This window comes from Chiloscyllium punctatum, chromosome 35 (assembly GCF_047496795.1).
Source record: "Chiloscyllium punctatum isolate Juve2018m chromosome 35, sChiPun1.3, whole genome shotgun sequence".
In the NCBI taxonomy this organism is placed as follows: domain Eukaryota; kingdom Metazoa; phylum Chordata; class Chondrichthyes; order Orectolobiformes; family Hemiscylliidae; genus Chiloscyllium; species Chiloscyllium punctatum.
In genome coordinates, this window is record NC_092773.1 from 22,822,605 (window position 1) to 22,964,923 (window position 142,319).

Here is a 142,319-nt window from a genome sequence, read left to right on the forward strand (position 1 = left end):
GTGGATGGGTGTATGTGTGGGTGTAAGAGTGAGTGTGCATGTGTCTGTCTGTGTGTGTGTGTGTGTGAGTGAGTGAGTGAGTGTGTGGGTGGGTGTATGTGTGGGTGTGAGAGTGAGTGTGCACGTGTCTGTCTGTGTGTGTGTGTGTGAGTGAGTGTGTGTGTGCGTGAGTGAGTGAGTGAGTGTGTGGGTGGGTGTATGTGTGGGTGTGAGAGTGAGTGTGCATGTGTCTGTCTGTGTGTGTGTGTGAGTGAGTGAGTGTGTGGGTGGGTATATGTGTGGGTGTGAGAGTGAGTGTGCATGTGTCTGTCTGTGTGTGTGTGAGTGAGTGAGTGTGTGGGTGGGTATATGTGTGTGTGTGTGAGTGAGTGAGTGAGTGTGTGGGTGGGTGTATGTGTGGGTGTGAGAGTGAGTGTGCACGTGTCTGTGTGTGTGTGTGTGTGTGAGTGAGTGTGTGTGTGCGTGAGTGAGTGAGTGAGTGTGTGGGTGGGTGTATGTGTGGGTGTGAGAGTGAGTGTGCATGTGTCTGTCTGTGTGTGTGTGTGAGTGAGTGAGTGTGTGGGTGGGTATATGTGTGGGTGTGAGAGTGAGTGTGCATGTGTCTGTCTGTGTGTGTGTGTGAGTGAGTGAGTGTGTGGGTGGGTATATGTGTGTGTGTGTGAGTGAGTGAGTGTGTGGGTGGGTGTATGTGTGGGTGTGAGAGTGAGTGTGCACGTGTCTGTCTGTGTGTGTGTGTGTGAGTGAGTGTGTGTGTGCGTGAGTGAGTGAGTGAGTGTGTGGGTGGGTGTATGTGTGGGTGTGAGAGTGAGTGTGCATGTGTCTGTCTGTGTGTGTGTGTGAGTGAGTGAGTGTGTGGGTGGGTATATGTGTGGGTGTGAGAGTGAGTGTGCATGTGTCTGTCTGTGTGTGCGTGTGAGTGAGTGAGTGTGTGGGTGGGTATATGTGTGGGTGTGAGAGTGAGTGTGCATGTGTCTGTCTGTGTGTGTGTGTGAGTGAGTGAGTGTGTGGGTGGGTATATGTGTGTGTGTGTGAGTGAGTGAGTGAGTGTGTGGGTGGGTGTATGTGTGGGTGTGAGAGTGAGTGTACATGTGTCTGTGTGTGTATGTGTGAGTGTATGTGATGAAGGAGCAGCGCTCCCAAAGCTTCCAGTTAAACCTATAACCTGGTGTTGTGTGCGATTTTTAACTTCTCCCTGTTACGCACTGAGCTTGGATGCTGCAGGGATGAGTTGAAGGGGGATATTCTCTCTCTCTCTCTCTCTCAAAGAGCCGGCAAGGTAGGGGGGCAGTGGGCTGAATGTCCTCCCTCAGGAGTCCGTACAAGCTGACCCACCTGAGGTGAGCTGTGACCAGGGTTTGGAAACAATGTCCTGGGCCTGGCCTGGTGTTTGTGCAGACCCACAATGGACGGGACGCCTGCCAAAGTTCCCTCAGCCTGTCCCTTGGCCGCAGAACAGGTCACGCCTTGCATTCCAGCAGCTCCGAGGGGTGGAGTGACACTTGGATGAAGGTCATTGGCTGGCGACCAGTGGATCAAGTTCAAAGAGAATAATGATTAGCTGGCACTGAGGTGCCAACACGCTGAAAATGCACAGTTGGCTGCCCAACATTACAGCCTCAGCATCGCGCTTTCAGATCAGGTTGGCGCGGTAGTGCGTCATTCGAACCGGTTGGTATGCTCGGGTGCGTTGACATATCGACAGGCATCTCCCCTGTTGGAATGTTCCACAGACGAGTCTCCAGAAACGTTAACTGCTTCTATCCCTTTTCTTTTTTTTTCCGGTTAATAAAACCCCAGCCAGTCCTATCCTCCTGCTGTTACTCCCCTGCAGGTTTTCTCTCGTCGGATCAGTACCCACTTCCTGTTCCAAAGCCCTGAGGTAGTGCCCCTCCTGACCCACACCACACACACACCGTTCTCCGTCCGCAAAGGTGGCTTCGGGGTACTGAGCCGATGGCCGTATTGACCATATCGAACCGCGGAGCATGCCCAGAGGGGAGTGCGCTGCAAAGGGGATGGTGGGCGGGGGTCAAGAGGTGGGTGGGGGGGGGGGGGGGTGGTGGTCAAGAGACTGGCATCTGTGTGGGCCCTGACAGTGAGTCCCAGCAACTCATCTGCACCCGGGACAGGTTGGACCCAGAGGGCACTGGGTGTCTCTATTTGCGGTCACGCGCGGACACATTGGCAGAGCTGACTGGCGGGTGCGTGAGTGCCAATGGCCAGCTGACTGGACTGTGGACAGTGTCGGAAAGCCGAGAGAGATTCCGCCCATTACCTCGATAGAATGCGCAGAGGGGAGACAGAATTCCTCACTCTCCGCCCCCGGAACGTTCTGAAGCCAACGACAGCAGGCAGAGTGCGAAATTCGCCGTAGCCAATTTTATTTTTACGAGGCGCACTGGCCGTACCGCGATTACGGCCGCTGACCCTTCCAACGCGGTTTCGAAAGCACGGGTTCTTCTGTAACCCTGGAGGTTGGGGGGGGGGGGGGGGGGGGTGTTGCACAAGAGCCCACCCAGGGAAGCCAGTGGGCAACACGGTGGGTCAGTGGTTAGCATCGCTGCCTCACAGCGCCAGAGACCTGGGTTCAATTCCCGCCTCAGGCGTGGAGTTTGCATTCCCTTACCCGATTACTCTACACTTCCCCTAACCTGCACATCCCTGAGCACTATGGGTAATTTAGCACAGCCAATCAGGTGTGGAGTTTGCACATTCTCCCCGTGTCTGTGTGGATTTCCTCTGGGTGCTCCAGTTTCCTCCCACAATCCAAAGATGTGCAGGTTAGGGTGGATTGGCCATGCTAAATTACCCATAGTGCTCAGGGATGTGCAGGTTAGGGTGGATTGGCCATGCTAAATTACCCATAGTGCTCAGGGATGTGCAGGTTAGGGTGGATTGGCCATGCTAAATTAGCCATAGTGCTCAGGGATGTGCAGGTTAGGGTGGATTGGCCGTGCTGAATTACCCATAGTGCTCAGGGATGTGCAGGTTAGGGGAAGTGTCGAGTAATAGGGTAAGGGAATTGGTCTGGGTGGGTTATTCTTCGGTGGGTCAGTGTGGGCTTGTTGGGCCGAAGGGCCTGTTTCCACACTGTCGGGATTCTATTTCTATTTCTAATCTGGTCCCATTTGCCAGCACTTGGCCCATATCCATTTAAACCCTTCCTATTCATGTACCCATCCAGATGTTGGGCAAATGGCCGGTTTCCACACTCCAAGGATTCCATGATGTACTGATCACCCTCACTCCCTGCGTCTGATGCTTGTAAAAATCCTGCAATGATAATTACCAGTGAGGTATTAAGTCAGGGAGTTAATACGTGGAGAGTAAGGTCAAAGAGGGAATGAGGTGGGCCTGAGGTGGGGGGGCGCGAAAAGACAGACCCCATTTTTATTGCGCCATTCACGTCTCAAGATGCCCACTCTGCACTTTTGAAGCGCAGCTCTGCTCACTGTGCGGAGAACAAGGGCGATAATCCACGCACAGCAAGATCCCACAGGCAGGATTAAGGCGATGCGGCCGGATAATCTGGTTCGGTTTTGAGAGAGAGCGCTCTCCTTTGAAACGAAGCCTGACGGCTAGGCCCGGTCGTGGCTTGACAGCTATCTGTGAGGATATTTGTATCTGTCCCTCGAAAACAGGGGGAGGTGTGACGCACTCTGAAGCGGTCTGTTCATATTTTTTTTGTTACCGTTAGCTGGTAACCGGGACAGTTGTGCGGTTGAGGGTTAAGTTGACCCTGACTTGGTCAGTGCCACTTTGTTCAATTGGCCACTGCAGGTCCAGAATGGTTCAAGTAAATGTATACTGTCCTTAGGAGAGCTGTCCCCATAAATGGGATGGGTATTCAGTAACAGAGCCCTGCACTTGCTGTCTCAGTTTCTCCCTCTTGACTGCACAATGTCCAAGGGAACGGGTTTCGGAAAGTGCGGGGGTGGGGGGGTGGGGGAACGTTTGTCAGATTGCCAGACTGAGGCGTGCGTGCCCATTTATGATTCCCAGCCTGGGCGAGGTGCCAGTCACACCGAAGTATACAAGATAATGAGAGGCACAGATAGAGTCGATAGCCAGGGACTATTTCCCAGGGCAGAAATGGCTAATACGAGGGGGGGTCATAGTTTTAAGCTGGTTGGAGGAAAGTATAGAGGGGATGTCAGAGGCGGGTTCTTTACACAGAGAGTTGTGAGAGCATGGAATGCGCTGCCAGCAGCAGTTGTGGAGGCAGGGTCATTGGGGACATTTAAGAGACTCCTGGGCACGCGTACGGGCACAGGAATTTGAGGGTGCATACATGAGGATCAGTGGTCGGCACAACATCGTGGGCTGAAGGGCCTGTTGTGTGCTGGACCGTTCTATGTTCGACGCTCTATGAGTTGCCAAAGTGCACGCACACTCAGCCAGGCAGAAGCTGTTCCCTCAGGGACGATTCGAGTTGCAAGAATAAGTAACTCCCCAGTGCAGCAGACAGCGTGAATTAATCAGTGAGGCGTTGCGACTGTTTGGGGATCGGGGCGTGTGTGGAAATAGAAGCAGCAAGCTGAACAATCCCGCAGGAGAGGCCAGGCCTTGCGAGTTATGCTGACGACTCAATTTCAAGAGATCGATAACAGCTCTGGGGATGACTTATAACCCTTCCGCTTCTATTCTCGAAATCTAACACTTCTGCAGCACGAATCCATAAGTGCCTGAATAATTGCAGGCGGCTCTGAGAATAGCCAGTGGAAATTTCTGAATGCGGCCCAAAAGAGGATCAAGCAAGCCCTCCCCCTCCCCCCTCCCCCCCCCCCCCCCCCCCCCCCCCGCTCTCCCCACCCCCAGCTAGTCTGAGCAGGACTTTTCTCAGCGCTGGCTCCATGTTTGAATCCTCCCAATCAGGCTCCTGCCCCCCCCCACCCCCTCGCCTACTCTTGGTGTCGTCACGAATGGCAACTCTGACTATTAGCCAAGGTAAATTTCCTTCCTTCCCACAACAGTCTCAGCTTCCAACACACAAGTCCACCGGGCCATTCTCTTCCAATGGCTTTCCCGCAGGCAGCCAACTGGACGGCTCTCTTGACTCCAAGCTGCACCTCCCCACTTGGAGGAACCCCCCCCCCCCCCCGCCCTCCCCGCAACACGTTCCACTTGCTCTTCGGAGGGTCGGTGTGGACCCGATAGGCTGAATGGCCTGCTCTCACACTGTAGGGATTCAATCTCCTTGCCTTTAGTTCGCTCTTCCCGAACAGATCCGACATACCCTTATCCACGCCTCTCATAGTTTTTGTAAAATGCCTCCATTGCTGAGGGTGAGCGTGCTGTCGACATTTTAACCACACTTGTGTAGCTGCTTTCAGGGCCTCACGCACCTCCCCAAGATCCCTCTGTATTAGAGACACAGAGGTCTACATCAAGGACACAGACCCTTCAGCCCATCTCGTCCATATATCCTAACCTAATCTGGTCCCATTTGTCAGCACTTCCTGAGTCCCCCTGAGCCCTTCCTATTCATATACCCATCCAGGTACGTTTTGAATGTTCCTTAGGAGCCCTACAGTGTGGAAACAGGCCGTTCAGCCCAACGAGTCCACACTGGTCCTCCGAAGAGTAACCCACCCAGACCCGACCCAATTTCTCGACACTTACTCCGGACTAATGCACCTAACCTGCATAGAGTCGTGCATGTGTGCAACTTCCCCCCCAACCCCAGTGGAGGCAGAAGCAATTGTCAGCTTCCAGCAGGAGATGGATAGCTTTCTGATGAAAAGCAGGATAAGGGGCTAATGGGGCAGGGGAGCGGGGGTTGAGATCGCGGTCATGGGGCGTCATGGTGGCTCAGTGGTTAGCACTGCTGCCTCACGGCGCCAGGCACCCAGGTTCAATTCCAGCCTCGGGCAATTGCCTGTGTGGAGTTTGCACATTCTCTGCCCCCCCCCCGTCCCCGCCACTTTGTCTGCGTGGGTTTCCTCCGGGTGCTCCTGTTTCCTCCCACAGTCCCGCATCCCGCATCCAAAGATGTGCAGGTCAGGTGAATTGGCCATGTTAAATTACCCATAGTGTTAGGTACATTAACCAGAGGGAAATGGGTCTGGGTGGGTTACTCTTCAGAGGGTCAGTATGGACTGGTTGGGCCGAAGGGCCCGTTTCCACACTGTAAAGATATAAAAGAGACCTACGGGGCAACTTTTTCACCCAGAGGGTGGTACGTGTATGGAATGAGCTGCCAGAGGATGTGGTGGAGGCTGGTACAATGGCAACATTTAAGAGGCATCTGGATGGGTATATGAATAGGAAGGGTTTGGAGGGATATGGGCCGGGTGCTGGCAGGTGGGACTAGATTGGGTTGGGGATATCTGGGTCAGCATGGACGGGTTGGACCGAAGGGTCTGTTTCCGTGCTGGACATCTCTATGACGACTAGAAAATTTAGCGTAGCCAGTTCATCATAACCTGCACACCTCTGTACTCTGGGAGGAAACCCATGCAGACACAGTGTTGGGGGGGTGGGGGGAATGGAGGGAGAATGTGCAAACTCCACACCGACAGTCACCTGAGGCTGGAATCAAACCCGGGTCCCTGGCGCCGTGAGGCAGCGGCGCTAACCACGGCGCCATTGTGCCGGGCGGTAATTGCCCCAGCCTCCACCATGTCCTCGGGCAGCCCGCTCCCTACACACGCAATGAAGAAGTTGCCCCTTCAGATCCCTGTTGCTCAGAGTCCTGTCACTTGCTGCTGATTTTCTTCTGGCATCTTGACCTCCCAGCATGCATCACCTCGCACTTGTCCGGAATTCCAAAGCACCTTCCTCATGTTACATTCCTCCCTGGGTTGCCGGGGCGACGCATTCCTTTTTTACGTACATGGAGCTCTGGGTGGTGATGTTGGAATGCCGGGAGGGTATGTTTTAACCCGTGAGCCGGGAAGGCAGCAGTTGCTGGGCAGGGTCGGTCAAGTTTTTGCTGAGTTAGCTGCTCTCTGAGTCTGGAGGTCTAAAATTGGAAATCGGTCAGACTTCCAGCTTGGTGGGGGGGAGTGGGGGGGTAGGTGCAGACTGGGCCCCACTGTGCTGCTGCTGCTGTGGTTCCCCAGTTGGTGACGCTGGTTTTGTGGGCAAGTCTTAGAGATGTACAGCACCCAAACAGACCCTTCGGTCCAACCCGTCCATGCCGACCCAGATATCCCAACCTAATCTAGTCCCTCCTGCCAGCACTTTGGCCCATATCCCTCCAAACCCTTCCTATTCATATACCCATCCAAATGTCTCTTCAATGTTGCAATTGTACCAGCCTCCACCACTTCCTCTGGCAGCTCGTTCCATACACGTACCGCCCTCTGTGTGTAAAAGTTGCCCCCTAGTTAAGAAGGCGTACGGTGTGTTAGCTTTAATGGGTAGAGGGACTGAGTTTCGGAGTTATGAGGTCCTGCTGCAGCTGTACAAAATACTCCAAGTGCGGCCGCACCAGAGTTACGTACAGTTCTGGTCACCGCATTATAGGAAGGATGTGGAAGCTTTGGAAAGGGTTCAGAGGAGATTTACCGGGATGTTGCCTGGTATGGGAGGGAGGGTCTTATGAGGAAAGGCTGAGGGACTTGAGGCTGTTTTCATTAGAGAGAAGAAGGTTGGGAGGTGACTTAATTGAGATATACGAGGTTTCGATAGGGTGGACAGTGAGAGCCTTTTCCCTCTGATGGTGGTGGCTAGCACGAGGGGACATAGCTTTAAACTGAGGGGGTGATAGATACAGGACAGATGTCAGAGGTAGTGTCTTTACTCAGAGAGTAGTAGGGGGCGTGGAACGCACTGCCTGCAGTGGTAGACTTGCCAACTTTAAGGGCATTGGATAGGCACATGGAGGAGAATGGAATGGTGTAGGTTAGATGGGCTTCAGATTGGTTCCACAGGTCGGTGTAACATCGAGGGCCGAAGGGCCTGTACTATGCTGTAATGTTATACCTTCTACGTTAGGTCCCTTTTATATCTTTCCCCTCTCACCCTAAACCTATGCCCCTCTAGTTCTGGACTCCCCGACCCCAGAGAAAAGACCTTGTCTATTTACCCTATCCGTGCCCCTCATGATTTTATAAACCTCTATAAGGTCACCCCTCAGCCTCCGACGCTCCAGGGAAAACAGCCCCCAGCCTGTTCAGCCTCTCCCTACAGCTCAAACCCTCCAACCCTGGAAACATCCTTGCAAAGCTTTTCTGAACCCTTTCACGTCTCACAACATCCTTCCCGATTGTGTTATACGACAGAGGAGAAAGTGAGGACTGCAGATGCTGGAGGTCAGAGTCGAGAGTGTGGGCGGCTGAAAAGCACAGCAGTGTCCGAGGAGCAGGAGAATCAACGTGTCGGACAAGAGGCCTTCATCCGGGCACTAAGTCACGTACGGAGGGAGCCCAGTCCAAGTGGTAGATGTTAAGGAGCGAGTTCTACCCATTGCGATGTGTTTGTTGACCCCATCTATCACCCCCTGAGAAAAGGAACCGGAAATGACATCCCCACCGGAAATGACGTCACCAACCCAATGAAACCCCAAACATATAAATAGAAAGCAGGAATCATGTACAGTGCTTCACCCGCTGAAGATGTTACCTAGTATGGTGACGAAACGTCTGGAAATGAACCTTCCAGCTCAGCAAACAACCCTACATCCAGATCTGATCATTTGTGGCGTCACTTTTGCCCCATCACCCACAATCCTCTGCCTGATTTAAAAACCTCAGCCTTAAATGGACTTCACAACTGATTCACTTCCCCCGGGAGGGAAGAGACTCCTCTTCCTCTCTGTCCGAGGTGACACCCTCCGGTCCCAGACTCTCCCGCAAGGGGGAAACACCTGTCTCCGCCTCTCCCTCCTGTTCAAGTTCCTCTGGGTCTCTTCGATAAGCTCGCCTCTCATTGAGTCAAGATTAGAGTGGTGCTGGAAAAGCACAGCAGGTCAGGCAGCATCCGAGAAGCAGGAAAGTCAACGTTTCGGGCGTCTCTCATTGAGGACAGGGCCTGACCTCCTCAACGTCTCCTCTCCAGAGTGAAGCTGAGTGAACCCTCTCTGGACTGCCTTCAATAAAATTCTATCTTTCTTTCGACGAGGGGCCGCAAACCTTTCACAGCATTCCAGTCGTGCTCTGACTAGCGCCTGGGTACAGTTTTAGCAAAACCTCCTCACTTTTATACGCCATTTCCCTGTGAAATAAAGGCCAACAGCCCATTTGCCTTCCCTATACCCAGCTTGGCTCCATTGTTGTACACCCAATGGCGTTCCGCATGGTCAACTTCCACCGGGTCACGACCTCCAAGTTGTCTCTATCTCTGTTACCGCTGTGGGGCAATTAAAATTGTCGGGGTGGGGGGGGGGGCAGGTTGGGGGTTTGGTTTAGGCCAAATGCCCCCAAGAGGTAGGATTTAGAGGTGCATGGAGGGATGTAGGAACTGGAGGACTTGTTCTCTGAAGTTCTCTACTCTTGAGGTCAAGGACGACCTGCCTTCCTTCGGCTTGGGTCCTGCAGTGGCTGATTACTCCAGTCCGGAAGTGACGGACTCTGCCACCTGGCCGGGTAAAAGCGGGCACAAGCAAACTCCGCGCCGTCTTTCCTGCTCGGAAGGAGGGCGGGGCAGCCGAGGACATGTTTGTATTTTTGGGGAAGGACTTTCCCCAAAGTTCTCGGGACGAACTCCTCTTGGCCTCCCAGTGTCCGCGAACTTGGTGAGCGGATTGGGTACGTGGCGTGCCCGTCACGCGTGGCCAATTCCCCAGGTCCAGCAATTCGGCGCCGGGACAGCTGGGTAATTTGGGGACAACTTCAACATGTTGGCCAGACCGGGCCGAGGTAAGTTGGCGGTTGAGACTTCCGCCATCTGCGGACTCAGCACCTCCCTCAGAAAGAAATGCCAGCCCCCACGCACGTTACTCTCCCGTTCTGCCTGACGTTTGCCTCTCCAACTTGCGGTAAACCGATGGTCTGCGGCTTACGCCAGAGCGGAAATCACTTTGGTCGGCTGCAGCTTGCTCTGAACAACATCGGTCACCGCTCACCAGCCGCTCCCAACTCTCACCCTGACCCCGCTCCCCGCTCCTCTTCCCCCATCCTGGCCTTCGTCGGCTTTGGAATTTGGCCGGGTCTGGGAGCCAGTGAGGCACGACCAAGGCCTTGCTGCGGTATTTCGGTCCGAGAATTGGAAAGGGAGGGGCAGATCTTGCAAACATGACAAGTGTCCCAAACACCTCCTTCATCACTCCGTCCACCTCCAACGCCACTGTCAAGGAACCCTGCATCTGCACTCCTCGGCCTCTCTGTTCGACAACACGCCCCGACCACTAAGTGCACAAGTCTGACCCTGGTTCGTCCACTTAAAATGCTACACCTCGCATTTTGATTCGTAGAGATGTCCAGCACGGAAACAGACCCTTCGGTCCAACCCGTCCATGCTGACCCAGATATCCCAACCCAATCTCGTCCCACCTGCCAGCACCCGGCCCATATCCCTCCAAACCCTTCCTATTCATATACCCATCCAAATGCCTCTTAAATGTTGCAATTGTACCAGCCTTCACCACTTCCTCTGGCAGCTCATTCCATACACGTACCACCCTCTGGGTGAAAAAGTTGCCCCTTAGGTCCCTTTTATATCTTTCCCCCCTCACCCTAAACCTATGCCCCTCTAGTTCTGGACTCCCCCACCCCAGGGAAAAGACCTTGCCTATTTATCCTATCCATGCCCCCTCATGATTTTATAAACCTCTATCAGGTCACCCCTCAGCCTCCGACGCTCCAGGGAAAAACAGCCCCAGCCTGTTCAGCCTCTCCCTGTAGCTCCAACCCTCCAACCCTGGCAACGTCCTTGTCAATCTTTGCTGAACCCTTTCAAGTTTCACAACATCCTTCCTGTCACAGGAAGGGAGACTGGAACTGCACGCAATATTCCAAAAGTGGCCGAACCAACGTCCTGTACAGCCACAAACATGATTCTCCTTAACTCTATTTGCCAGAGCTATCCCATTTGTCTAAATTAACCTCCATCTGCCAATCCTTGGCCCATTGCTCCATCCGGTCAGGATCCTGTGGTAATTCCTCGATAATTGTCTTCACCGGCCACCAATTCTCGTGCCATCTACAAACTTACTAACCTATACGCCTCCTTATAATCGCACCCAAGTCATTTATATAAATGACCAACAATACATCGATCCCTGCTGATTGTCTGAAATACGTCTCTAAACCACAGCTCCCCCCCACCCCCCCCTCCCCCCCACCCACCCCCATTTCAGACTACCCCACTTGGAATCACAGATTTCCTTCCCTTAAAAGATATTCGGAACCCAGATGGGATGTTATGATGGTCAGCAATGATTATATGGGGTGCGTCATCAGCCTGGTTGTTCAACCCTGGATTTTACCGAACTCAACGTTCACCATTTGCTCTGTCACACTGTTACCTCCCAGGGTAGCACATCCTGATGGAGGCTGCCGATGCCAGTTTGAAGGGGGTTTTCGTGACAGACATCTGGGAGGCGAAAACAGAGGGCATGCAGGTTCCGTGTCAGTACTAACACCACTGTGGTAGTAACCCCGAATGCTCAGAGTCATGCTGTGGGGAAATGGGTTCGGGCGGTGTGGTGGCTCAGGGGTTAGCACTGCAGCCTCACGGCACCGGGGACCCAGGTTCGATTCCAGCCTCTGCGTGGAGATTTCACATTCGCCTCCCCACACCCCCCCCCCCCCCCCCCCCCCCTCGCCCCCCCACCCCCACTGTGTCTGTGTGGATTTCCTCCGGTTGCTCAGATTTCCTCCTACAGTCCAAAGATGTGCAGGTCAGGGTGGAATGGCTATGCTAATTTACCCATAGTGCTCAGGGATGTGCAGGTTAGGGTGGATTGGCCGTGCTAATTTACCCATAGTGCTCAGGGATGTGCAGGTTAGGGTGGATTGGCCATGCTAAATTACCCATAGTGCTCAGGGATGTGCAGGTTAGGGTGGATTGGCCAAGCTAAATTACCCATAGTGCTCAGGGTTGTGCAGGTTAAGGTGGATTGGCCATGCTAAATTGCCCACCGTGTTTGGGATGTGTAGGTTAGGTGCATCAATCTGGGGTAAATATAGGGTAAGGGAATGGTTCTGGGTGGATTGCTCTTCGGAGGGTCGGTGTGAACTTGTTGGGCCGAAGGATACCTACAGCATGGAAACAGGCCCATCAAGTCCACACTGACCGTCTGAAGAGCAACCCTCCCAGACCTATTACCCTACCCTATATTTACCCCTGACTGATGCACCTAACACTATGGGTAATTTAGCATGGCCAATCCACCCTAACCTGCACATCACTGAGCTCTATGGGTAATTTAGCATGGCCAATCCACCCTAACCTGCACATCCCTGAGCACTATGGGTAATTTAGCATGGCCAATCCACCCTAACCTGCACATCCCTGAGCACTATGGGTAATTTAGCACGGCCAATCCACCCTAACCTGCACATCCCTGAGCACTATGGGCAATTTAGCATGGCCAATTCACCCTAACCTACACATCCCTGAACACTATGGGTTAATTTAGCATGGCCAATCTCACCTGACCTGCATATCAATGGACTGTGGGAGGAAACCGGAGCACCTGAAGGAAACCCACGCAGACACGGGGAGAATGTACAAACTCCACACAGAGGCGGAAATTGAACCCAGGTCCCTGGCGCCATGAGGCAGCAGTGCTAACCACTGAGCCACGTGCTGCCCCGTGATTTCTATGAAATCCCTCCCCCACCCCCGTTTAAATTCATAAAATGCATCCGGAATGGGAAATGTGTCTCGGTCAATGGTGACTGTCGCCAAATAAAAACCCTTTTTGGTTCAGCAAGGCCCTTCAGTGTAGGGAATCGGCCTCCCCTAAGCTGTCGGGCCTACCCATAATTGACTCTTAAAACCTAAGCCCGAATTACTTACAAGGGCGATTCTTCAAAGGGCTAAGATCACGAGGTCTCTGCTTCCCACCGTGCTCAAATCCTGTAGAGGAATAAACACGACGTAATCAGATTCTGGCAACCTAATAACAATTTTCCACTTTGAGAGAAAACAAATGACCGTGTGCTTGTTTCTGTTTGAGGACATTGCGTCCTGTGGTAAACGACTGTGGCTGCTGTCAGTACTGAACCCTGTTAGCTGCCTGGCAGGTACATTCAGTGATGCAAAGGACACACTATTGTCTCCCCACACTGTGCCCGGCAGTCAATTTGAAACCGGGTTACAGAGGCTAATGTCCCGAACTTTGCAGTTTGAAAGTGGGAATGGGTGCCAGGAAATGGGAACTGGGTGATGCGTACGTTTCCAGGCGACTCTCCCCAGAGCTAGCTGACAGAGGGGACAGGAGGTGTGTGGGTTTTGTCGTCGGCGTGAGGACGGGTAAGGGGATTCATTTCTCCCAGGAGAGAGCCAACAGGTTTCCCAACATCCCTACCCAACCCCGCCCCTCCTCCACTTCCCACGTCCCGTGTCACTTCAAAGGCTCCCTTGGTGTGTGATTGAAAACTCTTCTGGTTTCGGCCTAACCGAAAAGGGGTACAAATGACAGAGTAAACAGCTCTCAGTGATCTTATCAGCGTGCTTGACACACCCTGTCCAGAGGCCTCTCTCTCTCTCTCTCTCTCTCTGCATCGCAAGTAGATTTAACCCATTGAGTTCAAGCACTCAAAGTAGATTAGGCCCCAGGGTGTCAATCTCTCCTGACTGCACACTCTCCTCCGGTATATAACTCAGGCAGTTCAGCATGCCCAGTTTTCAGATCCGACGACACGTTCTGGAATACCTGAAACGATCGCATCGTCTTAAAAGGGAAGGCTGGACAGGCCTTTGTCGAAGAGCAAAGGATAGTAGGCCACAGGAAGAGGCCCTTCAGCCCAACAAGACCCTGCGGGCACATGGCACCTTTCCAAACTAAAACCCTTCTGCCGAATCCCGCCCTTCCCCATCTCTTCATGTGCCTGTCAAAATGCCTCCTAAACGTTACTTTTACCTCTGCCTCCAATACCCTCCTCCGGCAGCACATTCCAGGCGCATTTCACCACCACCCCCCCACCACCCCGTGTCAAAAAAAGAGATTTGCCTCTCACCTCACCCTTGAAACTCACTCCCTTTCACTGTAATGCCAAGCACCCCGCCCCTCCCAAGTCATCGACAAGTCAATCTCTCCTCATAGCTGATGCCCTCTGAATCAGGTGGCATCCTGGTTAACCGTTTCCGAACCCACTCCAACGCCGCCCCTTCCTTCCAGTAGTGTGGCGACCAGAACTCTACCCAGGATTCCAAAGTGTGGCCCAACTACCCAGGATTCCAAAGTGTGGCCCAACTACCCAGGATTCCAAAGTGTGGCCTAACTACCCAGGATTCCAAAATGTGGCCCAACTACCCAGGATTCCAAAGTGTGGCCTAACTACCCAGGATTCCAAAGTGTGGCCTAACGACCCAGGATTCCAAAGTGTGGCCTAACTACCCAGGATTCCAAAGTGTGGCCTAACTACCCAGGATTCCAAAGTGTGGTGCAGCTTGCCGATGTTTTGACTCTCTGTGCCCTTGACCGTGTGTTTGCTTCTGTCTGAGGACATTGCGTCCTGTGGTAAATGACTGTGGCTGCTGTCAGTACTGAAGCCTGTTAGCTGCCTGGCAGGTACACTCAGTGATGCGAAGGACACGCTATTGTCTCCCCACACTGTGCCCAGCAGTCACTTGAAACCGGTTTAGAGAGGTTAATGTCCCAAGCTTCGCAGTTTGAAAGCAGGAACAGTGCCAGGAAATGGGAACAAGGTGATGCATACATTTTCCCAGAGCTTGCGTGAGAACGGGTGAGAGGATTTCTTCTTGGAGACATCCAAGGTGCTATGAGTCAATAGACAATAGACAATAGGTACAGGAGTAGGCCATTCTGCCCTTCGAGCCTGCACCACCATTCAATATGATCATGGCTGATCATCCTCAATCAGTATCCTGTTCCTGCCTATCTCCACTATCCTTGAGAGCTCTATCCAACTCTTTCTTAAACGAATCCAGAGACTGGGCCTCCACTGCCCTCAGGGGCAGAGCATTCCACACACCCACCACTCTCTGGGTGAAGAGGTTTCTCCTCATCTCTGTCCTAAATGGCCTACCACTTATTTTTAAGCTGTGTCCTCTGGTTCAGGACTCACCCATCAGCGGAAACATGTTTCCTGCCTCCAGAGTGTCCAATCCTTTCATAATCTTATATGTCTCAATCAGATCCCCTTTCAGTCTTCTAAACTCAAGGGTACACAAGCCTAGTCGCTCCAATCTTTCAACATAAGATAGTCCCGCCATTTCAGGAATTGACCTCGTGAACCTACGCTGCACTCCCTCAATAGCCAGAATTTCCTCAAATTTGGAGACCAGAACTGCACATAGTACTCCAGGTGTGGTCTCACCAGGGCCCTGTACAGCTGTAGAAGGACCTCTTTGCTTCTATACTCAATTCCTCTTGTTATGAAGGCCAGCATGCTATTAGCCTTCTTCACTACCTGCTGTACCTGCATGCTTACCTTCATTGACTGGTGTACAAGAACACCCAGATCTCTCCTTACTGCCCCTTTACCTAAATTGATTCCATTTAGGTAGTAATCTGCCTTCCTGTTCTTGCCACCAAAGTGGATAACTATACATTTATCCAATTAAACTGCATCTGACCACTCACCTAACCTGTCCAGGTCACCCTGTAAACTCCTAACATCCTCCTCACATTTCACCCTGCCACCCAGCTTTGTATCATCAGCAAATTTGCTAATGTTATTACTAATACCATCTTCTATATCATTAACATATATTGTAAAAAGCTGGGGTCCCAGCACTGATCCCTGTGGTACCCCACTGGTCACTGCCTGCCATTCCGAAAGGGAGGTGTTTATCACTACTCTTTGTTTCCTGTCAGCCAACCAACTTTCAATCCAAGTTAGTACTTTGTCCCCAATACCGTGCGCCCTAATTTTGCTCACTAACCTCCTATGTGGGACTTTATCAAAGGCTTTCTGAAAGTCCAGGTACACTACATCCACTGGATCTCCCTTGTCCATCTTCAGAGTTACATCCTCAAAAAATTCCAGAAGATTAGTCAAGCATGATTTCCCCTTCATAAATCCATGCTGACTCTGACCTGTCCTGTTACTGCTGTCCAGATGGTGCGTAATTTTATCCTTTATAATTGACTCCAGCATCTTTCCCACCACTGAGGTCAGACTAACTGGTCTATAATTTCCTGCTTTCTCTCTCCCACCTTTCTTAAAAAGTGGCACAACATTAGCCACCCTCCAATCAGCAGGAACTGATCCTGAATCTATCGAACTCTGGAAAATAACCATCCATGATTTCTCGAGCCACCTCCTTCAGTACCCTGGGATGTAGACCATCAAGCCCCAGGGACTTATCAACCTTCAGACTTAACAGTCTCTCCAACACCAATTCCTGGCAAATATAAATTCCCTTCAGTTCAGGTCCTTCAGCCACTGTTACCTCTGGGAGATTGCTTGTGTCTTCCCCAGTGAACACAGATCTGAAGTACCGATTCAATTCTTCTGCCATTTCCTTGTTCCCCGTAATATATTCTCCTGTTTCTGTCTTCTTAACCATTTTTCTGCTTTTCACATACCTAAAAAAACTTTTACTATCCTCCTTTATATTCTTGGCCAGTTTACCTTCGGACCTCATTTTCTCCTCTGCGTATTTCCTTCTTAGTAATCCTCTGTTGTTCTTTAAAAGCTTCCCAGTCCTCCGTTTTCCCACTTATCTTTGCCATGTTATAGTTTTTCACTTTTAACTTTATATGTTTCTTAACTTCCCTCGTCAGCCACGGCCACCCCATGCCTCCTCATAGGACCTTTCTTCCTTTTTGGAATGAACTGATCCTGCATCTTCTGTTGAGAGAGGGCCGCTGGAAAAGCACATCCGAGGAGCAGGAAAATCCAGGCAAACGCCTTTCATCAGGGATCGACGATCCCTGTATATCTAGGTGGTATACTTTACCCACCTTGAGCCACCACTTTCAGGGAACTGTGGGCCTGCACGCCTAGATCCCTCTGCATTTTGTCACTGCTAAGGGTTCTGCCATTTACTGGACACTTCCCTCCTGTCTTAGAGCTTCCAAAATGCATTATCTCACATTGGTCTGGACTGAACTCCATCTGCCATTTCACCGCCCAACTCTCCAGCCGATCTACACCCTTCCCCGTCCTCTGGCAATCCGTCTCGCAGTCCGCAGTTCCCCCAGTCTTTGTGTCCTCCTCCATCCGCCTACATTATCTCCCAAATCATTGACATATATTACAGACAACTGGGGTCCCAGTGCTGAATCCCTGCAGGACACCACTGCTGCCTCACAGCACTAGCGTCCCAGGTTCGGTTCCAGCCTCGGGCGACTGTCTGTGTGGAGTTTGCACATTCTTCCCTCGTGTCTGCGTGGGTTTCCTCCCACAGTCCAAAGATGTGCAGGTTAGGGTGAATTGGCCAAGCTAAATTACCCATAGTGCTCAGGGAGGTGCAGGTTAGGGTGGATTGGCCGTGCTAAATTACCCATAGTGCTCAGGGATGTGCAGGTTGGGGTGGATTGGCCATGCTAAATTACCCATAGTGCTCAGGGATGTGCAGGTTAGGGTGGATTGGCCATGCTAAATTACCCATAGTGCTCAGGGATGTGCAGGTTGGGGTGGATTGGCCATGCTAAATTACCCATAGTGTTCGGTGCATTAGTTAGAGGGAAATTGGTCTGGGTAGGTTACCCTTCGGAGGGTCGGTGTGGACTGGTTGGGCCGAAGGGCCTGTTTCCACACTGTAGGGAGTCTAATCTTCTGGAATTTAGAAGCTTCAGGTCAGATTCTGATGGGATGGAAGTGGAAAGGAACTTTTTGTCTTGTGGGAGAACGCAGAATGAGAAATCACTATTTAAAAATCAGCCAATTGAGGCAAAGATGAAAAAATATATCTTTCCTTTCGGAGGCCTGAGGGCCTTTGGAGTTCCTATCTTCAAAAGGTATTGACCGCAACATCTTCAAATTTTTTTAAAGGCAGAGATAATTTGATTCTTGACGCCCAAGGGGTCTAGAAGATTATCGAGGGCTGTTCAGGCGTGTAGCGTTCAGAGACAAAATAATATTGCGTGTGTTTCTGGTCTCCTTCCTTTTGGTAGGATGTTATGAAACTTGAAAGGGTTCGGAAAAGATTGACAAGGATGTTGGAGGGTTTGAGCTACAGGGAGAGGCTGAATAGGCTGGGGCTGTTTTCCCTGGAGCGTCGGAGGCTGAGGGGGTGACCTTATAGAGGTTTATAAAATCATGGGGGGGCATGGATAGGGTAAATAGACTCCCCCTGGGGTGGGGGAGTCCAGAACTAGAGGGTTAGGGTGATAGGGGAAAGATATAAAAGGGAGGGGCAACTTTTCACACAGAGGGTGGTACGTGTATGGAATGAGCTGCCAGAGGAAGTGGTGGAGGCTGGTACAATGACAGCATTTAAAAGGCATTTGGATGGGTATATGAACAGGAAGGGATATGGGCCAAAGTGCTGGCAAATGGGACTAGATTAGGTTCGGATATCCGGGTCAGCATGGATGGGTTGGTCTATTTACCCTATCCATGCCCCCTCATGATTTTATAAACCTCTATAAGGTCACCCCCTCAGCCTCCGACGCTCCAGGGAAAACAGCCCCAGCCTGTTCAGCCTCTCCCTGTAGCTCAAACCCTCCAACATGGATTGTTTCCGTGCTGTACGACTCTATGACACGATGATCTTAAAACGTAAATGACCTCCTCCCGCGCCTATTAGCTCGAGAAAGAGCATTGTCCAATGAGCTAAGGCTCAACTTTACAGCAATTAAAAGCCCTGACTTGGGAGCGACACGTAAACGACACTAATAGGGTGCACCTAGCTGATGGGGACCAGGATCCTAGAGCCACATAAGGAGCTGGTCTGAGGCAGGCTGTGCTTTGGAACTGCGGAACGTTTTGCTTTGGAGGAAGTCTTTGTTCAGCTAAAGGCTGCAGGATGCTAAAACAGACTAAGGGCAGTTTGTTGGACGTTCAGACTCAACCAGGCAGGAAGGGCGGAGAGCAGGCACGCTGACTGATCTTTCTTGTCTCGGTTCTGGTGTTTTTAAAATCACCAGGACTGTTAGTCCGTTTTACAAAGAACAATACTGTGCAAGCAACTATGTATGTAGGGAGCAGCACGGTGGCTCATGGGTTAGCACTGCTGCCTCACGGCGCCAGGGACCCAGGTTCGATCCCAGCCTCGGGCGATTGTGTGGGAGTTTGCACATTCTCCCCTCCCGTGTCTGCGCGGGTTTCCTCCAGGTGCTCCGGTTTCCTCCCACAGTCCAGAGGATGTGCAGGTTAGAGTGAATTGGCCATGCTAAATTACTCATAATGCTCAGGGGTGTGCAGGTTAGGGTCAATTGGCCGTGCTAAATTACCCATAGTGCTCAGGGATGTGCAGGTTAGGGTGGATTGGCCATGCTAAATTACCCATAGTGCTCAGGGATGTGCAGGTTAGGGTGGATTGGCCATGATAAATTACCCATAGTGCTCAGGGATGTGCAGGTTATCCCTATCCATCCCAACCTTGCCCTCATCCCCCACCCCCACTCCTGCCCTTTTATGCAAACTTTCATTTGCTTCCTTGTCAGCTGCAAGTTCAGTTTGTCCAAGACCCTTCTCTCTCTCCAGTTTCATAAATGCCAACAACTCCAGACCCTGCAGTGAATGGATCAGATTCTTTACAGTGTGGAACCAGGCCCTTCAGCCCAACAAGTCCACACTGACCCTTCAGAGAGTACCCACCTGGACTCATTTCCCTACATTTACCCCGATTAATGCACCTAACACTATGGGTAATTTAGCACGGCCAATCCACCCTAACCTGCACATCCCTGAACACTATGGGTAATTTAGCATGGCCAATCCACCCTAACCTGCACATCCCTGAGCACTATGGGTAATTTAGCACGGCCAATCCACCCTAACCTGCACATCCCTGAGCACTCTGGGTAATTTAGCACGGCCAATCCACCCTAACCTGCACATCCCTGAGCACTCTGGGTAATTTAGCACAGCCAATCCACCCTAACCTGCACATCCCTGAGCACTCTGGGTAATTTAGCACAGCCAATCCACCCTAACCTGCACATCCCTGAGCACTATGGGTAATTTAGCACGGTGAATTCACCCTAACCTGCACATCTTTGGATTGTGGGAGGAGGAAACTGGAGCACCCAGGGGAAACCCACGCAGACACAGGGAGAATGTGCAAACTCCACACAGACAGTCACCCGAGGCTGGAATCGAACCCAGGTCCCTGGCGCTGTGAGGCAGCAGTGCTAACCACTGAGCCACTGTGACACCCCAATTGTTAGGCCTTTTCTCCCTACACTGTCCTATCTTGAATTCCTGGGAAGCATGAATAGAGCTGGTTTGACACCGTCGGGGCGGTCAATAGACACGGGGTTTGGCCGAGCTGCGGGAAAGGAGAGGTAGAGGAGCGAACAGCACGGGTCGAATGGCCAGCGACTGAGCTGGAACAGTCCTGTGACAGGCTGACAGTGACCACCAGAGCTCCCACCGGTGGATTGACCGACCATTTCGACACTGAGAGGGCAGGGGAGTCTTGCAACTATCTCATACATGCTGCAGGCCGCATGCTAAATGCAGGATCCGGTTTGGAATATGATGGGATTTCATTCAATAAACGTAAGGCAGTGACAACCCTAAGGGAAGAGGCAGAATGGTCTCCCCTTAGCCCAGTGCCTCCATCCAAGAAAATACAACGCAGGCAAGGACAATACAGGGTTAGATACTGAGTAAAGCTCTCTCTACACTGTCCCCCCCATCAAACACTCCCAGGACAGGGACAGCACGGGGTTAGATACATAGTAAAGCTCTCTCTACACTGTCCCCCATCAAACACTCCCAGGACAGAGGCAGCACGGGGTTAGATACAGAGTAAAGCTTCCTCTACACTGTCCCCCATCAAACACTCCCAGGACAGGGACAGCGTGGGGTTAGATACAGAGTAAAGCTCCCTCTACCCTGTCCCCCATCATACACTCCCAGGACAGGGACAGCATGGAGTTAGATACAGAGTAAAGCTCCCTCTACTCCTTTAAACAGAAAGTAAAAACACCCTCTATTACTTTGTAAACACTCCCTGATGGGGCACCCTCTCGAGTAACACAAATTCATGGCCTGTGGAAACTTACATATGGAAACATGGAACTGACCAAAGTAAAATGGCGGCGTCTGGCATTCCAGACCCTGGGACGCACATCGGTCCCGAAAGGATTCTACTGTGCCAGCCAGCACCACCGGCCCCTGCTCCAGTAAGTGTCTGCACTTCCCAGGAACATTTGGTCACTGGGGCCTGTATAGCCAACAGTGCGGACTCCTTATCGACAGAAGGATCTGCAGGAGGGCAACTAAATGATAGGCCTAAGGGCCTGTTCTTGTGCTGCACGCTGTTCCAAGAAAGATTCTTCAGACTGATTGTGGAGACTATCTGATGGGGAGAGATTGAGGAGACTGGAACTGTATTCCAGAGTTGAAGGGTGTGGTCCTGGAAAAGCGCAGCAGGTCAGGCAGCATCCGAGGAAAAGGAGAATCGATGTTTCGGGCATAAGCCCTTCTTCAGGAATGAGGTTGGTGTGCCAAGCGGGCTGAGATAAAAGGTGGGTGGGGGGGGGGGGGAGGAATTTGGGGGAGGGGCGCTGGGAATACGATAGGTGGAAGGAAGTGGGGGTGAGGGTGATAGGCCGGAGAGGGGGTGGGGGCGGAGAGGTCAGGAAGAAGATTGCAGGTCAAGAGGGCGGTACTGAATCCGGGGGGTTGGGACTGAGATAAGGTGGGGGGAGGGGAAATGAGGAAGCTGGAGAAATCTGCATTCATCCTGTGTGGTTGGATGGAGGAGTCCAAGGACCTGCATGTCCTTGGTGGAGTGGGAGGGGGAGTTGAAGTGTTGAGTCACGGGGTGGTTGGGTTGGTTGGTCCGGGTGTCCTAGAGGTGTTCCCTGAAACGTTCCGCAAGTAGGCGGCCTGTCTCCCCAATGTAGAGGAGGCCACATCGGGTGCAACGGATGCAGTAAATAATGTGTGTGGAGGTGCAGGCGAATTGGGACCTTGGGGAGAAGTGAGGGGGGAGGAGTGGGATCAATTTTTGCATTTCTTGCGGTTGCAGAGGAAGGTGCCGGGAGTGGAGGTTGGGTTGGTGGGGGGGTGTGGACCTGACGAGGGAGTCATGGAGGGAGTGGTCTCTTCGGAACGCTGATAGGGGAGGGGAGGGAAATATATCCCTGGTGGTGGGGTCTGTTTGGAGGTGGCGGAAATGACGGAGGATGATACGATGTATCCGGAGGTTGGTGGGGTGGAAGGTGAGGACCAGTGGGGTTCTGTCCTGGTGGTGATTGGAGGGGCGGGGCTCAAGGACGGAGGTGCGGGAAGTGGAGGAGATGTGGTGGAGAGCGTCGTTGACCACGTTGGAGGGGAAATTGTGGTCTTTGAAGAAGGAGGCCATTTGGGTTGTTCGGTATTGGAATTGGTCCTCCTGGGAGCAGATGCAGCGGAGGTGAAGGAATTGGGAATATGGGATGGTGTTTTTACAGGGGGCAGGGTGGGAGGAGGTGTAATCTCGGTAGCTGTGGGAGTCGGCCGGTTTGTAGTAAATGTCTGTGTTGATTCGGTCGCCCGAGATAGAGATGGAGAGGTCTAGGAAGGGGACGGAGGAGTCTGAGACGGTCCAGGTAAATTTGAGGTTGGGGTGGAAGGTGTTGGTAAAGTGGATGAACTGTTCAACCTCCTCGTGGGAGCACGAGGCAGCACCGATACAGTCATCGATGTGATGGAGGAAAAGGTGGGGGGTGGTGCCAGTGTAGCTGTGGAAGATGGACTGTCCCACATATCCAACGAAGAGGCAGGCATAGCTGGGGCCCATGGGGGTGCCCATGGCTACTCCTTTGGTTTGGAGGAAGTGGGAGGATTGGAACGAGAAGTTGTTCAGGGTGAGGACCAGTTCAGTCAGTCGAAGGAGGGTGTCAGTGGAAGGGGACTGGTTGGGTCGGTGGGAGAGGAAGAAGCGGAGGGCTTTGAGTCCTTCGTGATGGGGGATGGAGGTGTACAGGGACTGGATGTCCATCGTGAAGATAAGGCGTTGGGGGCTGGGGAAACGAAAATCATGGAGGAGGTGGAGGGCGTGGGTGGTGTCCCGAATGTAGGTGGGGAGTTCTTGGACAAAGGGGGACAGGACCGTGTCGAGGTATGCAGAGATGAGTTCGGTGGGGCAGGAGCAGGCTGAGACAATGGGTCGGCCAGGGCAGTCAGGTTTGTGGATTTTGGGCAGGAGGTAGAAACGGGCGGTGCAGGGTTGTGGGACTATGAGGTTGGAGGCGGTGGATGGGAGATCCCCTGAGGTGATGAGGTTATGGATGGTCTGGGAGATGATGGTTTGGTGGTGGGAGGTGGGGTCATGGTCAAGGGGGCAGTAGGAGGAGGTGTCCGCTGGCTGGCGTTTAGCCTCAGCGGTGTAAAGGTCGGTGCGCCAAGCTACTACTGCACCTCCCTTGTCTGCTGGTTTGATAGTGAGGTTGAGGTTGGAGTGGAGGGAGTGGAGGGCTGCACGTTGTGAGGGTGAGAGGTTGGAGTGGGTGAGAGGGGTGGACAGGTTGACGTGGTCAATGTCGCGGCGGCAGTTGGATATGAAGAGATCGAGGGCGGGTAAGAGGCCAGCACGGGGTGTCCAGGTGGATGAGGTGTGTTGGAGGTGGGAGAAGGGGGTCGTCAGAGGGTGGGCGAGAGTCCTGGTTGAAGACATTGGCGCGGAGGTGAAGGCGGTGGAAGAAATGCTCAATGTCTAGCCGCGTGTCGAACTCATTGATCCGGGAGCGTAGGGGGATGAAGGTGAGGCCTCTGCTGAGGACTGATCATTCATCCTCAGAGAGGGGGAGGTCTGGAGGGATGGTGAAAATACGGCAGGGCTGGGAGCTAGGACCCGGTGTGGGGCTGGAGTTGGGAGTGGGGGCGGAGTTCGTCATGGGGGTGGAGTTGGTCGTGGGGGGGGCGAGTTGGTCGTGGGGGGGGGCGAGTTGGTCGTGGGGGCGGTGATTGACGTGGGGCGACTGTATTCCCTCAGGTCTCGGGGACTGGAGTTGATCTGGGTCAAACGCATGGAATTCTCAAGGGGCATAGCAGAGAAAAGGGGAAGATATTCTGTTTCTCCCAGGCCCAGGGAAGCTCCATTTCTTAGCTTCAGAATACTCCAAAGGGGCGAGGTGTACACTCTTAAGAGTCAGCACGGAAACAGACCCTTCAGTCCAACCCGTCCATGCCAACCAGATATCCCAATCCAATATAGTCCCATTTGCCAGCACTTGGCCCATATCCCTCCAAACCCTTCCTACTCATGTACCCATCCAGATTCCTTTTAAATGTTGTCATTGTACCAGCCTCCACCACTTCCTCTGGCAGCTCATTCCACACATTAGGTCCCTTATATATCTTTCCCCTCTCACCCTAAACCTATGCCCCTCTAATTCTGGACTCCCCGACCCCAGGGAAAAGACCTTGTCTATTTACCCTATCCATGCCCTATTATGATTTTATAAACCTCTCTAAGATCACCCCTCAGCCTCCGACGCTCCAGGGAAAACAGCCCCAACTTATCCAGCCTCTCCCTGTAGCTCAAACCCTCCAACATCCTTGTCAATCTTTTCTGAACCCTTTCAATTTTCACGACACCCTTCCTATAGCAGGGAGACCAGAATTGCACACAATATTCCAACAGTGGCCTAACCAATGTCCTGTACAGCCACAACATGACCTCCCAACTCCTGTACTCAATACTCTGACCAATAAAGGAAAGCATACCAAACGCCTTCCTCACTATCCTATCTACCTGCGACTCCACTTTCAAAGAACTCTGAACCCGCACTCCAAAATCTCCTCATTGAACTATGTACCACTCCTTCAATAATGTAGAGTCAACAAATTTGGTTTGGATAATCAAAGTACAATTGAGAGTTGCCATCAAACATGGATTGTGTACCGTTGATTAATTGCATCTAATCTTGGGAAGTCGAGATTAGACCAGTCACGAACACGTTGGCCAATTAATTGGATAATCCCTCGCAGATACAGTTCACAGTTCAATTCGACATTTCGGTCTCACAAAATTCCAACCGCAAAGTACCAGGGAGTGCCCTTTACATTTCATTCTCTCACTATAAGTTTTATTTCATCACAGGGGCTCCAAGTAATAGGACGAAGGAAGACCAGACATCCTTGCAGAAGGGGCAATTGGATTGTGTCCATTAGTTATTGAGTGTATTCAAGTCTGAACTCAAACTGGTCTTTATTTCCAAAGGGAATGACCAGAATCCCAAACTAAACCAGTCCCACCTGCATCTGCTTGGGCCATATCCCTCCAAACGTTTTCTTCCACGTGTAACTGCACGCACATCCTCAGCAAGTGTATTCCACACACGAACCACTCGCTGTGTGAAAGATCTGCCTCTGTGGCTCTTTCGAACATTTCTAATCTCACCTTAAAAACAGTTTTGGAATCCGTCACCCTGGGGAAAAGACGTCTGCCATTCATCTTATCCATGTCCCTCATGGCTTGAGAAACCCTCTGTCAGGTCACCCCCTCAACCTCCCACGCTCCAGCGAAACAAAGTCTCCTTACAACTCAAACCCTCCAGCCCTGCTGATGCAGTGGCTCAGTGGTTAGTGCTGCTGCCTCACAGCGCCAGGGTCCCAGGTTCGATCCCAGCCTCGGGTGACTGTCTGTGTGTGGAGTTCGCACATTTTGCGTGGGTCTCCTCTGGTTTCATCCCACAATCCAAAGCTGTGCAGGTTAAAGTGGATTTGCTGTGCTAAAGTATGAATTCTAACTCAAAACAAACCCCTTCAATAATAATGCAAATTTCCCTTAAATAAAATGACCTCCTCACTTGGACCTGCAACCGAATACTTGGATAGTGCAGTAGATCGTGGTATTTGAGGAGCAATTGCCTCAAAATTGTTGCTATTTTGTGTGGCTGTTTGATCGAACATACAAGGTTGTAAAAATCATAATAATTGGACAGAACTTACTCGGAAAACCTCGCATATTTTGAGGGGCATAGTGTTTTTCTTGCAGATCTGTCGGGAAGTTGGTTCACAAGGTAACCGTACGGAAATCAGTCAGAATCGAGATCCTGTTTCCATTTCCCAAGAGTTGGGGGGGGGGGGGGGGGGGGGGGGGGGGGTGGTGGTGGTGGTGGGGCACGGTGGCACAGTGGCTCAGTGGTTAGCACAACTGCCACCTCACGGCACCAGGACCCGGGTTCGATTCCAGCCTCGGGCGACTGTCTGTGTGGAGTTTGCACATTCTCCCCCCATGTCTGCGTGGGTTTCCTCTGGGTGCTCTGGTTTCCTCCCACAGTCCCAAGATGTGTAGGTTAGGTCAATTGGCCATGCTAAATTGCCCATAGGGATGGAGCGTTAGTCAGGGGGCAAATACAAAGGGTAGAGGAATGGGTCTGGGTGGGTTACTCTTCAGAGGTTCGGTATGGACTTATAGAGTCATAGCATGGAAATAGACCCTTCGGTCCAACCCAACCAGATATCCCAACCCAATCTGGTCCCACCTGTCAGCACCCGGCCCATATCCCTCCAAATCCTTCCTATTCATATACCCATCAAAATGCCTCTTAAATGTTGCAATTGTACCAGCCTCCACCACTTCCTCTGGCAACTCATTCCATATACGTACCACCCTCTGTGTGAAAAAGTTGCCCCTTAGGTCCCTTTTATATCTTCCCCCCTCTCACCCTAAACCCATGCCATCTAGTTCTGGACTCATTGGGCCGAAGGGCCTGTTTCCACACTGTAGGGATTTTAATTCAGTCAGCTCCCAGCCCAAGCTGGTTCCGAGCGCTTCCCGGGATGGGGAACACCATCTGGAGTTCTCCCGCCTGTCTGAAGGCCAAAACGTGGGAGGACCTGGGGGTGGGTCACAGCACTCTGGAAGAAGTTGCCTTGGGCAGGGTGGAAGGGAACGGCCGAGTGGGTTAGCCATGGGGAAATATGGAGGCAAGGGTTGGGATACTCCCAATAGGCCGAATGGCCGGCTTCCACATTGTCGGGCAACTCCGTCTCTGTATTGAACCCGGCCCTGTATTTCAGAAAGGTGGTTTTGATTTATTCTATTTTTAACGGGAGGTGGGTGTGGCTGGCTGGGCCAGCAATTGTTGCCCGTTGTCCCCTTGAGAGGGTGGTGGTGTTGAGCTGCCTTCTTGAACCCGCTGCGGTCCACTTGCTGTGGGTCGACCCACAATGCACCCAGGTTGACGCGGCGAGGGAAGGGTTTACCCTGAGGGTCTCGGATTGATGCCAGACCCCAGATCTCGGTCTCTTCACAACACGGCCCTTCCTCTGCAGGATCGGTCTGATGAATCTGTCCTGGATACGGGACAACACAGGAACAGGCCCAACGGCCCATCACTTAGTTGGAGGCCTTCAGTGCAGGAGTTGGCGAGTCAGCAGCTCGTACAGGACTTAGACAGCACCAGGAGCAGATAGCCAGAGGGATTGATGCCAGGAGTAAGGATATGGGTGCGATGTCAGAGAAAGGACAGTGACTTGTAACGTGAGGCAGTTAGGATCAGTGAGTGCGTCGTCAAATGGCCTCCCTGTCTATCCACGTTCTACACTGTCCCTGAGACCGCAGTCACTGAAGCTGTCTGTGAGTGTTGCTGTGTTCCTTCCTAATGCAGCAACCCTGCTCCCAGGTTCACCCTCATCCCAGAATCCGAATGATGCAGGCGAGTGCAATAATCATAGAGCCCCTCCAGTGTGGAAACAGGCCCTTCGGCCCAACAAGTCCACGCCGACCCGCCGAAGAGTAACCCACCCAGACCCATTTCCCTAACTAATGTGAATGACCTATACATCCCTGAACATTTAGCACAGCCAATCCACCCGAACCTGCACATACTTGGACTGTGGGAGGAAACCGGAGCAAACCCGCACGGGTTACGGGAGAGAATGTGCAAACTCCACACACACAGTCGCCCAAGGCTGGAATCGAGCCTGGGACCCTGGTGCCGTGAGGCAGCAGCGCTAACTACTGAGCCACCGCATCAGCAATATCCAAGTATTCAGTTGCAAATGTTTTATTGAAGGGAAATTTGCGTTATTATTGAAGAGATTTATTTTGAATTAGAACCCCGACATGGTGGAAACAGGCCCTTCAGCCCAACAAGTCCACACCGACCCTCCGAAGAGGATCCCACTGAGACCCATTCCCTACGTGTTCCCCCTGACTTATGCAACTAACCTATAGGTCCCTGAGCACTATGGGTAATTTAGCATGGCCAATCCACCCCAACCTGCACATCCCTGAACACTATGGATAATTTAGCATTGCCTATCCACCCTAACCGGCACATCTCTGAGCACTATGGGTAATTTAGCACGGCCAATCCACCCTAACCTGCACATCCCTGAGCACTATGGGTAATTTAGCACGGCCAATCCACCCTAACCTGCACATGCCTGAGCACTATGGGTAATTTAGCACGGCCAATCCACCCTAACCTGCACATGCCTGAGCACTATGGGTAATTTAGCACGGCCAATCCACCCTAACCTGCACATCCCTGAGCACTGTGGGTAATTTAGCATGGCCAATCCACCCTAACCTGCACATCCCTGAGCACTATGGGACAATTTAGCACAGCCAATCCACCCTAACCGATACACCTTTGGACTATGGGAGGAAATCCACACAGATACGAGGAGAATGTGCAAACCCCACACACAGACAGTCGCCCGAGGATGGAATCAAAGCTGGGTCCCTGGCGCTGTGAGGCAGCGGTGCTAACCACTGTGCCACCGTTATGCTGTAAATAAGTCGAACAGTGACATATATACCCCGCACATTACGTTTCCACTATTTAGTGTGTGTTTTTACATGGAGCGTAAGTGTCCAGAACATTGGATCAGTTGGCAAACTTCTCGTCCCCCTGGATGCTGGATAATGAAAGGGTTAATGCATTAATTCACACGCCCTGTAATTTGTCATGCCTCACTTGACAGGAGGGAGGACCGTGCTGAACATAGCTCCAGCTCTCTCTACAAAGCATTGCCTGATGGACTGTGCACACACACTCCCAGTGGTCACAACACGCCTCCTGGTGTGCGTACAGATCAGCTGCAGGTTCACTCGACTCAAAACGAGACAGGAGCTCGGGCGATACCACACAAGTCCCCGAGGGGAAAGTCTAACTATCACCTCTTGATATTCAGTGGCATTCCCATCCCTCACGAACGGAAATTGACCAGAAACTGAACTGCGGCAGCCATTTGTCGTCATAGAGTTATCCCACCCGACCTTTCACGGTCCAACCAGTTCATAATCCCCAAGCTGAAACCAGGCCTGCCTGCCTGCTCCTAGCCTATATTGTTCCAAACCCTTTCTTTCTTCATTCCAAGCGTTCTAACTGTACGCGCATCCACCACTTCCTCTGGAAGTTCATTCCACACACACTGCCCCCTTCTGTAGAAAAAAAAATTGCCCCTCTCATCTCTTTGAACACTTCCCCCTCTCACCTTCAAAAATATGCCAGAGTTGAAAAGTGTGGTGCTGGAAAAGCGCAGCAGGTCAGGGCAGCATCCGAGGAGCAGGAGAATCGACGTTTCGGGCCTCAGCCCCTCTTCAGGGAGGTCTCCAGCATCTGGAGTCCTCACTTTCTCCTTCAAAGGTATGCCCCCTTGGTCTTAAAATCCGCTGCCTGGGGAAAATACACTTGCCATTCACCTTACCTACAGTGCTCCCACCCCCGCCCCTCTAAAAGCTCACCCTTCCCATACGCCAACGAAACAAGTCACAGCCTCTCATAACTCAAAACCCTCCATCCCCAGCAACATCCGAGTAAATCTTTTCAGCACCTTGTCCAGCTTTGTTCCAGATACAAGCCAGGCGCTCGCACTCTTAACTTTTATTCATTGTTAAAGATTTGTGAACGTGCACCCCACCCCCCCCCCCCCCCCCCCGCCCCACCCCATTCTGTGTCTGGCTCAGATCGTGACTGTCTGTCTAGAATTGATCCTCTCAGAGGGTGTCACTTCACACCTGCTATTCTAACGTTCACCCAAGTTTCGCATTGTCCCGCAAACGCTGCAATTTGTATTTGGCGTCCTGAAGTCTGGCTCATTCGTTGTCATGGCCGCACATAACGAGGCCCTTCGGTCCATTGAGTCCGTGCCTGAGCAAGTCACATCTGAGGTATCAAGAGTCATAGAGATGCACAGCACGGACACAGACCATTTAGCCTAACACGTCCTAACCTAATCTAGTCCCACTTGCCAGCACTTGGCCCATATCCCTCTAAACCCTTCCAATCACTACAAATCTCTCATCTTAAACCTATGCCCTTCTAGTTTTGGACTCCCCCTACCTATTCCCCCCCCCAATCCTTGCCCCTGATGATTTTGTAAACCTCTGCAATATGATCTATTGTTGTGGTTCTGTTCGCCGAGCTGGGAATTTGTGTTGCAGACGTTTCGTCCCCTGTCTAGGTGACATCCTCAGTGCTTGGGAGCCTCCTGTGAAGCGCTTCTGTGATATTTCCTCCGACATTTATAGTGATTTGTATCTGCCGCTTCCGGTTGTCAGTTCCAGCTGTCTGCTGCACTGGCCGGTATATTGGGTCCAGGTCGATGTGCTTATTGATTGAATCTGTGGATGAGTACCATGCCTCTAGGAATTCCCTGGCTGTTCTCTGTTTGGCTTGTCCTATAATAGTAGCGTTGTCCCAGTCGAACTCATGTTGCTTGTCATCTGCGTGTGTGGCTACTAAGGATAGCTGGTCGTGTCGTTTGTGGCTCGTTGGTGTTCATGGATGCAGATCGTTAGCTGTATGTCCTATGTAGCGCTTTGTTCAGTCCTTGCATGGGATTTTGTACACTACATTGGTTTTGCTCATGATCTGTTGTGTTGATTTTGTGAGTCATCTGAAAATGTCAATGAGGACATCGTAAAATCTTGTCTTTCCAAAAGCGAATGTTCCCCGTATGTGGATAATCTTTTGTTTTGAACTGCCTTTTGGAGGGCAAACACCTCAGACCAGAGTCCTCTACAGGATTTGGTTTATGTGGAGAGACTGAATAGGCTGGGACTGTACTCGCTGGAACTCAGAAGAATGAGGGTATGTGTAGAAACATATGAAATGATGACGGGAATAGATAAGATAGAAGCAGGGAGGTTGTTTCCACTGAAACTAGAACTAGGGGGAACAGCCTCAAAATAAGGGGGGGGGGGGGGGGGGAGCAGATTTCAACGAAAGTTGAGGAGGAATTTGGGAGGTCATGTTGCGGCTGTACAGGACATCGGTTAGGCCACTGTTGGAATATTGAGTGCAATTCTGGTCTCCTTCCTATCGGAAAGATGTTGTGAAAGGGTTCAGAAAAGATTTATAAGGGCGTTGCCAGGATTGGAGGTTTTGAGCTACAGGGAAGAGGCTGAACAGGCTGGGGCTATTTTCCCTGGAGCGTCGGAGGCTGAGGGGTGACCTTATAGAGGTTTACAAAATTATGAGAAGCATGGATAGGATAAATAGACAAGGTCTTTTCCCTGGGGTGGGGGAGTCCAGAACTAGAGGGGCATAGGTTGAGGGTGAGAGGGGAAAGATATAAAATGGACCTAAGGGGCAACTTTTTCACACAGAGGGTGGTACATGTAAGGAATGAGCTGCCAGAGGAAGTGGTGGGGGCTGGTACAATTGCAACATTTAAGAGGCATTTGGATGGGTATATGAATAGGAAGGGTTTGGAGGGATATGGGCCGGGTGCTGGCAGGTGGGACTAGATTGGGTTGGGGTATCTGGGTAAGCATGGACGGGTTGGACCGAAGGGTCTGTTATGTCTCTTACGACTCTATCTGCAAACTAACTAACTATATCTCCTATGTTCATATCTAATATCATTCAAATAAAAGAGAAAAAGCATAAGCCTCGTGTGCAGGAGAATATAAATCCAATTTATTATTCTGCAACACTGAGTCTGGGGATAAAAGACTTGAGGTCTCAGTGAGGAGTTCCTGAGTGCTAACCTCAACAGAACGTGGGCTTCGAGTGTGTTGGACAGGATATCTGGGCCTAAAGCAACAGGAACAGGTAGGCACAAGATGGAGAGCCTTTTAAAAACATACAAAGTTTATTTGACACATGGCAGAACAGGAACACACACAAAAACCATTTTATGTACACAGCCAGGGTCCAAATCTACCGCAACCAAACCAAAACACGGCCAACTCTTGGAAAATCACAACCAAGTCGGGAGGTTCGAAAGGAACAGCCTGCATTCCGACAAACGATCAGTGTCACTGGGACTGAGGAGAGCGCAGCCAAACAGGGCAACGGCTGAGCTTGGACATCACACACACGGTTTTGGACCTCATCTTTTCTTAAAAAAAAGAACAACCCGCCATCTATCTCCCCCCCTCTGTATCTCCTTCGCCCTGACCACACCCTTGCCCTGGTGGGTGAGGGATGGCACCCAGGGACAGGAGCGTCAAACCAAACACTGTTAAAAAGGTTCGACAACAAAACCGCTCTGTGGCCAATGGGTTTGAACCGAAACACTGGGCAGAGTTATTCCGCCCACCCCCCCCCGCCACACCCCCAGCTGATTGCAGATGGCCGTCCCTTACTATGCACCAATTCTACGCAGTATTCAAGGTCGCTTTCCATATTCTTGCAGTAAGCCATCAAAGAAAGGTGAACCAGGATTGTGACTCCCTTGCGTTCCAACGCCACGTGGAAGGGGAGAACGTGGAAACTGCTCTCTTTGAGAAATGGGGTGCCCTGCTCCCACGATATTGGCACTGGTGAAGGACTTTAGCAAGTGAAACTCGCTCATCGATCATGAATTAACGGCGTACTGTCAGGTTTCTCTTGTTTAACACTGAGCACAGCGAATTGCGGAGCTAATAGTCAAGGTCCATCCAGTGTGGCACACTCCCACTGTCTTCGGCAGTTCGCTGCACGATGGGTGTTGTCTAACTACAGAAATTCAAAGTCGCCCTCGCTTTCCCGTTCCCTCGTTCTCGATCAAGTTGCCCCGTGCCACAGTTGCTGTAGCACACACCCCTACCCACCCCACCCCACCCCGCCCCACCCCACAACAGGGCCTTGAATCGTCCCACACCTCACTCTGGAGCTGGGGAAAAGAAACCACACGTAGACATGAAAGTACCAACAAAAACCCGAGCACCGGCTGTGTCTGGGGTGGCGCTCAACGCTTCGACATCCTCTTCTCGATCTCCTCCTGGATCCGCAATCTCAGGGCTTCTTTCATCAGAGGCTCCAGGCTGTTCTTACTCCCGATCTTTTCGGCCACGATCCTGGGATCGTCACCCTGCATGCAGAGAGGAACGAAAGGAACAGGGTCACTGCTTTCTGTGCACTTCCACACTTTCTTCGCCCTTTCAGGGAAGGTGACTATTCGGCCCAGCTGGCTTGTGCTAGCTGGCTCTGTGTGTGTCTGAGTATGTGTTGTCTGTATGTGTACGTATGTGCTGTATGTATGTGCGTGTGTCTGAGTATGTGTGTCTGAGTGCATATGTGTGTGTGTGTCTGAGTATATGTGTGTGAGTGCTGTCTGTGTGTGTTGTCTATGTGCGTGTATCTGAGTGTGTGTGCATGTCTGAGTATGTGCGTGTGTTGTCTGTATGTGTGCGTATGTGCTGTATGTATGTGTATGTCTGAGTATGTGTGTGTGAGTGCTGTGAGTGTGTGCGTGTGTGTCTGAGTGCGTATGTGTGAGTGTGTGTCTGAGTATATGTGTGTGAGTGCTGTCTGTGTGTGTTGTCTATGTGCGTGTATCTGAGTGTGTGTGCGCGTGTCTGAGTATGTGCGTGTGTTGTCTGTATGTGTGTGTTGTCTGTATGTGTGTGTTGTCTGTATGTCTGAGTATGTGTGTGTGTTGTCTGTATTTGTATGCATGTCTGAGTATGTGTGTGCGTGTCTGAGTATGTGCGTGTGTTGTCTGTATGTGTGTGTGTCTGAGTGTGTTGTCTGTGTGTGTCTGAGTATGTGCGTGTGTTGTCTGTACGTGTCTGAGTATGTGCGTGTGTTGTCTGTATGTGTGTGCATGTCTGAGTATGTGCATGTGTTGTCTGTATGTGTGTGTGTCTGAGTATGTGCGTGTGTTTGTATGTGTGTGCGTGTGAGTATGTGCGTGTGTTGTATGTGTGTGCATGTCTGAGTATGTGCGTGTTGTATGTATGTGTGTGTGTATGTGCGTGTGTCTGAGTGTGTGAGTATGTGCGTGTGTTGTCTGTATGTGTGTGCATGTCTGAGTATGTACATGTGTTGTCTGTGTGTGTGTCTGAGTATGTGCTTGTGTTGTCTGTATGTGTGTGTGTCTGAGTGTGTGTTGTCTGTATGTGTGTGTGTCTGAGTGTGTGTTGTCTGTATGTGTGTGTGTCTGAGTGTGTGTTGTCTGTGTCTGAGTGTGTGTGTGTGTGAGTATGTGCATGTGTTGTCTGTATGTGTGTGCATGTCTGAGTATGTGCGTGTGTTGTCTGTATGTGTGTGCATGTCTGAGTATGTGCGTGTGTCTGAGTATGTACATGTGTTGTCTGTGTGTCTGAGTATGTGCGTGTGTTGTCTGTATGTGTGTGTGTCTGAGTGTGTGTTGTCTGTATGTGTGTGTGTCTGACTGTGTGTTGTCTGTGTGTGTCTGAGTATGTGCGTGTGTTGTCTGTATGTGTGTGCGTGTCTGAGTATGTGCGCGTGTTGTCTGTATGTGTGTGTGTCTGAGTATGTGCGTGTGTTTGTATGTGTGTGCGTGTGAGTATGTGCGTGTGTTGTATGTGTGTGCATGTCTGAGTATGTGCGTGTTGTATGTATGTGTGTGTGTATGTGCGTGTGTCTGAGTGTGTGAGTATGTGCGTGTGTTGTCTGTATGTGTGTGCATGTCTGAGTATGTACATGTGTTGTCTGTGTGTGTGTCTGAGTATGTGCTTGTGTTGTCTGTATGTGTGTGTGTCTGAGTGTGTGTTGTCTGTATGTGTGTGTGTCTGAGTGTGTGTTGTCTGTATGTGTGTGTGTCTGAGTGTGTGTTGTCTGTGTCTGAGTGTGTGTGTGTGTGAGTATGTGCATGTGTTGTCTGTATGTGTGTGCATGTCTGAGTATGTGCGTGTGTTGTCTGTATGTGTGTGCATGTCTGAGTATGTGCGTGTGTCTGAGTATGTACATGTGTTGTCTGTGTGTCTGAGTATGTGCGTGTGTTGTCTGTATGTGTGTGTGTCTGAGTGTGTGTTGTCTGTATGTGTGTGTGTCTGACTGTGTGTTGTCTGTGTGTGTCTGAGTATGTGCGTGTGTTGTCTGTATGTGTGTGCGTGTCTGAGTATGTGCGTGTTGTCTGTATGTGTGCGTGTGTTGTCTGTATGTGTGTGTGTGAGTATGTGCGTGTGTTGTCTGTATGTGTGTGTGTCTGAGTATGTGCGTGTGTCTGAGTGTGTGTTGTCTGTATATGCGTGTGTTGTCTGTATGTGTGTGTGTGTCTGAGTATGTGCGTGTTGTCTGTATGTATGTGCGTGTCTGAGTATGTGGGTGTTGTCTGTATGTGTGCGTGTCTGAGTATGTGCATGTGTTGTCTGTATGTGCGTGTGTTGTCTGTATGTGTGTGCATGTCTGAGTATGTGCGTGTTGTCTGTATGTATGTGCGTGTCTGAGTATGTGGGTGTTGTCTGTATGTGTGCGTGTCTGAGTATGTGCATGTGTTGTCTGTATGTGCGTGTGTTGTCTGTATGTGTGTGCATGTCTGAGTATGTGCGTGTGTTGTCTGTATGTGTGCGTGTCTGAGTATGTGCATGTGTTGTCTGTATGTGCGTGTGTTGTCTGTATGTGTGTGCATGTCTGAGTATGTGCGTGTGTTGTCTGTATGTGTGTGCATGTCTGAGTATGTGCGTGTGTCTGAGAATGTACATGTGTTGTCTGTGTGTCTGAGTATGTGCGTGTGTTGTCTGTATGTGTGTGTGTCTGAGTGTGTGTTGTCTGTATGTGTGTGTGTCTGACTGTGTGTTGTCTGTGTGTGTGTCTGAGTATGTGCGTGTGTTGTCTGTATGTGTGTGCGTGTCTGAGTATGTGCGTGTTGTCTGTATGTGTGCGTGTCTGAGTATGTGTGTGTGTGAGTATGTGCGTGTGTTGTCTGTATGTGTGTGTGTCTGAGTATGTGCGTGTGTCTGAGTGTGTGTTGTCTGTATATGCGTGTGTTGTCTGTATGTGTGTCTGAGTATGTGCGTGTTGTCTGTATGTATGTGCGTGTCTGAGTATGTGGGTGTTGTCTGTATGTGTGCGTGTCTGAGTATGTGCATGTGTTGTCTGTATGTGCGTGTGTTGTCTGTATGTGTGTGTGTCTGAGTATGTGCATGTGTTGTCTGTATGTGCGTGTGTTGTCTGTATGTGTGTGTGTCTGAGTATGTGCGTGTGTTGTCTGTATGTGTGTGTGTGTCTGAGTATGTGCGTGTGTTGTCTGTATGTGCGTGTGTTGTCTGTATCTGTGTGTGTCTGAGTGTGTGTTGTCTGTATGTGTGTACGTGTCTGAGTATGTGCATGTGTTGTCTGTGTGTGTGTCTGAGTATGTGCGTGTGTTGTCTGTATGTGTGTGTGTGAGTATGTGCGTGTGTTGTCTGTATGTGTGTGTGTCTGAGTATGTGCGTGTGTCTGAGTGTGTGTTGTCTGTATATGCGTGTGTTGTCTGTATGTGTGTGTGTGTCTGAGTATGTGCGTGTTGTCTGTATGTATGTGCGTGTCTGAGTATGTGGGTGTTGTCTGTATGTGTGCGTGTCTGAGTATGTGCATGTGTTGTCTGTATGTGCGTGTGTTGTCTGTATGTGTGTGTGTCTGAGTATGTGCGTGTGTTGTCTGTATGTGTGTGTGTGTCTGAGTATGTGCGTGTGTTGTCTGTATGTGCGTGTGTTGTCTGTATCTGTGTGTGTCTGAGTGTGTGTTGTCTGTATGTGTGTACGTGTCTGAGTATGTGCATGTGTTGTCTGTGTGTGTGTCTGAGTATGTGCGTGTGTTGTCTGTATGTGTGTGTGAGTATGTGCATGTGTTGTGTGTGTGTGCGTGTGTCTGAGTATGTGTGTGTACGTGCGTGTATCTGTATGTGTGCGTGGGCATGTGCTTGTATGTGTGTATTTGTACGTCGGTGTTTGCGTCTATGCGTCTCTGTATGTGTGCGAGTATATGTGTATATGTGTCTGTAAGTGCGTGAGTATCTGTGTGTCTGTATGTGTTTGTGTCCCTGTACATGTGTGAGTGTGTGTGTGTATATGTGCCTGCACATCTGTGCGTGTGGCTGTATGTGTGTATGTCTGCGTGTGCATGTGTATCTGGGTCTGTGTGTGCGTGTCTCTGTGCGCATGTGTTTGTGCACATGTATCTGGGTCTGTGTTTCTGTGTGCATATGGGCATGTGTTTGTGTGCGTGTGTCTGTATGTTTGTATGTGGTTGTGTGTCTGTAGTGTGTTTGTTGTGTGTGTGAGTGTATATGTGTCTATACATGTGGAAGTGTGTGTATGTGCCTGTATGTCTGTGTCTGTGTATCTATACGTGTGTGTTTGTCTGTGTGTAAGTGTGTCTGCATGCGTATGAGTGGTGTGCGTGTGTCTATGTCTGTGTGTGTCTGTGCAAGTGCGTGTATAAGGTGCGTGTGTGTGCAATCTGTTCCGTTCTTGTCTCTGAATTGCGGAGCTCCTGCTTCAAGTCCCACCCTGATCAGTGTCAGAGCTGTCACTGTTCAGACTGAGGCCATATCTGCCTGACAGTGGGAGCACAGGAGTTATCCCTGGTGTCCCGATTAATAGCTATCCCTCAACCAACACTGCAGGGAACACCTGATCTGGTCACTAGCGCACTGCTGTCTGAGGGCGTTAGCTTAGCGCAGGCTAGCTGCCGTGATCGTACCAGCGTTAAGGAGAACTGCACCCACAGTGCTGTGAGGTGGGCTGCATGAAGAGTGCAATATGAACGCAAGAACCCTTTTGGAATATTTACCCAGTTAACCTTTGACTGCCGCTTCTCGATCAGAACAGACTCTCTTGGCTTCACTGAAATAAAATGAATGGAGGAGTTGGGAGGTCATGTTGCGGCTGTACAGGGCTTTGGTTCGGCTGCTGTCGGAATACTGCGTGCAATTCTGGTCTCCCTGTTTTAGGGAAGATGTTGTGAAACTTGAAAGGGTTCAGAACAGATTTACAAGGATGTTGCCAGGGTTGGAGGATTTGAGCTACAGGGAGAGGCTGAACAGGCTGGGGCTGTTTTCTCTGGAGCGTCGGAGGCTGAGGGGGTGACCTTATAGAGGTTTATAAAATTATGAGGGGCATGGATAGGGTAAATAGACAAGGTCTTTTCCCTGGGGTGGGGGAGTCCAGAACTAGAGGGGCATAGGTTTAGGGTGAGAGGGGAAAGATATAAAAGGGACCTAAGGGGCAACCTTTTCACACAGAGGGTGGTACGTGTATGGAATGAGCTGCCAGAGGAAGTGGTGGAGGCTGGTACAATTACAACATTTAAGAGGCATTTGGATGGGTATATGAATAGGAAGGGTTTGGAGGGATATGGGCCGGGTGCTGGCAGGTGGGACTGGATTGGGTTGGGATATCTGGGTCAGCATGGACGGGTTGGACTGAAGGGTCTGTTTCCGTGCTGAATAGGACTCGAAGTCCACCGTTTCCCGATTTAAAGTCTATCTGGGCCTTGAATACAGTTCGTGACGCAGTGGTAAAGCGTTCCTCAGATTCACGACCCTCCCCTTCCCTCCGCTCTCAGAGCCTTTGCTGTTTTATCCACAGCGGTGAGGAGGGGGGGGGGGGGGTGGGGTTACAGAGCCGGTCACTGGGAGACTGAGATCCCGCTCGGTGCCCAGCAGAGGGCGGCCTCGCGCCCTCCCCCTCCGACTCACCTTGTGAATGACCACCGAGGTGACGATTTTGTCGTCCGCCTGGTAATCCAGGCAGAAGAGCTCGGTGCTGCGGTGCTCCATCGCCGGCGGCTCCTGGTCGGTCCCGGAGCTGCTCTCGTTGGACTCCTCGCACTCGAAGCCCGAAGAATACTCCACTCCGTCTAGAAAAGGGAACTGGCGCATCAATTCCCCCCCACTTCTTGGCGAAACATCTAACTGCCTCGTCCCACAACAGGTTTCACCACCCAGCCGCGGCGGGAAAGAATTCCACAGATTCGCGTCCCCCCCCCACGGAAGACATTCAATCCTTGGGAACACAGGAGCGGGAGTAGGGAATTCAGCCTCCGTTTGACATTAGATTAGATTCCCTACAGTGTGGAAACAGGCCCTTCGGCCCACACTGACCCTCCGAAGAGTAACCCACCCAGATCCATTTCCCTCTGATTAATGCACCTAACACTATGGGTAATTTATCATGGCCAATCCACCCTAACCTGCACATCCCTGAGCACTATGGGTAATTTAGCACGGCCAATCCACCCTAACCTGCACATCCCTGAGCACTATGGGTAATTTAGCATGGCCAATCCACCCTAACCTGCACATCCCTGAGCATTATGGGTAATTTAGCATGGCCAATCCACCCTAACCTGCACATCCCTGAGCACTATGGGTAATTTAGCATGGCCAATCCACCCTAACCTGCACATCCCTGAGCAATATGGGTAATTTAGCATGGCCAATCCACCCTAACCTGCACATCCCTGAGCATTATGGGTAATTTAGCATGGCCAATCCACCCTAACCTGCACATCCCTGAGCATTATGGGTAATTTAGCATGGCCAATCCACCCTAACCTGCACATCCCTGAGCATTATGGGTAATTTAGCATGGCCAATCCACCCTAACCTGCACATCCCTGAGCATTATGGGTAATTTAGCATGGTCAATTCACCCAAACCTGCACATCCCTGAGCATTTTGGGTAATTTAGCATGGCTAATCCACCCTAACCTGCACATCCCTGAGCACTATGGGTAATTTAGCACGGCCAATCCACCCTAACCTGCACATCTTTGGATTGTGGGAGGAAACTGGAGCACCCGGAGGAAACCCACGCAGACACAGGGAGAAAGTGCAAACGTCACACAGTCACCTGAGGCTGGAATCGAACCTGGGTCCCTGGCGCTGCGAGGCAGCAGTGCTAACTGCTGAGCCACTGTGTCGCCCCATGACCGTGATCCTCTCCTGGTCTCAATCCCCGCTCTCCTGCCCCATTAGCCCCTAATCCTGCTTTTCATCAGAAAGCTATCCATCTCCTGCTGGAAGCTGACAATTGCTTCTGCCTCCATCAGGGCACAGATGCACGACTCTCTGAGAGAAACCATTTCTCCCTCAGCTCCCTCTGTCTCCTGGTGTTTGAGACTGTGCCACCTTGTGGAGGGGGTGGGGGGGGTGGTGGGATGTCTGTTCAACGTCCACCTTCCAGTTTTGTATATCAGAAACCCTCCCCCAATCCTGGTGAGGACAAGCACAAACAATTCGACAGCCATTTCATCCCAGGAATCAACCTGGTGAACCTCCTCTGAGTTGTCTCCAGTGTTGGGACCTGCGTCCTTCCTCAAGTAAGGAGACCAAAAGTGGACACCAGACTCCAGATGTACTCTCGCCAACGCCTCCTTTGGTTGCCGCAACACTTCGTCAGGACGATAAGAGTCATAGAGATGAACAGCACGAAAACAGACCAGACGTGTCCGTGCCGACCAGACTTCCCAACCCAATCTGGTCCCTCAAATGGGTTCCTTTGCATTTCACTCGAGGGGACGGGAGGGTCATCCCTCGCTTGGAGAACGCGCAGGTGCTGGAGAGTCCAGGGTGGGAAGCATCAAAAGCCAGGTCGGGCAGCATCCCGAGGAGTGGGAGAGTCAACGCTTCAGGCATTTTGATTCCCGATGGAGGGCGTACGCCCGAAACGTCGACTCTCCCGCTCCTCGGGATGCTGCCCGACCCGGCTGCGCTTTTCCACTCACCCTGACAGCAGTTAAGAATCAAAAGCTTCGCTGCAGATTTATCTTCCTGAGGGTACATGGGTGAACCAGATGGGTTGTTAATACCAGCGACAGGAAATCCACGATCGGGGTGGGGGGGGGGGGGGGGGGGGGGTGGATTGGGACACGCTTTCAATTCCAAGAGTTGAGTTTTCTTGTGAATGGGATTCAAATTCCACCGGCCGCATTCCCTTATCCAGTGACGTCTCCACGGTTCAAATTGCGCCCCCCCCCCCCCCCCCCCCCCCCGTCGCATGCTTAGACCGGTTTCGGCCCTCCCTTTCGTCTCTTCTCGCACCCCGCCCCCCTCCCCCGCATCCTTAACCAGGGCTTTTCGGTCACACCACCAGATAACTCCGGGTTCGTCCGCTTGCTCGCGGAGCAGTACCAGGTTTGGTCGCAGACGTTTCGTCACCGCGCTCGGCAACGTCGTCGGGGAGACTCCGGTGAAGCGCACATGTCCTGTCCCGCTTTCTGGCGATGTCTGAAGGGTGGGGGACACCCTTCTCGGTTCATTTTCTCAGAGGTTGGTAAACGGGGGTCCAGATCCTCGGGTCACGGCACGCAAACAGCCCCTTCGGTCCAACCCGTCCATGCCGACCCAGATAGCCCGACCTCAACTAGTCCCAGGTGCCAGCACTTGGCCCCATAATCCTCCAAACCCTTCCTATCCATGTCTCAATCCAGATGCCTCTTAAATGTCGCAGTTGTACCAGCCTCCACCACTTCCTCTGGCAGCTCATTCCACACACGTACGACCCTCTGTGTGAAAAAGTTGCCCCTCAGGTCCCTTTTACGTCTTTCCCCTCTCACCCTAAACCTATGCCCCCCTCGTTCTGGACTCCCCCAGGGAAAAACGACCTTGTCTGTTTAGCTGATCCATACCCTTCGTTGTTTGATGAGGTCACCCCCCCCCCACAGCCTCCGACGCTCCAGGGAAAAAAAAGCAGCCCCAGCCCGTCTGGCCTCTCCCTCGACTGTTTACTGATGGACCATTTACCAACCTTTGAGAAAAACGATAATCACCCAACAGCAGAGACCAAGACACATCCACGAAAGCGGGGCAGAGCTTCACCCGAGGCTCACTGACGATGTTACCGAGCACGGTGACGAAACGTCTGAGAACAGACCGTCCAGCTCAGCCAGCAAACTTACAACCTGATCCACAAATCTTCTCCAAATTTGCGAACCCGGTACCTCCTCGTAGTACTCGGTGCCACATTTTTATTTTGTAAAGCCCCCTACCCCCACACCCGTAACGCGATTTCTTTTGATGATGTGTTGCGTTTACCCACACCGATGAGCGCCACCCCGTGCCAGATGGCAGTGCCCGTCATCGAGAAGTGGCACTTACTCTTGCGGCGCGGGTGGTACACTTGCTGGTCAGGCTTGCGGGGACGGACAGGAGCTGGCGTTTGCCTCTTCTTCTGCCTCTCCTTCGCCTGTCTCACCTCCCTATCGTAATCGTCTCTGGGAAAACAAAATGGGAGGTCATGTGGCGGCTGTACAGGACATTGGTTCGGCCACTGCAATCCTGGTCTCCTTGCTATCGGAAGGATGTTGTGAAAGGGTTCAGAAAAGATTGACAAGGGTGTTGGAGGGTTTGAGCTATAGGGAGAGGCTGAACAGGCTGGGGCTGTTTTCCCTGGAGCATCAGAGGCTGAGGGGTGACCTTATAGAGGTTTACAAAATTATGAGGGGGCAGGGATAGAGTAAATAGACAAGGTCTTTTCCCTAGGGTCGGGGAGTCCAGAACTAGAGGGGCATAGGTCTGGGGTGAGAGGGGAAAGATATTAAAGAGATCTAAGGGGCAACATTTTCACACAGGGGGTGGTACGTGCATGGAATGAGCTGACAGAGGAAGTGGTGGAGGCTGGTACAATGACAGCATTGAAAAGGCATTTGGATGGGGACACGAATGAGAAGGGTTTGGAGGGATAGGGGCCGGGTGTTGGCAGGTGGGACTAGATTGGGTTGGGATATCTGGGTCAGCATGGACGGGTGGGGCCGAAGGGTCTGTTTCTGTACATCTCTATGACTCTACGATTCTCTGTTGTTGGCAGTAATGCTACAGAGCTAGCCGGTTGTGTTACAGTCGTATAGAACATAGAACATAGAACATAGAAGAATACAGCGCAGTACAGGCCCTTTGGCCCTCGATGTTGCGCCGATCCAAGCCCACCTAACCTATACTAGACCACTATCCTCCATATACCTATCCAATGCCCGTTTAAATGCCCATAAAGAGGGAGAGTCCACCACTGCTACTGGCAGGGCATTCCATGAACTTACGACTCGCTGAGTAAAGAATCTACCCCTAACATCTGTCCTCTACCCACCACCCCTTAATTTAAAGCTATGGCCCCTCGTAATAGCTGACTCCATACGTGGAAAAAAGGTTCTCAAAGTCAACCCTATCTAAACCCCTAATCATCTTGTACACCTCGATCAAGTCACCCCTAAACCTTCTTTTCTCCAATGAAAATAGCCCCAAGTGCCTCAGCCTTTCCTCATACGATCTTCCTACCATGCCAGGCAACATCCTGGTAAACCTCCTCTGCACCCGTTCCAGTGCCTCCACATCCTTCCTATAGTATGGCGACCAAAACTGCACACAATACTCCAGATGCGGCCGCACCAGAGTCTTCTACAACTGCAACATGACCTCAGGACTCCGGAACTCAATTCCTCTACCAATAAAAGACAGTACACCATATGCCTTCTTCACCGCACTATTTAGTACCGTGTTGAGCCTCCCGACCCCTCGGATTCAGCATCGCCTCCGTCGGCGTGACAGGTTCAACCCCCTGAATGCCCTGGCACTGAAACCAACCAGCCAAATCACAGGGACTACATTTCCCACTTGAACCGGGAGTCGGGCATCTGTCCTAACGGATCTTCAATGTCATAGGTAAAGCAGCAAAGAATTACAGGTTTCCCAGCACAAAGCAAGGCTCTTTGGTCCATCACGTCTGTGCCAACCACCTTGCTGTTCTAAGTCCTGTTTCCCCAGTATGTGCCCCATAGCCTTGGCACGGTCTCTCACACCCCCCCCGATCCCCTTACAGCGAGTGACTACTAGGTTACCCACCAGCGTCTGAGGGAAATTCCTCACGTTCTCTCTTTAACCGTCCTGCCTCTTTCCTTAAATCTACCTATCTCCCTCCCCGCGTCACTGATCCCTCCATCAAGGGGCAAAGCTTCCTTCCTGTTTACCTCACCGATACCCTTCCCCATCTTATCCGTCTCGATCATCTCCCCTCTCCATCTCCGCAGCTCTAAGGAAAACCACACCTAGCCTGCGCCAATCTCTCTTCAAGAACTGAAATTCTCCAGCCGTCCCAAGAGGCACCGTCCTGATCAATCTCTCTCTGTCCCTTCCCCTCTCTCCCAGTGCTATCCCATCCCTTCTATAATGTGGATACCAGAATTGCCCGCAACACTCTCGCCTCACCCACGTTGTGTACAGCTCCCAGCCAAACCTCCCCTGTTCTTAAACTCTGTCTCGGTTAATGAAGGCAAGTATCCCATAATCCTTCGGAATCACTTTAAACCCCTGTCCTGCCACCTTAAGGGACCGGTGTATATGTACACCAAGCTCCCTCTGACCCACAGTGCCTCCTAGTGGCCACCCAGTATGCCTCTGCGTAGCTGAGGGAACTGAGGGGCTGTTTCATGCTCTGTGAGATGATTGCAAAGTCACCCGCATCCCCAGTCAGATCAGCATAAGCTGATCGGATCCTCACCTATAACTCAAAACGCCTGCCTGTGCTGGTTTTGCTAAGGAGCAACTGACCCAGTGCCCCGAGCCCTGGCTTTGACCCTTAAACCCGACACATTCTTCCTTTCCAGTTTCTTTTGGAAGACTGTGACTTGAACCTGCCTCCACCAAGCTCTCTACCAGTGCATTCCAGATAGTGACCGCTCGCTACGGCAAAAGGATTTCCTCCTGTCATCATTGCACCTTTCTGCCAATCACCTTAAAATCTGTGCCCTGTGGTTGGCTTATCCTCTGCGCCAATGAGTATGCCTTTCCCTCGCTTCTGCTCCGACGATTATGAGCACGCCTGCCAAATCTTCTCCCATTCATCTCTTAAGAGCTGTAGAGCACGGAAGCAGACCCTTCGGCCCAACCAGTCCGTGCCGACCATAATCCCAAACCAAACTAGTCCCACCCTGCCTGCGTTTGGCCCATATCCCTCCAAACCTTTCCTATTCATGTACTTATCCAGATGTCTTTTAAATGTTGTAACTCTGTCTGCTTCCTGTGGAAGTTCATTCTACAGACAAACCGCTCTCTGTGTTAATAAAAAACATTGCCGCTCGGATCTTTTTGAAATCTTTCTCCTCTCACCTTAAAAGTATGCCTCTCTAAGTCTTGAAATCCCCTACCTGAGGGAAAAGATACCTGCCATTCAGCTTATCTAAGTTCACCCTTACATTCCAGCCTTTCCATCCTCTCCTTATAATTCAAACCCTCCATCCTCTGCGACACACTGGTAAATCTCTTCTGATACCCTCTCCAGCTTAATAACCTGCCTCCGATGACAGGGCGACCAGAACTGGACACAATTTTACCCCAGACGAGGCGTCACCAATGTCCTGTACAACCCCAATGTGAATCCTTCACTCAAAAGGTGTGAGCAATGAAGGCAAGTGCGCCAAATGCCTTTTTAACCATCCTGTCTACATTTGACACCAATTCCAAAGAATTTTTGCGCCTCTTTCCCAAGAAAACTGGCCCAAAATCTCCTTGGTCAAACCTTGGGCCAGGCGGTGTGCAAATATAAATGTTGGAAGTTGGATCATCTGAGTAGATAGGGTAGAGAGGGCAGGATTGGATGTAGGTTTGCTCGCTGCGCTGGAACGGAGGGATTGGCTGCAACTTGCTGAGGTGGAGCCAATATTGGGACCATTTAAAAATAAAAACCAGAAATTACTGGAGAAACTCCTCTCATCAGTGGGGGGGGAAAACAAGTGAACCTCTTCATTCCCCCTCCCCTCCTCCTTCCCATTGGCCAAACCGCTGTCAATCAAAGGGGACGGCGCTTCCCCGTTGGCTGGAATGCCTGTCAATCCGTCACAAGCAGCTGGTCGCCCCGCCCCCTCCGCGCCCCGATTGGTCGGCCCGAGGGGTGCCTCCTTCCCATTGGCGTAAGCGGCGTCGCCCTGTTGGCAGAGCCGGCTGTCAATCACCAACAAGACGTCATCCCGCCCATCCTCCCTCTAATCGGTCACCTCGAGAGGATCGTTCTTCCCATTGGTGGAACCCCTGTCAATCAGAACGGAGGGCAAGAATGCCGCCTCTCACTTGGTGGAGCGGGCCTTCAATCACCCACACGCGACCATCAGCCATCCCTGTCCTCTCCCTGATTGGGCACCCTTCGGAGACCCCGCACTTCCCAATGGCGGAGCCGCTGTCAATCAGAGCTGAGGGCGGACACCCCGCCGTCTGGTTGGTCAGTCGGGCTGTCAATCATCACTCTGCTTCAGTGTATCTACCGCCCCTTCCGGCTAGCACGGCAACCGCCTCCCCCCCCCTCCCCCCCCCCTCAGCTTTTCCTCTCACCAACCTGGCGATCTGGTTACGGCGGATGTGGCGGACGAAGCCGTGGCTCATGTCGAGCCGGGTGGATTTGGCGGCGGCTGCTGCTGCTGCTGCTGCCGCCTCCGCCGCCTTGTCCCGGGGAGCGGAGCCCTCGTCCTCCAGCTCCATCCATCCAGGCCGGCCGGCCGTCCGGCTGGAAGCGGGGTGGATGGCCGACCAGCCGCTATCCCGGATAACTCCACTCACCCTCCAACCTGTGCAATAAAACTCCACACTTGCACAAAATTGACCTGTTCTGATACTTTGCAAAAGAACGTGTGCTGGGGTGGGGGGAGAAATTGCTATTCTTCATACCATTTCACTTTATATAAAAGCAAAGGGTGGTGGTGGGGGGTCATAATAACACAGCAGTAGGCCATTCAGCCCCTCCATGCCATCCTATCATTCATTATCTAAGCAGTGGCCCAACTCCATTTCTCTTTGGACTGTGTGCTTGAATACCCCTGCTTAACAATGTACCTATCCCTGACTTAAAACTTAACTGGCAGAATAACAAGCTCCCAGGAACAGAATATCAGTTTTTGTGACTTTGGTTGAGGGATGAATGTGAATGCCCAAGACACTGTGTAGAACTCCAGAATAACCTACTGAAGTCATGAGGGACATAGATAGGGTAAATAGAGAAGGTCTTTTCCCTGGGGTGGGGGAGTCCAAAACTAGAGGGGCATAGGTTTAGGGTGAGAGGGGAAAGATATAAAAGAGACCAAAGGGGCAACTATTTCGCACAGAGGGTGGTACGTGTATGGAATGAGCTGCCAGAGGAAGTGGTGGAGGCTGGTACAATTACGACATTTAAAAGGCATTGGATGGGTATATGAATAGGAAGGGTTTGGAGGGATATGGGCTGGGTGCTGGCAGATGGGACTGGATTAGGTCAGGATATCTGGTTGACATGGACGAAGGGTCTGTTTCTGTGCTGTCCATCTCTACCACTCCAACCCTGTTTCCTGCACTGAATCAATAACTGCTTCAAAAGTACCTTGTTCACTTTAAAGCATCGGGGGACATCCTGAGACGGTGAAAGATGCCATTTGAATGTAAATCTTGTTCTCTTTTTAACACGAGTACCAATGTATTCTTGTCAGCACAGTGTCGGACTGCGACATAGGAGCAGCGCTACAAAAGCTTGTGATTTCAAATAAACCTGTTGGACTTGAACCTGGTGTTGTGTGACCTCTGACTTTTGTCAGGATTCATGGTGGAAACAACAGAAAGAAGACTCTTTCAGTTATATAGTTTTACTCTTCTTATTGAGGGCGGCACGGTGGCTCAGTGGTTAGCACTGCTGCCTCACAGCATCAGGGACCTGGGTTCAATTTCTGCCTCGGGCAACTGTCTGTGTGGTGTTTGCACATTCTCCCCCCCCCCCCCCCCCCACCCCCCGACCCCGTGTCTGCTCCGGTTTCCTCCCACAGTCCAAAGATGTGCAGGTTAGGGTGAATTGGCCAGGTGGATTAGTCAGGGGTAAATATAGGGGGTGGGTTTCTCTTCGGAGGGTCGGTGTGGACTTGTTGGACTAAAACGCCTGTTTCCACACTAGGTAATCTTAACTATTCAAAACTGCACCAGTTTGTGGTGACAGTTGAACCACTCCCCAGGACCGTACTGTTGACAACTGAAACCAGCATGGTCATTCTAAAAGATGAGAGGCCTAACAAACAATCAAGGTCTTTTTCAATATATAATTTCAGTTACATCATACTGTAAACATTTGCTATAAATTCTCATCTTATACCCCACAACCACCTGATGAATGAGCAGCACTCCGAAAGACAGTGCCTTCAAATAAACCTGTTGGACTATAGCCCTGGTGTTGTGCGATTTCTAACCATAAAGTGTATAAGTCCTGCCCCGATTTGCCTCTCCAAAATGATGACCATGGGGCAAAATCTTTCTACAATGGACCTCTCTTGTGAGCGCACGTCCCCTGGTTCAACTTTGTGACTGCTACCTACGCCTGGCTCGCACACGTTTTAGTCTCCATGGGCAGAGCAGAAATAATCCAACTGAGAAACTCGGCCACGTTCAAGCCAGAAACCCCACATCACAACCAGGAGCTGGTCAATTTATTTCAGAAACCTGTTATTGAATAAGAAAAGCAAAACTCTTGGGGAACAAGAACATTAAGTCGTTAGGTTTTCTCCCAACCACCCCAGGAGCAGATGCTCAGCATTTATTTTTAACTAGTAACGCTTTAATTTCACTCAAACGGTTTTGGAGAATGTGACCTAAAGGGAGATGATGGAGGGGTGATATTTTTCCACAATTTCTCGATCTACTTTAGACTTGGGTGAATATATATTTAAAGAGGTTTTTGGGGGTGGGCAGTATTTTCTTTACAATTGATTTCTTAAACCCGATGGCATGATGTAGAGGAGTCGGGGTGTACAAAGTTAAAAATCACACAACACCAGATTATAGTCCAACAGGTTTATTTGGAAACACACTAGCTCTCGGAGCGACGCTCCTTCCTCAGGGCTTCCAATTAAACCCTGTTGGATCATAATCCTGGTGTTGTGTGATTTTTATTAACTTCAAACGGATGGAAAGGAGAGATGAGCTGGGGAAGTGTGGGGGGGGGGTGAGCTGGGGAGGGGGGAGGAGCTGGGGAAGTGGGGGGTGGAGCTGGGGAAGTGGGGGGGTGGTGAGCTGGGGAGGGGGGATGAGCTGGGGAAGTGGGGGGGGTGAGCTGGGGAAGTGGGGGGGGGGTGAGCTGGGGAGGGGGGAGGAGCTGGGGAAGTGGGGGGAGGAACTGGGGAAGTGGGGGGGTGGAGCTGGGGAAGTGGGGGGGAGGAGCTGGGGGAGTGGGGGGGTGAGCTGGGGAGGGGGGAGGAGCTGGGGAAGTGGGGGGGTGAGCTGGGGAAGTGGGGGGGGGATGAGCTGGGGAGGGGGGAGGAGCTGGGGAAGTGGGGGGGAGGAACTGGGGAAGTGGGGGGAGGAGCTGGGGAAGTGGGGGGGTGAGCTGGGGAAGTGGGGGGGGGTGAGCTGGGGAAGTGGGGGGGGTGAGCTGGGGAGGGGGGAGGAGCTGGGGAAGTGGGGGGGATGAGCTGGGGAAGTGGGGGGGGGATGAGCTGGGGAGGGGGGAGGAGCTGGGGAAGTGGGGGGGAGGAACTGGGGAAGTGGGGGGAGGAGCTGGGGAAGTGGGGGGGTGAGCTGGGGAAGTGGGGGGGGTGAGCTGGGGAAGTGGGGGGGGTGAGCTGGGGAGGGGGGAGGAGCTGGGGAAGTGGGGGGGAGGAGTTGGGGAAGTGGGGGGAAGGAGCTGGGGAAGTGGGGGGGATGAGCTGGGGAAGTGGGGGAGGAGTTGGGGAAGTGGGGGGGGGTGAGCTGGGGAAGTGGGGGGGGTGAGCTGGGGAGGGGGGAGGAGCTGGGGAAGTGGGGGGGATGAGCTGGGGAGGGGGGAGGAGCTGGGGAAGTGGGGGGGAGGAGCTGGGGAAGTGGGGGGGGGTGAGCTGGGGAAGTGGGGGGTGGAGCTGGGGAAGTGGGGGGAGGAGCTGGGGAAGTGGGGGGAGGAGCTGGGGAAGTGGGGGGAGGAGCTGGGGCGAGGGGGAGGAGCTGGGGAAGTGGGGGGGAGGAGCTGGGGAAGTTGGGGGTGGAGTTGGGAAGTGGGGGGGAGGAGTTGGGGGAGGGGGGAGGAGCTGGGGAAGTGGGGGGAGGAGTTGGGGGAGTGGGGGGGAGGAGCTGGGGAAGTGGGGGGGAGGAGCTGGGGGAGTGGGGGGAGGAGCTGGGGCGAGGGGGGAGGAGCTGGGGAAGTGGGGGGGAGGAGCTGGGGAAGTGGGGGGAGGAGCTGGGGAAGTGGGGGGCGGAGCTGGGGAAGTGGGGGGAGGAGCTGGGGAAGTGGGGGGGAGGAGCTGGGGGAGTGGGGGGAGGAGTTGGGGAAGTGGGGGGAGGAGTTGGGGGAGGGGGAGGGGGGAGGAGCTGGGGGAGGAGCTGGGGCGGGGGGGGAGGAGCTGTGAGGCCGGGCTGGTGGGTGTGCTGTGGGTAACTCCGGGGAAGCGGGCTGGTCGGCCATCCTGTGGAAGGTGGGGGCAGACGGTTGGTGATGGCGGCGGTGAAGCAGGAGGTGGAGAGCGGGGACGAGGGGGACTGGAGCCAGGTACCCCCGGGGGGTGGGGAGAAAGGGCCGTGCGTTCCTTGTAGCGCACCTCCCAAAAAACAACTTCTAGAAAGTTCCTCAGATCCGGGGGGGGGGGCTGCTCAACAGGGTTTATTGGCACAGCTCATGGTGCCCCCCCCATTGGCTGAGCAGGGTTTATTGGCACAGCTCATGGTGCCCCCCCATTGGCTGAGCAGGGTTTGTTGGCACAGCTCATGGTGCCCCCCCATTGGCTGAGCAGGGTTTGTTGGCACAGCTCATGGTGCCCCCCCATTGGCTGAGCAGGGTTTGTTGGCACAGCTCATGGTGCCCACCCCCATTGGCTGAGCAGGGTTTGTTGGCACAGCTCATGGTGCCCCCCCCCACCATTGGCTGAGCAGGGTTTGTTGGCACAGATCATGGTGCCCCCCCCATTGGCTGAGCAGGGTTTGTTGGCACAGCTCATGGTGCCCCCCCCCATTGGCTGAGCAGGGTTTGTTGGCACAGCTCATGGTGCCCCCCATTGGCTGAGCAGGGTTTGTTGGCACAGCTCATGGTGCCCCCCCATTGGCTGAGCAGGGTTTGTTGGCACAGCTCATGGTGCCCACCCCCATTGGCTGAGCAGGGTTTGTTGGCACAGCTCATGGTGCCCCCCCATTGGCTGAGCAGGGTTTGTTGGCACAGCTCATGGTGCCCCCCATTGGCTGAGCAGGGTTTGTTGGCACAGCTCATGGTGCCCCCCCATTGGCTGAGCAGGATTTGTTGGCACAGCTCATGGTGCCCCCCCCATTGGCTGAGCAGGGTTTGTTGGCACAGCTCATGGTGCCCCCCCATTGGCTGAGCAGGGTTTGTTGGCACAGCTCATGGTGCCCCCCCATTGGCTGAGCAGGGTTTGTTGGCACAGCTCATGGTGCCCCCCCATTGGCTGAGCAGGGTTTGTTGGCACAGCTCATGGTGCCCCCCATTGGCTGAGCAGGGTTTGTTGGCACAGCTCATGGTGCCCCCCCATTGGCTGAGCAGGATTTGTTGGCACAGCTCATGGTGCCCCCCCCCATTGGCTGAGCAGGGTTTGTTGGCACAGCTCATGGTGCCCCCCCATTGGCTGAGCAGGGTTTGTTGGCACAGCTCATGGTGCCCCCCATTGGCTGAGCAGGGTTTGTTGGCACAGCTCATGGTGCCCCCCCATTGGCTGAGCAGGGTTTGTTGGCACAGCTCATGGTGCCCCCCCCCCCCCCCCATTGGCTGAGCAGGGTTTGGTGGCACAGCTCATTCCCTCCCCCCCCATTGGCTGAGCAGTGTTGTTGGCACAGCTCAAGGTGCCCCCCCATTACCCATTAGCTGAGCAGGGTTTGTTGACACAGCTCATGGTGCCCCCCCCATTGGCTGAGCAGGGTTTGTTGGCACAGCTCATGGTGCCCACCCCCATTGGCTGAGCAGGGTTTGTTGGCACAGCTCATGGTGCCCCCCCCCACCATTGGCTGAGCAGGGTTTGTTGGCACAGCTCATGGTGCCCCACCCCCATTGGCTGAGCAGGGTTTGTTGGCACAGCTCATGGTGCCCCCCCCCCCACCATTGGCTGAGCAGGGTTTGTTGGCACAGCTCATGGTGCCCCCCCCATTGGCTGAGCAGGGTTTGTTGGCACAGCTCATGGTGCCCCCCCACCATTGGCTGAGCAGGGTTTGTTGGCACAGCTCATGGTGGCCCCCATTGGCTGAGCAGGGTTTGTTGGCACAGCTCATGGTGCCCCCCCCCCATTGGCTGAGCAGAGTTTGTTGGCACAGATCATGGTGCCCCCCCATTGGCTGAGCAGGGTTTGTTGGCACAGCTCATGGTGCCCCCCCCCCATTGGCTGAGCAGGATTTGTTGGCACAGCTCATGGTGGCCCCCCCCCATTGGCTGAGCAGGGTTTGTTGGCACAGCTCATGGTGCCCCCCCATTGGCTGAGCAGGGTTTGTTGGCACAGCTCATGGTGCCCCCCCCCCCATTGGCTGAGCAGGGTTTGTTGGCACAGCTCATGGTGCCCCCCCCATTGGCTGAGCAGGGTTTGTTGGCACAGCTCATGGTGCCCCCCCCCCATTGGCTGAGCAGGATTTGTTGGCACAGCTCATGGTGCCCCCCCCCATTGGCTGAGCAGGGTTTGTTGGCACAGCTCATGGTGCCCCCCCATTGGCTGAGCAGGGTTTGTTTGGCACAGCTCATGGTGCCCCCCCCATTGGCTGAGCAGGGTTTGTTGGCACAGCTCATGGTGCCCCCCCATTGGCTGAGCAGGGTTTGTTGGCACAGCTCATGGTGCCCCCCATTGGCTGAGCAGGGTTTGTTGGCACAGATCATGGTGCCCCCCCATTGGCTGAGCAGGGTTTGTTGGCACAGCTCATGGTGCCCCCCCCCATTGGCTGAGCAGGGTTTGTTGTCACAGCTCATGGTGCCCCCCCATTGGCTGAGCAGGGTTTGTTGGCACAGCTCATGGTGCCCCCCACCATTGGCTGAGCAGGGTTTGTTGGCACAGCTCATGGTGCCCCCCCATTGGCTGAGCAGGGTTTGTTGCACAGCTCATGGTGCCCCCCCATTGACCGAGCAGGGTTTGTTGGCACAGCTCCTGATGCCCCCCCCAATTGGCTGAGCAGGGTTTGTTGGCACACCTCATGCTGCCCCCCCCATTGGCTGAGCAGGGTTTGTTGGCACAGCTCACGGTGCCCTCCCCATTTGGTGAGCAGGTTTTGGTTGGCACAGCTCGGGGGGGGGGCCCCCCCGCCTGCCCTGGGGGGGGGTGGGGGGGGGGGTGGGGGGGGGGGTTGGCACAGCTCACGGTGCCCTCCCCATTTGGTGAGCAGGTTTTGTTGGCACAGCTCACGGTGCCCCCCCACCCCTTCCAGCTTGGCAGGGTTTGTTGGTACAGCTCACGGTGCCCTCCCCATTTGGTGAGCAGGTTTTGTTGGCACAGCTCACGGTGCCCCCCCACCCCTTCCAGCTTGGCAGGGTTTGTTGGTACAGCTTGCGGTGCCCTCCCTGGCTCAGGCAGGTTCTTTTGGCAGAGTTTGCAATGCCTTCCTGACTCAGGAAGTGTAGATAGTGCAGCTTTCAGGGTCATCCAGCTCATGGGGCGTTTTAGGGACATGTAGCTGTACCATCTGGCATGTGAAGGGGTTTTTGACACAGGTTGGCATGCCCTCTCGCATGGGAAGTGTCGTGAGCACCGCTTGCAGTGCCAACTGGCTTATGAGAGATTGTTGGCACAGGTCGCAGTGCCACCTAGCTTGGGGGGAGGGTCGTAGGCACAGTTCATGGTGCCGTCCAGCTCAGGGAGGGTTGTTGGCACATGTCGGGACGCCAGCTGGTTCGTGAAGGGTGGTTGGCACACATTGCAATGCCACCTGACTTGGTGGGGCAGTGCAGTTGATGTATTTGCAGTGCCATGGTGCCACCTGGCACAGTCGGAGTGGGGGGGGGGGAGGGGGTAGAGGTTGTATCATGTGTCGGGCTGTTGGCTTGCAGAGAGTGACTAGTGCTGGTGGTGTTGGTACATTCAGAGTGATACTTAGCTTGGCTTCATTAGTTATTACATACGCTGTGTACTCCCGTTATTTGGTGTACCGTTGCTTGGTGCACTTTGAGCTTTATATTAGATTAGATTTTCTACAGTACAGACACAGGCCATTTGGCCCAACGGGTCCACTCTGACCCTCCGCAGAGTAACCCATCCAGTCCTATTCCCCTACCCTATATTTACCCCTGACTTTAGCCAATTCACCTGGCTTGCACAGTCTTTGGACTGTGGGAGGAAACCGGAGCACCCGGAGGAAACCCACGCAGACACGGCCGGGGGAGAATGTGCAAACTCCCACACAGACAGTCGCCCGAGACTGGAATCGAACCTGGGTCCCTGGTGCAGTGAGGCAGCGGTGCCACCCATGTTCTGCCTCCTTACCACACGCTGATCATCATTAGCCAAATAGCTACCCTGCTTGTCATCTTACCCCTCTAATTTACTTTGTCCTCTTCCCCATGACCCCTGCCCCCACAAGCTGAACTGTATATACTAAATCTGCAATTCACTGGAACACTGGTCCCTGTATGGATCAGGTGAAGACCATTCCATCATATAGCTGTCACTTTCCCACTGTAAAATGTGACCCATTAACCTGCTTCTCCTACGTAGATCTTGAAGCCACATGTTTATCACACTAATCTTAGTCCTATGCCAATTTGCTCATGGCTCAGCTCACCTCGACTTAATACTTTTAAGGTTCTGATTTCTAATGGAGTCCTTAGCTGGCCATCGTCCCCTTCCCTAGTCATGCTTCTGTCTTGTTACCCACGTGAGTCACACGAACTGGATCCCTGCTCCCACCGTTACAAATGCCTCTCCAGCTCTGAACAGACGTCCTGATGCTGGCAGTAGGCAATAGAGTGCAGTCTTCTGGACTCGAATTGCAGACTCCCCTGATTGTACTGCCCCAGCGTTCCTATTTCCGTCCGGCAGACTTGGATGGCTTCCCTGTATCGCAATGCCACCCATCTATCCCTTCTTGACCACCTTACCTGCTCACATTCTTCCGGTTTTGTTAAATCCGGTGAGTCAACCCCACGGGGTTATGCCTGCTTTCTGTAAGGAACTTGCACCAGCCCTGCTGTATCTGTGGCTCGGTCTCCAGCTCGTCGGCTCGAAGCTGAAATTCCTCAGGCTGCAGTGACTGATCGTACCGGCATCAACCGTCTCCTGCCTACTGCAGCCGCCCTGTCATCGTGATTAACCCCTAACGATTTAATTTTTACAATTATTAACGATAGACAAGTTGGGTCAAGTGACCCAAGTTTCAGAACCTATTTTCGTTCTTGCACCTACCGGTCTACGTCTCGTTCAGGCCCGGTCTGCTCCCTGCGCATCCCTTAACCTCCCCCAAGTGAGTGCATCACTTAATTTTGACGCTTAACGTTATTCTGAAAGTTGCCGACGTGGGCAGGAAGCAGCCTGGTAGAGTTGAATGGCCTACTCCTCCTCCTGGTTTCTGTGATCCCGTGGCGTCGTTCCATGGGTCTACCACAGATCAACTCGCCTGGCTGTCCCTCGCGCTAATTGCCTGCCCCGTTAGACTTCGCTCGAGTTAGCAGTGGGCTGCAAGACAGGGTCCCAAGGTAGGGTGAATGTTAACAGTGTCCGTTCTTTGCCTTTCTGTGTTGTAGCCTCCAAGATCGCGAGATTACACCCTCAGGAGGAGGAGGATGACCGAAGCAGGCATTGTCCCTACCTGGACACTATCAATCGGTGAGCGTGACCCCACCGTTGGCTGTGCTTTAACGTGTCTTGTATAAAACCGAGAGTGTTCTTCCCAGCTGGAAGATTAGGTAAATACGCTGGGCCGTAGGAATGCACATCTCTTCCCTCTCTTGATTTGATTGGGCTGGATGAAAATCATTCCATCGTCCAGACTGTGGTGCTCCCCCTCTGTCAGTCTGTGGGGATGGCTGTGAAAGTAGGTGCGGAGGCTCACTGGTACAGCGGGCCAGTCTGCTCGGACGATCAGACCGATACAGTGTCGGGCAGTGAACATCAGGGTATGCAGCCCCGTGAGCACGTTCTGCGACTCTGTTCGATTCGGCCCGATCCTTACCAACCATTATTCCGCGACCAGTTCGCTCCTGAAAGCTGCAGTCAGCCCAGAGTCCGTTGCTTTTTAGGGACCGAGAAATTCCTGCCTTCAAACTCCAGTTTTAAGGTTGTCTCCCCCACGTTCCCTGTGGCTGCCCTGTCACATTTTAAATGATTTGATTAGTTCTTCGGGAGAAACAAGCCAAATCTACCCAATTGATTTGTTTAAATCCAGCTTGCGTTTGAAGCAGTTAGATTTTACAATGGTGCTCAGGAAATTTAAAAACAACTAAATCACACTAATCACAGCTTTGTGCTGTGTTCAAGCGGACTGTCTCTGTTCTGTGTCGAGACTGTGATATTGGATAAGCACAGCAGGTCAGGCAGCATCCAGGGAGCCGGAGGATCGACATTTCGGGCATAGGCCCTTCATCAGGAATGGGGCTTGTGGCCCAAGGGGGCCGAGAGATGAATGGGGGGGGGGGTAGGTTTTGGGGAAAAGTAGCTGAGAGTCCAGTAGGTGGATAAATGTGGGGGTGAAAGTGAGAGGAGGGTGGAGCGAGTAGGTGGGAAGGAAGGTGGACAGGTGGGACAGGTCAAGAGGCTGGTGCCGAGTTGGAAGGTTGGATCGGGGAGAAGGTGGGGGGAAAAGGAATTGAAGAAACTGGTAAAGTCCACATTGACCCCCATGTGGTTGGAGGGTCCCAAGGCAGATAATGAGGCGTTCTTTCTCCGGGTGGTGGGTGGCAAGGGTTTGGCGATGGGGCGGGTGATAAGGGTCGGGTGGTAAGGGTCGGGGGATGGGGTGGGCGGTAAGGATCGGGGGATGGGCGGGCGGTAATGGTCTGGGATGGGGCGGGGATTGGGGTGGGTCGTGAGGGTCGGGGGATGGGGCGGGTGGTAAGGGTGGGGGATGGGGAGGGGGATGGGGTGGGTGGTAAGGATCGGGGATGGGGCGGGCGGTAGGATGGGGAGGGGGATGGGGTGGGTGGTAAGGGTCGGGGGATGGGGCGGGCGGGAAGGGTCGGGGGATGGGGCGGACGGGAAGGGTCGGGGGATGGGGAGGACGGGAAGGGTCGGGGGATGGGGAGGGCGGTAAGGGTCGGGGGATGGGGAGGGCGGTAAGGGTCGGGGGATGGGGCGGTTGGTAAGGGTCGGGGGATGGGGCGGGCGGTAAGGGTCGGGGGGATGGGGCGGGCGGTAAGGGTCGGGGAATGGGGCGGGCGGTAAGGGTCGGGGGGATGGGGCGGGCAGGAAGGGTCGGGGGGATGGGGCGGGCGGTAAGGGTCGAGGGACGGGGCGGGCGGTAAGGGTCGGGGGATGGGGCGGGCGGTAAGTGTCGGGGGATGGGGCGGGCGGTAAGAGTCGGGCGAGCGGTAAGGGTAGGGGGATGGGGCGGGCGGTAAGGGTCGGTGGGATGGGGCGGGCGGTAAGGGTCGGGGAATGGGGCGGGCGGTAAGGGTCGGGGCGATGGTGCGGGCGGTAAGGGTCGGGGGATGGTGCGGGCGGTAAGGGTCGGGGGATGGGGCGGGCGGTAAGGGTCGGGGGATGGGGCGGGCGGTAAGAGTCAGGCGAGCGGTAAGGGTCGGGGGGATGGGGCGGGCGGGAAGGGTCGGGGGGATGGGGCGAGCGGTAAGGGTCGGGGGATGGGGCGGGCGGTAAGGGTCGGGGGGATGGGGCGAGCGGTAAGGGTCGGGGGGATGGGGCGGGCGGTAAGGGTCGGGGGGGATGGGGCGGGCGGTAAGGGTCGGGGGGATGGGGCGGGCGGTAAGGGTCGGGGGGATGGTGCGGGCGGGAAGGGTCGGGGGATGGGGAGGTCGGTAAGGGTCGGGGGATGGGGCGGGCGGTAAGGGTCGGGGAATGGGGCGGACGGGCGGTAAGGGTCGGGGGGATGGTGCGGGCTGTAAGGGTCGGGGAATGGGGCGGACGGGCGGTAAGGGTCGGGGGGATGGGCTGGCGGTAAGGGTCGGGGGATGGGGAGGGCGGTAAGGGTCGGGGGATGGGGAGGGCGGTAAGGGTTGGGGGATGGGGAGGGCGGTAAGGGTCGGGGGATGGAGCGGGCGGTAAGGGTCGGGGGATGGGGAGGGCGGTAAGGGTCAGGGCGATGGGGCGGGCGGGAAGGGTCGGGCGATGGGGCGGGCGGGAAGGGTCGGGGAATGGGGCGGGCAGGAAGGGCCGTGGGATGGGGCGGGCGGGAAGGGTCGGGGAATGGGGCGGGCGGTAAGGGTCTGGGCGATGGGGCGGGCGGGAAGGGTCGGGGGATGGGGCGGGCAGGAAGGGCCGTGGGATGGGGCGGGCGGGAAGGGTCGGGGAATGGGGCGGGCGGTAAGGGTCTGGGCGATGGGGCGGGCGGGAAGGGTCGGGGAATGGGGCGGGCGGTAAGAGTCGGGCGAGCGGTAAGGGTCGGGGGGATGGGGCGGGCGGTAAGGGTCGGGGGGATGGGGCGGGCGGTAGGGGTCGGGGGATGGGGCGGGCGGTAAGGGTCGGGGGGATGGGGCGGGCGGGAAGGGTCGGGGTATGGGCAGGGCGGTAAGGGTCTGGGCGATGGGGCGGGCGGGAAGGGTCGGGGGGATGGGGCGGGCGGGAAGGGTCTGGGCGATGGGGCGGGCGGTAAGGGTCGGGGGAATGGGGCGGGCGGGAAGGGTCGGGGGATGGGGCGGTTGGTAAGGGTCGGGGGATGGGGCGGGCGGTAAGGGTCGGGGGGATGGGGCGGGCGGTAAGGGTCGGGGGGATGGGGCGGGCGGTAAGGGTCGGGGAATGGGGCGGGCGGTAAGGGTCGGGGGGATGGGGCGGGCGGGAAGGGTCGGGGGGATGGGGCGGGCGGTAAGGGTCGGGGGATGGGGCGGGCGGTAAGGGTCGGGGGATGGGGCGGGCGGTAAGGGTCGGGGGATGGGGAGGGCGGTAATGGTCGGGGGGATGGGGTGGGCGTTAAAGGTCGGGCGATGGGGTCGGCGTTAAAGGTCGGGCGATGGGGCGGGCGGTAAGGGTCTGGGCGATGGGGCGGGCGGCAAAGGTCGTGGGATGGGGAGGTCGGTAAGGGTCGGGGGATGGGGAGGTCGGTAAGGGTCGGGGGATGGGGAGGTCGGTAAGGGTCGGGGGATGGGGAGGTCGGTAAGGGTCGGGGGATGGGGAGGTCGGTAAGGGTCGGGGGATGGGGAGGTCGGTAAGGGTCGGGGGATGGGGCGGTAGGTAAGGGTCGGGGGATGGGGCGGTAGGTAAGGGTCGGGGGATGGGGCGGGCGGTAAGGGTCGGGGGGATGGGGCGGGCGGTAAGGGTCGGGGAATGGGGCGGGCGGTAAGGGTCGGGGGATGGGGCGGGCGATAAGGGTCGAGGGATGGGGCGGGCGGTAAGGGTTGGGCGGTAAGGGTCGGGGGATGGGGCGGGCGGTAAGGGTCGGGGGATGGGGCGGGCGATAAGGGTCGAGGGATGGGGCGGGCGGTAAGGGTTGGGCGGTAAGGGTCGGGGGATGGGGCGGGCGATAAGGGTCGAGGGATGGGGCGGGCGGTAAGGGTTGGGCGGTAAGGGTCGGGGGATGGGGTGGGCGGTAAGGGTCGGGGGATGGGGCGGGCGATAAGGGTCGTGGGATGGGGCGGGCGATAAGGGTCGTGGGATGGGGCGGGCGGTAAGGGTCGGGGGATGGGGAGGTCGGTAAGGGTCGGGGGATGGGGTGGGCGGTAAGGGTCGGGGGATGGGGCGGGCGATAAGGGTCGTGGGATGGGGCGGTAGGGGGGGGGGGGGGGGGGGGGGGGGGGGGGGGGGGGGGGGGGGGGGGGGGGGGGGGGGGGGGGGGGGGGGGGGGGGGGGGGGGGGGGGGGGGGGGGGGGGGGGGGGGATGGGGCGGGCGATAAGGGTCGTGGGATGGGGCGGTAGGTAAGGGTTGGGCGGTAAGGGTCGGGGGATGGGGTGGGCGGTAAGGGTCGGGGGATGGGGCGGGCGGTAAGGGTCGGGGGATGGGGAGAGCGGTCAGGGTCGGGTGGGCGGTAAGGGTCGGGGGGTGGGGAGGGCGATGGGGAGGGCGGTAAGGGTCGGGGGGGATGGGGAGGGCGGTAAGGGTCGGGGGGGATGGGGGAGGGCGGTAAGGGTCGGGGGGGATGGGGCGGGCGGGAAGGGTCGGGGGATGGGGAGGTCGGTAAGGGTCGGGAGTGCGGTAAGGGTCTAGGTGATGGGGTGGGCGGTAAGGGTCGGAGGATGGGGAGGGCGGTAAGGGTCTGGGTGGTGGGGTGGGCGGTAAGGGTCGGGCAATGGGGTGGGTGGTAAGGGGCCGGCGATGTATGTGATTCATGAGGCAGTTTTGCGGATGTTAATGTAGAGTAGTGAGATTCTATTTCGAGAAAGACATTCAGAGCCTGATGGCCTTTTCTCTCTCTCTCTCTCTCTGTAAACAGGAGTGTGTTGGATTTTGACTTTGAAAAGCTGTGCTCCGTCTCCCTTTCCCACATCAATGTGTATGCTTGCCTGGTGTGTGGCAAATACTTCCAAGGTAAGTCACCTCTGAATCTCTCTCTTGACATGCTTCTGCACATGAGCCTTCCCCATTTGGGTCGGCCACCAACCAGGCCCTCCCCAGCGCTTGACCACTTGAGGACGTCCGGGCACGTGTTTCCACTGCCCTTCTTCTGTAAGTCTTTTGCTGCGATCGAATTCCGGCTGGGGCAGTCTCAATCCGGAAGGTTTCCTGACCACCCTCCTTAGATTTGCCACCGCGCCTCATTTTCCCTCCCTCCCACTCCGTGATGACTTTAAAATCGTGGTCCTCACCCTCGGAACCATCGCTAGAGGTAATCGATAAAAGATACAGCAAACACTTCCAACGTACAGCATCTTCAATCCACAACCAAAAGCGCTCGTTCAGGACTAGCGCAAGGTGACACCTTCTGCACGTGGGGAGAATGGGCCTCTCCCTTCAACACTGAGGGCTTTTCCCAACCAGCTCCGAACTCGGATCAGCGTTGAGATCCTGGAAATTGGGATATCTCGGGAGTCTCCCATCTATCAAGGCAAGCAAAGACAATGGGATTTGTCGTCATGCCACAGTGTGCCAGCTCAATCCTTCGACTGACCCGAGGTTTAGGACAGGGGTGGGGAACCCCCGCATGCGGCCTCCTCGGCCATTGTGGGTGGCACAGTGGTTAGCACTGCTGCCTCACAGCGCCAAGGACCTGGGTTCAATTCCCGCCTCAGGCAACTGTCTGTGTGTGGAGTTTGCACATTCTCCCTGTGTCTGTGTGGGTTTCCTCTAGGTGCTCTGGTTTCCTCCCACAGTCCAAAGATGTGCAGGTTAGGGTGGATTGGCCATGCTAAATTACCCATAGTGCTCAGGGATGTGCAGGTTAGGGTGAATTGGCCATGCTAAATTACCCATAGTGCTCAGGGGTGTGCAGGTTAGGGTGGATTGGCAATGTTAAATTACCCATAGTGCTCAGGGATGTGCAGGTTAGGGTGAATTGGCCATGCTAAATTACCCATAGTATCCAGGAATGTGCAGGTTAGGGTGGATTGGCCATGCTAAATTACCCATAGTATCCAGGAATGTGCAGGTTAGGGTGGATTGGCTCAGGGATGTGCTTTGACAAAGGGTCAGTTAGACTCGAAACGTCAGCTCTTTTCTCACCTTACAGATGCTGCAAGACTTGCTGAGATTTTCCAGCGTTTTCTCTTTTTTGGTTTCAGATTCCAGCATCCGCAGTAATTTGCTTTTATGCAGGTTAGGGTGAGTTGGCCAGGCTAAATTGCCCGTAGTGTAGGGGCAGGGGAAAATATAGGGGAATGGGTCTGGGTGGGTTGCTCTTCGGCTGGTCGGTGTGGACTTGTTGGGCCAAAGGGCCTGTTTCCACACTGTAAGTAATCTGAAAAAAAAATTACCTTGTGTATGACCTTTTGAATGAATCCAAATTTTGCAGAACAAACCTTTTATTTTTTATTAATGTTTTATTTCGTTCTTAATTATTTTTATTTTAATCTTAAAAGGAATGTATTTAAAATACCAGAGAGTAAAAGAAATACAATGAAAGGTTCTCTGACTTTGCGAATCATGACGTCACACTCAAATTAGCCTTTCAACCTCACTTAGTTGCTGTCTCCAAGGCTCCTAAAGAATTGATTGGAGCTCTCAGAAGATGATATTTTAAAGTCCTTATTTGACACTAAGAAAGATCCAACTTGTTGGGCCGAAGGGCCTGTTTCCACACTGTAAGTAATCTAATCTAATCTAAAAAAATATGGAAAAATACAATAGGGTACCCATGCCTTCAGCAACCTGCACGAAAAATGTTGCTTTCTTGCTTTTCAACCACTTATTGCTGCAAATCTACATTCTCTTACTTAACCGAAATAAAGATGCCCTTAAGGTCACAAATGACGGATACCCATCTAGAGGATCAGCTAAAACTGCAGACCTCCATGCTGCAACCAAATATTCAAATGCTTTCCTACAAACAGCAGTCAAAGTCATTAAAAGGTTAGTTAACTTTAGAATTAACATTTAAAACATTTTTTTTAGTTAGCACATAGTAGTTAGATTTTTACAAAATAGTGTGAATTTTGAAGAATATATAATTGAGGTTTCTTGGATGCGGCCTCATTAGATGACAACTCACATAATGCGGCCTTCCAACGTGAAAAAAGGTTCCCCACTCTGGTTTAGGATCTCTCATAATCATACAGACAGCATTTCAGGAGCTAACATGCTTGGTGTCTTGCGGTTTGACGTAAATGTGCAGGCGTACCTTTATTGAACACAGGACGGGTAGTTTCCTATTCTGCATTCAAACTGATCGTTTAAAGGAGTTTTGCAAGCTGCGGGCGTTTTTGGAATCCGAGGGCGCCGTGTAACTAGAATAGCATGGAGTGTGATTCTGAAGTGGTCAGTTGCATTAAAATCCAGCGAATTATGAATGGGTCATCCAGCCTTTATAGCCCAGGGCTTAACTGTTCAGCTGTTCAGGTTCATGTTGCCTCCCTTTTGTGCAAACCCAGTCATTTCCAGTTCATTCACACACTCTCTGTGTGGACAATTCCGTCAAATGCTTGTCCAGTTTCCTTTTGAAATCATTCTTCATCTCCACTTCCACCAGTTCACTATACAACAATTCCCCTCTTGCCCGAAACTTTACATCAGTGTCTCTTTGTCCGTGTACCATCGGCCAATGAGAAACGGCTTGTTCAGCCGAGGACATGGAGGTCCTGGGCCTCCTTCACCGCCACTCCCTCACCACCAGACGCCTGGAGGAAGAACGCCTCATCTTCCGCCTCGGAACACTCCAACCCCAGGGCGTCAATGTGGACTTCACCAGTTTCCTCATTTCCCCTTCCCCCACCTCACCCCAGTTCCAACCTTCCAGCTCAGCACCATCCCCATGACCTACCCGCCCCACCCTCCCCTCTGACCTCTCACCTCCATCCCCACCCCCATTCACCCATTGCACTCTTTGCTACCTTCCCCCACCCTCCTCCCTGACCTATCATCTCCATCCCCACCCACCCATTGTACTCTTTGCTACCCTACCCCACCCTCCCCTCTGACCTATCACCTCCATCCCCACCCCCATTCACCTATTGTACTCTTTGCTACCCCACCCCACCCTCCTCCCTGACCTATCACCTCCATCCCCACCCCCATCCGCCCATTGTACTCTATGCTGCTTTCTCCCCACCCCCCCCATTCTCCCCCCCATTTATCTCTCCACCCTGCAGGCACTCTGCCTGTATTCCTGATGAAGTGCTTTTGCCCGAAACGTCAATTTTCCTGCTCCTCGGATGCTGCCTGAACTGCTGTGCTTTTCCAGCACCATTCTCGACTAGAATCTGGTTTCCAGCATCTGCAGTCATTGTTTTTATCCAGCTTTTCTTTGTTAACCTTACGTTTAGATCAGAGTGGTGCTGGAAAAGCGCAGCATGTCAGGCAGCATCCGAGGAGCAGGAAAGTCGACGATTCGGCCAAAAGCCCTTGTTAACCTTATGCCAACCTGTCATAATCTCGTACACCGATATCAAATTTTCCCTCAAACTCTCTCGCTTCAGGGAAGGACACCCTAAATTCCCCCAGACTGACCCTGTCGTTAAAATCTCTCATCCCTCGAATCATTCTGGGAAATCTCCTCGCAAAACGCACCTCCTTTCTAGAGTGTGGGGACCACAACTGTGACCTAACCAGAGCCTTCTAAATCTTTGTCGGCTTCAGGTCTAGACATGATTGATACTTGAATTTTTAGATATGTGCTTCAGCATTCAGCACAAAGAGCAAAGGGAGTTCCAGACATTTTGTCTGCGTTAAGGAAGGGGGCGGGGAGTATTTCTACTCGGTGAATATTGGGTCTGAGTGCTTTGGGTTGTGTTTCTCCTCCTCTCCTTCTGTTAAACACACCGTTGTAAGGGATGTTTCACGTTCAGTTTGATTCAGATTCAAGTTTGCGTTCAGAATCCGATTCCCAAATTCGTATCCATACCCTAATCTGACTCGAACGTCCAGATCTGTGGAAAACGTGCAAAAGCAAAACGGTTTTGTTTTTGGGACGTAATGTTTTCCACAACTGATCAGCCTGATGTAGGGTTATGCTAGTCCATTCAGAATAGTCTTGGATTCGATCCTTACCTGGCTACAGTAGGGCTACCTGGTGTGGAGGAGGGAGTTTAAATTGGGCAGACGTCTCCTTAGAGCCGAGCCAGGCCGGGCTGTGCCTCCGGTTTGGATGTTTGGACATAGAGATGTACAGCATGGAAACAGACCCTTCGGTCCAACCCGTCCATGCTGACCCAGATATCCCAACCCAATCGAGTCCCACCTTCCAGCACCCGGCCCATATCCCTCCAAACCCTTCCTATTCATATACCCATCCAGATGCCTTTTAAATGTGGCAATTGTACCAGCCTCCACCACGTCCTCTGGTCTTTGAACGTTAACTGGTTTACCTGCATTGCTGTTTATTTGTTTAGTTATTGCCTGACGTGTAGCTTCTGAGCTCCATGGGTGATGTTCTCCTGGGTGGTAATGGTGGGACTGCTGACCGGCAAGCGATTGTCAGCCCCGAGATGGAGCAAGATGTCGGGGTAGCTGTCGGTTTGAGTGTGCGCGCTTTCTCTCCACAGGGCGAGGCCTGAAGTCTTACGCCAACATTCACAGTGTTCAGGTCGGGCACCACGTCTTTCTGAATCTGCACACGCTGAAGTTCTACTGCCTCCCAGACAACTATGAAATCATTGACTCCTCCCTTGAAGATATCACGGTAAGTAAGCACGTGGCGCTAGTGTTCCAAGGCTTTGATGTTTGCTGCGATCCTGTTACTGCGGCCCTAACCGTTCCCTGTGCTATATTCTTGAACATCCCACACCCATGGTACAACTGAATAACGGCTGGTCCCACATGGTGTGTCAGATTTGGTGAAGCAGTAGAAACCAAACATGTTTAGATTACATCCCCAAGGATCCACTGTGTGGAGATTTGGGAGGGATTGACTGGCAGGTCGTTTTCCCTTTAAAAAAAATTGCCCAGTTTGTGTTTTCCCCTGGAAGTGTCTTATCGGGTTTTCTGGAGTGCCTTGGCCGGCGAGGAGCGTGAGAAGTAGCGAGGAGTTTGCCGTCTGTCCTTTTGTGTTTCAGTACGTGCTGAAGCCAACGTTCACCAAGCAGCACATTGCGAACCTGGACAAACAGTCAAAGCTGTCGCGGGCTTACGACGGGACGACCTACCTGCCAGGAATTGTGGGACTGAACAACATCAAGGCCAACGACTATGCGAACGTGGTGCTGCAGGTACGGAAGTGTAAAAAGGCATCCTTCAGGATGAGGGGAAGGCCTACGCTGGAAAGCCAAAGCATGATCTGAACCATTGGCAGTGGGGGGGGGCTCCGAATCTGATGACCAGTTGGTGCTGATTTGTCTGCACCTCCGTCACTGCTTTTTGCTTCTGTTTCAGGCTCTGTCGAATGTCCCCCCGCTGCGGAACTATTTCCTGGAGGAGGAGAACTACAGGGATATCAAGCGTCCGCCAGGGGACATCATGTTTCTGCTGGTGCAGAGATTCGGCGAGTTGATGAGGAAGCTGCGGAATCCCCGGAACTTCAAGGCTCACGTCTCTCCACATGAGATGTTACAGGCGGTGGTGCTGTGCAGCAAGAAACGGTTCCAGATCACCAAGCAAGGTGAGCCAGTGAGCCCCTGGGGGCTCCCTAACCTTGACCAGCGCCGGTTGGCAATTTACAGACAGGCGAAGCTTTGCGTTAATGTTGTAAAGTTGAAGGTGTGTTACTGTACCTTTGAGAGAGTGAGTGTTGTCTTGCACTGAGAACCGACAAGCGCCTGTGTACATGATTAGCTAGCAGTCACCGAGTGTATTGGACAATTGAAAATATGTAGTGTTTGGCTGTGAAACGGATACCTGAGTTTTGGTTGCTGTTTTGACAACCAGTCAAATTTAGTCAATCAGTCTAAATTATGCCCCATGATACTAAAACCCAATCGAGTTGAATTTATTGTTTTTGCCAACCTCAACCCAATGAGACAATCCGATGTTTGGGGTACAAAGAATCAGGCATTTTAAAAGTTAGACAGAGAGTAACTGCCATTCAAAGCATTCTCTATCAAAGGTATCTTTTTCGTGTGAAACATCTTCGCAGTAGAAGACATGGGACAACCCAGGGAAATCTTCAGTCACAGGAAGACAGGCACCGACAACAACAGCCGCTTTGTGGTTTTGAAATTAAGTTAATGTAATTTTAATAAGTGTTTTATTGGAACAGTATGTTGTTGGAGAGTTGAAGGCAGATAATAAGTAGCTAAGAGAAAGGGGGCTTAGAGTTGTAAATGGTTGTTGTTTAATGCTCACTTTTAGAGTTAAAGAATAAATTGATTTTCTTTCTTTAACTAGGACAGGATGTACATGCATTTGGAAAGGCAAGGACTAATTTGGGATAGTCAGCATGGCTTTGTGCGTGGGAAATCATGTCTCACGAACTTGATTGAGTTTTTTGAAGAAGTAACAAAGAGGATTGATGAGGGCAGAGTGCAGGATGTGATCTGTTTGGACTTCAGGAAGGTGTTCGACAAAGGTTCCCCATGGGAGACTGATTAGCAAGGTTAGATCTCATGGAATACAGGGAGAACTAGCCATTTGGATACAGAACTGGCTCAAAGGTAGAAGACAGAGGGTGGTGGGGGAGGGTTGTTTTTCAGACTGGAGGCCTGTGACCAGTGGAGTGCCACAAGGATCAGCGCTAGGTCCTTGACTTTTCATCATTTATAGAAATGATTTGGATGCGAGTATATGAGGTGCAGTTAGTAAGTTTACAGATGGCACCAAAATTGGGGGTGTAGCGGACAGCGAAGAGGGTTACCTCAGATTACAACAGGATCTTGATCAGATGGGCCAATGGGCCAAGGAGTGGCAGATGGAGTTTAATTCAAATAAATGTGAGGTGCTGCATTTTGGGAAAGCAAATCTTAGCAGGACTTATACACTTAATGGTAAGGTCCTAGGGAGTGTTACTGAACAAAGAGACCTTGGAGTGCAGGTTCATATTATTGAAAGGAGAGTCTCGAGTAGATAGAGCGGTGAAAAAGGTGTTTTGATACGCTTACTGTTATTGGTCACTGCATTGAGTACAGGAGTTGGGAGGTCATATTGCAGCTGGACAGGATGTTGATGAGGCCACTTTTGGAATACTGAATTCAATTCTGGTCTCCCTTCTGTAGGAAAGAGGTTGTGAAACTTGAAAGGGTTCAGAAAAGATTTACAAAGATGTTGCCAGGGTTGGAGGATTTGAGCTGCAGGGAGAGGCTGAATAGGCTGGGGCTGTTTTCCCTGGAGCGTCGGAGGCTGAGGGGTGACCTTATAGAGGTTTATAAAATCACGAGGGGGGCATGGATAGGGTAAATAGACAAGGTCTTTTCCCTGGAGTGGGGGAGTCCAGAACTAGAGGGGCATAGGTTTAGGGTGAGAGGGGAAAGATATAAAAGGGACCTAAGGGGCAACTTTTTCACGGAGAGGGTGGTACGTGTATGGAATGAGCTGCCAGAGGGTGTGGTGGAGGCTGCTACAATGACAGCATTTACAAGGCATCCAGATGGGGACATGGATAGGAAGGGTTTGGAGGGTAGACGGGACTAGATTAATGTAGGCTACTTGGTTGGCATGGCCGAGTTGGGCCGAAGGGTCTGTTTCTGAGCTGTATGAGTCAAAATACACAGTAGATAGCTCTTTGATTTTGTTTTTGTTTGTTGGTTGATGCTGCTCTGCATCGGATGCATCTGCAAACAGCAGTGAGCAATCCTCCACATTCACTCTCTAATCTATCTGATATAAAGCTCCTTCAGGTATCAGTATCCCGCTGTTTCTCCCTGTGTACACCATGCACCATAACCGTAATAGCTTCTACGCTGACCTCTGACCCACAGCAGCAACCCCTTGAGGATCTGTCAGTATTGAGGTTAAAAAAAGGGCGATTCGTTCATCTCTGTCTAAGTAGAACATTTAGAAAATGTGCAGCCAGTCCCTTTGAAGTCAAACAGAGATGTTCATTCCGAGTTCTGACAAAGGGTGTCCAAGGTCTTGGCTTCTCTCTCTTTGTTTGTAGTTGCTCACACGCCTACAATGTGATTCTACCCTTTTGAGGCAGCACAGTGGCTCAGTGATTAGCACTGCTGCCTCACAGCACCAGGGATGGTTCCATTCCAGCCTCGGGTGACAGGATGGTTATGGTAGGGGATTTTAACTTTCCAAACATCGACACGGACTGCCATAGTGTGAAAGGTTTAGATGGAGAGGAATTTCTTAAGTGCGTACAAGACAATTTTCTGATTCAGTTTGTGGACGTACCTACTAGAGAAGGTGCAAAACTTGACCTACTCTTGGGAAATAAGGCAGGGCAGGTGACTGAGGTGTCAGTGGGGGAGCACTTTGGGACCAGTGACCGTAATTCTATTAGATTTAAAATAGTGATGGAAAAGGATAGACCAGATCTAAAAGTTGATGTTCTAAATGGGAGAAAGGCCAATTTTGATGGTATAGGCAAGAACTTTCGAAAGCTGATTGGAGGCAGATGTTCGCAGGTAAAGGGATGGCTGGAAAATGGGAAGCCTTCAGAAATGCGATAACAAGAATCCAGAGAAAATATGTTCCTGTCAGGGTGAAAGGGAAGGCTGGTAGGTACAGGGAATGCTGGATGACTAAAGAAACGTTCTACCTGTGTCTGCGTGGGTTTCCTCCGGGTGCTCCGGTTTCCTCCCACAATCCAAAGATGTGCAGGTTAGGTGAATTGACCGTGCTAAATTGCCCGTAGTGTTAGGTAAGGGGTAAATGGAGGGGTATGGGTGGGCTGCGCTTCAGCAGGTCGGTGTGGACTTGTTGGGCCGAAGGGCCTGTTTCCACACTGTAATGTAATGTAATGTAATCTAATCTAATCTAATCTAATCTAAATTGAGGGTTTGGTTAAGAAAAAGAAGGAAGCATATGTCAGGAATAGACAGGATAGATCGAGTGAATCCTTAGAAGAGTTTAAAGGCAGTGAGAATATACTTAAGAGGGAAATCGGGAGGGCAAAAAGGGGACATGAGATAGCTTTGGCAAATAGAATTAAGGAGAATCCAAAGGGTTTTTACAAATATATCAAGGACAAAAGGGTAACTAGGGAGAGAATCGGGCCCCTCAAAGATCAGCAAGGCGGCCTTTGTGTGGAGCAGCAGAAAAGGTATTTTACATCAGTATTTACTGTGGAAAAGGATATGGAAGATATAGACTGTAGGGAAATAGATGGTGGCATTTTGCAAAATGTCCATATGACAGAGGAGGAAGTGCTGGATGTCTTGAAACAGGTAAAGGTGGCTAAAACCCCAGGACCTGATCAAGTGTACCCGAGAACTCTGTGGGAAGCTAGAGAAGTGATTGCTGGCCCTCTTGCTGAGATATTTGTATCATCGATAGTCACAGGTGAGGTGCCGGAAGACTGGAGGTTGGCAAACGTGGTGCCACTGTTTAAGAAGGGCGGTAAAGACAAGCCAGGGAACTATAGACCGGTGAGCCTGACCTCGGTGGTGGGCAAGTTGTTGGAGGGAATCCTGAAGGACAGGATATACATGTATTTGGAAAGACAAGGACTGATGCAGGATAGTCAACATGGCTTTGTGCGTGGGAAATCGTGTCTCACAAACTTGATTGAGTTTTTTGAAGAAGTAACAAAGAGAATTGACGAGGACAGAGCAGGAGAAGTGATCTATATGGACTTCAGTAAGGCATTCGACAAGAGACTGATTAGCAAGGTTAGATCTCACGGAATACAGGGAGAACTAACCATTTGGATACAGAACTGACTCAAAGGTAGAAGACAGAGGGTGGTGGTGGAGGGTTGTTTTTCAGACTGGAGGCCTGTGACCAGTGGAGTGCCACAAGGATCGGGGCTGGGTCCTCTACTTTTTGTCATTTACATAAATGATTTGGATGTGAACATAAAAGGTACAGTTAGTAAGTTTGCAGATGACACCAAAATTGGAGGTGTAGTGGACAGCAAAGAGGGTTACCTCAGATTACAACAGGATCTGGACCAGATGGGCCAATGGGCTGAGAAGTGGCAGATGGAGTTTAATTCAGATAAATGTGAGGTGCTGCATTTTGGGAAAGCAAATCTTAGCAGGACTTATCCACTTAATGGTAAGGTCCTAGGGAGTGTTGCTGAACAAAGAGACCTTGGAGTGCAGGTTCATAGCTCCTTGAAAGTGGAGTCACAGGTAGATAGGATAGTGAGGAAGGTGTTTGGTATGCTTTCCTTTATTGGTCAGAGTATTGAGTACAGGAGTTGGGAGGTCATGTTGCGGCTGTACAGGTCATTGGTTAGGCCACTGTTGGAATATTGTGTGCAATTCTGGTCTCCTTCTTATCGGAAAGATGTTGTGAAACTTCAAAGGGTTCAGAAAAGATTTACAAGGATGTTGCCAGGGTTGGAGGATCTGAGCTGTAGGGAGAGGCTGAACAAGCTGGGGTTGTTTTCCCTGGAGCGTTGGAGGCTGAGGGGTGACCTTATAGAGGTTTATAAAATTATGAGGGGTATGGATAGGGTAAATAGGCAAAGTCTTTTCCCTGGGGTCGGAGAGTCCAGAACGAGAGGGCAGAGGTTTAAGGTGAGAGGGGAAAGATATAAAAGGGACCTAAAGGGGCAACTTTTTCACCCAGAGGGTGATACGTGTATGGAATGAGCTGCCAGAGGAAGTGGTGGAGGCTGGTACAATTGCAACATTTAAGAGGCATTTGGATGGGTATATGAATAGGAAGGGTTTGGAGGGATCTGGGCTGGGTGCTGGCAGGTGGGACTAGATTGGGTTGTGGTATCTGGTCGGCATGGATGGGTTGGACCGAAGGGTCTGTTTCCGTGCTGTACATCTCTCTGACTGTATGACTCTATGACTGTCTGTGAGGAGTTTGTACATTCTCCCTGTATCTGCGTGGGTTTCCTCTGGGTGCTCTGGTTTCCTCCCACAGTCCTAAGGTGTGCAGGTTAAGATGAATTGGCCACGCTAAATTACCCAGAGTGCTCAGGGATGTGCAGATTAGGGTGGATTAGTCAGGGGCAAATGTCAGGTGACAGGGTGGTGGAATGGGACTGGGTGGGTTACTCTTTGGAGGGTCGGGGTGGACTTGTTGGGCCGTTTGGCCTGTTTCCACTCTGTCGGGACTCTATGATCCGGTTTTTGCTTCTAATTTAGTCTGTCAGTGCCCGTCTCGAATTCCCGAAAACATTTTCAGTGGTTGTGGAATATCTGTCTGCTGTTGCAGGTGATGCCGTTGACTTTCTGTCGTGGTTCCTGAACGCACTCCATATGGCGCTCGGAGGGAACAAGAAGAAGAAGAGTAAGTCGCATCAGGAGCTGAGCATTGTCCCCACCACCTCAGTACACAGGCTGTGACTTACCCTGTTGTTTCATCATTCACTGTACATTCTGAAGTGTGCACTCCGTCCCTGAAAGGTTGGAGGTTTGCCGGTTCCCTCTGCGGGTCGGTTGACCTCGGGCATGGAGATGACAGGAAGCTTGCTGCCTCGCTTCGGGAAGACTGGGTAGGATTGAGAGAAGGTTGGGTCTCAGTGGCACTGCCATGGACAGGCGAGGGTTTGCTCCCGTCCCTTGTGCTGAGCTTCAGTACGCTGGCGGTGCAAGTTGGACATTTGCGCCGAGCAAATGATAAACGATTCCAAGGGTTCTCAAGTGGTCAGTGACTTTCTCCACTGTCTGGAGAACACAGGAGAGCCGAGCTGGGAGTTCCCAATATGTGCGTGCACACGAGCGCAGACCAAGAGGGGGGCCGTTCAGCCCGTTGAACCTTCCAATCAGATGGTGGCTGATCAAATTTTAATCTCTCCATTCCTGCCTGTCCCTGATAATCTGTCATCCCCTCAGCGATCAAGAATTTATCTACTTCCTCAACCCTGTCCTAAGTGGGCAAGCCCTTTGCTTTCAAACTGCGATCCCTTGTTCTAGATTGTTCCACATGAGAACGGGGGGAGACTGAGGGAACACCCCTTCCCCCTCCACTCTGTCAAATCCCCTCAGAATCTGAATGGATTTGAATGAAGTCACCCTGACTCCTCTTGACTCCAGAGGGTTCAGGCCTAACCTGTCCGGGCTTTCCTCACCAGGCAATCCTGTGGGTTGGAGAAGGGGCAAGTGTTACTTTGGACGCTTGGTGTCGGGATCGTGACGCCTTGGGGCGTGCCTGACAGCAACATTCCTGGCCCTTGCGTATGTGGGGTGCCGCGTTACGTTTTCCGAATGCTGTGACCCTCCCACAGGGTCAATGAGCAAGCCTGTCAGACTGAAGCCCCAAGAGAGTGCAGCCTTGCTTTTCCTCATGTCTGATTCGATGAATTCCTCTTTGGTTTTCCAGCCATTATCAACAGCGTATTTCAGGGATCCATGAGGATCTTTACAAAGAAGTTACCTCCGCCAGACCTGGTTAGTTCCCTTTTCTTACCATTACTCCCCTTATTTTGATGCTGAACTGTTGCTGTGGCCAGCAGACCCTGACAAGTTGTGATTCTGGTCAGCGCTGGTCTGACCTATCAGGGTGCTTGCTGCCTCCACCCTTAACACTGTCCCCATCAAACACTCCCAGGACGGGGACAGCATGGGGTTAGATACAGAGTAAAGCTCTCTCTACACTGTCCCCCATCAAACACTCCCAGGACAGGGACAGCACGGGGTTAGATACAGAGTAAAGCTCTCTCTACACTGTCCCCCATCAAACACTCCCAGGACAGGGACAGCACGGGGTTAGATACAGAGTAAAGCTCTCTCTACACTGTCCCCCCATCAAACATTCCCAGGACTGGGACAGCACGGGGTTAGATACAGAGTAAAGCTCTCTTTCCACTGTCCCCCCATCAAACACACCCAGGACAGGGACAGCACGGGGTTAGATACAGAGTAAAGCTCTCTCTACACTGTCCCCCATCAAACACTCCCAGGACAGGGACAGCACGGGGTTAGATACAGAGTAAAGCTCTCTCTACACTGTCCCCCATCAAACACACCCAGGACAGAGACAGCACGGAGTTAGATACAGAGTAAAGCTCTCTCTACACTGTCCCCCATCAAACACTCCCAGGATAGGGACAGCACGGGGTTAGATACAGAGTAAAGCTCTCTCTACACTGTCCCCCATCAAACACTCCCAGGACAGGGACAGCACGGGGTTAGATACAGAGTAAAGCTCCCTCTACACTGTCCCCCATCAAACACTCCCAGGACAGGGACAGCACGGGGTTAGATACAGAGTAAAGCTCCCTCTACACTGTGCCCCCCATCAAACACACCCAGGACAGGGACAGCACGGAGTTAGATACAGAGTAAAGCTCCCTCTACACTGTCCCCCATCAAACACTCCCAGGAAAGGGACAGCACAGGGTTAGATACAGAGTAAAGCTTCCTCTACACTGTCCCCATCAATCACTCTGTGGACGGGAGAGCAGGAAGGTGACAATGCAGTTCCCAACATGGCTTCGAACCACCACCAACTTGCTCAATCTTACATGCACTTCTGTTCCTCACCACTTGGTGGCATCCAGTGCCCAGAAATGTGAGTCACCACGGGCTGCGTCCGATTCATAAATCATTCCAGCTCAGGCTTTTCCAGGATGATTCTGTTTTGACTGAGTTACCTAAGTTTAAAACTCGTGCACTCGTCCCCTTTGTTTAAGGAAGGGTGTGTTACAGAGAGAGTGTTGCCGAGTAATACCTGGAATGGACTAGTTATTTTCTGAGGATGGGCTCAGCCTCGGTGTGGTGGAGTTGAGAAGAGGTGACTTGGTTGCGGGATACTGAGGGGTTTTGACAGTATCACCGGGGGCGAGCTACTTGCCTCTTGGGGGAGAATCTTGGACAGCACGGTGGTCACCACTGCTGCCTCACAGCGGCAGGGACCCAGGTTCGATCCCACCCTCGGGCGACTGTGTGGGAATTTGCACATTCTCTCCCCCCCCGTGTCTGCGTGGGTTTCCTCCGGGTGCTCCGGTTTCCTCCCACAGTCCAAAGATGTTTCCAGGGTTGGAGGGTTTGAGCTACAGGGAGAGGCTGAACCGGCCGGGGGCTGTTTTCCCCGGAGCGTCGGAGGCTGAGGGGGTGACCTTATAGAGGTATATAAAATCATGAGGGGGCATGGATAGGGTAAAGAGACAAGGTCTTTTCCCCCTGGGGTGGGGGAGTCCAGAACTAGAGGGACATAGGTTTAGGGTGAGAGGGGAAAGATATAAAAGGGACCTGAGGGGCAACTTTTTCACACAGAGGGTGGTATGTGTATGGAATGAGCTGCCAGAGGAAGTGGTGGAGGCTGGTACAATGACCATCTCTATGACTCTGTGTGCATGTTAGGGTGGATTGGCCATGCTAAATTACCCATAGTGCTCAGGGATGTGCAGGTTAGGGTGGGTTGACCATGCTAAATTACCCATAGTGCTCAGGGATGTGCATGTTAGGGTGGGTTGACCATGCTAAATTACCCATAGTGCTCAGGGATGTGTAGGTCAGGGTGGATTGGCCATGCTAAATTACCCATAGTGCTCAGGGATGTGCATGTTAGGGTGGGTTGACCATGCTAAATTACCCATAGTGCTCAGGGATGTGCATGTTAGGGTGGGTTGACCATGCTAAATTACCCATAGTGCTCAGGGATGTGTAGGTCAGGGTGGATTGGCCATGCTAAATTACCCATAGTGCTCAGGGATGTGTAGGTCAGGGTGGATTGGCCATGCTAAATTACCCATAGTGCTCAGGGATGTGTAGGTTAGGGTGGATTGGCCATGCTAAATTACCCATAGTGTTCAGGGATGTGCAGGTTAGGGTGGATAGGCCATGCTAAATTACCCATAGTGCTCAGGGATGTGCAGGTTAGGGTGGATTGGCCATGCTCAATTACCTATAGTGCTCAGGGATGTGCAGGTTAGGGTGGATAGGCCATGCTAAATTACCCATAGTGTTCAGGGATGTGCAGGTTAGGGTGGATAGGCCATGCTAAATTACCCATAGTGTTCAGGGATGTGCAGGTTAGGGTGGATAGGCCATGCTCAATTACCCATAATGCTCAGGGATGTGCAGGTTAGGGTGGATTGGCCATGCTAAATTGTCCCACAGTATCCTGGGATGTGCAGGTTCGGTGCATTAGTCTGTGGTAGATTAGATTAGATTACTTACAGTGTGGAAACAGGCCCTTCGGCCCAACAAGTCCCCACCGACCCGCCGAAGCACAACCCACCCCCCTACATTCCACCCTTTCACCTAACACTACGGGTAATTTAGCATGGCCAATTCACCCTAACCTACACATTTATGGACTGTGTGAGGAAACCAGAGCACCCGGAGGAAACCCACGCAGACACGGGGAGAATGTGCAAACTCCACACAGTCAGTCGCCTGAGGCGGGAATTGAACCCGGGTGTCTGGCGCTGTGAGGCAGCAGTGCTAACCACTGTGCCACTGTGCTGCCCACAAATGTGGTAATGTGGAGTAATAGGAGAGAGGGATGGGCCTGTGTGGAGATGTGTGTCTTGGGTTAGCATTAGCCACTCCCAGCACTCCTAGAGTTAGATTAGATTAGATCAGATTAGATGCCCTTCAGCCCAACAGGTAGACACAGAGTAAAGCTCTCTGTACATTGTCCCCCATCAAACACTCCCAGGACAGGGACAGCACGGGGTTAGATACAGAGTAAAGCTCTCTCTACTCTGTCCCCTCGTCAAACACACCCAGGACACGGACAGCATGGGGTTAGATACAGAGTAACGCTCTCTCTACACTGTCCCCCCATCAAACACTCCCAGGACAGGGACAGCACGGGGTTAGATACAGAGTAAAGCTCTCTCTACAATGTCCCCCCATCAAACACTCCCAGGACAGGGACAGCACGGGGTTAGATACAGAGTAAAGCTCCCTCTACACTGTAGACCTGTGAAGAATAGCCCCTCCTTGGCTCTTTGAGACTGTTTGAATCACCTTTGTCTTGTCTTTTAGTGTGTTTTAATGGTTCCCTTCCAGTCGAACGTTTGAACCTGCCTGCCGTGTTTCTTGTCCTCCAGATTTTTCCGAATTGAGCTTTCTGCCCGCTCTGCATGGTCAGGCAGAACTCGCATACCCTGAGGATATTAGGGCCATGGATAAATTACAAAGGACGGTCCTTCTAAGTCCGCCTGTCAGAAAAAATAATTAAAAGGGCCGAAACGGAATTGATGGACTGGTTGGAAAGTTATGCAGGGTGGGGTTGAGACTTAAAATAAAGGCAGGCTTATCGGGCTGAATATATTGCAACCCCCCCCCCCCCCCCCCTCACCACTGGTCAGATCTGTATTGAAAATTGTCGGACTAATTGTGTGTGTTTGATTGATTTTCGACATAAGAACATGGCAGTGAGCCTAGCGCCCTTTTTTTTAGGGGAAATAAAGTGATTCCAACAAGCCTGAGGGAGTGATTGAAAGCACTGTCTGTCACTTGATAGCTGAGCTTGCATCCTGTCAGTTTGATAGATGTATCGAATAAAGCTTTCACTGGTGACTGTTCAGCCTGTAGAAACGCAATCAGCGCGGAGGTTTGTCAACTGCTGTGCTCCTCGAGCGTTTTAATGGAATTTGCGTTTTTACCGCTTCCCTCTTTAATGGGTTTTGCATCCCGTGCACAGACGCCGGAGGAGAAGGAACAGCTCCTGGAAATGGAGGAGTTCAAGGAAACGATGACCGAGTCCACCTTCTTGTACCTGACCCTCGACCTGCCCACAGCCCCGCTCTACAAGGACGAGAAGGAGCAGCTGATCATTCCGCAGGTCCCCCTCTTCAACATCTTGGCCAAGTTCAATGGCATCACAGAAAAGGTTGTTTAAAAAAAAAGAAACGCTGCTCGGAATGACTAATGAGCGGGCATTCTCCGTAAATAGAGCAGAATTAATTGAGCCGAACGAGTGTCACAGACCACTGAGTGTATAACAGAACTGAACAGAGTGTCACTGTGAGCACTTCGCTGTGGTATTGTTAGTTGCCAGCCCTAGTCTGTACATGAGGTGCCTAACCCCCCCCATTAGGTGTCAGCCTTCATCTGGAGTTGGAGGATGGTCGAATGGTGTGTGTGCCGGCTCTCGGGTCGATCCCACTCCCCCGACTGTAGTTTCTCCCCAGTTTCTCCGTGCACACTTCCCACCCGTCTTCCTTTCAGCCGGTGTATTCCGGATCACCACAACCTCGTGGGGCTTTTCGAAGAAGCAAAAGCTTCCCTCGGCTCCCACCTCTTCCTCGCTTTTCGGCCCGTTATCCTCAAGCTCGTCCTTTTGGGTTGCCAGTCTTCTGCCAGTGGAAGATGTTGATCCAAGTTAAAGAGTCATCGAGGTGGACAGCACGGAAACAGACCCTTCGGTCCAACCCGTCCATGCTGACCCAGATATCCCAACCCAATCTAGTCCCACCTGCCAGCACCCGGCCCATATCCCTCCAAACCCTTCCTATTCATATACCCATCCAAATGCCTCTTAAATGCTGCAATTGTACCAGTCTCCACCACTTCCTCTGGCAGCTCATTCCATACACGTACCACCCTCTGTGTGAAAAAGTTGCCCCTTAGCTCCCTTTTATATTTTTCCCCTCACACCCTAAACCTATGCCCCTCTAGTTCTGGACTCCCCCACCCCAGGGGAAAAGACCTTGTCTGTATACCCTATCTATGCCCCCTCATGATCTTATAAACCTCTATAAGGTCACTCCAGGGAAAACAGCCCCAGCCTGTTCAGCCTCTCCCTATAGCTCACACCCTCCAACCCTGGCAACATCCTTGTAAATCTTTGCTGAACCCTTTCAAGTTTCACAACATCTTTCCGATAGGAAGGAGACCAGAATTGCACGCAATATTCCAACAGTGGCCTAACCAATGTCCTGTACAGCCGCAACATGACCTCCCCACTCCTGTACTCAATACTCTGACCAATAAAGGAAAGCATACCAAACGCCTTCTTCACTATCCTATCTACCTGCAACTCCACTTTCAAGGAGCTATCCAAGGTTTGATCAAAATACCTTGCCTTGTAAGCTTGAAGATTAGATTAGATTACTTACAGTGTGGAAACAGGCCCTTCGGCCCAACAAGCCCACACCGACCCACCGAAGAGTAACCCACCCAGACCCATTCCTCTACATTTACCCGTTCACCTAACACTACGGACAATTTAGCCCGGCCAATTCACCCTAACCTGCACATATTTTGGACTGTGGGGGGGAAACCGGAGCACCCGGAGGAAACCCACACAGACACGGGGAGAATGTACAAACTTCACACAGACAGTTGCCCGAGGTGGGAATTGAACCCAGGTCTCTGGCGCTGTGAGGCAGCAGTGTTAACCACTGTGCCACCGTGAACATCGGTACGAAATTTTCCCTTAACTGTCTTTGTTGCAAGGACATCCTTCACAATTCCTGTAAAGTGCCCATGAAAATGTTAATCCTCCTGTGGACCCAGCGCCTTGGCTTTCTTCGTCAAACTCGGGCACAGTCCATTCAAACCAGTAACGTATCAGTTCGTTGTAGCTTCCTTGTTTTGCTACTTGGTGTCTGTACTTAAAGAAAAAAGGGCCCCGAATCTAGACTGCCACTTCAGTGTGGTCTGCACTGCTGGAGGTGTCACACTGTGGATAAACTGAGGCCTGTTTCCTTTCTCTGGCAGATGTAAAAGGTCTGATGGTATGGCCCCCCTCGTCCAGTGGTGTTTTTGTTGTTCTATTACTATTACTGACTAATTCACGGCTGTGGGAGGGAAGGCTGCCACTTCTTGCTCCCCTGCTGTGGGGTTGGGGTGGTATTCCGACCAAGTTAGACATGTCGCCGCAGCTTTTCTTCCTGAGAGGATCCCGGCGGCTTTCTGTGACCGTCCAACAGCCTCCGGGATACCTTCGCTGATGGCTAGCTTTTCTTCACCAAAAATAACCCCCTTTTTAAGCCCAAGGTAAACTCTCATTCTGTCCAATTAAAAGTCAAACCTGCTGGTGTACCTCTGTTTACCTACGTTCTGTGACAGTGCCTACACTTCAAAAGTGCACCACTAGCATCTTGGAAAGGCCTCAGTTAATTAAAGATGCTGTCGCAAAGCATTATTTAGAGGTGCCGGTGTTGGACTGGGGTGTACAAAGTTAAAAATCACACAACACCAGGTTATAGTCCAACAGGTTTAATTGGAAGCACACTAGCTTCCGGAGCGACGCTCCTTCATCAGGTGATAGTGGAGGGCTCGATTGTAAGACACAGAATTTACAGCAACGGTTTACAGTGTAATGTAACGGAAATTATACATTGAAAAATACCTTGATTGTTTGTTAAGTCTCTCATCTGTTTGAATACCATGATAGTTTCACTCCTTTCATGTGTAAATCGCAAAACCTTTTTTTTAAAAAGTTACATTCTCAGGTTAACTTTAACAGTTGGTGTCAGCCCAGGTAATATGTTGAAGGTAAAAACAATGACTGCAGATGCTGGAAACCAGATTCTGGATGAGTGGTGCTGGAAGAGCACAGCAGTTCAGGCAGCATCCAAGTAGCAGCGAAATCGATGTTTCGGGCAAAAGCCCTTCATCAGGAATAAATGCAGTGAGCCTGAAGCATGGAGAGATAAGCTAGAGGAGGGTGGGGGTGGGGAGAGAGTAGCATAGAGTACAATGGGTGAGTGGGGGAGGGGATGAAGGTGATAGGTCTGGGAGGAGAGGGTGGAGTGGATAGGTGGAAAAGAAGATAGGCAGGTCGGACAAGTCAAGGAGACAGTAACTGAGCTGGAAGTTTGAAACTAGGATGAGGTGGGGAATGGGAAATGAGGAAGCTGTTGAAGTCCACATTGATGCCCTGGGGTTGAAGTGTTCCGAGGCGGAAGATGAGGCGTTCTTCCTCCAGGCGTCTGGTGGTGAGGGAGTGGCGGTGAAGGAGGCCCAGGACCTCCATGTCCTCGGCAGAGAGGGAGGGGGAGTTGAAATGTTGGGCCACGGGGCGGTGTGGTTGATTGGTGCGGGTGTCTCGGAGATGTTCCCTAAAGCGCTCTGCTAGGAGGTGCCCAGTCTCCCCAATGTAGAGGAGACCACATCGGGAGCAACGGATACAATAAATGATATTAGTGGATGTGCAGGTGAAACTTTGATGGATGTGGAAGGCTCCTTTAGGGCCTTGGATAGAGGTGAGGGAGGAGGTGTGGGCGCAGGTTTTACAGTTCCTGCGGTGGCAGGGGAAGGTGCCAGAATGGGAGGGGTGGGTCATAGGGGGGTGTGGACCTGACCAGGTAGTCATGGAGGGAACGGTCTTTGCGGAAGGCGGAAAGGGGTGGGGAGGGAAATATATCCTGGTGGTGGGGTCTGTTTGGAGGTGGCGGAAATGTCGGTGGATGATTAAGCCCCCTGTTGTGCTGTTGTCTGTGCCATAACGTTTAGACCGATTCTAATCTAAAAAATGAGTTAACAGAGTCTTACATGGTCACATACACATATACGTTTGTGGGGTGGATTTGTACTTGCAGAGTTACATTGTACTTTGCCAAAAACTGCATGAATCCATGTAAGACTCTGTAACCTTGTTTTTTAGATTAGAATCAGCCTAAACACTATGGCACAGACAACAGCACACAGGGAGCTAACACCTTCAACATATTATCTGGGCTGACCCCAATTGTTAAAGTGAACCTGAGAATGTAACTTTTAAAAAAGAGTTTGTGATTTACACATGAAAGAAGTGAAACTATCATGGTATTCGAACAGATGAGAGACTTAACAGACAATCAAGGTGTTTTTCAATGTATAATTTCCGTTCCATCACACTGTAAACATTTACTATAGATTCTGTGTCTTACACTTGTGTCCTCCACAACCACCTGATGAAGGAGCAGCGCTCCGAGAGCTAGTGCTTCCAATTGAACCTGTTGGACTGTAACCTGGCGTTGTGTGACTTTTTAACGTCGCAAAGCTAACTTGGCCTATAGTCAGCGTTCTTTGTGTTGTCTGCAGGAGTATAAAACCTACAAGGAGAATTTCCTGAAGAGGTTCCAGCTGACGAAGCTCCCACCTTACCTCATCTTCTACATCAAGCGATTCACAAAGAACAACTTCTTCATCGAAAAGAACCCCACCATCGTGAATTTCCCAATCACGTAAGCCCACTTACCTTCCAAGGTTTGCTTCCCCTCCTTCAAGGTGCGGACCGTGGACAATTCCGTTTGGCGGAGAGTGGCCCCACACACTCATTTTTAAATGCATTGCTGAATAATCTCCATCATGGGGCCATGCAACCCCCCTTCCCCCCCCACCCCCTCTCCCCCGCCCCCCCTTCTCTCCCCCTCCCCCCCCCACCCCCTCTTCCCCCCCCCCCCCCCCCCTCACCGCCCCCCCCCTCACCCTACCCCACCTCCTTCCCCTTACCCCCCTCCCCCCTGCCTCCCCTGCCTTCCCCCTACCCTACCCCCTCCCCCTACCCCCCTGCCTCTCCCGCCTTCCCCCTATCCCCCCTACCCCCACCACCCCCGCCTTCCCCCTACCCTACCCCCCTTTCCCCCTGCCTCCCCTGCCTTCCCCCTACCCTACCCCCCTCCCCCTGCCTCCACCCTCCCCCCCAACCCCCCTACTTCCCCACCCCTAACCCCCCCCCCCACCCACCCCCTACCCCCCCCCACCCACCCCCCTACCCCCCCCACCCCAGAATCTTAAGGAAAATTGTGCAGTGGGGGTGCCTGGGCTGCAGCTTCAACCTATGACACAGTGGCTTCTGTGCTTGGTGTGTGAGGCTCCCAGGAACGTGTCGATGGTATGGGTTGGGGGGGGGGGGGGGGGAGGTGGAGGGGAGGGGAGTGAGTGAGGAGACGGGTCTGGGTTCAGTCCTGACCCTGCGTCCAGATTTTCACGGACCCAGCCAAGTGGGGAAACCCCCGGCAGCGACCACTTCACCCAGTGAGCGACAGGAACGTGGGACCGCCTGCCACGGAGTGGTGTGAAGTGAATGGGGTCCGTGTGTTGTGGGGGGCCGGGGGGGGGGTGGCGTGAGACCTGCTTGTGAGGGTGGGGGGGGGAGGTGCCGTGGGCGATGGATTTGGCTGAAAGGTGCTCAAGTAAAGCATTAAAAAACCCAGCAGGGACTGGTTGGGCTGAGTGGCCTGCAAGGCAAAACATTCACGTCCCCGGTTTCATTTTAGGTGAGGCCTCGCGATTCCAAGCAAACCGCCTTTTTGATTGAAAGTTGTGTGTTGTAGGAATGTAGACCTGAGAGAGTACCTGTCTGAGGAGGTCCAGGCCGCTCACAGACACACCACCTACGACCTGATTGGAAACGTGGTGCACGATGGGAAACCAGGCGAGGGAGCCTATCGGGTCCACGTGCTGCATCACGTGAGTATGCGGTCGGGGGGAGGGGAGGGGAGGGGACACTGGTGTCGTCACCGAGCCTTCCCCTGCTCCCACCGCGCGGTGGCTGCTCCCAGAAGGCAATGGTGGCCTGTGGGCTCGCAATCCACCCTAACCTGCACATCCCTGAGCACTATGGGTAATTTAGCACGGCCAATCCACCCTAACCTGCACGTCCCTGAGCACTATGGGTAATTTAGCACGGCCAATCCACCCTAACCTGCACGTCCCTGAGCACTATGGGTAATTTAGCATGGCCAATCCACCCTAACCTGCACATCCCTGAGCACTATGGGTAATTTAGCACGGCCAATCCACCCGAACCTACACATCTTTGGACTCTGGGAGGAAACTGGAGCACCTGGAGGTAACCCACGCAGACGTGGGGAGAATGTGCAAACTCCACACAAACAGTCGCCCGAGGCTGGGTTCGAACCCAGGTCCCTGGTGCTGTGAAGCAGCAGTGCTAACCACTGAGCCACCGTTGCCACTGGAGAGAACAGGTCCTACTTTCCTGATACGTATGACTTGGCAGTTCAGGCATCCTCCTTGGGAATCATTTGTAAACTGTCTCCATTTTCAAGTTGGTGACCAGAGCCACAGTCAGTCATCTTATATGTGTGGTTTCGCCAAAGTCATTCCAAATTTAGCATAACTTCCCTCTAGAAATCAATCCCACCTCAACTGACTTCCTACGTGACATGGCAATGCTAAATTAGCCCTCCCCGTCATTCTTGACCTGCCTCCAATCTTTGTCGCGGCCATTGTCCTCTCTTTGCACTGTCATGCTTAAATGTGAGGTCGTGGAAATTCTCCTGTCTGTCGCGTAATTTGCACTGAGTCCTGTTCCCGCTGTTAAGAGCACAGTGATTTTTACAATCTTGGTTCTCGTTTCCAAATTCCTCCATGGCCTACTTGGTAAATCTCCAGCCCACAATCCTTCAGGATCTCTGGGCTGCTGTACTTCTGGCTGATTGTGCGTTCCCAGTCGTAATTACCCCAGCGTTGGCAGCAGTGTTTTCAGTTACCTGTGCCCGAAGCTCTAGACCTACACCTGCCTATCTACCTCATTTTCCTAGCTTTTGGCCGCCTTAAACCTATCTATCCAAGCTTTTGACCGTCTGTCTGCCTATCTCCAATGGTACTGTTTTGTTTTCTACCCTGGAGCGTCGGAGGCTGAGGGGTGACCTTATAGAGGTTTATACAATTATGATGGGCATAGATAGGGTAAATAGACAAGGTCTTTTCCCTGGGGTTGGGGAGTCCAGAACTAGAGGGGCATAGGTTTAGGGTGAGAGGGGAAAGATATGAAAGAGACCTAAGGGGCAACTTTTTCACACAGAGGGTGGTATGTGTGTGGAATGAGCTGCCAGAGGAAGTGGTGGAGGCTGGTACAATTTAAAAGGCATTTGGATGGGTATATGAATAGGAAGGGTTTGGAGGGATATGGGCCGGGTGCTGGCAGGTGGGACTAGATTGGGTTGGGATATCTGGGTCAGCATGGACGGGTTGGACTGAAGGGTCTGTTTCCGTGCTGTACATCTCTAGGACTCTATGACATTGACTCACTTCATTAAAAATAGTGGATGTGGTGTCACAAAGTTTTACAAATTGTTCTTTCTCCACAGCGTTTCGATTGTTTTGCACTGAGCTCCTTACTTTTCTTAAGCAAAGTGGGAAACTCCGCACTTGTGTTGAAATTCATTTGCCAATCGCGTACTCATTCCTCAAGTGAGTCGATTTTGTCCTTGAAATTTGTTGAAGTCCTTCTCGGCATTGGCTCTCCTTCCAAATTTGATGCCATTTGCAAACATCAGAGCCGAAACCATCAATGTAAATTGTGAGCACGAGTGGTTCCCTCTGTCCTTGTTTGGCCATGGTCACTGTTAGTGCCACCACGTGAACTCCCAAGATGGCAGCTCACTACCACGTTCCCGAGGGCAGTTGGACATGAACAACAAGTGCTGGGCTAGCCAGCAAGCTAACATTCCCATCATAACATTATTCTGAACTATATTGTGTCATCGCTGTTGCCTAGGTGTTCCCCTGTTTTTAATTCTCTTATCTGCTCTGGTTGAGTATATGAATTCACTGTGAAGTATGGCAGCGACCTGGGCGGCACGGTGGCTCAGTGGTTAGCACCGCTGCCTCATGGCACCAGAGCCTCAGGTTCGAAGCCAGCCTTGGGCGACTGTCTGTGTGGACACATTCTCCCTGTGTCAGCGTGGGTTTCCTCTCTCAGTCCAAAGATGTGCAGGTTAGGGTGGATTGGCCATGCTAAATTTCCTATAATATGCAGGTTAATTTGGATTCGCCATGCGAAATTTACCCATAGTGTGCAGGTTAAGGTGGATTGGCTGTGCTAAATTACCCATCGTGCTCAGGGATGTGTAGATTAGATGCATTGTTCAAGGGTAATAGTGTAGGGGAATGGATCTCTTTGGACGGTTGGTGTGGACTTGTTGGGCCGAAGGGCTTTTTTACACACTGTAGGTGGTTCTTTCATAAAAAGTTAGTCTTGTAAATTGCACTGTTGAGTGATTATAGATGTAACACACAGAAAGGCTGTCTGCATTTTTTGGAGAGTTGACGTGTTTCGGTGCACTTGCTTTTATCTGAATTTGTGTGGTGATGAGGGGAAGCCCTTTCAGAGCAGACAGCAAAAGTAAGTGGGATAAGAATAAGCAGGGGTCAGGAATTGCAAGATTAAAAACGATAACTGCATGTCGGCAGTTGTCTGCATTCTTGACTTCAACTTGGTAAGAGTTCTCCGCTCAGTCCAATAGAAGGCCTTATCTTCCAGATACTGGCGGATCTGGTTAAGGCTTTTACTGTCGGGGATGTATTCGGCTGCAGATCGGCCAGTTATACTTTTCCAGAACATTCCGTTTCTAATTCCGATTATCCAGTAGTTGGGTTTGAGTACAGTTTCTGGGTGTATGTCATGCCTGGTGTTGTTTTGCAGCTATGCAAAACATGTGTGATTCACGTGTGATCGAGGAAAGATTACACCTAATAGCCCGAGCTGTCATAGCTCTGTGTACTGACTCCGGTGTTGAGATTCTACGAAATACTAACCCCTGGTTACTGTACTTTCAGGGCACAGGGAAGTGGTATGAGCTGCAGGATCTACAGGTATCTGACATCTTGCCACAGATGATCACCCTATCGGAGGCTTACATACAGGTTTGTATCAGAGTGACTGTGTAGACGTGCTGCTTTTCTGCTCCTGTAGCAGTGCAGTTTGTGTAATATACTGGCAGAGAGTAATGGTTGTACACTCTACGGACATGTGTTAACAGTTCGGAATGACACACGACTAAAAGTGGGGGGGCAAGAATAAGCTAGAAAAAGCAGTTCTAGGTGGAAAGAAGAGACTTGATCAATGGTGCTTACTTTAATCCATGTTTGCCTAGAGATGTGCAGGTTAGGATGGATTGGCCATGCTACATTACCCATAGTGCTCAGGGATGTACAGGTTAGGGTGGATTGGCCATGCTAAATTACCCATAGTGCTCAGGGATGTGCGGGTTAGGGTGGATTGGCCGTGCTAAATTACCCATAGTGCTCAGGGATGTGTAGGTTAGGGTGGATTGGCCATGCTAAATTACCCATAGTGCTCAGGGATGTGCAGGTTAGGGTAGATTGGCCATGCTAAATTACCCATAGTGCTCAGAGATGTGCAGGTTAGGTGCATTGTTCAGGGGTAGTAGTGTTATGACGCAGCTCCAGTGCAGGTGGGACTTGAACCCAGATCTTTTAGCACAGAAGTACGGACACTACCACGGTGCCTGAAGAGGGCTTCTTTGATCAGTGCACATGATCAATGATGATGATTGTGGAGGTAAGCTAAGCAGACACAGTACCTTGGAGGGTAATTTTGGACTTAGAGTTTGAAAAGAAGCACACGGTATCAGTTATGATTACGAGGACAGCAGGACAGTACATAATGTTGAAATCTTGACTACCTCAACTCATTTTCTCGCATGATCTCAAAACAGAGGGTGTGAGGTGGTGGGAGAGAGGAGGACAAGGACAGATGGACTTACTGTTCTAGGCAAAAGCTGGGGAGGGAGGGACAGGAGGAAGAACGTTTTACTCGGCTAGTGATGGTGCCCTGGAATCACTGCCAGTGAGGGCGGTGGAAGGAGAGGCAGAAAACCGTTTTGAAAGGATTTTTAAACGGGTCCTCGAAGGGGATGAACAGGCCGGGCGGGAGGGAGACGGACTGGATTGTTCGACAGGGAGATGGCACGGACTTAATGGGCCGAAGGGTTTCCTCTGGTGCCGTTTCTGATTCTCCGAGCATGGTGATTGGTGTAGAAGGATTTGATGTGAAAAACTGCATTATCGTGACATGCGCTGCTGTCAGTGTCCCCGTCAGGTTTTGCAAAAATAATTGAGGGGGGAAAAAAAAGTGATTTGTCAATGTTGGTGGATTAACGGCTTGTGTTGACCACTTATTCAACATTTATTCAACTTAACCAGGTGGAAACGCGATCACTCTGCTCATTTTCAGAGTCAGGGAGTAAACTGGGCAGCATGGTGGCTCAGTGGTTAGCACTGCCTCACAGCGCCAAACACAGATTTGGGCGACTGTGTGGAGTTTGCACATTCCCCCCCCCCCCCGCCCCGTGTCTGTGTGGGTTTCCTCCAGGTGTTTTGGTTTCCTCCCACAGTCCATAGATGTGCAGGTTAGGGTGGATTGGACCACGCTAAATCGCCCATAATGGTAGGTGCATGAGTCAGAGGGAAATGGGCTACTCTTCGGAGGATCAGTGTGGACTGGTTGGGCCGAAGGGCCTGTTTCCACACTGTAAGGAATCTAATCTAATCTAATCTTGATTCATCGACAGATATGGAAGAGACGCGAGGACGGTGATGAAAGTCTGTCCAGTCAGAAAGGAGCGTGACAGGGGTAAAGTTTGAGAATGAGAGCACGTCACCCCTGGTAAGTGGGAACTGACTGGAGTGGAACTGGAAGCACACAGCGATATCTGAAGCAAAATCTGACTGTTCCTTGTAAACTGAAATGCCTGGAAAGTGTGGATTGATCACCGGAATGTCACAGTGTGTGTAGACTGTCATGACATACCTGCAACTGCTGTGTTACTGACACTTAACAGGTTCGCAATAGCATCTTGGCTCGCTCTGAAGCAGGGTGACATTGCTACGTTATTTTCTTGCTGAATGCGTCTTGTGTCAAGGAATGCTGTACACTCCGTCTGTAAGAGTGACTGACCAATTTTATCATCTTTTGCTTGTGGATCCCTGGCCGAATTATTCCCACAGGGACATTACGAGCCTCAACGTGCCCTTATTCCTTTTGTTTTGTTTTGCTCTTCCACATTCCTCTACTGTGGAGCTCCGAGTTGAAAGCCACTTCCCAGTTTTGTTTCGGATGAGGAACCGTGCAAAAACTTGTTAAAACCAGCTGTCATGTTGTATGGAACAAAGGTGAAGCATAATCTGACAAACACCCTTTTGGAATATTAATTAAAGGCAATCCCAGGATTCAGTTTTATTCAGATTAAAGTTTGAAGTAATTTCTGTTTGACTGGTACTTTTTTTTTACCCGAAGGACTACAACAGTGCATTTTCCCTCATTAACTACCGTGCCTGTCTTAGGGTCATTAACGTTTCAACTGGAAAATCTGTGTTTGGCATCAGGCAACCAGCGTTTTTGTTGTTGGTTTTGGAGAATTCCTGTGTGGGTGGTCGAGACACTGTCATCAGCCTGAGATCATGGGCAGCACGATGGCTCAATGGTTAGCACGGCTGCCTCACAGCGCCAGGGACCCAGGTTCGATTCCAGCCTCGGGCGACTGTCTGTGTGGAGAGTTTGCACATTCTCCTCTGTGTCTGCGTGGGTTTGCTCCAGATGCTCTGGTTTCCTCCCACAGTCCAACAATGTGTAGGTTAGGGTGGATTGGCCATGCTAAATTACCCATAGTGCTCAGGGATGTGCAGGTTAGGGTGGATTGGCCATGCTAAATTACCCATAGTGCTCAGGGATGTGCAGGTTGGGGTGGATTGGCCGTGCTAAATTACCCATAGTGTTAGGTGCGTTAGTCAGAGGGAATTGAGTCTGGGTGGGTTACTCTTTGGAGGGTCGGTGTGGACTCGTTGGGCCGAAGGGCCTGTTTCCACACTAGGCAATTTAATTTGTTCCCCAACTGCAGGTAACACGGGATACTATCAATACATTGAACTTTCAGGAGCAAAGAATGGTTCAATCTCTTCTGTCAATGCCACTGTGGCTCTGATCTCGCCCTCGAGTGCTCAATGGACCCATTAAATTGAAGTGAAAACGATATAAAGCCAGGCTTGAGGTTTCGAGGATGCCAGTTGGCAAGAGGAGGTGTGGGAAAGCAATCTGAGAAAAAGGCGTGGGGAGTGATTTCGAGGCCAGGGACCAGTATCCCCTCCCAGAAACATCGACCAAGTGGAGACATGGGGGTGCAGCTTCAGGTTCAGAGCCATCAGCCACATAAAGACCCACAGAAGTCCTGGAGTTTCCTGGATGGACAATTGTACTCGTTAACGAGTGGTTGTCAATGCGGAGAAGATGGATCATTTGATTATATAAACTGCTGGGAGCAGCTCTGAAGGGGTTCAACGTGTCCATAGTCCTCCTGCTTTACTGGGTACCAACAATAAGCAAATGACAGCTCGCTGCTGTTCACTCAGAGGCTGTCTCTCGACTGTGGAAGGAGAGAGCATTCATTTCGTATCTGGTCTCGTCCAAGGCTAAGTGAAGGAATTGTTGACTTCCCAGACTGCACAGCAAGGTGTCACACAGAATAACGGAAAGCCATGTCAACAAACCATATCAACTTGCAAAGTGGTATGTTAGTTTAAAAAAAAAAGCGTTTTATTAAGCAAGCAAATCAAGGTTTTAGAGCGCATTTTTAAGGTCAACTTGTAATCAGCTCCAGAGGACAGAGGGAGGAGTAATGAGAGGTGTTGAATTCAGATTGACACCGATCAGATCGAATCCTGTCACACCGATCAGATCGAATCCTGTCACACCGATCAGATCGAATCCTGTCACACCGATCAGATCGAATCCTGTCACACCGATCAGATCGAATCCTGTCACACCGATCAGATCAAATCTTGTCTCAATGGCCTTTTTCTTATGTTGTGAAAGCTGCATTCCCCACCCCCCCCCCCCTCCACCTCCGGCTGCGTTGAATCAACAAACTTGTGTAGGTCCTAACAGTGTTGTTGTCTTGGCAACATCTAGTAGCTAAGATGGCAGAAATCGTTGACAGTGGCGATTGGAAGAAGGAAGACCTAAACTGACAGTGCCTCGTCCAGCTCGAATTTGGAATCATTCTGAGCCCATGAACTGTTTCCAAGCTGCGCCGATTGTCATGGAGACAAACAGGGTTTCAGCTGAATGCGAAAACTCTCTCATTCTCTCTCCACTCTCCTTCTCAAACGCCTGCAGCAAACCGCTAAGAGTTTGAAAGATTTCGACTTGAAACACTGACTGGTTTTCCCCACTCTCTCTCCACAAATGCTCACAGACCTGCTGAGTCTCTCCGGCATTCAGAGAGAGAGAGTGCATGCTGATCTGGAATTAAATTTCTAAGCCGTGCAAGAGGATTTTTTTTTTCAGTATTATTTTGCGGGCTGGCCTTCAGTTCATGTCCAGCCGCTCTCACCGTTCGATAGTCTGAAAACAAAACAAAAAAATCACAGCCAAAATACAAATGAGCTTTCTCGTGTTCCTGAGATATGGAACTGACTTCTGGTCGCCTCACTTTAGGAAAGATGTGGAAGCTTTGGAGAGGGTGCAGAGAAGATTTACCAGGATGTTGCCTGGAATGGAGAGTAGGTCGTACGAGGATAGGTTGAGAGTTCTCGGCCTTTTCTCGTTGGAACGGCGAAGGATGAGGGGTGACTTGATAGAGGTTTATAAGATGATCAGAGGAATAGATAGAGTAGACAGTCAGAAACTTTTTCCCCGGGTACAACAGAGTGTTACAAGGGGACATAAATTTAAGGTGAAGGGTGGAATGTATAGGGGAGATGTCAGGGGTGGGTTCTTTACCCAGAGAGTGGTGGGGGCATGGAATGCGCTGCCCGTGGGAGTGGCAGAGTCAGAATCATTGGCGACCTTTAAGTGGCATTTGGATAGGTACATGGATGGGTGCTTAATCTAGGATAGAAGTTCGGCACAACATCGTGGGCCGAAGGGCCTGTTTTGTGCTGTATTGTTCTATGTTCTAACACCCCTTGAGAACTGAATTGTTCTCCAGTTCCTGAAAGGTGGACATTCACTAACCATCGCTTTCTTAAAGATTTCACCTTCCTTTTTCACCCTCAATGCCTTTCACTAAATGGCAAAGCACAACTTTCAAAAAGTTAAGCGTAGATGAGAGTTGGTATTCAAAAGTGGAGCCATTAATAGCTATGGCTGCCTCCCCATCATCCCCACCCCCCCCGACCTCATAACCCCAAATGGTGAGTACCACACTGTCTATAAATCTTTCCCCCTATACAGACATTAATGTCATACTTACTTTAAGCTGATTAGCGGATTCCGTCGAAATGTGCGTCCACTTTCCTCATGCAGATGTGCAGAACCTGTCCGTAAACACAGAAGGGGGTTACCGTTTGAGGCTCATTCCTGAGCGAGCGCAAAGTCTGCCCAACTCACCGCCGAACCGCAAGAAGCGTGCCCCTTTCCCCACTGCAATCACAGGAATTCCCCCCCCTGAACGGCAGTGTCTGGACCTCTGGGCCAGGCGGCGTGGGTTCGCTGTCCTGACCCAGAGGACGCTCTGGGGACGTGCGCCGGGTATTTGATTGCCCCGGGGAACGCAGGAAGGGGGGTGGCCACTCGGGCCAGCCAGTGTGAATGACTGACTGGATCACCCTCTCTCTCTCTCTCTCTGAGGTACACCGCTCAGCGAATGCTAACTTCGCGATACTCACCCCACACAGATCGAAATCCTCGGGGTTCTCCGGAATGGTGGTCAGCAGGGGGACGTGGGTGTAGACAAATTCTTCGCACTGTAAAGGAACCAATCCAAAAAAAAAATAAAAGAAAACGGGCTGATTACCTTCTCGTATAAAGAAGGGGGTTTCATTGGCGTGATGGTCTTCCTGTTCTGGATTGTTCACACAGTGGTGATCAAACAAAACTAGGGGAAAAAGCTCAAAGGAATCATGTAGCCGAAGAGACCCTTTGGCCCATCAAGCCTGTAACTGGCCAAAGCTACTGATTAGATTACATGACAGTGTGGAAGCAGGCCCTTCAGCCCAACAAGTCCACACTGACCCACCAAAGTGCAACCCACCCATTCCCCTACATTTACCCCTTACCTAACACTATGGGTAATGGGTATTGTCCCCCACCATTGACAAGGCCCAAGTCAGGAGGGGGTGAGGAGGGAATACTCCCCACTTGCCCTGGATGGGGGGCAGCTCCAACCACACTCGAGAACCATCCAGGGGACCAAGCAGCCCCCTCTCGATTGTCCCCACACCCCACTCCCTCCACCCTCCACTCCCACCACCACCCCCCCCCCCCGACGCTCAGTAGCAGCAGTGGGTACCATCTACAAGACGCACTGCACCAACTCGCTAAGGCTCCTCACTCAGCACTTTACAAAACCCATAGCCACTTCCGTCTCGAAGGATAAAGGCAGCAGACACAAGGGAAAACTACCCCCCTGCAAGCTCCCCTCTGAGCCACTTGCCCTCCCTGACTTGGAAATATCATTGTTCCTTCAGTGTCACTGGGTCTAAATAGATGTTGGAGCAGCAGGAGGTGGTTTGTCCCATGAAGCCTGCTCTGCCAGTGAGATTGTGGCTGATCTGACCAACCCCCCAACTCCACTCTTCTGCCTTTTCCCCATTGCACTTTGACTCCCCATTCCTGCTTCAAAATCTGCCTCCCTCAGCCTTGAACCCACCTTCTGCGGCGCAGACTTCCACAGACGCACAGCTCGGCAGAAGGTCCTCCTCGGTCTCCAGCGGGCGCACCCCTCATTCCGAGATGACCACCCAGACTCTCCCCACCCAGAGGGGGTGGCAACCTCTCCCCATCTGCCCCCCCCCCCCGCCGACGCCCCTCCGAGGACCGTGCACGTTTCGATACGGTCGCCTCTCGTGCTTCGAAATGAACGCGTGCCCCGAACTACCCAACCTCTCCCCAGCCGAGGGAACCTACTCTGGGCTGCCTCTGGTGCCAATGCAGCTTCCCAAAAGCTAGTCACCATCCTGCAGTCGTGGTCTGACGCCCTGCCTTGCAGAGGCCATGCAAAGACCTGCCCGTTTCCCCCAGTTTTGTTCGAAATCAGGCCAACATTACCTGTTACCTGCTGAGCTGGGATGTACAAATCACAGAGGAGGACTCCCAGGATCCTGCGCTACAGTTTTCTGCAGCCTCCTGTATTCAAATAATACTTACTACCACTTTCTCAAAGGCAATTCAGAATTGGCAACAAATGCTAGCGTGGCCAGCGCCGCACATGTCCCCTTCCACCATTTGGGTTTAAAAAATAAGCCCGGCTTTTGTAACTGGAAGGCGTGTAACTGCAAATTGACTTCCTGAATGTTTAACTGGTTTTAGAAAGTTCGTCGTTACCACAGTTTCACTTCCTTCTCTCAGTTCACTTTCATTAAGTTGTGACCGAAAAAGAAACAGGGGGTGGGGGGGGGGGAGGTGGCTCGACAATGTGTGAGTCTCCATTCACATCTGCTGCTGTGTCCAGCGTTGAGGGTGGCTGAGTGCACTTTGCCCCTTTTCGTGATTTGTAGGAGCAGCGCTCCGAAAGCTAGTGTGCTTCCAATTATACCTGTTGGACTGGTGTTGCGGGAGTTTTAACTTTGCTTCCCCCTCTTTTCTGTACCCGCTGATGCCACCGCACAACAGGGTTGGATAGGATAAAGCGTTTCATTGTGCCATCCACGTCCTAGGCGGGGTTCAGAGTTCATCGGCGGCCATGATTGATCAGGACTCAAGAGTAAACCAGCTCAACAGCCCCCCTCCTACACAGCTCTAACTCGGAAGGGCAGGATTTCGCATGGTTCCCCAGAATGAGGCGCATTTCAACAAAGGTCACCTTGCTGTCTTTGTTATCCACTTTGGTGGCAAGAACAGGAAGGCAGATTACTACCTAAATGGAGTCAAGTTGGGTAAAGGGGCAGGACAACGAGACCTAGGTGTTTTTGTACACCAGTCAATGAAGGTAAGCATGCAGGTACAGCAGGTAGTGAAGAAGGCTAATAGCATGCTGGCCTTCATAACAAGAGGGATGGAGTATAGGAGCAAAGAGGTCCTTCTGCAGCTGTACAGGGCCCTGGTGAGACCGCACCTGGAGTACTGTGTGCAGTTCTGGTCTCCAAATTTGAGGAAAGACATTCTGGCTCTTGAGGGAGTGCAGCGTAGGTTCACGAGGTCAATGCCATGAAAGGCAGGACTGTCATATGTTGAAAGATTGGAGTGACTGGGCTTGTCTCCCCTTGAGTTTAGAAGGCTGAGAGGGGATCTGATTGAGACGTATAAGATTATTAAAGGATTGGACACTCTGGAGGCAGGGAACATGTTTCTGCTAATGGGTGAGTGCAGAACCACAGAGTCATAGAGATGTAATGTACAGCACCCAACCAGATATCCCAACCCAATCTAGTCCCACCTGCCAGCACCCGGCCCATATCCCTCCAAACCCTTCCTATTCATATACCCATCCAGATGCCTTTTAAATGCTGCAATTGTACCAGCCTCCACCACTTCCTCTGGCAGCTCGTTCCAGACACGTACCACCCTCTGTGTGAACACAGTTTAAAATTAAGGGGGAGGCCATTTAGAATAGAATGGAGGAACATAGAACATAGAACAATACAGCACAGAACAGGCCCTTCGGCCCACGATGTTGTGCCGAACTTCTAACCTAGATTAAGCACCCATCCATGCACCTATCCAAATGCCGCTTAAAGGTCGCCAATGATTCTGACTCTACCACTCCCACGGGCAGCGCATTCCATGCCCCCACCACTCTCTGGGTAAAGAACCCACCCCTGACATCTCCCCTATACCTTCCACCCTTCACCTTAAATTTATGTCCCCTTGAGAGTGGTGTCTGTGTGGAATGCTCTGCCCCAGAAGGCTGTGGAGGCCAAGTCTCTAGATTCATTTAAGAAAGAGTTGGATAGAGCTCTCAAGGATGGTGGAATCAAGGGTTATGGGGATAAGGCAGGAACAGGAGACTGATTGTAATGAATAGTGGTGCTGGCTCGAAGGGCCCACTCCTGCACCTATTGAACTCACCACAAAATTCGAGATATCCGAAAATGGGTTGCAGGCTTCCCGCAGCACGAGGTCCGTCCTTGTGCCTTCGTTCTGAGCTACCTTGAACTGACGGGCGACTTCCTCACACATATCACAGGGCACGATAGGCAGGGCTGCATTGTGAGGAGGTGGGAGAGATTCGGATTAAACAGTTGTGACGAGGTGGCCAACAGTAAATGGGTGCTTTTACGTGCTTCAGCCAGGATCTGAGGTGGGGCAACATGCTGAGAGACGAGACGGTGCCGAGTAAGCTTCTGCTGCTGTGCATTTGGCAAGAGGAAATTATTAAGACTCATAGAGCTGTCCAGGACGGAAACCGACCCTTCGACCCAACTCGTCCATGCCGACCCACATGTCCTATCCTCATCTAGTCCCACTTGCCAGCGCTTGGCCTATATCCCTCTAATCCCCATCCAGATGCCTTTAAAATGCTGTCATTGTACCATCCTCCACCACTTCCTCTGGCAGCTCATTCCACACACGTACCACCCTCTGGGGGAAAAAGTTGCCACTCAGATCCCTTTATCAATCTTTCCCCTCTCACCCTAAACCCTCTAGTTCTGGACTCCCCCACCCCAAGGGAAAAGACCTTGTCTATCCATGCCCCCTTGTGATTTTATAAACCTCTATAAGGTCACCCCCTCAGCCTCCGACGCTCCAGGGAAACCAGCCCCCAGCCTGTTCAGCCTCTCCCCGCAGCTCAATCCTGGAAACATCCTTGTCAATCTTTTCTTTCGAATTTCATAACATCCTTCCGATAGGAAGGAGACCAGAACTGACGATTCCGAAAGCGGTCTCACCAATGCCCTGTACAGCCGCGACATGACACCCCAAGTCCTGCACTCTGTGCACTGACCAATGAAGGCATGTGTGCCAACTGCTTTCTTCACCACCCAGTCTACCTGCGACTCCACTTCCAAAGAACTATGCACGTGCGCCCCTAGGTCTCTTTGTTCACCAACACGCCCCAGAACCCTACCATGTTGGAAAATCTCCAGTGGCTCCAATGACCATTCCTAAATCTCTCCCCAAAACCTGGTTTGAAAGCTGTCGTGCCATTCAAAGAAACAAAAACGTGATAAGAGTCAGCCTCCAGTCAGGGCTAGGTCAAAACAATGACTCCAGATGCTGGAAACCAGAGTCTAGATGAGAGCGGTGCTGGAAAAGCACAGCAGTTCAGGCAGCATCCGAGGAGCAGGAAAATCGACGTTTTGGGCAATTATCCTTCATCAGGAATACAGGCAGAGAGCCTGAAGGGTGGAGAGATAAATGAGAGGAGGGTGGGGGTGGGGAGAAAGTAGCAATAGGTGAGTGGGGGAGGGGATGAGGTGATAGGTCAGAGAGGAGGGTGGAGTGGATAGGTGGGAAGGGAGATTGACAGGTAGGACAAGTCATGGGGACGGTGCTGAGCTGGAAGTTTGGAACTAGGATGAGGTGGGGGAAGGGGAAATGAGGAAGCTGTTGAAGTCCACATTGATGCCCTGGGGTTGAAGTGTTCCGAGGCGGAAGATGAGGCGTTCTTCCTCCAGGCGTCTGGTGGTGAGGGAGCGGCGGTGAAGGAGGCCCAGGACCTCCATGTCCTCGGCAGAGTGGGAGGGGGAGTTGAAATGTTGGGCCACGGGGCGGTGTGGCCGATTGGTGCGGGTGTCCCGGAGATGTTCCCCAAAGCGCTCTGCCAGGAGCCGTTCCCTTCAGGCTCTCTGCCTGTATTCCTGATTTTGCGTCGATTTTCCTGCTCCTCGGATGCTGCCTGAACTGCTGTGCTTTTCCAGCACCACTCTAATCTAGACTGCTGTTGAGGTAGAACTGGATATCCCCAACTGATCCCCCACCCACAGCTTTCCAAAGACTCTCAAACCTCTGAGAGTGGAAATTTCTCCTCAGTTGGCACCCCTTTTATTCAGAGAGTGTGCCCACAGCCCCCATGAATGGAAGCACTCAGAGTAGGCCACCCAGCCCTTTGAGCCTGCTCTGCCAACCATTAGGATCATGGCTAAACTTTCCATGGACCATATCCCTCAATTCCTTTATTTTTCAAAAAGGTTAGCTTTACTGAAGTAGCGTCAACTACTTCCCTGGGCAAGGAATCCCATCGATGAACAACGCTCTGGGTGAAGGGGTTCCTCCTCAGTTCAGTTTTAAACCTGCTCCCTCTAATCCTGAGGCCACGTCCTCTTAGAACGTCCAGCGCAGAACAGGCCCTTCGGCCCTCGATGTTGCGCCGACCTGTAAAACTAATCGAAGCCCATCCTCCTGACCTCATCCATGTGCTCGTCCAAGGACTGTTTCAATCTCCCTGGTGTGTGGCTGAGTTAACTACATTAGCAGGCATGTCCTTACCCCTCTCTCAGTAAAGGAACCTGCCTCCGTCTTAAATCTGTCGCCCCCTCGATTTGTAGCTAAGGCCCCTTGTACAAGCTGACGTCGTCAACCGAGGGAAAAAACTTTCACTGACTACCGTATCTAATCCTCTGATCATCTTATCTGTCTCTCGTCCTGGTCCTACCTACCCATGGAAACATCCTATCTATTTCGATTGCCTTGATTCCCTGTGAAGGGGAAAACAGCATTGAACCTGCCTAATACCTTTTAAACTCCAGTGAGTTTATACTTTAATCGTCTGTAATTTATTTTTTTTAAAAAACGGAGAGACTCCTACGATAGATGAAAAGAGACGGAAATTCCACTTGGCCTAACATGGTCAATCATTTAGAGTCATAGAGATGTACAGCACGGAAACAGACCCTTCGGTCCAACCCGTCCATGCTGACCCAGATATCCCCAACCCAATCTAGTCCCACCTGCCAGTACCCGGCCCATATCCCTCCAAACCCTTCCTATTCATATACCCATCCAAATGCCTCTTAAATGTTGCAATTGTACCAGCCTCCACCACTTCCTCTGGCAGCTCATTCCATACACGTACCACCCTCTGGGTGAAAAAGTTGCCCCTTAAGTCCCTTTTATATCTTTCCCCTCTCACCCTAAACCTATGCCCCTCTAGTTCTGGACTCCTCCACCCCAGGGGAAAAGACCTTGTCTATTCACCCTATCCATGTCCCCTCATGATTTTATAAACCTCTATAAGGTCACCCCTCAGCCTCCGACGCTCCAGGGAAAACAGCCCCAGCCTATTCAGTCTCTCCCTGTAGCTCAAACCCTCCAACCCTGGCAACATCCTTGTAAGTCTTTTCTGAACCCTTTCACAACATCTTTCCGATAGGAGGGAGACCAGAATTGCGCGCAGTATTCCAACAGTGGCCTGACCAATGTCCTGTACAGCCGCAACATGACCTCCCAACTCCTGGACCCGATACTTCTGCGATAACTGAGACAGGGCAGGATTGAGGTATCTCTAGAGATGAATATTTGAAGGAGCTAGTAGAGCTGTGTGATGTTGCAGAGTAGAGGAGTCTCCGAACGAGAGTGGAATCACACTCTTAGCTGTAATGCTGCTGGAGAGACTTGCTCAGCCACAGAAAGGGAATTGAAAACCTGACGTTTGACGCGCACGTCACCCCACAGCCTCTGTGCTCAGGACAAACAGGGGATGAGTTTTAAAGGCGGTTTCGCCGGGGATACGTACACGGTTCCTTCGAGTCCACAGTGGAACAAACGTGGAGAGCCTCACACACAGCACCGGGCTGCACTTCCCGAAACAGCAGATCAATAGCAGTGTCCCCGAACCGTTCCATAAAATCGCGACACTTTGCCAGGTATTTGCCCGTCAGTCGGGAGCAGACCTGTCGGGGCAGCGTGGCGATGGCAGCCTGTTGGGGGGGGTTGGCAGAGACAAGCTTTTAAAAGCAAACATTAGCTGGTCAAAAACAGGGGAGACTGTTCAGGGCAGCAGCGCATTCTATATTTCGGTTCCTGTTTTGATTTGCATCTGTCAAGGGGGGGATAAAAAATAAGAGTAACCCGCCCACGCTCTGAAACCCAGTCCGTTTTCTTGAAATAGCAAAGGTGTTTGCCACTGGGTCAGCACTAAACAGTGCGAGTGCTACCCTCAGTGCCCTGGGAATGAATTGATCTCAGCTAGGGATCTAATGTCTGGCCCACAACACGTGGACTCTGCATTGTACCACAGAACCCCACGTGAACAGGCAAAGTCTGTTCAGGTACAGTGGGTATCGTTGGAAGGCCAATGAAGGGGGGTCCTTCTCAAGGCTCCCCCTGGCCCGAGATCTTCAGGTTAAACCTCTCATGACAGAGGAAGAGAGGGATTGAGAGAGAGAGAGAGACTGAGAGGGAAAAACCTTCCCAACTTGGTTCCCCCTCACCAACCTTTCTCCCTGCCGTTCAGACACAGAATCCCTGCAGTGTGGAAACAGGCCCAAAAAGTCCACACTTACTCTCTGAAGAGTATCCCACCCAAGCCCATTCCCCATCACTCTCCCTTTACTCCTGACTAATGCACCTAACCTACATGTCGGCACGGCATGGTGGCTCACTGCTACCTCACAGCACCAGGGTCCCAGGTTCGATTCCAGCCTCGGGCGGCTGTCTGTGTGGGGTTTTCACATTCTTACCCCCAGTGTCTGTGTGGGTTTCCTCTGGGTGCTCTGGTTTCGTCCCACAGTCCAAAGATGTGCAGGTCAGGGCGGATTGGCCGTGCTAAATTACCCAAAGTGCTCAGGGATGTGCAGGTTACGGTGAATTGGCCATGCTAAATTACCCATAGTGCTCAGGGATGTGCAGGTTAGGGTGAATTGGCCATGCTAAATTACCCATAGTGCTCAGGGATGTGCAGGTTACGGTGAATTGGCTGTGCTAAATTACCCATAGTGCTCAGGGATGTGCAGGTTAGGGTGAATTGGCCATGCTAAATTACCCATAGTGCTCAGGGATGTGCAGGTTAGGGTGAATTGGCTATGCTAAATTACCCATAGTGCTCAGGGATGTGCAGGTTAGGGTGGATTGGCCGTGCTAAATTACCCATAGTGTTCAGGGATGTGTAGGTTAGGGTGGATTGGCCGTGCTAAATTACCCATAGTGCTCAGGGATGTGCAGGTTACGGTGGATTGGCCGTGCTAAATTACCCATAGTGCTCAGGGATGTGCAAATTAGGGTGAATTGGCCATGCTAAATTACCCATAGTGCTCAGGGATGTGCAGGTTAGGGTGAATTGGCCATGCTAAATTACCCATAGTGCTCAGGGATGTGCAGGTTAGGGTAGATTGGCCATGCTAAATTACCCATAGTGCTCAGGGATGTGCAGGTTAGGGTGGATTGGCCGTGCTAAATTACCCATAGTGTTCAGGGATGTGTAGGTTAGGGTGGATTGGCCGTGCTAAATTACCCATAGTGCTCAGGGATGTGCAGGTTAGGGTGGATTGGCCGTGCTAAATTACCCATAGTGCTCAGGGATGTGCAGGTTAGGGTGGATTGGCAATGCTAAATTACCCATAGTGCTCAGGGATGTGCAGGTTAAGGTGAATTGGCCGTGCTAAATTACCCATAGTGTGAGGTGCATTAGTCACGGGGGGGGTGGTTTGCTCTTCGGAGGGTTGGTGTTGACTTGTTGGGCCAAAGGGCCTGTTTCCACACTGTAGGGAATCTAATCTAATCCCTGAACAATTTCACATGGCAGGTTCACCTAAACTACACGTCTTTGGATTGTGGGAGGAAACTGGAGCGTGGGAGGAAACCCACGCAGACACGGAGGGGGGAGAATGTGCAAACTCCACACAGACAGTCGCCCGAGGCTGGAATCGAACCCGGGTCCCTGGTGCTGTGAGGCAGCACTGAGCCACCCTTCACCACCTTCCAAGGCATCTGCTTCACGTATCCTGGAAGCAGCAAAAGTAGTCACTCTGTCTACCGTGCGTAGATCCTTCCTTCGATTAAAAGGCCAAAAGACCGTAAGTGATAGGAATGGGGTAGGTCATTCAGCTCTGTCTGCCTGCTCCCTCTTCAATAGGATCATGGCCAATCCAACATTGCTCACGTCCACTTTCCTGCACTCCTTGCCCCCGTGATTCCCTGACTGGTCAAGAATCTATATATCTCAGTCTTAACTATCCACAAGGATTCTGCCCTCTCCCCCACCAACCAACCAACCCACAGCTCTCTGTGAGTTCCAAAGCCTCAGAACCTTCTGACAGAAGAAATTCCACCCCCCTCCCCCCCCCCTTATTCTGAGACTGTGTCCTCTGGTCCTAAATCGTCCCAAATGGGGGAAACATCCTCTCAGCATTGACCCTGTCAATGAGATCGCCTCTCATTCTTCCAAACTCCAGTGAGTAGAGTCCCAACCTGTTTAGCCTTTGGCCATCAGACAATCCCTCCATCCCTGGGGATCATCCTGGTGAACCTGCCCTGAGCTGTTTCTAACGAAACAATATCTTTCCTAAATTGAAAGGAGACAGGAATTTCCAAAGCCCCTGGGCCTTAGGAAGCTCAATGTGGGGTGGCCCTTCGTTTTATACATTGGAGACTATGAGGGCTCCCTCCGAGTGTTCTAGCTCTGCAGCTAAAGCCACTGGGATAGCGTGGCGACTGGTGCATGCTGGGAGCGGCAGCTTAAAGGGAGATAGAGAGACCATGGATCAGGCCCAGAAGCACAGCAAGGCAACAAGAAACGAGGGGCGAATCGTTGGCGGAGCGTGCTCCTCACAAAGCTGGAAAATTGCCACGGCAGATTGGGCGTCGATATTTTGGAGTTGCGTCACAGTCGAGTCAGTAAACCTGCCGCCTTTTTGTTTGAGGTTTTAGGGATGGGATAGAAACCCGAGTCTCTGTTTGTGGGATTTGCAGTCACTTGCTTAAGAGGGTGCCAATCTCGAACTGGTGGCCGCCTGGGTCACGTATCGATCCTGAAGTTTTGTGCCAAGGAGCGACTTGGGACCTCAACACGACCATTGCCCTAGCTAATTTCTATCTATCCCCAGAGAAGCTTTCCCTGTGTTTCTTGGCAGTACGCATTCATGTGTCAATTTATCAGTTCCAGTGACGGGTTCGAAATTGTTCCCAATCCTCAGAATCTCCACTTCCTGTATAAGCCACTTCTTATGATCTGATGTGATTAGATTACTTACAGTGTGGAAACAGGCCCTTCGGCCCAACAAGTCCACACCGCCCCGCGGAAGCTTAACCCACCCATACCCCTACATCTACATCTACCCCTTACCTAACACTACGGGCAATTTAGCGCGGCCAATTCACCTGACCTGCACATCTTTGGACTGTGGGAGGAAACCGGAGCACCCGGAGGGAACCCACGCAGACACGGGGAGAATGTGCAAACTCCACACAGTCAGTCGCCTGAGGCGGGAATTGAACCCGGGTCTCCGGCGCTGTGAGGCAGCAGTGCTAACCACTGTGCCACCGTGCCGCCCAACCTGATGTGATAGTTAACGTCTGAAAGCCCACAGTTGAATCGTCACTCTCATTGGAAGCTTGTGCCTGACAGCTATGTTTCTGTTGCAGACCATGTGACTCTTGAAAGGCCTATTGGCTGTCAGTTGTATCGTAACTGCAGTGTCAGGACCCTAGTTTCAAAAATGACTGTTTGATGCTCAAAGTTAAATGTGAACTCCCGTCATGTTATGATCGCTATTGCCAGGCAAGTAACTCCCCACCATCGACAAGTCAGGAGTGTGGGATGGAATACTCCCCACTTGCCCTGGATGGAGGGGGGGAGCAGCTCCAACAACACTCAAGAAGCTCGACACCATCCAGGGACAAAGCAGCCCCCCGCTCGATTGTCCCCACACCCACAAACCCCCACTCCCTCCACCCCCCCGACGCTCAGTAACAGCAGTGGGTACCATCTACAAGACGCACTGCAGCAACTCCCCCAGGCTCCTCAGACAGCACCTTCCAAACCCCACGGCCACTTCCATCTGGAAGGACAAGGGGCAGCAGGTACATGGGAACACCACCCCCCTGCAAGTTCCCATCTGAGCCCCTCACCGTCCCGACTTGGAAATCTACCAGCCGTTCCTTCAGTGTCGCTGGGTCAGAATCCTGGGACTCCCTCCCTGAGGGCTCTGTGTGAGGGGGGGGGGTCCCTACACCACACGGGACTGCAGCGGTTCAAGGAAGAGATTTGAGTTACAAAGGAAGGCCAATGAATATTGACCCAGCCAGTGATACCCACGTATCAATGAAGACAAGAGGAGGGGAGGGGGGGGGGAGAATAGGTTAAAATGCAGATCCATAGATCGAGACACGAGCTGTCTATCCCCTTTCAGAATCAATGCATCAGATTGCTTCATTTGAATGGAAGAGTGTAACTCACCTCCGTTTTCTCCTCAGGCAATATTCGCTGCAGCTTCTTCACAACAAGGACACAGGACTCACACGTGTACCTGTCTTTGGGAAGGGGCACCTGGTTCAACAGGGAGACATAATGGGACAGTTGACCTAACTGTTCCTACCATGCACTGTAATTAGAGTCATAGAGATGTACAGCACGGAAACAGGCCCTTCGGTCCAACCCGTCCATGCCGACCCAGATATCCCAACCCAATCTAGTCCCACCTGCCAGCACCCAGCCCATATCCCTCCAAACCCTTCCTATTCATATACCCATCCAAATGCCTCTTAAATGTTGCAATTGTACCAACCTCCACCACTTCCTCTGGCAGCTCATTCCATACACGTACCACCCTCTGTGTGAAGAAGTTGCCCCTTAGATCTCTTTTATATCTTTCCCTCTCACTCTAAGCCCCTCTAGTTCTGGACTCCCTGACCCCACAGAAAATACCTTGTCTATTTACCCTATCCACGCCCCTCATGATTTTGTAACCCTCTATGGGCTTCCTCTGGGTGCTCGTCCCACAGTCCAAAGATGGGCAGGTCAGGGTGAATTGGCCAGACTAAAAAATTACCCATAGTGTTAGGTGCATCATTCAGAGGGAAGTGGGTCTGGGTGGGTTTCTCTTCGGAGGGTCGGTGTGGACTTGTTGGGCCGAAGGGCCTGTTTCCACACTGTAGGGAATCTAGTCTAATCAAATAAGGTCACCCCTCAGCCTCCGACGCTCCAGGGAAAACAGCCCCAGCCTGGTCAGCCTCTCCCTGTAGCTCAAACCCTCCAACCTTGGCAACATCCTTGTAAGTCTTTTCTGAACCCTTTCATGTTTCACAACATCTTTCCGATAGGAAGGAGACCAGAATTGCACACAATATTCCAACAGTGGCTGAAGACTGTGAGCTGTGAAACACTAACTTTGTTATATCTAAAGAATGCTGTTTTACACTAGCTCCTTCCCACATTGGATCATGTGAGTGACCGACACTTCCTTGGAACCTGTCGCAGTTAGTGAAGTTAGTTATCTAAAAGTATAATAATATCTGGGGTGGTAAAGAAGGCCCACTTGCCTTTATTGGTCAGAGTGTTGAGTACAGGAGTTGGGAGGTCATGTTGCGGCTGGACAGGACATTGGTTAGGCCACTGTTGGAATATTGCCTGCAATTCTGGTCTCCTTCCTATCAGAAGGATGTCATTAAATTGGAAAGGATGCAGAAAAGATTTACAAGCTGTCACCGAGACTGGAGGGTTTGAGTTAAAAGACTGAGGCGAGACAGGCTGGGGCTGTTTTCCCTGGAGTGTCGGAGGCTGAGGGGTGACCTTATAAAGTCATGAGGGGGGTATGGATAGGGTAAACAGACAAGGTCATTTTCCTGGGGTAGGGGGGTGGAGTCTAGAACTAGAGGAGCATAGGTTTAGGGTGAGAGGGGAAAGATATAAAAGAGACCTAAGGGGCAACTTTTTCACACAGAGGGTGGTACGTGTGTGGAATGAGCTGCCAGAGGAAGTGGTGGAGGCTGGTACAATTGCAATATTTAAGAGGCATCTGATGGGTATGTGAATAGGAAGGGTTTGGAGGGATATGGGCCGGGTGCTGGCAAATGGGACTCGATTAGGTTAGGATATTTGGACGGGTTGGACAGAAGGGTTTGTTTCCGTGCTGTGATATAGAGACCTCCTGTTGGACCGGCGTGGACAAAAATCAGAAGTCGTACAATCAGGTTGATTTAAAACCTTCGGAGCGCTGCTCCTTCGTCACGTGAACTACACCCATACTATCCATCCCTAGTTAGGTGCCCGAAAATGGATTTGAATGCCGCGCTTAGACGTGGCTAATTAGCTCAGATCGAGACAAAAAAACAGAGGCCGTTTCCGCCCCTCCCCCCCCACCTCTGTCACGCAGCCCCCCCCCACCCCCAGGCAATTTTGTAAACCAGCGTCCCTGCCATCAATCCTACCCTGATTCGTTTCCAGACTTCGTTGGACCTTGGTGAGAAATTGTCCATGCCCATCTTTGCTTTGGCAGTTCGGTTGTGGAGAGATTTGCACAGGCCGAGGGCAGCGCACAACGCATCCGGTTCCTCGTGGAGAAGGGCGAGAAAAAAGACCAAACGCAGGAGGGATTAAAACGCGGAGGTCATTTTGCACACGATGGCTCCCCCCCCCGCCATCTCCCTTTAGCTAGCCCTTGACCCCTTGTCTCGGCAGCAATTAGATTAGATTAGATTAGATTAGATTAGATTACTTACAGTGTGGAAACAGGCCCTTCGGCCCAACAAGTCCACACCGCCCCGCCGAAGCGTAACCCACCCATACCCCTACATCTACAATTGTCGATTATTTCCTGCAAGAGCCAGCCTGCGGATTTCCAAACCAGGTTTGGTTTTGTCCCGTAGCTAACTGGGATGGGCAGAAACGGCTCTTGTAAAGAGCAAAGCACCATCTTTTCCAACATTTTGTTGCGCCCCACACACGCTCTCTCTCACACATACACACACACACACACAAATTCCCTATAGAATTACAATTCCCCACAAAATCCCTACAGTGTGGAAACAGGCCCTTCGGCCTGACAAGTCCACACCAACCCACAGAAGAGTAACCCACCCAGACTCATTCCCATTACCCCACATTTACCCCTGGCTCATACACCTAACCTACACATCTTCGAGCACGATAGGCAATTTAGCACGGCCAATCCACCCTAACCTGCACATCCCTGAGCACTATGGGTAATTTAACATGGCCAATCCACCCTAACCTGCACATCCCTGAGCACTATGGGTAATTTAGCATGGCCAATCCACCTTAACCTGCACGTCCCTGAGCACTATGGGTAATTTAACATGGCCAATCCACCCTAACCTGCACATCCCTGAGCACTGTGGGTAATTTAGAATGGCTAATTCTCCCTAACCTGCACATCCTTGGATTGTGGGAGCAACCAGAGGAAACCCACACAGACACGGGGAGCATGTGCAAACTCCACACAGACAGTCCACAGGCAATTCCCCTTTCTGTCCACTGCACTGCCATCCCCCAAATGGCCCGCATCGCAACCCAGCCCGTTCTATCTAGGCACACGCACACTTACCAACTCTTCCTCAAGAAGGTGAATAATAATGGGTAGGTAGGTATTGACAATGTCGTTACACTGGTCTGCAAATTGTTTGACTGGGATCAAATCGCAGCCTTTGTGCAAAGCGTTTTCCACAGCATCCTGTTTCAAATGAGAAATTGTCACCACCTTGCGCAAATATGGAATTAGATTAGATTACTTACAGTGTGGAAACAGGCCCTTCGGCCCAACAAGTCCACACCGCCCCGTCGAAGCGTAACCCACCCGTACCCCTACATCTACCCCTCACCTAACACTACGGGCAATTTAGCATGGCCAATTCACCTGACCTGCACATCTTTGGACTGTGGGAGGAAACCGGAGCACCCGGAGGAAACCCACGCAGACACAGGGGAGAATGTGCAAACTCCACACAGTCAGTCGCCTGAGGCGGGAATTGAACTGTGAGGCAGCCATGCTAACCACTGTGCCACCGTGCCGCCCACATTAAACCCCGAGCCCCGAGCAAAAGTGCACCACGCAAACGTTGTGACTGTTCCCGCCTCCACCACTTCCCCAGGAAGTTCATTCCACACCTGAACCCCTGTGTTAAAAAAAACATTGCCCCTCATGTCTTTTTAAATCTCTCTCACCTGAAAAATATGCCCTCTCGTCCTGTGATCCCCCACTCTCGGGAGAAGACGCCATCCATTCACCTTCTCTATGCCCCGCGTGATTTAACAACCTCAGTGAGGTCACTCCTCAACCTCTTACGCTCCGGTGAAAAATGTCCCATCTCCTTATAACTCCAACCTTCCATTTAAGGGAACATCCTGGCAAAATCTCTTCTAAAGTTTAATAATATCCCCTATAACACAACTGGGCACAATAATCCAGAAGGGGCCTCCTGTACTAACTCAACATGACATCGCAACTCCGACACTCAAAGGTCTGAGCAATGAATGATGTTTTACTGATTATATCTTGAATAGATTAGATTCCCTACAGTGTAGAAACAGGCCCTTCGGCCTAATAAGTCCACACCAACCCTCCGAAGTGTAACCCACCCAGACCCATTCCCCGACTCACTACTAATGCACCTAACACTATGGGTAATTTAGCATGGCCAATCCACCCTAACCTGCACATCCCTGAACACTATGGGTAATTTAGCATGGCCAATCCACCCTAACCTGCACATCCCTGAACACTATGGGTAATTTAGCATGGCCAATCCACCCTAACCTACACATCCCTGAACACTATGGGTAATTTAGCATGGCCAATCCACCCTAACCTGCACTTCCCTGAGCACTATGGGTAATTTAGCATGGCCAATCCACCCTAACCTGCACATCCCTGAAGACTATGGGTAATTTAGTATGGCCAATCCACCCTAACCTACACATCCCTGAGCACTATGGGTAATTTAGCATGGCCAATCTACCCTAACCTACACATCCCTGAGCACTATGGGTAATTTAGCATGACCAATCCACCCTAGCCTGCACAACCCTGAGCACTATGGGTAATTTAGCATGGCCAATCCACCCTAACCTGCACATCCCTGAACACTATGGGTAATTTAGCATGGCCAATCCACCCTAACCTACACATCCCTGAGCACTAGGGGTAATTTAGCATGGCCAATCCACCCTAACCTGCACATCCCTGAGCACTATGGGTAATTTCCCATGGCCAATCCACCCTAACCTGCACACCTTTGGACTGTGGGAGGAAACTGGAGCACTCAGAGGAAACCCACGCAGACACGGGGTGGGGGGGGGGGGAGAATGTGCAAACTCCACACAGACAGTCGTCCGAGGCTGGAATCGAACCCCGGGTTTGTGAGGCAGCAGTGCTAACCACTGGGCCTCGATTGGCCATCCATAACTGCCCTCGAAAGGCAGGACTCTCTGTCCCAGCCCTCTCCTTCGACAGCCAGACACTTGGGACAATATTGAGGGAGCTGTTTGAGTGACGGCTGAGTTAGCCGCTGCCTTCTGCACTGTGACAGCATTGGTTTCACCTGTAGCCATGTCTCCTCAGTGACCTACCTCCACCGACCGGGCTATTTGACACCAATGTACGTCCTAGTCGCCTTGGTTCTGACCCGTACCTGCACAGTTTTGTCCTTCACCATGTCAGCTACAGCCCCAACAAACTTCTTGCACAAATCGCAGATATCATCTTTCTGAGAAAGAATAAAGGAGAGAAGGAGTTTTGTTGGAACTGTCGTTTGGAATCAATGTTCCCACAGGCCTGTACAATGGAACAAAATGACCCGGTTAACGTTAACGGGGCAAAGATCTGGGTGAGCAGAAAGTTCCTGGAAACACTGCAGTACCAGGCTGATACATAGAGAGGACAGAGCAAACCCTGAAGCCATCTCCCCTGCTCCAAAAATCCATTTAATACAAACGCTGCCACGTTCGGGAGATATCAGCGATTAAACTGATCAGAACAGAAACTACACATATTCCGAGCCAAAAGGCCAAGAAGCGATTGAATGAGATTCCTCATTCCTGAAGGAGGGCTCAGGCCCGAAACGTCGATTCTCCTGCTCCTCGGATGCTGCCTGACCCACTGCGCTTCTCCAGCACCACATTTTCAGCAAAGATCCAGGTTCATCTGGCTCTTTTCTCTAACGCGTGCCTTTAGGTTTGAAGGAAACGATCTCCAATTAAGAGCTGTTCACGCAATCGGAGAGGTCGGACAGTGGAGAGCGCAGGATGATTTAACAGAGATTTTGAGCGTGAAGAGATTGAGTCTGGGCAATAATTGGTGGAATGGGGTGGAGGGAAGATGAAGTGCGGCCAATCTTAGCTTTTGAGAGATTTGTGAGCAGATCTGTTTTATACACCTCTCCAAGACTGGAGTTTGCAAACTTGTCACGGTACTCATGCAAGTGAGTATATATGACAATAAAAACCCATTCCAATTCAAAATGGTGGAAGGATTTCTAAGATGGTGGAGGTTGCGTCTCGGCTCTTGAGCCCAGGTCTCATCCATTCGGTCTGCTTTGCATTTTCGTTTCTCGTTTCTCTTTTTTTTAACTTTATTTAGTTGTTTCACTTCCCTTCGGTGTGGTGGCACTTAGATGGTGGGCAGTGGCAAAACAGGTGGTGATTTTCACCCATTTGGGGGGGGGGGGGGTGAAAGCGTGCCCAGGGAGTGGGAGGGATTGATATCAACATGGGGAAAGCGACTGCAGGCCCAACGACAGTGTGGAGCAGCTGCAGGCCCAAGGCTTAACGGTGGACTGCAATGTTGAACTTTTAACTTTATTTCGTTGCTTTTCCACTCCAAACGAAGGACAATGATTTTTTTTTTAAACGTGTTTTTCTACCGTCCACTAAGAAAAGCTGTACTGATGAGCTTTTTCATTTTTGTGCTGAAGATTTTGTACCCAGATCCCTTTGTACCTAAGATGGCGTCGTTGTGTTGGCCACGTTGTCCGCTTTTCACTGCACTCCTGTAACTGAGGGCAAATCACAACAAAACCAAAATCTAAGCCCTGAAAAATTGGGAAGGAGAGCCTTGATCTAAATGGGGAGGGGTTTCGGGGTTCTCCAATGCAGAGGGATCGAGGTGTTCTTGTTCATGTGACACAGAATACCAGCATGCAGCTACAGCAGATGATAAAGAACGCAAATTGAACTTTGGCTCTTACAGCTAAAGGAATATAATGTAAAAAGGTGAGGAAGTATTATTGCAACTATCCAAGATATTGGTGAGACCGCACCTGGAGTGCTGTGCAGAGTTTTGGTTCCCTTATTTGAGGGAAGGTGAAGTGGCATTGAAGGCAGTTCAGATGAGGTTCACTAGCTTGATCCCAGAGGTGAGGGATTTTATCATCTGAAGAGAGATTGAACAGTGTTTTAGGCCTATTCTCACTGGAGTTTAGGGGAGATCCAATTGAGGTGTTCAAGATGATAAAAGATGTGGATAAAATAGCCATGGAGGGGATGCTTCCTGTTGTGGGGCATTCTGGGACGAGAGGCCATCGTTGGAGGAGAAGGGGGTAACAAATTTCAAACAGAGCTGAGGAGAAATTAGATTACTTACAGTGTGGAAACAGGCCCTTTGGCCCAACAAGTCCACACCGCCCCACCGAAGCGCAACCCACCCATACCCCTACATCTACCCCTTACCTAACACTACGGACAATTTAGCATGGCCAATTCACCTAACCTGCACATCTTTGGACTGTGGGAGGAAACCGGAGCACCCGGAGGAAACCCACACAGACACGGGGGAGAATGTGCAAACTCCACACAGTCGGTCGCCTGAGGCGGGAATTGAACCCGGGTCTCTGGCGCTGTGAGGCAGCAGTGCTAACCACTGTGCTACCGTGCCGCCCACTATTCACAAAGTGTGACTGTGTGGAATTTGCTAAGCCCAACGTACAGTGGGTGCTGGGACTGTGAATAAATTTAAGGAGCAGTGAGGCAGATTTTTCAATTGGTCATGGGTGGAAGGGATATGGGGAGAAGGGAGGAAAATGGGGAGTGAGGAGCATATTAGTCATGACTGAATGACAGAGACAGAAAGAAAATGCAGAGGCCAGAATCCAAAATAGACAAGCGGGGAGGCTGGGAGAACATCCAAAGTGGACAAGCGGGAAGCTGTGTTCTCCCAGCTTGGCTACTTAGGATTGAATGGCGGACCAGAACTCGATGGGCCGAATGGCCTAATTCCTCTCCGAGATCTTATGAACTTGTGAACTAAGTCGAAATCTAAATAAACCACCCAAAGCCGCAAAAGTGTGTGTGTTGTGGTGGGGTGGGAGGGAGGTGGGGGGGGGGAGAAGTGAGAAACGCCCCTGTATATCTTGTGTGTGGCTGGGGACTTGGGGAAGTTCAGTTCTTGCTGCTTGCTAGGGCAAGAAAAGGGAATTGGGAAATCTGTTAGCTCACTTCAGGGGGTTTTGGAATACGTTGGCACTCATTGCGAAACACAACCTCTATCTTTGAAGGAGGCCGCAAGGATGTGGTTCACAACAGTAGCGTAAGGAATAGGATGGTGAGAAATCAAACTCCGACCGGAATGGGGAGATAGGGTGGTGTCATTGGGATTCCGAGCGTCGCTGGAGCTGAGGTTGTTATTGAGAGAGACCACTTACCACTTTCGCCTGGCTCCATATGGTCTTCACACAGTGGTGCACCGCATCGCATTTCACAGCTGACCGCAGGTCTTGGCACGGGTTTATGGTTTTGTCAAAGCAGGTCTTGTTGTTCCAATCAAAACTGGCCAGGACTGATGCACACAAAAAAAAAGAAATCAGATCTTCATTTGCCCTCCCACAAAAAAACAAGCGCAAATTTCAAACCGCGCTTCAGCACACGATCAGCTCGGTCGGACCTTAGATTTTACCTCTTGTGACCTCTCGTTATTGAAACCTTCACCCTGGGAAAAAGCTTGTCTCTCTCTACCCTGTCTATACCCTTCATGACTTTGTAGACCTCAATCTCCTTTTTTCTCATGAAAACAATCCTAACCTACTCAGATTCTCTTCATAGCGAGCACCTTCCATACCGGGCAACATCCTGGTAAACCTCCCCCGCACCCTCTCCAAAGCGTCCACATCCTTTTGGGAATGTGGCGACCAGAACTGTACACAGTATGCGGGCGAACCAATGTCTTGTACAATTTTAACGTGACCTCCCAGCTCTTACACTCAATACCCCATCCGAAGAAGGCAAGCTTACTGTATGCCTCCTTGACCACTCTATCCCCCTGTGCAGCAACCTTCAGGGTACAAGGGACCTGCACTCCCAGATCTCTCTGCCCATCAACTTTTCCCAAGGCTCTTCCCTTCACTGTATAATTTGCTCGAGAATTAGTCTCGCCCAAATGCATCACCTCACATTTGTCTGGATTGAACTCCATCTGCCACTTCTCCGCCCAACTCTCCAGTCGATCTATATTCTCCTGTATTCTCTGACAGTCCCTTACGCTTTCAAGGTGAGAGGTGAAAAGTTTAAGGGGGATACACGCGGCAAGTACTTCACTCAGAGAGTGGTGGGTGTCTGGAACGCGTTGCCAGCAGAGGTGGTAGAGGCAGGCACGGTAGATTCATTTAAGGTGGGGAGCAGAGGGATACAGATGCTCCGGAATTGGGCGACAGGTTTAGACAGTAGATTTGGATCGGCTCAGGCTGGGAGGGCCGAAGGGCCTGTTCCTGGGCTGTAAATTTTCTTTGCTTTTTGTTCTTAACTTATGGGCGTCACGAACAGTTGGGAGCGGTACAGTGGCTCAGAGGTTAGCTCTGTTGCCTCCCTCTTTCAGGAGAGATAGGCCGGCCATCAGAGGCAGTTCAGAGAAGGGCTGATCCCGGGGATGGAGGGACGAGAGGTCGAGTAGGTCGGGGCCATTTTGAAAAAGTGAGAGGCGAACGTACAAGATTCTTAGAGGGACTTGACGGCGGAGATGTTAAGGGGCTGTTTTCCCTTGTCCAAGGGTGTAATCTCAGAGTAAGGGGCCACCCACTGAAGACAGACAAGGAATTTCTTCTGTCTGAGGGGAATCTTCTCCTCTGCCGAGGGCTGGGTTGTGAAGTCGTATGCAGAGCCAAAATAGATTTCTAATTGAGAAGGGGGCGTTGAGGACTATGGGGCAAAAGGCGAGGAAGTGGGAGTTAGGGAAGATCATGGTCAGCCATTGGATGGGTGGAGCAGACTGGACGGGCTGAGTGGCCTCACGTTCTCATCCGTTTTATGCAGACCCACGAGGGAGCGTTGGTCGGCCGGGCGACGAGATTCGATCGACGAGCTAAGTGGAAGCGCTGCAAGTCTGAAGTGGGCCGCTGTCGAAAAGAATTAATCGATCATGGGAGGGGACTGAAAAGTGAGAATTCAAACTCCGTGGAAAGGTGAGATGAGGGGAATGAAACGAATGTTGCCGGGGCAGGGGTCGTTGGAGCTAAATGGAAGGAAGGAGAGATGAAAGAGCACGAAGAACGATTTCAAGGCGCAACAGGTGAAGGAATGAACACGCGGTCTCCAAATCGGATGTAACGGAGGCGGTAGCAACAAGGAGACAGGATGGCGGCTGAGAAATCTGTCGGGTATTCGAAGGGAAGAGGAAAGGGAGGGGGGAAATGGTCTCAGCCAACCATTGAGAGAAAACCGGAAAGAAAGTGACTTGCGAAACAAAAGCAGCTGGCGAGGCTTTGTCTGCGGCCTAGGGGCCTACAGGCCGAAACCGGGCCCCTTCGAGTCGGGGGGAGAGAGGGAGTGGTGGCGATGCTAACAATCCCCCCTCATTCTCACCAACGTAGCAGCACTGAAAATGTGGAACCATTCTAGTCAGGCGGAAGGCCAAGGCAGTGAAAAGGGAAGATCGTTCATGCGTTTCTGAAAGGCGAATAAGTCAAGAGGGGCACACAGTGATCCGGGAGGATCTGCGGGATCTTGCTGTGCAGGTCACAAATCCTCGCAGGACAGGGAGATAAAGCCGTGAAGAAGGCACATGGGATTGACTTTTGTAATCGGTCATTGAGATTGCTGTGAGTTCCCCAGATAAACCCTCGACAGGACTTATACAATTAAAAGTCGGGCCTCGGGTAGGATTGTGGAATAGAGAGACCTGGGGGTTCAGGTACATCATTCTTTGAGGCTTGCGTCATATATAGACAGGGGGGTTAAGAAGGAGTTTAGCACACTTGCCTTCATAGCTCAGACCTTTGAGTGTAGGAGTTGGGGCGGCACGGTGGCACAGTGGTTAGCACTGCTGCCTCACAGCGCCAGACACCCGGGTTCAATTCCGGGTTCTCAGGCGACTGACTGTGTGGAGTTTGCACATTCTCCCCATGTCTGCGTGGGTTTCCTCTGGGTGCTCCGGTTTCCTCCCACAGTCCAAAGATGTGCAGGTCAGGGTGGATTGGCCATGCTAAATTGCCCGTAGTGTTAGGTAAATGTAGGGGTATGGGTGGGTTGCGCTTCGGCCGGGCGGTGTGGACTTGTTGGGCCGAAGGACCTGTTTCCACACTGTAAATCTAATCTAGTCACGTTGAGGTTGTACAGGACATAGGTGAGACCTCCTCTACCATCAGGGGATTGGCCGTGCTAAATTACCCATAGTGCTCAGGGATGTACAGGTTAGGGTGGATTGGCCATGCTAAATTACCCATAGTGCTCAGGGATGTGCAGGTTAGGGTGGATTGGCCGTGCTAAATTGCCCATAGTACTAGGTGCATTAGTCAGGGGTAAATGTAGGGGAATGGGACTGGTTGGGCCGAAGGGCCTGTTTCCACACTGGAGGGAATCGAATCGAATCAAATCTCTGTCTTCAATTAGCCCCCCTTTATTCTGAGAGCGTGCCAGGAGAAGGTGAGGTCTGCAGATGCTGGAGATCAGAGTCGAGAGTGTGGTGTGCTGGAAAAGCACAGCAGGTCAGGGGCAGCATCCGAGGAGCAGGAGAATCGACATTTCGGGCATAAGCCCTTCAACAGGAGAGTGTGCCCCGCTAGTTGGAGACTGTCCCCCGAGGGGGAAACACCCTCCCAGCATTGACCCTGTCAACGTGTTTCAACAATTGGGCATAGTTAAGGTCAATGACAGTTGTCTTTTCCCTCGGCTGGGGGACGTCAAGAGGATTAAGATGAGAAGGGGAAGGTTTAAAAAAGACATGGGGTTTTTCCAGCCTGTGGCTGAGGGGTGTTGGAAGTGTGGCTGCTGTGATAAAGTGGCTCGTACAATTGCAACATTTAAAAGGCATCTGGATGGGTATATGGGTTTGGAGTTACGTGCCGGGTGCTGGCAGGTGGGACTAGATTGGGTTGGGATATCTGGGTCAGCATGGACAGGTTGGACCGAAGGGTCTGTTTCCGTGCTGTCCATCTCTATGACTCTAAATGGGACTAGATTGGGTTTGGGATATCTGGGTCAGCATGGACGGGTTGGACCGAAGGGTCTGTTTCCGTGCTGTCCATCTCTATGACTCTAAATGGGACGAGATTGGGTTTGGGATATCTGGGTCAGCATGGACGGGTTGGACCGAAGGGTCTGTTTCCGTGCTGTCCATCTCTATGACTCTAAATGGGACTAGATTGGGTTTGGGTTATCTGGGTCAGCATGGATGGGTTGGACTGAAGGGTCTGTTTCCGTGCTGTCCATCTCTATGACTCTAAATGGGACGAGATTGGGTTTGGGATATCTGGGTCAGCATGGACGGGTTGGACCGAAGGGTCTGTTTCCGTGCTGTCCATCTCTATGACTCTAAATGGGACGAGATTGGGTTTGGGATATCTGGGTCAGCATGGACGGGTTGGACCGAAGGGTCTGTTTCCTCGCTGTCCATCTCTATGACTCTATGGCGATTTTTAAAGAAACACAGAGTCGCTCTAGCGTGGAATGGTCTTCCAGAGGTCATGGTGGATTTGAGTGCAGTTACAACATTTAAATCAGATATTTGGATAAGGGTACGGAAAGGAAAAATTTGGAGGGGAATGGGTCAGGAGCCCAGTTTAGTTTGGGATTACGGTCGACACAGACTGGTTGGGCTGAGGGGACAGTTTCCCCGCTGAATGACTCATTAATGATCGATTCCTGGTTGTCTCTGGTCAAACGTGCTCCTGCACAGCTTCGTGTATAAACAGCGTTGTTGCAGTGAATCTAAGGTCAGCTAAACCGCAGCAGCCCAGGGATGGGGAACTAAAACCAGTCTGGGACCCATTTTCTACAAAGCGATTGAACAATCTCTCTCTCTCTCTCTCTTCCCTGAGGTCAACCGTTTGAGCGCAGCTGCCTTTGAAGCCGGGAAGAGCTCCAAACTGATTAAATTAAGGGTTCTGTGTTCGAATCCCGCTTCAGGGGATCAGAGTACAAAAGGGATGTCTTTCAGTGACAGATCAAAGCAAGGCCCCCCCCGCCCTCCCTGGGGGGAATCTCTGGGCTGGATGTAGATGGCTACTTGTGTGTCACTAATCTCTTGCTGGGAAGCACTTCCGGGTGGTCGGAGTTCATGACCCCCAAAACAGAACCAGGAGCAGGGGTGTGACCATTCGGCCCTCCCCGCCATGCAATCTGATTGCGGGCCAACTCAGCTCCTCTTTCGCCCTTTCCGATCCCTTCGGCCCCAAGAACTGCATCCAACGCCATGTGGAAAACATTCCGTGTTTCGCTCCTGACCGCTTTCTGTGATGGAGGCTATTCCCCCCATCCCCCGCCCCCAACACCACTCTCTGGGTGAGGACATTTCTCCTCATCTCAGTCCTATCCTTAGACCGTGACCACCCCACCTCCCCCCCCCCCCCCCCCCCTCCAACCCCAACCCCGCAGGGTTCTGGACTCCCCCTCTCTGCTCATTGGGATCATCCTTCGCCCTCGAGATTAGAGTGGGCGCTGGAAAAGCACAGCAGGAAAATCGACGTTCCGGGCAAAAGCTCTTCATCAGGATGTTTTATACCCTACCACGAGATGCCCCCTTCCCCATTCTTCCAGACTCCCAGTGAATATAATCCTAAGCCGATCCGGTCTCTCTCCAGCCGTCGGTCCCAGGAATCCGACTGGGAAACCCTTGGCTGCACTCCCTTCTCCATCGCCAGGACGTCCCTTCTCAGATCAGGAGACCCCCCCCCCCCACCTTCAAACTGCACGCACACTCAATACCCCAGGGTGTGGGCCCACCCTGTCCAATTGCAGAGAGACATCCCTGCTCCTGAACTCCAAATCCTTTCTTTCGACACTTCCATTAGCGACTGACTGTGTGGAGTTTGCACATTCTCCCCGTGTCTGCGTGGGTTTCCTCTGGGTGCTCCGGTTTCCTCCCACACTCCAAAGATGTGCAGGTCAGGTGAATTGGCCATGCTAAATTGCCCGTAGTGTTAGGTAAGGGGTAGATGTAGGGGTATGGGTGGGTTGCGCTTCGGCGGGGCGGTGTGGACTTGTTGGGCCGAAGGGCCTGTTTCCACACTGTAAGTAATCTAATTAATCTAATCTCTCAGGCAGCAATTACGACTAACCCTGGCAGGAATGTGCTAGTCATGCCCGAGGAATGCGCTCTGGTCGCTTTGTATTTTGTTGGTCGTCAAGACGACACGCAGCAAAGTAAACAGCGATTGGTCTGTGCAGGCCAAACCTGAGCCTGGTGAAAATAGAGTTCGCAATTCAAGAAAGGGTTAGGGGATAGTCGAAGGAGCTCGGTTTAAAAACAGAGCCGGAAGAATACAATTATTGGAGAGTCCCAACAGTGTGAGAGTCAGCCATTCAGCCTCTCTAGTCCACACTGACCCTCCCACCCAATCCCTGCATTCCCCATGACCAACCCACCCGGTTTGCACCTCCCTGGACACCACAGGGCAGTTTAGCTCAGCCAACCCGCACGTCTTTGGACTGGGGGGAGGAAACCCGTGCAAACTCCTCACAGACTGAGGCTGGAGTTGAACCCGGGCCGCTGGCGCTGTGAGGCAGCAGCGTTGACCACTGAGATACCAGCTCGTTGTGATAATACATTTCCTGAGGAAATTGGAGAGGTTAGTTGAAAATGCGTGGGCAATTGATGCCAGTCCTTAATTCTTCTCAAAGTTTTGCTCTAATAGAATTCTTTGGGCTTCTGGATATGACATAACTACTCGATACGGGATTGGCTAAATCACCTCGCAACGAGGCTCCGAGGGATCGTTTTAGTATCTTGTTCTGAGCATGTGCAGGAATATGGGGGTGATGGTGAATGAACACCACCCCCCCCCCACCCCTTGAAGTGGTGGAGCTCAAGTCTATGGAGTCATGTATAGACCAGACAGGAAAAGGATGGCAGATTTCCCCTCCTCTGGAGGAAGTTACTAATCCAGATGGGATTTAGGGGCAATTCGGTCATTTCATGCTCATTATTAACAGGGCTAGCAACTTTATTCTGAGTGGAATGCGGCTGCGCAAACCTGTTGGCCTAGCAACAGCCTCTGGTCCAGCTGCCAGGTGCTCTTGGGTGAACCCTGGACGGTGAAGGGAGGGAGAGGGGCGAAGAATTTGCATGGAGCAAATCTTCCTTATTTTGGCACGCAAGATCCTGAGAGGAAGTGTACCACATCGTCGTGGCTCACCAGGAAATTTTGGAAGGCAAGTTCGATCCCATGTCGCCAATGAGTTTTGGGTCGCTGAGGGTAGGTTTTCCCTCACTCGGCTGTGGCTGAATATTGGAATGGGGATTCGGATCTGCTTTCTTAAACCCTTTATTGGCAACACCGTCGCAAGCAAACCAGCTAACATTTGCGTCACGATGAAAGCAATTTTCGAATGCCAATAGAGTCGTTAGCCACGATGTGGAGGAGAGCATCCTTAATTTGCTTTGGAGTGTAATGGGATCCTTAAAATCAGTAGCACCTCTTATGTTTCCTCAATTCTTTGACAAGGCAATGCCAGCAATTGTTGCCAAGCTGTCGTTGCTAGGGGGGTTAACATTGGCAAAGCACTTAGGCCAAGTTGGGCGACTAGCCAACCCTATTGAAGTTACAAGTGGAAGGTTTTACAGGGGAGTAAGCGAGATCACTGGAAACCTAGGTGTGACCTAATAGCTTTATCACCGGGCCTTTTAATCCAGGAACCCCCAGTTGCATCATGGGGGAGCCTGGGTTCAAATCCTGTCACAGGCCAGTCAGTGAAATTTGAATTCGATTAAAAATCTGGAATTAAGATGTTTTTACTTGAAGTTAATTAACCATGACCGTAAATCCATTGTTGATTGTTTTGAGGGGGAAAGAAAAGTCTGGTTCACTAGTGGGCGGCACGGTGGCACAGTGGTTAGCACTGCTGCCTCACAGCGCCTGAGACCCGGGTTCAATTCCCGCCTCAGGCAACTGACTGTGTGGAGTTTGCATGTTCTCCCCGTGTCTGCGTGGGTTTCCTCCGGGTGCTCCGGTTTCCTCCCACAGTCCAAGGATATGCAGGTCAGGTGAATTGGCCATGCTAAATTGCCCATAGTGTTAGGTAAGGGGTAGATGTAGATGTAGGGGGATGGGTGGCTTCGGCGGGGCGGTGTGGACTTGTTGGGCCGAAGGGCCTGTTTCCACACTGTAAGTAATCAAAGGATTTTGCCATCGTTGTGACTTCCGACCCCATAGCCGTCGACTCGTAACTGCCCTCTGGGCAATGAGGGACAGGCAACAAATGCCAACTTAGCCAAAGGCAAGGCCGAATGAGAAAATGAAAGCTAATGGTTTGCGACAAGGCAGAGCCAATTTTGTCCCCCTCAGCCTCACTTTGGCTCCATTTTCTAAAGGATAAACATTCACCAATGGGGGTGGTGGGGGTGGGGGTGGGATTCGTCAACGGTTTCTGTTCTCGGATGAAGTAACTGGCAGGAAGTGAATGGGGAAGTGAATATTACCTTGTAACTGAGGGTCGCAAGGAGAAAGCAATGTGATGAGGCTGACGGGCAGTGAGTTCCAGATTTCCCACCAGCCTTTGGGGAAGAACATTTTTCCTCACGTTCCCCCTCTAAACCTTCAGCCTACGCCCTCCCCCTCCAGTTACTGATCCCTCCACCAAGGGGAAAGAGTTCGATACCCCTCACCCTCTTATCCGTCTCAATTATGTGCCCCCTCAATCACCTCCGCTCTGAGGAAAACAAGCCCCTTCCCCCCAGTCTGTCCCAATCTCTCTTCAAGAACTGAAACCGTTCCCCCCCCCGCCCCACCCCGAACGAGGCACCATCCTGGTAAATCTCCCTCTTCCCCCTTCTCTCCCAGTGCTATCCCATCCCTCCTATAACGTGGATGCCCACAATACTCTCGCTGTGTGGCCTCACCCACGTTGTGTCCAGTTCCCAGCCAAACCCTCCCTGCTCTTAAACTCGACACCTCGGTTAATGAAGGCAAGTATCCCATAATCCTTCTGAACCCCTGTCCTGCCACCTTAAGGGACCGGTAAACTCCCTCGGACCCTCAGTGCTTCTCAGGGTCCGAGTGCTCCCTTGCCTTGTTTGTCCGAGAATCATAGAGGTGTACAGCACGGAAACAGACCCTTCGGTCCAACCCGTCCCTGCCGACCCAATCTAGTCCCACCTGCCAGCACCCGGCCCATATCCCTTCCTATTCATATACCCATCCAGATGCCTCTTAAATGTTGCAATTGTACCAGCCTCCACCACATCCTCTGGCAGCTCATTCCATACACATACCACCCTCTGGGTGAAAAAGCTGCCCCTCAGGTCTACTCAAGTGTATCACCTCACACTTATCCTGAATTCTATTTGCCACTGACCAGTTATATCCTCTGGTAATCGAAGGCTATCCTTCCACCTTGTTTGCCAAAACACCACTCCTCGTCTCACCTACAAACTTGCTGATCGACCCTCCAACCTTCGTTTGTATGAACCACAGACAACAAAGGGTGGGGGGGGGTCCCAACATTGGCCCCCTGCAGAATCCCACAGGGCACAGGCTTCAAACTTCAAACGCTGCTCCAAAAAAAAAACAGAGCTTGGAGACACAAAAGAATCACTGAAGAGAAAGAGTTCTTAAAAAAAGGAGGTTTGCAACTTACCCGGAGAGAAGCAGAAAAGGACGAGTAACACACGCAGGGCCATCGCTGCTTTCTGACTGTAGGAAGGGCATGGACTCTCGCTGTTAAAGAGCAGGAGCTAACCCCCGGGCAATGACCAATGACAGAATAGTGAGCGCAGCAGAACAGGAAAGGTTGTACCCTACAGGAGCCCTGCCCTTACGTTAATCACAGCCGTCCCTCACTCCGACGGAACTGATTGATTCCCCGGACTGTCTGTTCTGAAAGGTGGCGCCACATTTGGTTCACTGCCAGAGAATTCAATATCCCCCTTCCCCCCCTCCCCCTCCCCCCAGTCAAGGGAAAGCCACTTTAAAAGCGACCTGGCTTTGCTTTCTGAACCACATCCCCACAACAAGCGCCTGAGGTATAATTTATCAACGAGCCAGGCGGCACTCTGGGAGGCAGGTCAAGCTACCAATGGTTTTATCTTCAATAAACACCACAGTCCAGTTTTGTCTTCAACTCGTGGGGCCCGGGTGTCGCTGGCTGAGCCCAGGATTGATTGCCCCATTTTGCAAACCCCCCCCCCCCCCCCCCCCCACCCCCCCAACTGAGAAGGTGGGGGTGAGCCGCCATCTTGAACCCTGTGTGGTGTAGGGAACCCCCCCCCCCCCCCCACCAACACAGCACCCTCAGGGTGGGAGCCCCAGGATTCTGACCCAGCGACACTGAAGGATATATTTCCGAGTCGCAGACGGCGAGGGGCTCGGAGGGGGAGCTTGCGTTAGAAATCGGAGCGGAATTAGGCCGTTTGGCCCATCGAGCCTGCTCCTCTATTCCATCATGGCTGATATGTTGCTCCACCCCACTCTCCCGTGACCCCTTAACCCCCCCCCTTACTCATCAAGAGACTACCTATCTCAGTCTTAAATGCGTTCCACAGATTTACCACCTTCCCAGCTCAGTTTTGCCCCCTTCACTGTGCCCCCGGGTTCTCGTCTCTACCAGTGGAAACATCTTCTCCCCATCCAATTGATGTTCTCTTGGTCTCAAGCAGATTTCCCCCTCACCCTTCTAGACTCCATCGAGTACAGACCCAGAGTCCTCGCCCATTCCTCGTATGGCAATCCCTTCATCCCTGGGGTCATTCTTGTAAACCTACTCTGGAACCCCTCCTCATCCATCCTGAGATACAGGGCCCAATACTGCTCGCAATATTTCAAATGCGGTCTGACCAGAGTCTTGTACAGTACACCTCTGCTCTCCTTTTTTAAAAAGATTACTAACAGTGTGGAAACAGGCCCTTCGGCCCAACAAGTCCACACCGACCCACCTTTACCCCGGCCCTTGACACTACGGGCAACTTAGCATGGCCAATTCACCCAGACCTGCACATCTTTGGACTGTGGGAGGAAACCGCAGCAAACCCACGCAGACACGGGGGAGAATGTGCAAACTCCACACAGTCAATTGCCTGAGGCAGGAATTGAACCCGGGTCTCTGATGCTGTGAGGCAGCTGTGCTAACCACTGTGCCACTGAACGCTAACACTGCATTTGCCGTCCTAACTGCCAACTGAACCTGCATGTGAGAATCCTGAGCTAGGACCCCACCCAGTCCCTTTATGCCTCAGATTTCTAAAGCCTTTCAGAAAACAGACTATGCTTCTTATCTTCCTGCCCCTTATCTTTCCCCTCTCACCCTCAACCAATGCCATCTAGTTCTGGACTCCCCCACCCCACGGAAAAGACCTTATCTATTTATCGTATCCGTGACCCTTCATAATCGCCTCACGGTTTCCCACATTATATTCCATCTGTTCCCACTTTCCCAACCTGCCCAAGTCCTTCCACAGCCTCTCCACCTCCTCAATACGACCTTTCCTGCTATCTTTGTGTCATCTGCAAACCTAGCAATAATAACCTCAATTCCTTTGTCCAGATCCTGAAGATGTCCCGACGCTGACCCCTGTGGAGCTGCACTTGGCACCGGCGGCCATCTTGAAAAAGGACCCCTTTATCCCCACTCTGTGCCAGTCAGCCAATCCCCTATCCATGTCAGTACTTTGCCCCGAATGCCATGGGCTCTTAATCAGCAGTTTCCTGTGTGGCACCTTATCTAAACCCTTCTGGCAATCCAAATAAATCCTATCCACCGGCTCTCCTTTGTCTAACTTGCTCATTACCTCCTCAAGGAATTCCAACAGATTTGTCAGGAGGTGTTCCCAAGTATCAGGTGCCCCTTGTCCTTCCCCATGGAAGTGGCCGTGGGGTTTGGAAGGTGCTGTCTGAGGAGCCTCGGGGAGTTGCTGCAGTGCACTTGTAGATGGTACACACTGCTGCTCCTGAGCGTCGGGGGGTGGAGGGAGTGGGGGTTTGTGGGTGTGGGGACAATCAAGGGGGGTCTGCTTTGTCCCTGGATGGTGTCGTGCTTCTCAAGTGTTGTTGGAGCTGCCCCCCCACCCCCATCCAGGACAGTGGGGAGTATTCCATCACACCCTCCTGACTTGGGCCTTGTTGATGGTGGGGACAGGCTTTGGTGGGAGTCAGGAGGGGAGTTACTCGCAGCAGGATTCCCAGCCTCTGACCCGTAGGTCCCCTTTATATCTTTCCCCTCTCACTCTCAACCAATGCCATCTAGTTCTGGACTCCCTCACCCCAGGGAAAAGACTTTGCCTATTTGCCCTATCCATGCCCCCTCATGATTTTATAAACCTCTATAAGGTCACCCCTCAGCCTCCGACGCTCCAGGGAAAACAGCCCCAGCCTATTCAGCCTCTCCCTGTAGCTCAAACCTTCCAATCCTTCCAACATCCTTGTAAATTTTTTCTGAACCCTTTCATGTTTCACAACATCTTTCCAATAGGAAGGAGACCAGAATTGCACGCAATATTCCAACAGTGGCCTAACCAATGTCCTGTACAGCTGCAACATGACCTCCCAACTCCTGTACTCAATACTCTGACCAATAAAGGAAAGCATACCAAACACCTTCTTCACTATCCTATCTACCTGCGACTCCACTTTCAAGGAGCTATGAACCTGCACTCCAAGGTCTCTTTGTTCAGCAACACTCTCTAGGACCTTACCATTAAGTGTATAAGTCCTGCTCTGATTTGCTTTCCCAAAATGCAGCACCTCACATTTATTTGAATTAAATTCCATCTGCCACTTCTCAGCCCATTGACCCATCTGGTCCAGATCCTGTTGTAATCTGAGGTAACCCTCTTCGTTGACCACTACACCTCCAATTTTGGTGTCATCTGCAAACTTACTAACTGTACCTCTTATGCCCGCATCCAAATCATTTATGTAAATGACAAAAAGTAGAGGACCCAGCACCAATCCTTGTGGCACTCCACTGGGCACAGGCCTCCAGTCTGAAAAACAACCCTCCCCCACCACCTTCTACCTTTGAGCCAGTTCTGTATCCAAATGGCTAGTTCTCCCTGTATTCCATGAGATCTAACCTTGCTAACCAGTCTCCCATGGGGAATCTTGTCAAACGCCTTACTGAAGTCCATATAGATCACATCTACTGCGCTGCCCTCATCAATCCTCCTTGTTACTTCTTCAAAAAACGCAATCAAGTTTGTGAGACATGATTTCCAAAGCCATGTTGACTATCCCGAATCAGTCCTTGCCTTTCCAAATACACGTACATCCTGTCCCTCAGGATTCCATCCAACAACTTGCCCACCACCGAGGTCAGGCTCGCTGGTCTATAGTTCCCTGCCTTGTCCTTACTGCCCTTCTTAAACAGTGGCACCACGTTTGCCAACCTCCAGTCTTCCGGCACCTCACCTGTGACTATCGATGATACAAATATCTCAGCAAGGGGCCCAGCAATCACTTCTCTCGCTTCCCACAGGTATTTTGAGTCCAGTTGAGTTTCTGGTCAATGACGACCCCTAGGATATGGATAGTGGGGAGAAATTTAGGGATGGTAATGACGTTGAATGCCAAGGGGCAGTGGTTAGATCGTCTCTTATTCAAGATGGTAACCCCCAGGATGTTGATCGTGGGATATTCAGTGATGTTAACACCATTGAATGTCAAGGGGCAGTGGTGAGATTATCTCTCATTGAAGCTGGTAACCCCCAGGATGTTGTTAGTGGGGGGGGGGGGATTCAGTGATGGTAACACCATTGAACGCCAAGGGGGCAATGATTAGATTCTCTCTTGCTCGAGACAGTAACCCCCAGGATGTTAACAGTTGGTCTGGGGGTGGGGGGGGGGGCGATTCAGTGCTAGCACACAGGGAGCAGTGGGATGGGCTAATGCAATGTTGGCCCTTATTTCAAAGGGATTGGAGGATAAGAGTAGGGAATCTTACGGCAATTGGACAAGGTGCTGGAGAGACCACACCTGGAGCACCATGAACAGTTTTGGTTCCCTTTATTTAGAAGATATCATTTCATTGGACAAAGCTCAGATGAGGTTCACTAAGATGATCACCATAAGACCATAAGACCATAAGACATAGGAGTGGAAGTAAGGCCATTCGGCCCATCGAGTCCACTCCGCCATTCAATCATGGCTGATGCGCATTTCAGCTCCACTTGCCAGCGTTCTCCCCGTAGCCCTTAATTCCTCTAGACAACAAGAATCTATCAATCTCGGCCTTGAAGCCATTTAGCGTCCCGGCTTCCACTGCACTCCGTGGCAATGAATTCCACAGGCCCACCACTCTCTGGCTGAAGAAATGTCTCCGCATTTCTGTTCTGAAATGACCCCCTCTAATTCTAAGGCTGTGTCCACGGGTCCTAGTCTCCTCGTCTAACGGAAACAATTTCCTAGCATCCACCTTTTCAAAGCCATGTATTATTTTGTACGTCTCTATTAAGTCTCCCCTTAATCTTCTAAACTCCAACGAATACAATCCCAGGATCCTCAGCCGTTCCTCATATGCTAGACCTGTCATTCCAGGGATCATCCGTGTGAATCTCCGCTGGACACGTTCCAGTGCCAGTATGTCCTTCCTGAGGTGTGGGGACCAAAACTGGACACAGTACTCCAAATGGGGCCTGACCAGAGCTTTATAAAGTCTTAGTAGTACATCTCTGCTTTTATATTCCAACCCTCTTGAGATAAGAGACAACACCAGGAGGGAGGGATTGTCTCATGACCATGGTTGGCACTGTATGCACTGGAACTTTGAAACATGAGAGGCATTGGAACATATCGACAGCGTCAATGCTGGGAGGATGGTGCCCCCCCCCCTCACAGGAGAGTCTGCGACCAGCGGGCGCAGCCTCAGAATAAAGGGACCGCCAACCGAAGACTGAGATGAGGAGAAATTTCTCCTCTGGGAGGGTAGGGAGTCTTATGAAGCTCATAGAGAACTGTGGGAGGAGGCAGAGTCCCGCTGGTCTATTTCAGACTGAGATCGATAGATTCTTGGCCAGTCGGGGAATCACGGGGATACAGGGACAGGACAGCAGACATGAAGGATGTGGGATCGGCCATGAATGGAGAAGCAGAGTCAACAGGCCGACTGGCCTATTCCTCTACCTACCTTTTATGGTTTTATGACCTGATGGAGACTTGGCATAGAATGACACAGCCAGGAAACAGGCCCTTCGGCCCAACTCGTCCCCGTTGGTGAACTAGTCCCATCTACCAGCGTGTAGCCCACACCCACCAAACCTTTCTTAGCCAAGAGTCTTTTAAACGCTGTAACTGTATCTGCATCCATCGCTTCCTCTGGAAGTTCATTCCACACACAAAACACTCTCGGAGGAAAAAAAGTTGCCCCTCGTGTCCTTTATAAATCTCTCTCCTTTCACTGTAAAAATATGCCCTCGAGTCTTGAAATCCCCCCATCCCAGAGAAAGGACATTTGCCATTTAGCATATCTGTACCCCTCATGATTTTGTAAACCTCCACCTCCTACTCTCCAAGGAGAAAGGGTCCCAACCTCTCCTTCTTATTCAAACCCTCCCTTCCTGGCAACGTCCTGGTAAATCTCTCCCGAATCCTCTCTCCAGCAGAACGAGATCCTTCCTGTAACGGGGATGATCAGAACTGAACTCAGTGCCCCAGACAAGGTTTCACTGAGGGCTTGTACAATCTCAGCATGACATCCCAACACTTCAGCAAGTGTGCTCAACGCTTTCTTAACCATCCTGTCTACCTGTGACGCAAACACATGTACCCGAACCTCTAGCTCTCTCTGTTCTACAACACTACATTTGATTTGCCACCCGTAATCAGTGCTGCACCGACTGTGGGATTGGGTAGGAGAAGGTGAGGACTGCAGATGCTGGAGATCAGAGCTGAAAATGTGTTGCTGGATAGCAACACGACGGTTGGAGGAAGAAATATCTTTCCCTCCCCTCCCCCATCAGTGTTCCGAAAAGACCACACCCTCCGTGACTCCCTCCCACCAACCCAACCTCCACTTCCGGCACCTTCCCTGCAACCGCAAGAAATGCAAAACTTGCGCCCACACCTTACTTCACTCCAAGGCCCCAAGGGATCCTTCCATATCCGCCACAAATACACCTGCACCTCCACACACATCATTTACTGCATCCGCTGCACCCGATGTGGCCTCCTCTATATTGGGGAGACAGGCCGCCTACTTGCGGAACGTTTCAGAGAACACCTCTGGGACACCCGGACCAACCAACCCAACCGCCCCGTGGCTCAACACTTCAATTCCCCCTCCCACCCCACCAAGGACATGCAGGTCCTTGGACTCCTCTATCGCCCGACCATGGCAACACGACGGTTGGAGGAAGAACGCCTCATCTTCCGCCTAGGAACCCTCCAACCACAAGGGATGAACTCAGATTTCTCCAGTTTCCCCATTTCCCCTTCCCCCACCTTGTCTCAGTCAAATCGCTCGAACTCAGCACCGCCTTCCTAACCTGCAATCTTCTTCCTGACCTCTCCGCCCCCCACCCCCACTCCGGCCTATCACCCTCACCTTGACCTCCTTCCACCTATCGCATTTCCAACGCCCCTCCCCCAAGTCCCTCCTCCCTACCTTTTACCTTAACCTGCTGGACACACTTTCCTCATTCCTGAAGAAGGGCTCATGCCCGAAACGTCGATTCTCCTGCTCCTTGGATGCTGCCTGACCTCGTGTGTGATTGGGTAGCCAAGCGTTTGGAGGGAGACGGAGTGTGGGAAGTGCTGAAACGAGAGAGAGAGAGAGAGATCGCGAGCGAGGACTCCTTAGATGAGCCCACCATGAAGAGTCCGAGAGCTCCACCCCCAGGGTGGTAAGCGGAACTGGCAAAACCGCATGAAGAGAAATATTGAAACCTGAGTGGGAAGCAGAGCCATAGAGTCATAGAGATGTACAGCACAGAAACAGACCCTTCGGCCCAACCCATCCATGCTGACCCAGATACCCCAACCCAATCTAGTCTCACCTGCAAGCGGGGGAAGGACCATCACCACTTTATATTTGCACATACCAAAGTGTGTACCCAAAATAGCATCACAGGACAATTTCTGCGAGGGGTATCGATTACGATGAGGCAGCACTGGGGTGTTCCTCATTCAACATTAGAGGTTCAAAATTGGTTGGAGAGGTTGATTCAGTCTTTGTATTTTCTATTATTCACTCCTGGCTGGGCACCGCATTAATGGCTCTGTTCCCCCTAATCGCTCTCTTGGGAAGGTGAGCGGCCATCTTGAACCCTGTGTAGTGTAGGGACCCCCCCACACAGCGCCCTGAGGGAGGGAGTCCCAGGATTCTGACCCAGCGACACTGAAGGAACGGCTGATTTTTTCCGAGTCGCGGACGGTGAGGGGCTCGGAGGGGAACTTGCAGGTGGGGGTGGTGTTCCCATGTACCTGCTGCCCCTTGTCCTTCCCGATGGAAGTGACCGTGAGGGTTTGGAAGGTGCTGTCTGAGGAGCCTGGGGGAGTTGCTGCAGTGCGTCTTGTGGATGGTACCCACTGCTGTTACTGAGTGTCGGGGGATGGAGGGAGTGGGGGTTTGTGGGGGTGGGGACAATCAAGCGGGGGGGGGCTGCTTTGTCCCTGGATGGTGTTGAACATCTTAAGGTTGCCAATTTTGCTGCTGTTAATGGCCCACAGCACCTCATGAGTTGCCAGATCTGCTCAAAGTCTGTCCTGTTTAGCACAGTACCACACAACACGATGCAGGTTATTGTCAAAGTGAAGGCGAGACTTTGCCTCCACAAGGACTGTGCGGTGGTCTCTCTTACCGATACTGTCACGAGCAGATGCATCTGCAGCCGGCAGGTTGGTAAGAATGAGGTCAAGTGGGTTTTGCCTTCTTGTTGGTTCCCTCAGTCCCTGCCGCATCAATAGTGCTTCTGCTGAGCCACTCTTGGTGGTAGACATTGAAATGCCCTCCCAGAGTACATTCTGCACCCCCCCCACCAGCCTCAGTGCTTCATCCAAGCGTCGTTCAACATGGAGGAGCGCAGATTCATCAGCCAAGGGAGGACGGTACGTGGTAATCAGCAGGAGGTTTCCCATGCCCATGTTTAACCTGAAGCCATGAGATCTGCAGTCAGTGTTGAAGACTTTGTCCCCCGACGGTATCCCCTGACTCTGCTGGGTCTGTCTTGCTGATGGGTCTGGCTGTATCCAGGTATCACGATGGTGGTGTCTGGGACATTGACTGTAAAGTGTGATTCCCAGTGACTGTGTCTGCCTGTCACTAATTCTGATCGAAAACAAGGTTTTGCGTTCCACCAGCTCTTCCTGCTGAAGGCACACTTGGTAACTCGACTCTCTGTCTTCCATCTCAGACATTTCAAGATGGAAAGGAGGACTGAGAATGCTTGAATTATTTATTTGATGAACGATTGATTGAATGACTGTTTGATTGACTAAACTAAGTCTCCGTCATTGAATGATTGAAATACAAATCAAATGTTTGAATGACTGAATGAGTGAATGAATGAGGGAAAGACTGAACGATTGAATGAGTGAATGAATGAGGGAAATACTGAATGATTGAATGAGTGAATGAATGAGGGAAAAACTGAATGATTGAATGAGTGAATGAATGAGGGAAAGACTGGATGATTGAATGAATGCATGATTAGAGGGATGACTGAAAGTTGAATGGAGTGAATGCATTAATAATCGAAAGAAATAATGAATGGCCAAACAGTTGAGTGAATGATTGACTAAATGAAGGAATGAATCCTTTAATGACAGAATGAATGAATGATTGAATGAGTGGATCAATTACTGAATTATTGATTGAATGGTTGAATGACTGAATGATTGATTGAGTTAAATGAATGAATAGATGAATAAATGATTTATTGATTCAATAAATGAATGAATGATTGATTGAATCAAAGCGTAACTGAATGAATGAATAAAAGCACGACTGGAGGAGCAATTAAATAATTCATTCCTTCATTTAGTCATTCACTTAATCAATCATTCAATCAATAAATTATTTATTCATTCATTCAGTCAATAAATTATTCATTCATTTATTCAATCAATAAATTATTCATTTATTCATTCAATTATTCATTCAATCAATCTGTGTTTCATTCATTCAATCATTCAGTCACTCATTCATTTAATTCTTCAATCACTGATTCATTCATTCAATCATGCATTCTATCACTCATTCGTTCATGCATTCAGTTTTCAACTACTAATTCATTCATCATTAAGAATTAATTGATTGATTCATTCATTCAGTTATTCAATCAATCATGAAGCCATTCAATGATTCATTCACTCAATCAAGCATTCATTCAGTCAGTCACTCATTGATTCAATCAATCATTCATTCAATTAACCATTCATTCATATAATCATTCAATCATTTGTTCATTCATTCACTGAATCAATAAACCATTTAGTCATCCATCCATTCATTCAATTATTCAACTCAAAGAAGCACTCAGTCATTAAAGCATTCATTCAATCATTCAGTCATTCATTGATTCAATGTAACAGTAATTGATCCATTCATTCATTCATTTATTCCATCATTAAGATGATCATTAAGTCATTGATTCAGTCATTCGTTCATTCAGTCAATCATTAAATCATGCATTCAATCACTCAATCTTTCAGTCATTTGCTTATTGAATCATTCAAATACTTGTTACTAAGTCAAAAGCGTGTATTATCACTTTGTGAGAGAGGTCCCTTTTCCGATCTGAGAGACGGCACATGTGTCTGTGACTAGCTGACAGATGCAGAGCACATTGAGAAATGATAATATGGAATAATCAGCTTGGAGTTATGTTTTGACGTTAAGGCAACCGAATTTGAGTGTGACTAATTAATTCAAATTATGTTCAGGATGCCAAAAACCAATTGAATTTGAATTTGATTGTATTGACAGCATCGGACCGATGAGAGGGCACAAGCCTTGGGCACAGAAAAAGGAAGGACATTTTGAAAATGGTCAGAGCCAACTGCTATCTGACGCAATAAACATTTTGCTCACAAAAGAACAATCTCAGAAGGCACCATCTATTTGAAAAGTACCAAAGCAATCTGCAGCTAAAAATGCTCACAGTAAAATGGAAGGAAGCCCAGGAAAAAAGACAGCAATTTCAGGAGGATAGAAAGAACCAGCAGATTCGGAAGATGGCATAAGAGACTGCAAGGATGTTGAGAGATATAAGTTAATTTAATTTTTAATAGTTGTGTTATTGGAGCAGCATTCTAGAAGAGTTTGGGTCAGATAGTGATGAATTGGGAAAATGAGAGCTCAGGTTTGTTAATCATTTATGTTCAGTGTTCACTGTTAGAGTTAGGGAACTAAATTTTTTTTTTAAACAGTTGAAATCTAGGGCTTTCTTTCACTCACTCACATCTTTAACAGATTATGAGGTTCGGGGAACTTTTCTGAGTGTTTTTTTAATTAGCAGCGGGGTTTGACGTTCACATCGTAACTCATAAAAACATTCAATCTTTCATTCGGTCATTGATTCCCTCATTTATTCAATCATTCAATCATTCAGTCAATCTTTAAATATATCATTCATTCATGCATTCAGTCATTCAGTTATTCAGGCATGCATTCATTCCTTCATTCAATAAATCACTAATCCATTCATTCATGCACATATTCGAGGATATTTCATTCAATCATTTATTCAACCTTTAAGTCATTCAAACGTTTGACAATCAGTCATTTATTCTTTTAATCTTCATTCAATTGTTAAGTAAATGATTTATCACTCAGTCATTGAATCACTAATGCATGCATTAATTCCATCTTACAATCATTCATTCATTAATTCATGTATTCATTCAATCATTGATTCAAGCAGTCAGTCATGCATTCATCCATTCAATCTTCAACAATTCATTCATTCAATTGTCCAATCATTTATTTAATAATTGGTTCAATGATTTAATACATTCATTCAATCATTCTCTCAATTATTTAATGATTCCTTCTTTCATTCATGCAAACTTTCTAACATTAATTAATTAATTAACATAGAACATAGAACATAGAAGAATACAGCGCAGTACAGGCCCTTCGGCCCTCGATGTTGCGCCGATCAAAGCCCACCTAACCCACTATCCTCCATATACCTATCCAATGCCCGCTTAAATACCCATAAAGAGGGAGAGTCCACCACTGCTACTGGCAGGGCATTCCATGAACTTATGACTCGCTGAGTGAAGAACCTACCCCGAACATCAGTCCTATATCTACCCCCCGTTAATTTAAAGCTATGCCCCCTTGTAATGCAATCATTTGTTCATTTGATCATGCAATCATTCAACCATTCAATCCTTCATTGACTTACTCATTCTTTCATTCATATGCGCATTTGACTATTGAGTCATTCTATCATTGGTTCAATCATTTATTTATTGAATCGTTCATTCAATCATTCAGTTATTAAATCTTTCAATCATTGATTCATTCAAACATAAAGCATTCAATCTTTCAGTCAATCCTCGATACAAATATTTTCTCAATACTTCAATCATTCGTTCAATCAGTCATTAATTAATTCAATCATTCAATCAAACCATCCATCATTCATTCATTTAGTTTTTCAGTAATTCAATTATTCAATCATTTCTTCATTCATTCATTTTTACATTCACTCACTCATTCATACATCTTCCATTTAATCATTTATTCGACCTTAATATCAGTCAATGGACTGTCAATCAGTCATTTATTAATTCAATCTTCATTCAATCGTTAAGTAAATCATTCATTCACTCAATCAATAATTAATTCATTCATTCATTAAGCAAAACATTCAATTATTCATTATCTAATTCTTCATTAAGACGTTTAGTCATCTAGTCATGGATTCATTGATTCAATCTTTCATTCATTCATTGAATCATTAAACCACTAATGCATTCATTTATTCCATCTCACACACAGTTAGTTATTCATTCAATCATTTATTCAAACAGTCAGTTAAGCATTTATCCATTCAATCATTCAAACATTCATTCATTCATTCAATTGTTCAATCGTTCATTTAATCATTGGGATAATCATTCAATAATTCATTTATTCCCCCAATTATTTGATTATTAATTCTTTAATTTAAGCAAACATTCAAGCGTTAGTTAATTAATTAATTAATCCATGCAATCATTCAGTTACTCATTCTTTCATTCATGTATTCTTTCGAGCATTGAGTCATTCTATAATTAATTCCATGATTAGTTTTATCTTTTAATAAGTCAATAATTGAATCATTAAATCATTCTTTTGTCTATTCAAACAATCATTCAATCATTCATTCTTTCATTACATAAATAAATCATCCATTCATTGAATCATTGAATCACTAATAAATGCATTCATTCCAACTTTCAATCATTCATTTGTGTGTTCATTCAACAGTCAGTTATACAGTCATCCATTCAACCATTCATTTATAAAATTGTTCAATTGGTCATTCAATCATTGGTTCAATCATTTAATAATTCAATCGTTCACTCAACAATTTAATCATTTATTCTTTCGTTCATGCAAACTTTCAAATGTTAATTAATTAATCAACTAATTCGATCTTACAATCATTCATTCATTACTCATTCCTTCATTCATGTATTCATTTGAGCACTGAGTCATTCTATTATTGATTCTTTAATTGGGTCAATCATTTAATACTTTAAACATACAATTATTAATTCAATAATTCAACTATTAAATCATCTATTCAATCAAGCAATGATTTTATCATCAAATCGCTCATCAACTATTCATTCATCATACATGCATTCATTCAATAAGTCATTGTGCCATCCTATCATTCGTGCATCACTTCATTCATTCATGCATTGAATGATTCATTCATTCAGTAAGTCACTCATTCGTTCAGTAAGTAAAATATTCATTCCTTCATTCAGTCTTTGATTCAATCATTCAACAACCCATTAATTCAATCGATTATTCCATCTTTCATTCATTCCTTCATTCAATCAATCAACCATTTATTCCTGCATTCATTCATTCATGCATTCATCATTCCCTCAATCATGTATTCATTCACACATTGAGCTATTCATTCATTACGTCAAATAATCATTGATTCATCATCCAGTCATTCATTCACTCAAGCATTCAGTCATTAATTCAATCAATCACTGAATCTTCATTCCATCATTTGTTCAATCATGTAATCATTATACATGCAATCATTCATGCATCACCAATGGTCTGACCAATGGTTTGTGGACAATTCCCCTCACTTCCTTGCTTTGAGACTTCACTTAGAAACCCGTGGATCCCATAAGTCTTCTTCACCACATCTCTCACTTGCCTGGCCCCCTTCAGAGGACAACGGACCAAATGTTTTCTGGAAGGCCAAATATCCAACATCGGCGGAATTATCCAACTGGCTGCGAGTGCCTCCTCGTCAATTCTCTCCTGAGGTAAGTCAGGCAAGCCCTGTCCCTTGATGAAGCCATGTTGACTGCGTACGTGGCTCAATTTTCTTGAAGTCTATATGTGTTTCGTCCCAGCTTTTGGTATCCATCGGGTTTTGATCCCATCCCGACGCTGTAGGGTGCAGTGCTAAGGAGCTGCTGACCCTCCTGATACTGGGACAGGGCTCATTGTGGTTTCTTCATGCTGGTTCAAGCAACTCAGGGCTTGGGCTACGGGCTCAAAGTCTCTTTGCTCTCCGCCTGAGTCCCATCCCCGTCAGCGATGCTAATGGGCACACGAAGTACCCTCCCACGGTGCCAGCTCTCCCAGCACAGGCAAGGTGCCCGCCCCCCCCCCCCCCCAGATGCCAGTGTCAAGGGGTCAGTCACCTTCCTCCACCCAGGCCCAGCCACAGATCCGGGAGCGAGCTGCGGAATGGCGCCAAGCCTGTCGGGCACACCCTGCTTGGTTGGCAAGGCTGGCGCAAGCAAGACCTGAGCCAATCTTAGGCTCCCACACTCCTCCCCCTGCTCCACCGCCCCAGAGAAATTCGCACCCAATCCAAACGGGACTCTTTCTCTCTCTTTCTCTCCCTCTCTCCTTACCAATCCTCCACTCCTCCCTTCAGTCCCTCTGCTGTCCCCTCTCTCTTGCGCAAATGTGCTTTCCATTTCCTGCAAGTCACACCCCTTCCTGTCTCCCCTTTGACTGTTGCCCCACCCCCCACCAACATCGGCCTTTCCACACCCCCCCCCCAACCCTTCGAAGGGAAGGCATTACCCATGTCTCCGTGGCAACGTTGGCGTTGAATTCCTGGGCGGTGAGTGTACCGTGACTCCCTGCTATGTTCACAACGGACAGACCTGGGTGAGTGGGGACAGGGATTGTCCATCTGTCTATTGGAGTGACACACACTCACTGTCACACACACACACACACTCACACACACACACTCACACACACACTCACACATACTCACACACACACACACTATCACACACACACACACACTAACTCACACACACACACACACACTATCACACACACACACACACTATCACACACACACTCACACACACACTCACAGCTCTCACACACTCACACTCACACACACACACTCTCTCACACACACATTCTCTCACAATCACATACATAAACACACACTCAACATTCACACTCACGCACACAGACTCACATATACACATACACACACACTCACACATACACACACACACTAACATACTCAACACACACTCACACACCCACTCTCACACATGCACTCACACACTCAACATTCACACACAGACTCACACACACACACATTCACACATACACTCACACTCACACACACACTGACACACTCAACACGCATACACTCACACACACACTTGCACTCACACACACACACTCTCACACACACATTCTCTCACAATCACATACATAAACACACACTCAACATTCACACTCATGCACACAGACTCACATATACACATACACACACACTCACACACACACGCACACACACTGACATACTCAACACACATACACTATCACACACCCACTCTCACACATACACTCATACACTCAACATTCACACACAGACTCACACACACACACACACACTCACACACACACTGACACACTCAACACACATACACTCTCACACACACACTTGTACTCACACATGCACTCACACACACACACACAAACACACTCAACATGGGAGGGAGTCTCTGGGAGAAGGTGGAAGAATTCGATTGGACGTGGGGGAATTCACCGCTTTGTGGATGGGGGCGGGAAGGAAGGGGGTGAGGAGGAGGTCCTGGCGGGTTTAGTGGGCGCCGAACTGTCAACCCTGGCCGGGCTTTCTTAGGCTGGAGCCAGTGGGGCATGGGATTGGAGCAGGCAAGCATGGAAGAGATGGTGGCGACGGAAACAGATGGTATAAAACTCTCGGAGCCCGTTCTTACTGAGCTCTGGTCCCTTGGAGCATATCATGCCCAGGAGGCCCTGGGGCAACGAAACACAGAGGGTTCGAATCCAGCACCCTCCTAGACAAACCAGCACAGGTCCCCTCCCAACCTGCCTGATTTCAAGTGAGTAATAAGACACAGCCAGAGCTCAAAGGAAAAAAAAGCTGTCACAGTTTATTTCCCAGGAATATTTGACGAGAGGTCTTTGTCGGACAGTCCTGCTGGAAGCAGCTAGTTCCAGCCTTTCTCTTCACAATATTGCACCATCTGAAAGGTAAAACCGAACAAACCGTGAGCCGGGGGGGGTTATCGTGTCGATCTGAGGGACACCGAGTGAGACGCAGGGGTGCGGCAGCCACATAGACCAGAGGCAGCATTGAGGAGAGCAATTCGGGTTTGGTAAAAAGGGGTGTTCCTATCGCCTCGCACAGCCTCACACACACAGACACAGACACAGTCACACAGACACAGACACAGACACAGTCACACAGACACAGACACACACACACACACAGACACAGACACAGATACAGTCACACAGACACACACAGACACAGACACAGTCACACAGACACAGACACAGTCACACAGACACAGACACACAGACACAGTCACACAGACACACAGACACACACAGACACACACAGACACGCAGACATAGTCACACACAGACACAGACACACACGCAGACAGACACAGACACAGTCTCTCACACACACGCGCACACACACACACACACGCACACAAACAGACACACAGACACAGACACAGACATATACACACCGACACAGGCACACACACAGACAAACACACAGTCACACACACACAGACACAGACAAACACACACAGATACAGATGCACACACACACAGACATGCAGTCACACACACACATACACAACACAGTCACACAGACACAGACACACAGATACAGTCACACACAGGCACAGTCACACACACAGATACAGTCACACACACACACAGATACAATCACACACGCAAAGTCACACACACACAGATACAGTCCCCCGCCCCCTACACATTAACAGCACAGAGGTGGAACGAGTGGAGAGGGTCAAGCTCCTGGGAGTGGGTCATCCACAACAAGCTTTCTTGGACTCTTCATGTGGACGCACTAGTTCCACAGGCCCAACAACGTCTCCTCCCTCAGGCAGCTGAGGAAATTTGGTGAATACCCTTGCCAACTTTTATAGGTGCGCCATCGAGAGTGTTCTGTCTGGATGTATCGCGACCTGGTACGGCAACTGTGTACCCATTCCAGATCGGAGACGGTTACAGAGAGAGGGGGTGAACTCGGCCCGGACAATCACAAAGGCCAACCTCCCATCGATAGAATCCATCTACCAGGCCCGCGGTCAGGGAAAAGGCCGCCAGCATTCTCAAAGCTCCATCCCATCCTGGCAATGTTTTTCTCCAACCTCTACCATCGGGGGGAGAAGCTACAGAAGCCTGAACACACACACACACACACACACCAGCTGGTTTAGGAACAGTTTCTACCCTACTGTTGGTAGAACACTGAATGGACTCACAAACCCTTAACATTCGCCTGGACCTGTGTTTTTGCTGCTGTTTACCTATTATTTACTCATCTATGCTCCTTAACTCTGTGATCTGCCTGTATTGTGTGCAAAACAAAGCTTTTCACTGTGTCTCGGTACACAGGACAATAAATTCAATTCAATTAAGGTCACCCCTAAATGAGTACAGGCTCCGGCCTACCCAACCCCACCTCACGAAACAGTCCCCGGGATCAGCCAAGCGGACTTTCCCCAGGCCTCACAATCTATCTCTGCTTGGATACGTGGCCCCAGAGCCTCAAGTCCCCTCGCCGCATTCCAGCCGGGGCCTAGTGTGCTTTTAGCTGAACCAGCTTCACTCCTACGTCCCTGTCCCCCTCCGAAATAAAGGCTGACGTCCCGTTGACTGTCCGTGTTATCCCCCCCCAACCGAACCCCGGAGGCTGGCTTGACAGATGAAGACTCCCCCCACCCCCGCCACACCCCCACACGCCACTTCCCGACTGTTATTCCCAGTCGAGATCCCACTCAGCTCCTGCCTTCGTGCCAACCTGATGTTCCCTCACCCCCTGCCCAACCCGTCTAGGGGTTATCGCTGTCTCACTGATGGGAGACACTGAGTCAGGTTATAGCAGGGGGGAGAGGGGCAGAAAGATCTGGGGGGGGTGGGCGGAGAAGGGGTTGGACAACAGACGCAGCGATGTCACTCTGGCCTTCTGTAACCCTCCGCGGCTGGAAAGAGTGCCCAGATTCCCCTCGGGGCTGGCACCCGGTTGGCACCCCACGGGGGGGGGGGGTAGTGGGCTCACCTTACACTTGGCAGCGACGGCCCGAGACGAACACCAGTGCGCGGGCCCCCAGGTGCACTCGTTCCTCCCCAGCGGCATGACCGAATGCAGCCTCACGCAGGCATCCAGCTCCTGAAGGGGCACAAGAGGCGGAAATCAATGCGGAGAAGGTTCCAGAAGGAGCCGCGCCCACCCGGCAGAGCGATGCCCACCCGTGGCGCGTGATGTCCAGGGCTCGGCCCGACCGAGTTGGCATGGGCCATTGTCGCCACCCAATATGCCAAGCATTGACCGTCACCCATGGAAGGGGAGCGAACCAGCGGCCCCCTCCCCTTCGTTTGACGTTTAACGATGTTTGGATCCCCCTACTGGCAACGTCGGAGAACAACGCGTGCGGAGCACTCGGAGGTTGAGGGAGGGTGCCTGGCGGATGGAGTCCAGTGTTGGTCCTATTTGCTAGGAACCATGGGTAACAGGGACTACACTTCCAGTGGTGTAATATCACTGGGCATCCTCAGATCCCAGAGGGTTGGGTTGCGGGGAATCAAGAGGGAAAGGGGAACATTTCCCACCGACACTGGAGTTTGCAATGTCGCCGAGCTTAGTAACAATGGCGAGGGGAGTAGACAAGGTCAAAGGTCGTTCCCACTGGCAGGCGTAACTAGGGGAGGCATTGCCTCGAAATATGGGTGGAGGGGAGCGGGTTTAGGACCGAGCTGAGGAGAAATCTCTTCACCGAAAGGATTGTGAATCCGCGGCAATGCCTCGTTGAATGTTTTGAAGGCCAAGGCAGCTTTCCGAGCGTTGAAGGAATTGAGAGGGTGGAGTAAGTGGGACTGGGGCCTTCAGGAAGGTCAGCCATGACCCTACTGAATGGTTCAGAGAGACCAGCTTGACTACTCTGGCTCCGATGTGCTACCGTTGTTCATCTTCAAACGGATCTTCTCGTCAAAGGATTCGCCTCACTTCGACCTTCTATCGACCGCTTGGGCCTTTAAAGGTTACCCCCCTCACCCCTCCCGTCCCACTGGGAGTAGCGCCAACTCTTTATCTCCGAAAAGAATGTGGCACCAGGATGAGACCATTCAGCCCCCAGACCCCTCAGGCTGATTTGCGGCCTAGTCGTGCCTTTAAGCCTCATCATTGACTTGGGTGGGGCAATCTACCTCAGATGTCAAACTGACAAAGTGACACGGTGCCCCTCCCGCACCGATCCATATTGGGAGTATGTTTCTAACCTCTACATCCAACTTTGTGTGTGTGTCCACGTGTGTGTGTCCACGTGTGTGTATGTGTCTGCGTGTGTATGTGCGTGCATCTGCATGTGTATATGTGCGCGTGTGTGCATCTGCGTGTGTGTTAGCGCACGTGTGTGTGCATGCGTGTGTATGTGTGTGTGCATCTGCATGTGTGTGTGTGTGTGCGCACATCTGCGTGTGCATGTGTGCGTGTCTGCATGTGTGCGCGCGACTACATGTATGTGTGTGCGTGCACATGTATGTGTGTGTGTCTGCATGCGTGTGTGCGCGCGACTGCGTGTGTGTGTCTGCATGTATGTGTGCGCATCTGCGTGCATCTGTGTGTGCGCATGTGTGTGTGCGCGCGTCTGCCTGTGAGTGTGTGTGTGCCTGTGTGTGTGCGTGTGCCTGTGTGTGTGTGTGCGTGTATGTGTGCCTGTGTGTGTGTGTGTGTGTGCCTGTGTGTGTGTATGTGTGTGTGTGTGTGCGCCTGTGTGTGTGTGTGCGTGTGTGTGTGCCTGTGTGTGTGTGCCTGTGTGTGTGTGTGCGTGTGCCTGTGTGTGTGTGCCTGTGTGTGTGTGTGCGTGTGCCTGTGTGTGTGTGTGCCTGTGCCTGTGTGTGTGTGCGTGTGTGTGTGCGTGTGCCTGTGTGTGTGTGTGTGCCTGTGTGTGTGCGTGTGCCTGTGTGTGTGTGTGTGCCTGTGTGTGTGCGTGTGCCTGTGTGTGTGTGTGTGCCTGTGTGTGTGCGTGTGCCTGTGTGTGTGTGTGTGCCTGTGTGCGTGTGCCTGTGTGTGCGTGTGTGTGTGTGTGTGTGTGTGTAGGAATGTCTCACTGCTGAGGCCTCCTTTTCAGGCTGTGTTGCGTCCGTTGACCGGATGAGACCGACTGAACAGGTAACGGGACTCCCTCTCCCCGTCTGATCATGAAGGCCTCCAGGCCAAACGCTCCGTCACTCCCCTCAATGCCAAGCAGCAGAGGGCAGGAGGAGGCCATTTGGCCCGCTCGCCTTGGGCTAGACCCCCGAACAGCTCGACCCCTGTTTCTCGCTCCCTGACGTATATGCGGGTTGGAAGGCGCTCACCCCGAGACACTCACCCCACACAGGTCGTAAGATTTGGGCATCTCCACCGCCTTTGTGACTTCCTTTGGGTGAGAATTGAGAAGATTCTTGCACTGTCGGAAGCAAGATGGAGGAGAGAGGCGGTGGGAGGTGTTATGGGCAGGATGAAAAAGTCAGCAGGTTACATCCAGAGGCTCACATTGTCCCTGGCCCACCCACCACCTCATTCCGCACACATACCACCCTCTGTGTGAAAAAGTTGCCCCTTGGGTCCCTTTTATACCTTTCCCCTCTCACCCTAAACCTATGCCCCTCTAGTTCTGGACTCCCTGACCCCAGGGGAAAAGACCTTGTCTACTTACCCCATCCATGTCCCCTCATGATGTTATAAACCTCTATAAGGTCACCCCTCAGCCTCCGATGCTCCAGGGAAAACAGCCCTGGCCTCTCCCTACAGCTCAAACCCTTCAGTCCTGGTCAATCGCTGACTGCGCCCTTCCACGTTTAGCAATGTCCTTCCCGTAGCAGGGAGAGCAGGATTGAACGCGGTGTTCCAAAAGCGGCCCAACCAACGTCCTGTACAGATGCAACATGACCTCCCAACTCGATGCTCTGACCAGTAAAGGCAAGCACGACCAACGGCTCCTTCACTCTCCTATCCACCTGTGACTCCACCATTGACTCCACTCCATGTC

General features: G+C 51.2%; 3 protein-coding genes, 1 long non-coding RNA gene and 1 other non-coding gene across 5 annotated transcripts; 1 reads left to right on the top strand and 4 right to left on the bottom strand.

Moving 5' to 3' along the window:
• Positions 1–32,166: 32,166 nt before the first annotated feature.
• c35h2orf68 (chromosome 35 C2orf68 homolog) lies at positions 32,167–46,743 on the bottom strand. The gene is made up of 4 exons (XM_072554310.1): positions 46,570–46,743; positions 42,351–42,466; positions 38,949–39,109; positions 32,167–33,392 (listed from the first exon to the last, which is right to left on the bottom strand). Exons 1-4 carry the CDS (start codon positions 46,710–46,712, stop codon positions 33,270–33,272), a joined length of 543 nt encoding a protein of 180 aa, XP_072410411.1. The 5' UTR covers positions 46,713–46,743; the 3' UTR covers positions 32,167–33,269.
• Positions 46,744–48,482: 1,739 nt separating this feature from the next.
• usp39 (ubiquitin specific peptidase 39) lies at positions 48,483–88,665 on the top strand. The gene is made up of 14 exons (XM_072553810.1): positions 48,483–48,544; positions 50,624–50,664; positions 55,858–55,939; positions 60,649–60,743; positions 65,348–65,484; positions 65,858–66,010; positions 66,174–66,399; positions 72,018–72,092; positions 73,125–73,192; positions 77,403–77,591; positions 81,734–81,876; positions 82,969–83,104; positions 86,219–86,305; positions 87,976–88,665. Exons 1-14 carry the CDS (start codon positions 48,483–48,485, stop codon positions 88,030–88,032), a joined length of 1,551 nt encoding a protein of 516 aa, XP_072409911.1. The 3' UTR covers positions 88,033–88,665.
• Positions 88,666–89,980: 1,315 nt separating this feature from the next.
• On the bottom strand, positions 89,981–121,486 carry sftpbb (surfactant protein Bb). The gene is made up of 11 exons (XM_072554311.1): positions 121,228–121,486; positions 111,870–112,003; positions 108,864–108,938; positions 106,781–106,906; positions 105,645–105,767; positions 103,675–103,764; positions 99,016–99,199; positions 95,409–95,542; positions 92,069–92,146; positions 91,654–91,717; positions 89,981–90,803 (listed from the first exon to the last, which is right to left on the bottom strand). Exons 1-10 carry the CDS (start codon positions 121,268–121,270, stop codon positions 91,664–91,666), a joined length of 1,041 nt encoding a protein of 346 aa, XP_072410412.1. The 5' UTR covers positions 121,271–121,486; the 3' UTR covers positions 89,981–90,803; positions 91,654–91,663.
• Positions 109,056–109,250, bottom strand: LOC140459851 (U2 spliceosomal RNA). Its single transcript, XR_011953883.1, has one exon. It is a non-coding gene; the product is annotated as a U2 spliceosomal RNA (small nuclear RNA).
• Positions 121,487–137,166: 15,680 nt separating the features above from the next.
• Positions 137,167–141,744, bottom strand: LOC140459838 (uncharacterized). The gene is made up of 3 exons (XR_011953880.1): positions 141,660–141,744; positions 139,349–139,459; positions 137,167–137,267 (listed from the first exon to the last, which is right to left on the bottom strand). It is a non-coding gene; the product is annotated as an uncharacterized lncRNA (long non-coding RNA).
• Between the last annotated feature and the right edge of the window lie 575 nt (positions 141,745–142,319).

What these genes read in the sequence shown, in the direction of transcription:
- c35h2orf68 (XM_072554310.1), bottom strand. Translation starts at nt 46,712, where the DNA reads ATGGAGCTGGAGGACGAGGGCTCCGCTCCCCGGGACAAGGCGGCGGAG. An exon ending in GTACCACCCGCGCCGCAAGA is followed by an intron (nt 39,110 to 42,350) that starts GTAAGTGCCACT and finishes TCCCTTTTCTAG; the next exon opens with ACGGAGTGGAGTATTCTTCG. An exon ending in CCTCGGTGGTCATTCACAAG is followed by an intron (nt 33,393 to 38,948) that starts GTGAGTCGGAGG and finishes CTCTGCATGCAG; the next exon opens with GGTGACGATCCCAGGATCGT.
- usp39 (XM_072553810.1), top strand. Translation starts at nt 48,483, where the DNA reads ATGGGGCAAAATCTTTCTACAATGGACCTCTCTTGTGAGCGCACGTCC. An exon ending in ATGCGAACGTGGTGCTGCAG is followed by an intron (nt 66,011 to 66,173) that starts GTACGGAAGTGT and finishes CTTCTGTTTCAG; the next exon opens with GCTCTGTCGAATGTCCCCCC. An exon ending in AGTTACCTCCGCCAGACCTG is followed by an intron (nt 73,193 to 77,402) that starts GTTAGTTCCCTT and finishes TCCCGTGCACAG; the next exon opens with ACGCCGGAGGAGAAGGAACA.
- sftpbb (XM_072554311.1), bottom strand. Translation starts at nt 121,270, where the DNA reads ATGGCCCTGCGTGTGTTACTCGTCCTTTTCTGCTTCTCTCCGG. An exon ending in CCTTTTCTGCTTCTCTCCGG is followed by an intron (nt 112,004 to 121,227) that starts GTAAGTTGCAAA and finishes TGTGTGCATCAG; the next exon opens with TCCTGGCCAGTTTTGATTGG. An exon ending in TGTGGACTCGAAGGAACCGT is followed by an intron (nt 95,543 to 99,015) that starts GTACGTATCCCC and finishes CTCACAATGCAG; the next exon opens with CCCTGCCTATCGTGCCCTGT.